This window comes from Limanda limanda, chromosome 4 (assembly GCF_963576545.1).
Source record: "Limanda limanda chromosome 4, fLimLim1.1, whole genome shotgun sequence".
NCBI classification, from domain to species: domain Eukaryota; kingdom Metazoa; phylum Chordata; class Actinopteri; order Pleuronectiformes; family Pleuronectidae; genus Limanda; species Limanda limanda.
In genome coordinates, this window is record NC_083639.1 from 17,959,939 (window position 1) to 18,099,833 (window position 139,895).

The following is a 139,895-nucleotide window of genomic DNA, read 5'->3' on the forward strand; positions in this document are numbered from 1 at the left end:
ACCTCTTACAATTTACAAACCGAGACACTCACCTCAAGGATGTAAATTTCCGGGAACATTTCATTATGGATGAAAGTAAACCTGTAAACATTTGTCCTTTATTTTTAATTAGAGTGAAAATCTCCTGTACATCTGTTGCATTGTTCAGCAGCAGGTAAGAGGTCTATCTGATTTAGATGTTTGGGACAGACAGACTGGCCATCCGGTAGCACAGCAGAAGCCAACAATCAAACATATGTTATTTGCACATTTTATAGGAGAAACTGCAACCCCTCACATCCTTTCAAACAGGTGGCACCGACTTATGAAGCCATACGTACATCTAAGTATTTGTCACTTGTTTTAGCAGATGTAGGGTAATAAAATAATCTTCACATACTTATATACATTTGTCACTAACTGTCTTTCTCGAGAACTTTTGATTCTAGAAAATGAAATGTTCTGCTCTGTGCTGAGATCTACGCTGCACATGGGGTAATCCTTCCTGATCCTTTCTTGATCCTGATACATTGACGGAGGTACAGATCATCCATTCTAATACCAAAGTAGATTACCCAAGGACAGACTGGATGTGATTAGCAGTGATAATAGCCCTGATGACTGGATCAGTGCATTAAGAGGCCAAACTCAACCAGATGGTTATTTTTTGGAAAAAACACTATTAAAATAAGGCTCAGGGGCCATAAGTAATGGGATGTTACACTTATTTTTTGTTTTTTATTCTTATTAATGTTATTCCATAGGTCAGTCAACTTGAATGACACATGACGTGACTTAGTCAACACTGATCAGCCATAATTAAAACCTGTTACGACTACTGGTTTAATGTCTTCATTTTGTTGGGTAAATCAATTATTCTTAATTCAATTAATCAAGGTTCAGTGGGAGAGGACCATATATTTACCCCCTCTTTTCTTTAATGGACTGCCACATCCAAGTGCACCATCAAGAGACACTGAATTCCACCAGCACATGAAAGGCAAATTTTGATTTTTCTTGTATGCCCCTGGGGGAAAATATGAAGCACGGCCGACCAATGGAGCTTCCAGAGGATTTCTGGATTCCCGTCCCTTTGGATACGAACAACATCACGACTCTCAGCCCCTTCCTTGTCCCCCAGGACCATCTAGCAAGCACAGCTACCTTCTACGCCATGGCCATATACATGTTTTTTGTATTTGTTTTGGGCACTAGCATCAATGCACTCACCATCCTGTGCACCATGAAATACAAGAAGCTCCGGTCCCACCTCAACTACATCCTGCTGAACTTGGCTGTGGGGAACCTTCTCGTGTCCTGTGTGGGCTCCTTTGTTGGCTGCTGCGCATTTTCAGTCAGATATTTTTTCTTTGGACCACTAGCATGCAGGATTGAAGGTTTCATGGTGACACTTGGTGGTAAGATGAACTTTAATGTACACATACAGTACGATTATGAACGTTTTAAAAAAGCTAAAATGTTTCTTCATATTTTCTTTATATAATTGCAGGTATGGTCAGCCTGTGGTCTCTGGCTGTGATAGCTTTTGAAAGATGGCTTGTCATCTGCAAGCCATTGGGTAACTTTATTTTCAAGCCTGACCATGCTATAGCTTGCTGCGCATTTACCTGGGTGATTGGACTTGTTGCCTCTGCTCCTCCTCTGTTCGGATGGAGCAGGTCAGTTTTTACACACACACCCTCCCACTAACATGACTTGTACATTAAAGCCAGAACATAGGCCTCATTCAGTGCACTTTGACTATCTTTCCAGGTACATCCCGGAGGGTCTGCAGTGCTCCTGTGGACCGGACTGGTACACCACAAACAACAAATACAACAATGAATCCTACGTGATGTTCCTCTTCTGCTTCTGCTTTGCCGTTCCCCTCACCATGATCATCTTCTGCTACTCACAGCTGCTTTTCACACTGAAAATGGTGATGCAAAAAAAAACTGAACAGATAAATACTTTAATATGACTGATGTTCTGATGAGACTAAACACACTTCTCTCCATCAACAGGCCGCAAAGGCTCAAGCTGAGTCTGCCTCCACCCAGAAGGCAGAGAGGGAGGTGACCAGGATGGTGGTGGTCATGGTGATGGGCTTCTTGGTGTGCTGGTTGCCCTACGCCAGTTTTGCTCTGTGGGTCGTGAACAATCGTGGGCAAACGTTCGACCTGAGATTTGCTACTTTGCCAGCTGTCTTCTCAAAGTCCTCTGCGGTCTACAACCCTGTCATCTATGTTTTACTCAATAAACAGGTATGTTACATGTACGACCAGACTGAGAACCAACTACAGTTATGGCTCACAAAAAGACTATAAACAATCTAAATGAAATAGTATTTTTACAGCAACATACATACACACAATAGATATCAGCACCTTCAACAATAGATACACTTTGGTGTAAACAGCTCATGTACACAGGGGGCTTAGTAATCTATCTTGTTTTGAAAATGTGTCCCTAAATCAGGTTTACTTTCATGTCTTTCAGTTCCGTTCATGCATGATGAAGATGATGGGAATGGGTGGAGGTGATGATGAAGAATCTTCAACATCATCGACCTCAGTCACCGAAGTCTCCAAAGTTGGGCCTGCTTAGACTGAACATCCACAACCTTTTCATCCATATCAACAACTGTTTCTTTTTATTGTCAAAATACCTCTGCACAGGCGACTGACAATTTGTGTAATGTAAATATGTAAACATGATGATGTTTTGTGCGATAAGTTGCATTAAGTGCAATAGAGGACTATAGTGAATAATTAACACGTCTTTTACACAGCAAATATAAAAAAAAATAAAAATGTTTGGATCAAGGATTAGCAATACCGCGGTAATACTGACTCTTTATTTGATTGTTTTGTTTATATTAACCTTGTGCAATTCAAAACAAAGAAATGTATTTGTTCCTTGAGAGTAGGGAAGAGCTGGTGGACAGACCCAACAAACCCAATGCAGAATAAGTGTGAAATGGGTTCCTCTTGAGGAGGCCCCTGCCTGTGAGGTTTTCAACTTCAAATTCTTTGTGGTGAAGACGAGGAGGTGGAAAGCCTTGCTGGGGAGAGGGAGGTCAGAGAGACCCCTCTTAGGTGGTTGCCACTGTGACTCCAACTCAGATAAGAGCAATACAATGGATGGATGGATGAAAAGACCTCCTATTGTCTCTGAAATAACCTGCCTTATCTAAAATACTAATGATACTAATGGTTTAGTTGTCAACATTGTTTTTCTTTTTGGGTAAAGAATTAAATCGAGCAGCCTGTGCTATCACACTGCATTTCCAACATCTTACAGACCTTGTTAGCTCAGGAAAACTGGCAAAAAGGTAACACAAAGCTTGAGTTAATCCGGCAGAGTGGATTACAGAAGGCTACAGCACATGAGATTATCAGACAAAGGTTAAGCGAAACCAGATAAGCAGGCAAATAACTGCAGTGATCTTCTTTAAGTAAGTGGGATTAAACTTTTTAACAAGGTTTTGATGAGGAGGTACAAGTGTGTTCATGCATTTACACAGGTGCATGGCGTACACATTGTGGCAAGTACATTCATATTTGTTTGCGTGCTATGTAATTCTGATACATATAGGTAATGTTTCTGACAAGACCTATAGCTTGAATTTCTTACTATCAGTCAACTATGTTGATGTTCTTAACCACAGGAGGTGGGCTAAGTTCAACATACATAGTCATAATGTATATTATTGTATTTGCATTGTCTTGTTTATCTATTTTAAATTGCTCAAATAACAGTTAGATAAGCCTTAACAAATTATTTCAAACCATTAGCACAAACGTCCTAACTGTTTTCTGAGTTCTCCAATAAGAGTAACACTTATTGTGACGTTACAACATACAGCACCTGGCTGTCATGTCTATGAAAGAGGGGCAGACTTAACTCAACCGTCTACACAAGCTGTGAAACCAAAGCTGCGTGCGCTCTAAACACTTTGTCGGTACAATCAGGACGGGAAACCACTAAATCACTTACGCAAATGCATGCAAACCCCAATTAATTAATCAATCAATTAATCAATCAATTATAGAGTTAAGTAGCTCCTTAATTGGGATAAGGGGCATCTCATGCACCATTATAAGAGTGCTCCACTAGAGTTTGACCCTGGAGATGTTCCAGACGGACACATTGTAGCCATCCTGTCTGCTCCTTCAAACGTTCCTTTGTCATTCTTTTACACATTTAAGTGAAAGCACGGAATTTAAAAAGTGCTTTGATCTGTAATCACACAAAAAGAGCAAAATGAAGTCAAATCGTGGTGAGGAGCTGCCAGAGGACTTCTGGATACCCATCAATCTGGACACCAACAACATCACAGCATTCAGCCCTTTCCTAGTTCCCCAGGATCACCTGGGGAGCTCGGGCATCTTCTACGCAATGGCAGGATTTATGTTTTTCGTATTTGTGGTGGGCACCAGCATCAACACCCTCACCATCGCATGCACCGTCAAATACAAAAAGCTGCGGTCTCACCTTAACTACATCCTGGTGAATTTGGCTGTGGCGAACCTTCTTGTATCCTGTGTGGGCTCATTCACTGCCTGCGTCTCCTTTTCGACCAAATATTTCATTTTTGGAGCGCTAGCATGCAAGATTGAAGGTTTTATGGCAACACTCGGAGGTAAGACTTACAAAAAATGCCCAAATTCAATTTCCGCCTGGCTTGTCATCACTTGACTAACTTGAGGTGATTTGTCATTGCAGGTATGGTCAGCCTGTGGTCTCTGGCTGTGGTAGCTTTTGAAAGATGGCTGGTTATCTGCAAGCCACTTGGTAACTTTGTTTTCAAGCCTGACCATGCCATAGCTTGCTGCGTGTTCACCTGGGTGTTTGCGCTTATTGCCTCACTTCCTCCTCTGTTTGGATGGAGCAGGTAACCAATGGCAATGGATTCATCTTACAACTTGTAAACTGTGATGTTTGCTCAACGGCCTTGTGCTTATCTTTCCAGGTACATCCCAGAGGGTCTGCAGTGCTCCTGTGGACCGGACTGGTACACCACAAACAACAAATACAACAATGAATCCTACGTGATGTTCCTCTTCTGCTTCTGCTTTTCTGTTCCCTTTGTCACCATCGTCTTCTGCTACTCACAGCTGCTCATTACACTGAAAATGGTAATGCAAAAATAAATTACACACACACACATGCACGCACGCACACACACAAACACACACACACACACACGAACAAGTTAAAATACAGTTACTTTAGTTTACAAAAAAATTGTCTAAAAAGTGTTCTCATGACAGAGAAAAGGTGAATACCTGAATGCATCTTATATCCTATCAAACCCAATAGCTTAAGAATGTTTTCCTGTACAACTGTTTTTGTTTCTCTTCTTCCTCACCAGGCAGCGAAGGCTCAAGCGGAGTCTGTCTCCACACAGAAGGCAGAGAGGGAGGTGACCAGGATGGTAGTTCTCATGGTGATGGGCTTCCTGGTGTGCTGGTTGCCCTACGCCAGTTTTGCCCTTTGGGTAGTGAACAACCGAGGGGTATCGTTCGACCTGAGACTGGCCACCATACCCTCCTGCTTCTCGAAAGCCTCTGCAGTCTACAACCCTGTCATCTACGTTCTGTTCAATAAACAGGTCTGTAAAAATGTTGTGAAGAAAACCTCATTTGATAAAGGGATGCACTTTTTACATGCAGGGAAATGATGGGTGCAGCACTTTATTATAAATCACCTTAAATTGCTCCTTTTCTATCAGACATATATCAAGAAAATATTATTTAGCCCTAGAAGGTAGGTGGAGTAACATTTACAAGTACTTCCCTATTACCATTTAACAAACTATAATTCGTCAAACTACTTGATAAGCAGACGCGTGAGAAAAATTCTCTAACGTATTAATTGATGAAATGAATGAATGAAAACACTTCAATACTTCAATACTCCACTTGAAAGCATGTGTTATCAGTCATGTATCTGCTCAACCTTTAAGGTTTGATGGTTATCAAAACTTTATCTGTAAAATAAGGATTCTGATGTCGCAGTTGGATTGTGTGATTTTAAATTATAAAAATAAATTATCCCCAGTTGGAAGATGCAAAGTTTCTAACATTCTTTTTGAGTTGATTAATTTAAGCTTTCTCCTCTGCGTTATGTTCATGTATAATGATGAATATTTATTGCTCTACAAAAGCACTGTACCTCAGTGATTTGTTTTTTCCTTTCAGTTTCGTTCATGCATGATGACGATGTTGGGGATGGGAGGAGATGAGGAGGAATCATCAACAACACAGTCAGTGACTGAGGTCTCCAAAGTTGGGCCTGCTTAAAGACTTCTCATCCAGAAAACCTATTTCCCTGCCACTGATAATTTGTCAATTGTAAATAACAATGGATATGTATAAGTATGTTTTGTCATGAAAAATGAGCAGTGTTGTGATTTATGTAAGAAATTGAAACTAATCTGCAAAGTAAAATATACAAAGAATGGAAACATATTAATGGCATTTGTGTATTATTTTTTAGTAGGAAACTTCGACTTTCGGGTGACAAAGTGTTTCACAGCACATATTTATTAAAAAACAAGAGGCTCATTGATTGTTTTGTGGAAGTAAATCATTATTGAGACATTAATAGTCTAACGTTGTCACCGTAAGGAATTCTTTTGATCACTTAAAAGGGTTATTTAAATTATTCAAATAATATTGAATGAAACATCCTTCCACAGCCATAGAATTAAAGGGATAGTTCACCCAAAAATGAAAATTCACTCACTATCTTCTCACCACTATGCCAAAGGAGGGGTGCGTCAAGTGTTTTAGTCCACAAAAGGAGTCTCAGGGGTAAGCAGTGCTGCAGCCAAATCCAATACAATTGAAGTAAATGGTGACAGATACTTAAAATGTAAATTAAATAACAGAAAAAATAATTATATATATACATATACACACGTGGACAAAATTGTTGGTACCCTTCCGTTAAAGAAAGAAAACCCCACAATGAATCATTTAAAAAAACTTTTAAGTTAAGGGTGCCATCATTTTTCTCCAGGCCATTTTCATTAGTTTTTTTGTTTTTTTTAAACGATTCAGTTGAACCACAATTCAAAAGCAATGTCTGATTTTCATTAGTTAATTTTCAGTACATTTTTATTTATTATAACTTTTGTCAGTTTCAAGTTATTTCAGTGACCATTGTGTCTTTCTTTAATGGAAGGGTACCAACTATTTTGTACACGTGTGTATATATATATATATTATATGAATAGAATGCCTCAATACTGCTCAGGGCTTACGGACACTTGGACACCACAGGAGAAGTATGAAGGCATTTCATGTTTTTTTTTGCATTTTTTTATACGTTTGAAGAATCAGTCGCAATTTACTGCAATTGTATTGCATTTGGCTGCAACACTGTTTACCCCTGACACTCCTTTTGTGGACTAAAACACTTCACCCACCCCTCCATCGACACAGTGAATAGATAAAGAGTGCATTTTCATTTTTGGGTGAACTATCCCTTAAAGTTGTTTGTTTATCATGTTATTGTGTCCCTGTCTTCCTTGTGTTTTCCTGCTGTGCAACCTTGTTGTTTGTCCCCGTACTATCTTTAGTCGTGTGTGTGTGGCTATGTGTGCATGTGTCCATCTGTTGTGTGTGCGTATCAATGTCCGGATGGGCTCCTGATTTCCCGCCCCAGCTCACCTGTGTACCTGCAGTTCATCACCCAATCTGCTCATTACCCCTGAGACACTATTTGACAGAGGTTATTTCTTTCTTGGGATTTAATCTGATGATCACTGCAGCCTCTGGTTTTGGGATACTTACTTGTAAGTAAGCCCATAGGCGTTGTTACGTGAGTGCGTAATGTTTGTGTACATTATCAGAATCTGAGGTCTGTTCACCAAAGCTTTAAATCCCCGCCTTGAGCCAATTTAGTTGAGCCTGAATAATATTTAAAGTTCCTATAAATGCAGCCTTCAGAGGCAATCTTCACCAGAGAGACAACCCTCCATTACAAGGAACTAAAAACATAAAGTCTCTTATTAGTACTTGCATTATAAGGAATTTAATACTCATCTTTGAGCAGTATTGTAATTTGTTACGTCTTTTGAACAGGGCTTGAATTTTCATTTGACAATCAAACAGAGGAAAAATGAGGGGCAATCGCGTTGTGGAGTTCCCAGATGACTTCTGGATCCCGATCCCTCTGGACACCGACAACATCACGTCCCTCAGCCCCTTCCTGGTTCCCCAGGATCACCTAGGAAGCCCAGGACTCTTTTATTTCATGTCAGCTTTTATGTTTTTCCTGTTTGTGGCTGGCACAGCCATTAACTCGCTCACCATTGTGTGCACCATCCAATACAAGAAGCTCCGGTCTCATCTGAACTACATCCTGGTGAACCTGTCGGTGGCAAACCTCCTCGTCTCCACCGTGGGCTCTTTCACCTGCTTCTACTGCTTTGGCTTCAGATACATGATTCTTGGTCCACTTGGGTGCAAGATTGAAGGATTTACAGCGACTGTTGGTGGTAAGGAGCACAAGAACTTAGGTTATATACAGCCCTATCATAGATGTAAACATTTTCTGGCATTATATTACCTTAATTGCTCTATTTTAAACTTAAATGAGGTAAGAGAGAGCAGCTCTTAATGCACTTAATTTCTATTTGCAATTGTCTCATCAACAAAGTTGCAGTTAATGGACAATCATGTGGTAAAAAGTCAAATGCAACGTGAGACCAGTAGGCAGACGTCTAAAAACATTGATGCTCGTTACACAATAGATCATTCACTATAGTATCAATACCTAAAAGCAAATCATCAGTTGCTTGTATCTTTTCAGAATTTCGCTAATTTCAAATTTCTTGGCCATGGGGGTCAATACAAAAAAATTATGTTTCATATATATTTCATAGTTAAGCTAGATCTGATATTTAAGCCACAGCTTTATCATGTCATAATCTCTTTATCAAATATACAGTGTTGTAAGTCATTGATTAGTCAGGAAAATGCAAACAGTGTCAGTCTTTTATTTGTGTGGTTCCAGGTATGGTCAGCCTGTGGTCTCTGGCTGTGATAGCCTTTGAAAGATGGATGGTTGTCTGCAAGCCCCTGGGAAACTTCTCCTTCAAACCCAACCATGCCATAGCTTGCTGTGCTCTAACGTGGGTCTTTGCTTTGATCGCTGCGATTCCTCCTCTGGTTGGATGGAGTAGGTCAGTATTCACTCTTAATTCCGCCAAGGAGTTTGTTGTCTGTTTGTTGGTTTATTTGACAGCAGGATTACACAAAAAAATACTGATGGAGGGATGAGGCCTGGGTCTGGCGGGAAACCATTGGTGCAGATGCAGGAAGATTTTTTTTCTAACTTTCTTTAACTATGTTTTATGACAAAGAAATAATTACATTTAATTAAATTAAATAATTATAGTTATCAGACATATTGTTTTTTCTATCTTTGTATTTCTACAATAAGAACTAGACCATCTGGAGGCAAATGCTATAGTGAGTGCCATTCTAGTTTAAAAATTCTCCGGTAACATAAACTGTTTCCAGATAATGCAATAAGCTCTGGAGATCCTCTAGACATTTGCAGACTTTACCCCCCCCCCCCCCTCACAAAGTCTGGAGGAGCTAATGTCAGAAATCAGCAGGAGATCATTTTACAGGATTCATTGCAAGCAAGAGGAGGTGTTGACTTTCCTAACCAAATAAAGTGAGATAACCGTAGATGAAACCGACAAAGATGTCCACAGAGTTTTTGGTGATAAGGGTCAACACCAATGTGTAAACAAAATCATGTGATCTCTGCAAGTGGAATTTATACGTCATGTCCTGCCTCTGCCTGCCCTCACCTGAACACTCTGGACAATTATGTAATGTTGTGAAAGTGTCTGAGCGGAGAATCTCCCTATGTGTGATAGGAAGCCCTGACCCGATTCCCCTGACATCCTCTGGAAGTCCTGTCTGAAATGTATTATAGCTTTATTGTGCTACAGTCCAGACACAGACAGACAGAGTGACTAAATGTCTTTTTCTCCAGGTACATCCCTGAGGGTATGCAGTGCTCCTGTGGACCAGACTGGTACACAACTGATAACAAGTTCAACAACGAGTCCTATGTGATGTTCCTCTTCGGCTTCTGCTTCTCTGTCCCCTTCTTCACCATCGTTTTCTGCTACTCACAGCTGCTCTTCATGTTGAAATCGGTGGGGAACCTGTCTCCACCAATCTATTGCTGTCTATCTCTTTAAAAAATAATTTCACATTATGTTAGGTTTTTATATAGAATGTGTGTGGAATAAAAACATCAGTATTTGCAAGTAAGAAGGTGAATAAATATCGAGTCCTACCCCAATTAAAATTTTTCATCAAAAAATATTGTCAAATGCTGCAATATTCCAGCTTTCAGCATAAACAGCTCAATCAGCAAACATAAACATGAATAACTCAGACTCATTAATGTTTGCATTTACAAATCATAATTCCTGTCTTGCTGTACTACTTCACCTCCATAATCAGACATTTTATATGTTTTCAGTATACTTTTTAATATTATTTGTTTACATTATTTAATGTTGCTAATTTTGTCATCACAACTTTGATTCTAATGACTTACAATGACCTGAATTTATAGATCTGAATGTGAATGTGCATTCCCACACTGAGCAGTGTATTCTATTCGTCTTCCTCACCAGGTTGCAAAGGCTCAAGCGGAGTCTGCCTCCACCCAAAAGGCGGAGAAGGAGGTGACCAAGATGGTGGTGGTCATGGTGATAGGCTTCTTGGTGTGCTGGATGCCCTACGCTTCCTTTGCTCTCTGGATTATAAACAACCGAGGGCAACCGTTCGACCTGAGACTGGCCACCATACCCTCCTGTCTCTCTAAAGCCTCCACAGTCTACAACCCTGTTATTTACATCCTCCTCAATAAACAGGTGAGTGCATTGCCAAGTAATCACTCTAATTTCAATGCTGCTCAGGACGTCCTCATAGACGTGATGTTATTTAAAAAAAATACATAAAGGATGAGATTGATCTATTTGGACTCAATGAAAAATCTGGCAAATCCCTCAGATATCACATGAATAGAAACAAAGAAAAAACATCAGAGTAATTTGAGGCAGGCAAGAGAACTTAATATCATATAATATCAAATCAAATCAAACGATTCACTTCCCCTACTCTCTGTGGGAGATTGGAGTGCTGCCCCGACAACAACAATATGGTAAAAATGCATTTATTAATTGTAGAATAGCTGAAGATGGCCACACTATCCAGAGTAGGCTTGGTCACACCTTGAAGAAACAAATACACAATAGAGGGGTAGCTGCCCCAAACCTCAGATTACACCACCCACAAATTGCAAAGATGTATTAATATCTGATCCCGTATTACTTACAATTAACACAAAAATCATAGTTTCAAACACCCATATAAAAAACACTGTCATTCATGTAAAAAGTAGGAATTACAAATCTGGAACACTAATCAGTATTAACTACATGACCAAATTAATATGACATTTTTCTTGTTTTCTTGGAATGTGCATGTTGGCTAATCCTTTATATTACACAACTTGTGTATTTATTAGAATTATAACAATTATTATTATGATTTCATATGTTTTGTCTGTACCTTTTTTGGTCATTAAAGTAAATCAGAAGTAGTAATGGCAGACTTGAATAATCACGTTGAGGCCTATGGCGCCCTCTACAGGTGGCTGTGAAAACATACAGAAAGCTGGCTCCATCCTCAGAGAAAAGACATACCACACTGTATTTAAACTACACACAGTAAAGAACAGATATTTACCTCAGCAACACATGTTGTTGTTTCATTTTGTTTTCCAGTTCCGCTCATGCATAAGGAAGATGTTGGGGATGAGTGAAGGTGATGACGAGGAGTCATCGACAAGTCAATCGGTTACTGAAGTCTCTAAAGTTGGACCTGCTTAGATTGTATATTATATATTTACATTAGAGTGTAAATAGCACTGAAAGGACAAATACTATATGACAAAAGGAATTATGTTATTCCTTGAGATAAAGAGTTGTTTGCAAAGAAAAAATATATGTAAATAAAAACATTATGCCAGTGATGAAGTGATGTCTTTTCTACCATATTCACTGCAGGTGCACGCAAGACAAATTTTGCATTTTTAGTCTTGCATTCTGTCTCAGGTTCTTGTGCGAATGTTTGTAAATGAGTGTTAAAACATGTGCTCAAATGTCAGATTTCACATGTGCATGTAAAAATCAAAGATTGACCAAAATAACAGTGGAGGTACAGCCTCAGGGCTATAATCTCTGCTCGATCAGATCGCCAGATATACAGATATTTGTGAGACGAGTAGAATGTAGAAAAGATTGACTGCACAAATACAATAAATATACCAGTAAATTGAATGTTTATATCATCCCACATGCTTCTCTTTGCTGATGTGCCCATTAGCTGAAGACCGTACAGCAACACAATGTATGTTATATAGATCAGAATCATGACAGAACACAAACATACCAATTCCATACTTTCCATGCATGATTTTACTGACTGAAAGAAAATTATGGGTAACATTTGGAAATTATGTGAATTCCAATGAGGAAAATGAGAGGAAAAGAGTCAGTGACAACCTGATAATTAATAAAATCATAAATGAGTAGTTCTTGATCGCACTCGGAATTTAGGAGCACATATCACATGCGGTAGTTCACTGGAGGACAGACTGGGAGGTACCACATTAATGAATCATCATTAACCATAGTTAATGATTTTACCTGTGAAACGGAGGGATGGCCCTGATAAACCCTGGTCCCCAGTCCATCACAGGGCCAACATACAGAGACAAACAACCAATCACATTCACACCTACAGTCAATTTACAGTGTCTAATTAATACAACCCAAATCTCCATGTGGAAGGAAGCCGATGTACCTGGAGAAAACCCACACAGACAGTTAGAGAATACATAGAAAACCGGGATTCCAACCGGTGACCATCACGTGATCACATGATTGGTTTGCATTGAGCCATGTTGTGTTGCTTTGAAAACATCACATCTCATTCTGTCTCTGATAAGAGTTACTTACTGGGCTGAGGAAAATTCTGAAAGTTTGAAATATACTTTTAAGTCATGAACATTACTAATGCACCAGAAATTACATATAGTGAAAATATGATAAAATATGTGCAGTGTGAACATTATGTTAAAATGTTTGTTTGGAAACCTGCTGAGTTATTATTAAGCTACTTACTGTGATATATTGATAGTGAAAGTAATGAGGGACTTGTCTGTGCGATGTATCATTTTACTATTTGGGTTACAACCAAAACAATTGTGGTAGGCAAATAATCAGGGAGTAAAGATGAAGCTCCTGTCTGTCCGGGGTATCAGCTCCTGTTCTCTTCTGTTTCCCATGGATTCACTGGTTTAATTCCTCTGCTCCTTCTCCACTGGTTCCTGTTTATTGTGAAACCATCTGTGACCCTTATATATAGATATTCAATAATATATATTAAATATTCTATTTATAATTGGTCATATATAATGTTCAAAAAAAAGGCAAGGAGGCATGAGTCATCCAAAATAATCTCAGTTTATACAAAAACAATGATTATAAAAAACATGGCTACATGTTATCGGTCCACTACAGTGCGGAGAAGAGAAGGATCCAACAATTAAGCAATCTTTCAATCAATACTTGGAAATAACAATAGCAACTACTGCGTCAGGGTTTTTGTCCATCGTGGAACAGCTGTCCTGCAAAGAGGCCAAAGAAGACTACGGTTATCCCAACATCCCTCAACATTGTACACATAAATCTGAGACACGGATTATTACCTGATCTGAAGTGAACACAAGATCATATGATTATTAACAGGTGGCCTCGGCTCACTTCACACCAGTGTAATTGTTAATGGCCGCTAACTGTCGCTATGCGTGTAGATCACCATGGTCACAGTGGCCACAGAGATTTCCGTCGGTAGTCGGGAGCAGATCCGAGTTCTGCTAGGAGTGAACTTTTACCAAACCTGAATATTTCAGAACTAGCGGAATTCCAGACCTCCCCTCGTAATATCCCCAGCACCACATAGAAATGAAAGTGAACAGGTGTTAATAAACAATATCTACCATTATTCCATGTCTAGAATGATATATTCGATTTTTATCAAGAAATTGTAAACCAAATACTCCCCACAAATTATTTTTTTAAATCACATTTGAAAAATCTGTTTAAACAAAACCAACATCACTTTAAAGTAGTGGGCATTCAGTAAATGTAAGTGAAATTACTAATGTAGATCTATAAACAGCAGAAAACAGAAAGGTTTACAGATTTCTTTGGTTCCAGGATCGAGCCTCTCCTTGTCGTGCAGTCCTTGTCCTCCATGGAGTTCTTATCAAAGCTACGAGCTGGCTACCTGCACAAGATGTGGACTTGAGAATAACAAACAATCAACGGATTAAAAAAACAAACATAACAGCAGCCCTGGAAAATCTCTGCCTTTCCCTGAAGTGAACTGTTGCTCCGGAGAGATTAAAGTGTTACGGAGTGAGCATGTCAGAAGTAATTACTCCGTGTTAATGGGTCATGTGGAAGAACCTGAGTTGTCCGTGTAATCGGCTTTGGTATTCGGGGACATAAGAAATCTTGACCTGCATTTCTCTAAGTTTACCTGGTCCTTACGTGAGGTTAAACACATGGAAGTGAGAGACACTGCAGATCCTAACTCCAACAGCTAGCAATGTTATATATATATATATATATATATACTGTATATAATGTCTTTTTTTCAACCAGGCAATCAGGTATAATGGATGATTGAGCAAATGGAAACGGATAAATGGATTAAAGATTCAAAGTAAGGTTTCCTCTAAATTGATTCTATCTACGCTGGATTTTAGAGGAGGAGTTTCTTTCAAAATAAGATATTTTTGCATGAGAATAATGATACGTTGTTAACTGTTGATGCTGTTTAGGCAAGTGATTTAATTGCATATTATTATAGAGCAGAAATGTGTGAATTAAATTAGTTAAATCATCTAACAAACATAAAATAATATTCTTATAAAATAAAGTTCAGCCGCCTTACATTATATTTAATATCAACAGTCAATTAATGAGTCTTTTTTCTTTATTTTTCTTTTTTTCCATTTGCCTTAATTACACAGTTAAAATGTATGAGGGATAGAGGGTGATGCAACACACAGCCAATATCAAGTTTCAACATCCATTCTAGCCGTATCCAAAAACAATGGAACAAATACAAAAAAGTAGAAAAGTACAATTGAGTGCCTCAATTAAAACTTAATTTTAGGTATAATAAATACTGGTTTGACAATAAAGTAGCTTGTTGTGCAAATTCAGAGAGGGTTAAGCAGTGTCATGGCCTGCTTTTGCCTTTAACGAGTGATGTTTCCTGCCTTGGCTAAAATGGGAATGGTCATAGTGGCACGAGAAAACCATGAGGCAAACAACACAGACAGTAACAAAGAAAAACTGAACAAGCCCCTGAGCAAGCAGTTAATCAGAAGATATTATGGCCAGAGTGAAATCATTACATCCGCACTCTGGCTGCATCAGATCTCTATAAAATGTCTTTCATACATCTCTAATTTTGAATAAAGTCAAAATGTAAAGAAAAAAGTTGAAATATTGAAATATCAAGAATGATGTTGAAATGTCTAAACTAAAATTGAAATGTACTATCACACTCCCACATACTTATTTATTCTCTGAGTAAAGTAATCAGATGCAACCATATATATATATGGTTGCATCTATATATATATACTGTTTTGTTGTGATTCGGATAAAATTAATTGTAGCTTAGGAACTTAAGGGATTTGAGAGGCAGTGTTCCTTTTCTACTCGGTGTGAAATCAATACCTTTCCTGACACCGTTTGTATCTTCAGATGTTTTAGATCTAGGCTGCTCGGGAAAATTACATCTACAATCCAGGCGTACTCTGTACCTTTTTTTCTTTTAGGTTGCATTTAATGACATTTTCTATGTTCGAGTCAGAAATCAGTTAAGCCTTTAATCAAGGTTGTTCCTTAGATTCCCTAATCACTGGCTGCTCTGATCCCCTAAAAGCACATTATCCTTTTAGGAGTACCCAGAGTTGGCTTTGGACAGAATCAGCCATTACACAGTGTCTTGGTGCAAAACATACCTGCACAGCATATACATATAGAAATTCATACTTGAAAAAATTTACATACTGAAAAAAAACAGTATTAATGGTAACATTTTGACAATCACATACCTAATAATACCACAAATGTCAGTCTGTGAATGTGAAAAACATATCTTGTATATTGTTCATCTTATCAGCTTCACACTTGGCATGTGTATTGTAAGTGCAGTGTCTAATTTGGTGCAATTTGTAAAAACACAATATGTTAAAGTGGTCAGCAACAGGCAACCCCTGGCCGATAGTAATTGTCCAACCAGATCATTTAGAGGACCTGATTAATTTAATTCACCAGATCGGACTGACACACTGACACAATCACAGACGTTCACAGACGTTGCCAATGCAGGTCTCCGTTAAGGCAACAACATTCATAGATTCACTTCCTCTTTAACAAATTACGTTCATTTTGTTTCCGTAATGCTTTATATTGAGTGGAATTACAGACCTGCTATTTTGAAAAGTTTTGAACTTGGGTCTAAATTAGTCAACATGCAATTCGTGAACAAACAGCAACAGTTCACTAAATTAATCAAATGTATATATACAGATTCAGTATAATTTTATTAAAAACAAATTGAATATGAAATATTCACTGCAGACAAACCAGGTTGGATGAACACAAAGTATTCTAACTACACTCTGACTGTTTAGTTCTAGACACAATGTCAATAATAATAACTTATCTTTGATAATTTTTATTGTTGTTTTTATTTGTCCTCTTTGTGAAACACTTTGTAACAGCTGTTTTAAAATGTGCCACATAAATAAGTTATTTTTATTATTATTAATTATTACATATTCATTGAGTCAAATCAAAGAACCTGTCCAGGCCAATCACGCTGTTAAATTGTGCCATTCTTCACTTGTTTTTCTTTTCAGACCTTCCTCGAGAATCAGGATATGTTACCCCTCCACTTTGCTCCCAGCATGAGGACAATGACGTGAGTTGCAGGATCAAAAGATTTTTGAAAATCCAATACTCTCAAGTGCCCTCGCTTTCCGGAGGGCTTAAAGTTGTCTTACTTTCCTCACATGTCAACAACTCCAACTGTCACCATTATACTTCCGTACAGCTCCACTTGTCCACATAAGCAGCTTTAAGACTTGGCTGTCCTCTCATGCCCACTGGGATCCAAATGTCCTGTATACCCATTAATGTAATACACAACATAATGTTAGGTGAATGTAGACATATCTCCAGAGTTATTTTCATTTCTCAGATCAACTTATTACCATAAATCATAGTGTCATGACATGTAATTATTCCCCTGCATCTAAAAGTATAGGAAGATAAACATTTGCTCTAAATCTTAAATGATAATTTGAGACACAAGTTGAGTGCTGCGTTAGTATCTCTTTAATTCCTCATTGCTCTAGTTGTAAGTAACATACACTATTGTAATACTCAGTGAAGAAAAACAGCTCAAACTTTACATCGTGGACCAGTCAAAAGTTATGGCCACTAATCTTAACTTTAACTGAGTGGAGGGAAATCCGCTTCCACACCAGATTATTCTGGCATTTTGTGTCTTAATCCAATTAACTAATTTGGCTGAGTTTTAACTACAGTTCAAAATACATTTACTGCATTGCCACCAATTATCACTGTTTACACCACCACATCTTTAATTTGATTGACCTAATCCTATCAGAGGTCTCTGAACCACAAATATAAAAGCCTCTGTCAGATGTGTGAAACCAGTCACCCGAGGAGGCTGCCAGTGACAAGAAAGGCAAACAGCACAATGGCAGAAGAGTGGGGGAAACAGGTGTTTGCTGCCAGGCGGTACAATGAAGATACGACAAGGGGATCTGCCTTTGTATATACAAACAGCAATCATACCAGAGGTACAGTATCATCAGTATATTTTTCTGAATAATTTGATGAGAATGTTAATTTTACGAGGGACGGTTTACAACAAAGAACAACAGCAGCAACATCCACCTGGTACAAAATAGCTTCTTAATAACATTTCCAAATTCATAGACAGATATTTGAGGTATGATTTAAAGGATATCTTGCCAAATATCTAAATTGGTGATGTTTGACATTGTTATGAATATGATTGTTACTGTATAGAATCAGACATTAATTTAATTTTATTGATTAAAACATTCTGCTGTTTCGAAGCAATTAAACAAGGCCAGTGTGAAGAAATGTATTTTTTTGTATGACTCAAATGTAACACAGCTATTGTTGTTAAAAACACTGTTTAAACACTGTTAAAAAATTAGATGAAAATGTACTTTTATTATTTCTCTTACCAGATAAATTGTGTTATTTTTCATAATGGATACAATCTATCTATAATTAATTGAATGAATACTGTACATACTGGCTAAAAAATAACAATTTTTACTTTGTGAGAACACAAGAGATTCTTAATGATGACTTTCCATTATTTCCACCAGATCCCTTTGAGGGTCCCAATTACCACATTGCTCCTCGATGGGTTTACAACGTGGCAACCCTCTGGATGTTTTTTGTGGTCGTCGCGTCAGTCTTCACAAATGGTCTTGTCTTGGTGGCCACAGCTAAGTACAAGAAACTCCGTCACCCACTGAACTGGATCTTGGTCAATCTTGCAATCGCTGATCTTGGAGAAACAGTTTTTGCCAGCACCATCAGTGTATGCAACCAGTTTTTTGGTTACTTCATTCTGGGACACCCGATGTGCATCTTTGAGGGCTATACTGTCTCAGTGTGTGGTGAGCATTTACAGGTTTTCTCTGTGTGACATTAAAATCTGTTTGGAAACAGATTCTTAAGGAAGGATTCTTGGTCATATATTATCACACTGCAAGTGAAATAACTTTTCTGATTAACCTTCGTCTTTACTCAGGAATTGCTGCTCTCTGGTCCCTGTCCATCATCTCCTGGGAGAGATGGGTAGTTGTGTGCAAACCTTTTGGAAACGTCAAGTTTGATGCCAAATGGGCCATGGGTGGAATTATGTTCTCCTGGATCTGGGCAGCAGTGTGGTGTGCTCCCCCAATCTTTGGCTGGAGCAGGTAGCGTGCAGTTATTTTTTATTAAAACACAGACTTTCTTATTCATCAATAGGAACATCAATTTAACAATTATTTTTCAGGTACTGGCCTCATGGACTGAAGACTTCCTGTGGACCTGATGTATTTAGTGGAAGTGAAGACCCTGGAGTCCAGTCCTACATGATTGTTCTTATGGTTACATGTTGTTTCCTTCCCCTGTCTGTTATCATCTTGTGCTACATGGCCGTCTGGTGGGCAATCCATTCTGTAAGTTACCTGCAGTTTGATAAATATGTTAAAGAAGCTCACAGCCTGGCCGACTCTCACACTGCATTGATGTGTTGATTACAGGTTGCGATTCAGCAGAAGGAGTCAGAGTCAACCCAGAAAGCTGAGAAAGAAGTGTCCAGAATGGTCGTTGTCATGATCGTGGCATATTGTGTCTGCTGGGGACCTTATACAGGCTTTGCCTGCTTTGCTGCGGCCAACCCTGGATATGCCTTCCACCCTCTGGCTGCTGCCATGCCTGCATACTTTGCTAAGAGCGCCACCATTTACAACCCTGTCATCTATGTATTCATGAACCGACAGGTGGGCACAACAATTAAGATGCCACATTGACCAGCTTTCCATTTTTTAATCAAATGTGTTTGATTTACATTTCTAACACAAACGATTTTGTTCTCTTCCCATCAGTTCCGCACATGCATCATGCAACTCTTTGGCAAAGAAGTGGAGGATGCTTCTGAAGTATCCTCATCAAAGACAGAAGTCTCATCTGTGGCCCCTGCATAAACCTCCATGCTCTCTAATTTGGGGAAAAAAAATAAGAACCATTGTGATATGTACAGTAAATATGTTATGTTTCATTTATTTTGTTTTTTAGTAAATAGCTCTCTGGCAAATAAAAATACGACAAATATTCATAGGTAATTTAATCATTATGTCACTGTTTCTTTTTTTCAGTTGAACATAAAAAATATCAAGCATATTGAAAGTTTCCATCTGGTGATTTTTATGACTAGTTGTCCAAAGGCTGTTTAACATTTTCCTCATAAGGTTGTTTCTACTGTTTAGTAACACAAAAATGTGAGTTTTGGACCAGTGGTGTATGTCAGCAAAATTTCTACAATAGAACTGGCGAAGGTTTTGAACATGTATGGTGGCAAAGCCATACATTGTCTGAATGAGGTATAGTTTAGTGATAGCATTCCTCTCAAGATTTACTGTCTAAGTACCTTTCAAACACAGAGTCAGATGGTCAAAGGTTTTCTACAACAGTGACTGTGCAATCACTGACAATAGATCTTGTGAATTAACTTCCAGTTGATCAGACTGCACAGGTATATCAGCTGAAACAGGCTGCACTTTCAGATAAAGCAATTTGAACACGCTCGAAAGGTAATTCAGCTACTACAGCCACAGCACCGATGGAGATAATTCGGAGAATGTGAAATTGCACACCTCTGCTGTCTCTTGAGGGGAAGTAGGCATATATGAGGTTTTTTCTTTAATGTTTTTACAAAGATAGTTCTATATGCCAATAGAGGCAGGTGCACAACGTGAGTACACTTAACTTTACACACACACAAATGGCCTGCTCGCTCCCAAAGTGAAACTGTTTCCTCTGCAGAGACTTGTTCTTTCTTAATACTGTATCTGTCAAATGTAAGTCTGCCAAGTGCAAGCGCATCTGAACTCCCAAATAGAATGAGAGATGTCAAACTTGTCCCAAAACAATAACTTAGAGACAAAGTATAATACTTTTGAGCTATACACCAGGGGCATCAAACTTTTTCCCCGCCATTTACCAAGGTGGACTTTGACACACGCCCATGCACCATGACTCTTACACCATGCATGTGGAACATAATAATACAGCCTCAAAACTATGGTTCAGCTAAAATGTATTAATGATGCGTGATCTACTGAGCGGGTCACATGGTTTTCATATTGCTGCCATATGATACAAGCCAGTTACCGGTCAGATTTACCTTTAGCCTCAGTGTACCATCAAGTTCAGCCTGTATCATTGACAACAAGGGCAAAACACCTGCGTTCTTGAAGGCGCTAAGATGCACAACACATGCTAACATCCAATAGTAGTTGGTAACCTAATTTGTGGCGAAGAACTTCAAACGTACAAGGGATGTTCACCATCTAGTCCTATTTTCTAAAAAGATGTGACTTCCACTAGCAATATAATTTTATTCTTGTACTTTGGTCAACTACACTTGACTGGAAATATAACCTTTTTGTTATAAATCTGAAAATCAGTACAGTGGGCATATCAATTACTGATCAAATTAGAATCAGGTAAAATGACGTGGTCTGTTGATCATGACAATAACTATTGACTACTATATGTTCTATTTTGACATTTTCATGTAATTTATTCCAACACAACAGACATTGTCAAAGTGTTTTTATTGGACTGAAAAATTATGGCACTGACATACATTTGATCAGCAAACCTTCACAAAGGTCATTCATGTGTAAAGATGCCTCACAATTCCAGCATTAAATCTACAGCTCTCGAGTTACAACATCTACCTGCCCGTTGATTTTTAGGTCGATGGTTTCCCAGTCGAAAACATTTCCTCTTGCCGCTCTCCTCCCTGTATAAATGTCTTGGATTGTGCTGGCTGGCAGGACAGTGTCCCACAAATTAACGTCAGAGATCTCCCCAACAAAACTCTGCCCGGCATCGTAATCGCCCATGAAGGCGTCCGGATCTTGTCCGATGATGACCTTTCCCCCGGGGCGGATGGTGTGACCCTTCTTGTAAATCTTGGTCAAGCTTTTCCTTCCATCCATGAAGACGGAAGCGGCACCGGAGCCGGAGTTCCAGGTGAAGCAGAGGTGGGTCTCCAGGGCCTCGATCTGAGGGACGTCGAATAAAACACCGGGTCCACTCAGGTAGAAGGACAATCTGAGCGTCAGAAATAAAAATACATTAAAAAAGACAGTGTAGTTTTGCAGTATCGTAAGTATTAGCATAAGTGTTTACAGTAGCTGTAGCAGTAAGAGTAGAAGTGAAAGTATTGATGTTTTAGTCATTGTTGTGGAAATTTCCAAACTGTCCTCGAGGTTTTATTTCTTGCAAGAAAGTTTCACAACCATACAGAGTGCTGGGCATTGTCAGAAGCTGGAATATTGATTAATGTATAAATTGTAACAGAAGTATTACTGGCCTTGCGCTAGTTTTAGTAATAGTGTTATCTGTAGAAGTGGAACATGTAGCAGTAGTAATAGACGTAGTAATAGATGGAATAGTTATATTGCAAACTCATCATTTAGAGATGGCTGACACTAAACAATTAATGTTATAACATAACCTTGCAATAGTTTATATAATTAAACAAAATAAAACAGTAAATATTCATTTTAAATTATATTTTATAATTGCATTATACCTTTTACTTGTTAACCACATTTTATGATTTGTTTTATCCAATTTTTAATCAATATTCTTTTTTATCTTTATGGTAGTGGACATTTTATTGTCCTTCAGTAGTAGCGTATTGTCCATTTTAGTACTATATTGCTATATACTTGGATGGCAGTGGTGGTAGTAATAGGGGTTGAAGTATATATTGTAGCCTTTTGTTCATAGTTGCGGCAGTAGATTGTAGTGTTGTTTGTAGTAGTATTAGTTAAGTATAGAGGTGAGGTACATGGGTGACTGAGATAGTAATATTGCTACTAGAAGACTGTATCTGTAGTAGTACTAGTCATAAGACTAACAGTTGTAGCAGTAGTGGGGTTTATAGAGCTATTAGCAATCACATATTATTATTATTAGAATTTGTAGTATTAGTGTAGCAGTAAGCATATTGGAATACTTAGTAGTATCTATTATTTATTCTAGTATCAGAGTTTATATTTTTATTGTATTGTCAATTGCAGTTGTTAGTTTTTAGTTGTAGGTAGTAGTACAAGTAGTTGCGATTCAATAATTACTTATCTTTCGTAAAAGTAGTATTAGTACAAGAAGAAATAGCACTAATAGTAATAGCAGTGGTAGAAGCAAAGGTATTGTTAGTTAAGGTAGTATATTTAGCAGTAGAATAGTGGTAGAGCGGAAGTAGCACCAACAGTTTGTACTTTACCTGCCGTCCAGCTCACGCCACACGTTCAGCTCATCGTAGTGTTGTGTCCGGTACGCGAACAGGATGACCTCTCGCTCACCTTTCAGCTCCGTGGCCACACGCATGCACAGAGTGAAGGCTCTCAGGTCCAGGGGCTTCATAGGAAGCATCTCAACATAACTGTTACTGCTCTCAGTCTGGAACACCAGGGTCTTTATGACGACGCTTCCTGAGAAACCAGAGGTATGTCGAGGAGTGACGAAAGAGCAGGCAACAAGCAAACATTATCTGTGCCTGAAAAGTTAAAATCCTGCAAACGTCTATAATGATCACCATTTCTCAAATGTTTTACAACTTGAAAAATACTCTTAGATTTAGGAAAAAGCCTGTCCTTAACAGTGGTCCGGATTATTAAATGCTTCAGTTACTGAAAATATTCATTGCCCTGAACACAGAAATGATATAGGTTATATATACAGAGGGATGTTGTGGTGTTTAAATGCACCTGAAGACGGACTTAGTTTGTTAGTACAATATTATTCATCCTTAAATAAATAACAATTATTGTCTTAATTATTAGTTTGACATGTCCAATATCTAAATTGGATTCAAATTATTAATAGGTTTTCTTGAAAAAAAACTTAAATGATTCATCATTTGAAAAAGAAAACATGTTGCCGATATAAATTCTGTTCATTTAGTAATTGACTGATAGTTTAGCTCTAGTTAGTTTATTCACGTTCAAATTTGCTGCCTTCCCATTGAGAATAAAATGTAATAAATTAAATTGTATGCATACACACATATTAAGACACAAAAGGAATACTATTACCAGCCAACACTGCAGCGACGGCGACGAGAAAAGAGACGACTAGAAGTCTCATCTTGTCAGATCTGCAGAAAGAAAGACAATTTACTCATCAACTAATTCAGCTTCTCTTAACGCATCATGTACTGAAGTAAAAATTATATGCAGTGATGGTTAAACAAATAAAGCTTTATACATACTGTGTTGCTTTGAGGGCTCCGGGAGAGAACTGGACAAAGTGAACAAGCTGTATCATCTGAACCCCCCTGCCCCCCCCGACTGTTTGACTGGACTGCTTAGTGTTGCTCAGTGTTCAGAGGCAGCTTTTCCAGGAAATGTTGTTGATTCAAGGTGAAAGAACACAAAGTCCAGAGGGGAACAACCGAGGAGAGCTCACTAGACAATATTCAGCCTTTTAGTAATAAATCACATTTCTCCTGTATTCGCTTTAATACACCTCTTGTTAAATTTAGAATACAAATTTGAATTGTCCTCCTCACCTACAAGGCCCTTAATAATATGGCACCTTCATACCTTAAAGAGCTTATAGTACCTGTGATGGCCGCACCAGCAACCACTACCTGCAACTCAGTAACATTGTGGTAACCTTTCTTTAATTTGGTTAGTTTGTTTCTTTTTACACACACACACCCACATCACAGACAAATAACTGGACACAACTTTTGGTTTCATACAACATACTTCATTCATTTATTTATATATTTTGTCTGTGATAGTTTTTCAAAGTTTTCTATGAGTTACCAGTTCCTGGGGGTTGCTGCTGGAGTCGTCTGGCCAGCCATTCATTGGAGGCCCGGCTGCAATAGAGAACCTTAAATGGCTTTAAGCACTAATTGGACTGCACCATGTCACTCATAATCATGGAGAGCTTCCTTATTTAGATTTTTAGTTGTTAATTTTTGACTACTGTTTGATAATTGGTGTTTAATTATTTTTTCTCAGTAAATTTTATATGGCCTTATACTGGTGTGTTAAGTTTTTGCTGTAGTTTGTTTTCAATGTTAGTATGTCATACCGTCTTTTGTGTTTTAGTAGCTTGATCAGCCGCTATATATGTTTCCCCTGTGTGTCAGATGAGGGCACTTTTTTGGTGCAGTTAAAATTTGTCTTCACCCGTTACCGGAGGCTAGTTTGGTTAGTTGACCTTTTTATTGGCCCAAAATTGTTGTTGAAAGATTTTTATTCAAATAAACTACCTGTGTCTTTCTGGTCTTCCTGCTAATCCCCTGGCAGTATGTTATCACCCCACACTCAATTATTTTTCATAGGGTTAGAAAACCAACCTTAAAATAATGACGTTTTTTAGTTTTAAAATTATGTTTGTCACATTAACAAGTTTTAGTCCAGTGGTTCTCAAACTTTTTACACCATGTACCACCTCAGAAAATATTAGACGATTGAGGTACCACTGATAGGACAAACATTAAAATACGGTAGCGTAAGCCTAACCTATTCAGCTAAAGCTAGTTCACGCAAGAGGAAGATTTATTCCTAATAAGAAAATGATTTATTGTTGATGTTTGTCAACCACAGCCACGCTGTACAAAGGTGGAGAACTACAACTGAAACTTAAACACTTCCACACATAGTGGTGTATAGAGACAAGTTATAGCTTTGTCATAAGAGATGAAAAATTTGAAAAACGCAGCAAGAATGATGGAACTTGGATATCTTGTGGAATAATGGAAATAACAGGTCAAGTAAAGTTGCACACACACACACACAATGCAAATCGTGTTTTATAGTGTAAAGAGTAGAAATACTGTTACCATTATTGGTTTGTGAAAATCAGTAGTAGTAATCTATTGTCCAGAGTAGTGTAGCGTAGGTACACTAAAGTACTAACATGCATACAGACACAAACCAAATACATAGAAGTGTGACCAGATTTCTCTAGTTCCAGGATCCATTCTTGTTCCACATGGAACTCACAGCAATTCTTTGAGGTAATTGAGGGAACTGGACTTGAGAGGAACATTGAAATACTGGAATAAACCATTAAAGCAGCATCGATTAAGAGTTATGGGGCAAATTGCTCATGGTTATTTAGGACTTGATTGGACTTTCCCTGTGTTATCTGCGGGTGCTCAAACTACTCTGACCATTGTACACTCCAAAGTACCCGCTGATACTTTAAGCAAGTTTTAAGTTTCTTTATCCGTCAGGTAGCAAAAATACACAAAAACTATAAGAAAGATTATCATGAAACTTGGTGGAAAGATGCAATACGGTTTAAGAAAGAACATTTACATTTTGGTTTGGATCAAGATCATGGGGCACCCACAGCTTTCGTCAATTTTTAGTCCGCATGATGTTATTTACACAATTACCTGTTCTCCATACTTATATGCCATATTTTCACTGATACTGAAGTTTTTATATATACCAGCTGTATATACTAGTGACATACCATATACCAGGAACTTAACAAAGAAAAATGCCTTAATTTAAATTATGTGTTTTGAATTTCTAACCTGAAGGGTGTTGTTTCCTTGGGTTTGGTTTGGTCAGAGGAGCTTCCTCCAGAGAGGCCTTCAGCCACAGGTTACCCTGTTCTGACTAAAGCCATCTCCTCAGCCGCTGTTAGTGGTTATAATAGACCTCCACAGTTTTGTCTTGCCTCAGCCTATTATCTATTTTCGTCAATGGAAGTCATATCCACAAATTTGGGGACTTGCAAGTAGCCTACAAAGGCTTTTAGGTGTTGTTGTCAAATACACATCTATGAAATACTGGCGGTGTTTGAAGGGTCTGTGCTTATATGGCGTAAGCTCATTTACAGTTTGCCTGGCTGGGCCTTCAGCTTCCTTTCCCACAGACAATATTGATCAGAGAAGCCTTGCTTGCCCTTGTTAAATGAATAAGGTCCTCCATCCTCACTTCTGAACAGCCAACCCACTGACACTGTGCAATAACCCTGGATCTTTATAATAAACACTGTACAGTTTCTCCCGGAATTATATTATATTATATATAATATATATTATAATCATATTTAATTATGGGTATCTTATTTCACTTCACTGTATAACTGTAATTCACATACGTGTTATACCTGCACTTTTTTTCTCTTAGACTGTCGCACTGTTTGTATTTTGTATTGTTTTTGTGATGTATATTTTTGTGTAGTACACTGAGAGCCACTTTACCGAGTCAAATTCCCTGTTTGTGCAAACTTACTTGGCCAATAAACCTGATTCTGATTCTGATCTTTGCTTCTGGAGACAAGCACTCTTATTTTGACATTCCGCCGGATGTTATGGGGGAAGTCGTTGCACACGCAAGTCCACGCTGTGCTGTGGCCACACATGTGAAGTTGCAGAAGAAGAGGCTGCTGGCGTCATGTCCAAAGCGAGTATGTGTTGAATAAGTTGTGACTAAACGTGTCCGCTCTGTAATGAACTGTGTGTGTGTGTGTTAACGCACTTTGTGGTTTGTTGTGTTTCACAGAACAGAAACGAGCCAAACGCCTCGGCCTCCTGGGGAAGGTGAGCTAATGTGCTAATGTGTCTGATGCTAACTGGGCTGCAGCTACCAGGCTACTTCTCTGTCCCAGGACAACACAAACACACAGCCCTTAGCTCCACGTTACTGTGAACACACACACACTCTCACACTGTTAATGTCATGACTCACAAAGTATATCCGTGTGCCATGGCCCTGAAGTGCACATCACAACGACAAAAAAAAACACAACAGCACACCTCAAATCAAATATCTTTTGGGAAGATTTAGCCTTGTGTTTTGCTGTTATGTTTCGGTTTTGTTGTTGTGTGTCAGGGGTTTGTGTTGTTGTTGTGTGTGTCATGATTTGTTGTTGTGTTTTGTTATGTGTCATGATGTGTTATGGGTTTGTGTTGTTGCGTGTCATGATTTGTTGTTGTCGTTGGGTTTTATTGACTTGTTGTATTTCATGATTTGTTGTTGTGTTACGCGAGTTGCTGTTGTGTGTTTTGTTGTAGTAGTGTGGGATTTACAACCTAAACAACTGCACAGTATCTCATGTAAAGACATTACAGCCTGCATCATTGGGGCCGATGCCATTACTGATTTTCGGGCCTATCAAGACTCCAATATTCATACGTAATGGCCGTTTATATATAATGTTGTCTGTGAGTGTGTTAGTTGTATTGAAATGGGAAAAGCACAGGATTAGCAATGTATTTCCCTACCAGAATGTGACGTCACCTCCTGGCTCCACACCACTGTCTGCTCAGCTGTGATCTGTAAGGTGCTGTAAACATCGTGTTGTACACAGTGCAGTCAAGAGCTCATTCTGCTGGACAAGCTATGTGATGGCACCACCTCTAAACCAGAATGGTGTTCAGTAGATTCAAGATTCAATACTTTATTGTCATTTGCAAAACAATTACATTCAGCAGTCGCCGGCAATAAAATGCTTGGGTCACAGGCTCCCTTCTAGCCATGCTCAAGGTATTACATATGCAAAAAATAAATAATAGTATAAATACTCAAACTAAACCAAACTAAAATCAGTTCTGAAGAGGTGGGTTTTGAGCCATTTTTTTGTATTGTCATTTAATGAGATTCCCAATTTGCAACTTGCTGTGTGATGATTTTTGTTATCAACCAAAATGTAATGGATTATTTTACAACATACTGTATCTGTGCTCTTTTTGCATACAGGCCATTGAGGGACAAAAGGGTGTAGCTCAAGATAAGACCAAGGCTAAAGAGCAGTCGTCTGTGCAACACATCACCAACCACAGAAAACCAGAAGAAATCAGAAAGCAACGGGTAAAATCTTCAAGCATCAATATGTGCACTTATATTTGAGGTGACATTGTTGTTGTTTTGTTGACGTAAACCAAGCTTTGAATCTATCCTCCCTAATTAGCTCCAAGAACTCCAAGATAAGCAGAAAGTCTCCAGAGAAAGAGAGCTGATGAAGAGGAGGAATTTGCAAAGCTTTCAGAATGACATCCTACAGCGACAGAGAGATTTTGAGCACAGGGTTAGTGTCAGCCTGTTTGGTGCAAATTAACACCAATGAAAATCGCTGCACATAATGCAATTTGCAGCTGGAGTTTATTTGTGTTTTCTGTTTTGTGTTCACAGGAGACGGAGATGCAGAGTTTGGAGAAGCATGTTAATTTTGAGAATGAGAATTCAAGAAAGGCATATTACAGAGAATTCAAAAAGGTAGGTAGCTAGTCCATGCATGATGCCACTTGTCCATATCTGAAGAATAATATTGTGGTTTTACAAACCTATTCATGGAATTGTGTGTTTTCTTTTGTAAGGTTGTCGAGGCTGCAGATGTGATTTTGGAGGTTTTGGATGCACGTGACCCTCTTGGCTGCAGGTGTCCTCAGGTGGAACAGGCAGTCATTCAGAGTGGAACAAACAAGAAAATAGTTTTAGTCCTTAATAAAATTGGTAAGTTACAGAGTTAATTGTCTAAATTTCTAGACAATTAATTCAATGACATGCTAGCAGTGTTTCCCATTAATTATCTAGACTGTTGCGGTCTGCCATATGATAATTTTACCATCCACCAAGACAATCAGACCTGATATATTCAGCTGCAGTTGAGAAATACAATGTGTCCCTTTCTCACATATGTTTCACTCTATAGTTTGTATACCTGTCACTCTGAATGTGTTGCGCAAGTGTATTGTGACCTTGTGAGTGTGCATATGCACCCCAATTACTGCCATAGATCAATTTAATTCTTTGGAAAACGTTCATCCTAGTCGTCATACTTATTCGGTTAATTATTTGATGCTTGCATTCAAAGTATTTTCTTTTACTGCAGATCTGGTGTCAAAGGAAATAGTGGAGAAGTGGATAAAGTACCTTCGCAACGAGTTTCCAACTGTGGCTTTCAAAGCATCTACTCAGCAACAAAACAAGAACCTGGTATGGAATACAATTTTTATGTTTGGATAGGCTAAGAATACATAGCCTCATCCCAAATAAACCCTTAAAGTAATGGAATGGATGATTTTACAGAAATACTAAACAATTATTATCCTCCTGACATGGACAGAAACGCAGTAATGTTTCAGTGACAAAAGCCACTACAGAGCTCCTCAGCACCAGTGCTTGTATTGGTGCAGACTGCTTAATGAAGCTACTGGCAAACTACTGCCGCAACCTGGACATAAAGACAGCCATCACTGTAGGAGTTGTAGGTAAGGAACACATCCAGCAATACACTTGCTTTTTTCTGGTTAAAGACGTACAGGGCTCCAATGTGAAATCCTTATCTGTAATCTCTTTTGTAGGTTTTCCGAATGTGGGAAAGAGTAGTTTGATTAACAGTCTGAAACGGGCACGAGCTTGTAGTGTCGGGGCCACTCCAGGTGTCACCAAGTAAGTTTACAACAAGATGTTCATCCTGCTCTTCTGCAAAACCCAGCAGGCCTCCTCCCTGTTTTACTGATGGTTCTGATGATTTCAGGTGCCTTCAGGAGGTTCATCTGGACAAACACATAAAGCTTCTGGATTGCCCTGGCATCGTCATGGCAATTTCAACGACTGATGCAGCAATGATTCTTCGCAACTGTGTGAAAATCGAACAGCTCGTGGATCCCCTTCCACCTGTTGAAGCCATCCTGCGACGCTGCAACAAAGCACAGGTAGGTCATTTGGTTACAACCATTATGAACGTTGCTTGACTGTGTGATTTTCACGCTGCAGTGTTACGGTATTTCTGTTGGATGCACAGATCCTCGAGCACTACCGAGTTCCAGACTTTCACACAGCCCTGGAGTTCTTGGCATTGCTTGCCCGACGACAAGGCAAACTAAGGAAGGGAGGACTGCCCGATACTGATAAAGCAGCAAAGAGTGTATTAATGGACTGGACAGGGTGGGTTCAAAATAAGGATTGTGCAAGCTTTAAGGAGACTTGATTAACTTTTCATATCAAATTGCAAATGTCCACATGTTGTGTTATCTAGGGGAAGGATCAGCTACTTCACACATCCTCCAGAGACGCACACGCTCCCCACACACGTCAGCGCTCAGATTGTTACCGAGATGGGTAAAGCTTTTGACTTGGATGAGCTGGAAATAGGAAATCAGGAGGTTCTTGCTGGTAAGAGAAAGTGTCTGTTTGGTCAAGTCACCAGAAAAGCCCAAAATAAAATTCTCTATTATCCATAGTGATGTACAAGTATCCTGCTTACTCTGGATAATCTGCAGCCATCACCATTCTTTTTAGTTTTTCCGAAACAACTTTCTAACATAGAAATCAATTAGAATTGATTTCTATGTTAGAAAGTTGTTTCGGAAAAACTGTTCAGAATCTTGGTTTATCTCAAGCCCACAGAACATTAAGATGAAATAATATTCATGCTTGGATATAAAACAAGTTTTGTGAAATGACCATTAAACATGGTTTTCATTGTTAATTTCGAGATTGTTAAAGAATTGTTAGAATCTTTTTAATTTAACACCCAAATCTGTCTGTATGTGGCTTGCATATCTCAAGAGCCGTTCATCTTATTAGCTTCACACTTGACATGTGTATGATGAAGGGTCCAGGGATGAGTAGTGTTGAATTTGGTGGGATTTGAACATTCAATACTAGTAAGCATTGATTAAACACACAACCAGCTCTCTGAGGCAGGAAGCAGCTTGAACTCATTAACTTATTGTCGCCATGAAACCAGTGTGTTCAGGGGAATGGCAAAAACAACTGTTTTCTCAGTTCAGGGTTCTGCTTACTGAGTCAAGCTTCACTGTGATTTGAACAAACAGGTGAAAAGTTCTGTGTTGCAGCTTCTGTTATGTCCAACAGCAGGTCTTTCTTTGCCGCGGCTCAATCACTGCAGAACACTTTCCAAAAGATGGTTTAGAATGGACACCCCACTAGTGTTTTGAACCTGAAATGAGAAGATAGGAAGTTGGGAGGGTTCCTGAAATCACCTCAATCAGTCCAGACTACATTGTTTGTATTTTTAAAGAAGCAGCACTGGCTCAAAAGTTGGATCTTTTTTTGATGTGTTTCAGAGTCCTCTTGTGCCGACATTCAGATGGGATTCTGCATGGAAACCACTGGGATGACAGAGGGTGGCCCGGGGGATCTGCCTTCTGACCTGGAAATGGAAAGAGTTTCCACAGAGGAGCCAGAATTTCAGGCAGAAGCAGAAAGTATGGAGGATGACCAGGACACAGAGGTGAGAAATAAAGCTGCCTTTACATCTTCAGTGTTTACTGAACGTGCATAATGTAATTTAATCTATATAATGCCCCTAACTCTTGTTAATCTTGCTGTTCAAAAAAAGTTTGGACCTATGACAGTGGAGATAAAATCTCAGAAGTTGAGGACCGATGCATCTGCTGAGGCTGCAGCCAGAGCTCCGAACCTGAAGGATATCTTGTACGTAGATCCTCTGCAGCAGGGCCAGGCGCTCCTGGCTGCCGGCAAGAAGAGGAAAAAGCAGCAGAAAAGAGCTGGTTTGTACAAATATCAGAGTCGGTCACATTCTTTTATCATTGACTACGTTTACAAAGACACAAATATTTGGATAGTAAACCGATTAATATTATTTTGAATAAGACACTGCCATGTAAACGGCATTTTCTGATTAACCTTGACCCGAATAAAGTCATTTGTAACATGTAATCAAGAAAAATTAATGGGATATTTTATTTGTTATTCCTGTAAATACCATAATTGAAATATGTCTTATTCTGAATAAGGTTATAGTTGGTCTATTACTGTCCATGTAAACGTTCATTTTAGTCAGTATATTATCATCTTGTGTAATTAACTTCACCCAGTTATAATGACACACACACACACACACACTTCTATGCAAATAATACTAATCTTTTTTTTTTTCCCTCTCCTTTATAGACAAAATTGCTACAAAACTCTCAGACACCTTGACATCTGCAATGGACTTCTCATTTGACTAAAAGATTGATTGAAATAAAAGGTTAAAAGAGTGTACATTGTGTTTTGTCTTTATTTTAATTTTCCATATGGGTGTTCATCTGGCAAATCACATTCATCCAGTGTGTAAAATTTAGGTGTGTTTCATCTAAATTGTCCAAATTGTTGTTTTCTTTACCGTAGAATGGGCCCTTTATATTTAAATACTTTTATAGTTACATCGGGACTGGGTCCTCTCTACACAGGCAGCAATACAGTAGCCAAGACTGGACAAACTAGACACCTTTTGAGTTTTTATGACAACCGAAGGCTGCCACAGGTTCTGTTTCATGTGTGGAAGGGGTATTCAGCTGCAACATGCTACTTCACCACTAGATGTCACTAAATTTTACACACCGAACCTTTAAAGTAATCCACAAAGTTTTGATCACTTTTGCTTTTGTATCTGCACCTTCACTGCGCATGACCCATCTCCACATGTATGTACCTCTTTTAAAACCTCTTTTACATGGGATCAGATCTGGTGTATTATTGTGACCGTCATTTTGAAGTCTCGGAGGCCGCTGTGAGAGTGAAGTGAAGTCACAGCTGTCAGGTTCCGGGTAACGTGGATGACCTCAGCCCGTCGGCCCGAGGTAAACAAGGCTGGAGGAGCTGCGGCTAGCGACTGTTCCAGAGCCCGGATTCACCGACTAACAGACATGGCAAAGAAAGCGAAGGACTTCGGGGTTTCGTGGCTGTGATCACGCTAAACAAGTCCACCACCATCACAGTACGTGTGTTTGTCTTCCTTCTCGAGTTAGCTCGCTCGGTAGCATTAGCTTCAGGGGAGAACTGACGGCTGCTAGCCACTTAGCTAAACTGCAACTTCCTACTTCGACTCCGCTGTGTCCGTGTCGTGAGGGGCTGTGGTTTCTCCTCACGACAGGAATGTTCGCTCTCCCTGATGGAAGGAGACCGTGAAGCCACCACAGAGCTACTGTTGTGTAAATGACAGCTTCAGTCGTGTTGTGTGCGCCATTAGCAGCACGGAGCTGTCAAGGGAACCGCGCTAACTCATGGCGCTAGATTAGAGCTAGCCAAAAATAGAGATTACGAAAACAGCTAAACGCAGACCGGCTGAGCGCTGACTATACGTGGTTCAAATGGCTCCCAATCCAAATAAAACATTGAAGTGACTCTCAGGGAATCAGACGTGTGCGGGTTTGATGGCAGCGTGTGGGTCAGAAGAGACGAGGACCACGTTTAACACAACAGAGCCATGGGGAAGAAGCCATACTGAGAAAGAAGCGCCATGTAAACACACGCATGCACAACTTGCAACAACATGAATCCATGTACACGTGTAATGAAAAGTCCCAGTGTACAGACTCTGGGATCCGTGTCCACGCAGACACTACCGGACCAAAACCACTCTGTAATCCACGTGGTCAGATGTAGTGATCTGGGTCTTGTAATGGAATATTTTCATACAGGACACAGCAATACAATTATCATTCTGGAGTTTAATTCTTACCCAGCTGAGGAGGCCACATCTGAAAGGCTTCCAGGAGCAATATGCATAGTGTTACCTTGAGCTAAACTCTGACTATGAGTCTTGAACCACAGAAATACATCTTTCAGTAAACTTCTTCTACATAAATGTAATTTGTTTCATTGCACATATCTAAATACAAAATGTCCCATCACAGTCTTTGCTGATAAACAGGGCCACTAAAGGCAGACAATATGGATGCTGGTGTGAGGTGTGTGGTAAGAGTGTGGTTAATATCCAGCCGATCTTTCAGAGGAAGAGGTTTGGAGCTGAAATTGGTGAAACTATATCAGGTCTCACATTAGAAGAGAGATTGTACAAAGTGGCAGTATAAGTAGACAGTATAAGATACAAAATGAAACTAGAAAAAAAAGTCTGGAATTTCCCCACAGCAGTTTAGCACAAGTCGTCTTATACAGAGCCAAGACAAATTATTCATAATAGAAAGCCGTTGCCCCCCCATTACCAGTTTTACCAGTTACCAGGATGATATCAAGGAGGGTGGATGAACTTATGTTCAGCACAGTCTCCATAACATCAAGCAGGAAGGCAGATCAGCAAATGAATACCAGGAAGAAGGGGGGGCTGCTGGGATCAGATTTAATAAAGTTAAACTACAAACGGTGAAGTTTACTGGATGTCCACCTGTGTTCAGTTATGCTGCTCGTCACTAATCCATCTGTAAACTTTTGACAGTGAACTACAGTCGAGGTTTGAAGGGGACGGTCTTGACCCTGACACACAAGACAAATCTTGGCCATACTATTGGAGTTTCACCACAGGAGATGGTGTGAAAAACCATTTTAAAATCCAAGATATTGAGACAGTCAATGCTTTCAAATGCCTCGAATTCAGATAACAGCAGTAAGAAAGAAGAGTCTGAAAAAGAGACATTTGAGACTGTAATTCTGGAAGTGAGAACTTCCCCATAGTATCTCAGTTTCTATAGAACGTACTACAATGTATTAAACTGAAGCCTGAATCATATGTGATTGTGTAATATAGGGGACACATAACTGTGAATTCAGGAACTGTAGATAGATACATAGATAGGAAGAGAAATTTTGAAAAACACTGTATGAGTGTTATGTGAGATTTCTCAAATTATTCTGCAGGTAAATTGTCTCTGTCGCTAAATATCAGATTTGTAATCACAGTTGTATGAGATGTGTACAAGTTTTTCGTATAGAAGTTTATTTGTGATATTCTAAACCAAATGCAGTTGTTGAAACCAATGGTGGAAGGGACCTCTCTATAGGTCCCTATAACCTCAGCACTAGAATACTACAGTTGATTACTTTAATGATAGAGTCCTGTAAAACTCGAAGTACATAACATGCTGTGAATTAGTTGTATTATAAACTATCTACAATTATTCTTTGCTCTGTTTTTTGTCTCCAGCTCCATCCTTAGATCTGGACCTGTCTCCTCAGCCATGTCGTCACGTGTGTTGCTGCGGCAGCAGCTGATGCGAGAACAAGCCCAGGAGCAGGAGAGACGCGAGGCCCAGCAGCAGGCCTCTGCCTCTCAGCTCCGGGCCTCCGACTCCACTCCAGCCATCTCTGTCACACTTCCCCCAAATGCTGCCCGTCCCCCTCCGGCACAGGTGCCAGTGGAGGTGCTAAAGGTACGCATGTTTATATGTTCATCACTTGTGTTCTTTATGTTGTAAAGTCTGATTATCTCAGAACATCTGTCCCTAACAACTGTTCAAATGATCAGGTGCAGACCCACTTGGAGAACCCCACCAAGTACCACATCCGGCAGGCACAGAGGCAGCAGGTGAAGCAGTACCTCTCCACCACCCTGGGCAACAATGCAGTTACTCAGACCCTGGGGTTGTCCCCTGTGCAGCAGTCCAGCTCTGCTCCTGAAGCGGCCCCCACTGCCAGCAGCGTCCCCAACAGTCCCATGGCTCAGCTCAACATCGGATCCAACAAGGAGGAAGTAAGGAAAAAATCCTGTTAACAGTGATTTTACTTCTTATGTGTGGCTTTGACTTTCTGCCACAGCAGATTACACAACCTTGTCAAAAGTTGCGTTTCTGCAAAATGACAGTGTTTTTTTTTTTGTCTGCTTGTTGCTCACTTCTTGCTTAATTACTTTTCGTTTGTTTTCCAGTAATTTGACCAAAGGTCCCACTGTAATGATGCATGCCTTTTTTCATCATACCCCTCTTGACCTGTTGTCACAATAAGATGTTAAATACTGCACCGAGTGTTTAACCAAGCAGGTCCTCCTCCTGCACGCTTTCCTGCCTTTGAAACCAGGCCCCCTCATAGCTGTTACATTGGTTTAAATGTGAAGTGTTGGTATTCAAGCTTCAATTAAGACTGTTTAAGGTTACAAAGTTCACTAAACACATGCATGCTATGTTGATTACTTTTACACATTTAACCCTGAGGGCCTTACTACCTTTTGACAATCTGTGTTTTCTCTCCACTGCTTTATCTAGATTGACGATGTGATCGACGACATCATTAGTCTTGAATCCAGTTTTAATGACGACATCATTTCGTTGATTGACTCAGGTCTTCAGTTACCTAGCACGGTATGCAGAACAATGTATTTGCTGAATACTTCCTCTTTTAAGTTCCCTTCTTCTGTAACTCTGCAAAGACAGAATAGCACTGTCGATTTCACTGTGGATTTCAGGCGGCTCTGTCGCATTAGCCTTTTAGACCCAGAGTGTTTTTCTTCTGTGTGGAATTCTGAAGTCGTGGGAGCAAATATACACTTTTGGCACTCAGATACTATTCGTCACAGAAGTGCTGCCTGGGCGGGGTGAAGCCAGAGAACTCAAGAGGGGAGAACCAAGACTAAGTGGATTGTGCTCATAAGTGCAACGTAAAGCTGCCAGGTTAACAGCACATTTTTCTGATAAGTAAGGGCTTGCCAAATTTTTTTTTTGCTGTGAAACATAAAATGAGGATTATGGTGATGCTGTTGGAGGAAAAGAAAAAAAGGCAAATTGAGGTAAAAAGGTTATGTAACTTTTGACATAGCACCGGGTGTGGCTTTTTGGCTGTAATATGTAGGAATTTATTGTATTTTTTAAGTTATCATTTTTAGTTTTAAATTGTAAATGTCTTTTCTTTTCGCCTCGGTTGTACTTGCAATCGTGTAGAAGCATTTGTTTGACGCCACAAAATCAGTTTTCATTCTGTATTGAGGAACTGGCATCTGTGAACCATTAAACAGAAATAGGGAAGACGTCCTTTTTGAACATATGTTTCTAGTTTTATGACACTAAGTGACCATTTAGGGCAAATGTTTAAACGTGTATTTTCTTGAAGCTCCCAGGAAATCTTTTGGACTTGTACCATAGCCCTGGAATGGCAACAACCACTCTCACAGTCAGCAACTCCTGCCCTGCTGATCTTCCACAAATTAAAAGGGAAATAACAGGTTCGGTAGCTTACTTTCGCAATCATACGTCTGTATTCTTTTGTGTGAAACGTTTGATTACATTTCATTGTGTGAAACACTGAATTTTGTCTTTTAGATACAGATTCCAAAGCAATAATGAAAGAAAGGCAGAAGAAAGACAACCATAACCTCAGTAAGTCAAGCTTTACTAAACACAGTTCAGATCACTTGCTGTATCTATGCAACAACAGCCGGAAGTAATATAGTTAGATCAGGTGTGACATTTTTAGGTAAACTCGAGGATTATTCATTTGATCTCTTTCTTCGCTCATGTCCATGTTTTACCAAATATCAAAGTCTTACTTGGTAACAACTGATTGTCTGAGGTAGAATTATGTGTCATTGCTTTTCCTCTCTTTCGGCTCATTCTCGCTTATCTACAGTTGAGCGGAGGCGCAGATTCAACATCAACGACCGTATAAAGGAGCTTGGGCAGCTAATACCCAAGTCGGCTGACTCGTAAGTTGTGCTAGGTTTTTTTCTTGTTTTCTTGATATAAAATATATGAACTTGTAGTGTTTGAGTTTCAGTTTTGATTGTCTACAACTGTTGTGTATTTATAAAAAGTAATCAGGTTTTATGTCCTGGTCTTTACTGATATGGCAATGACGACAGAGAGATGCGTTGGAACAAAGGGACCATTCTGAAGGCCTCTGTAGACTACATCAGGAAGCTTCAGAAGGAGCAGCAGAGAGCCAAGGACACTGAGATGCGACAGAAAAAGCTGGAGCAAGCTAACCACAGTCTGATGTTACGCATCAAGGTCAGTGTTTATTGGTCAGCTGTGTTGGTGTGTCGCATGTCCAAGAAATACAAAAGCTAGGATTTTGCTTTCCTAGGTTTGATAGATAATTTGGCAGGATTCAACAAATGTGGGGGCTTTTGAACTTAGATACAAGGATGCACATGCACACCACAAGCACAGGTGAAACACATTTTTGCATATTCCAGAGATGATAAAGCAAATGTGTGCCGGGAAACTGCACTCTGTTGCAAAGACATGTTCTACCAAATCATTATAGCTACAGTTAGCCTGCTTCTAAACCTGCCTCAGTGCAGACTTCATGTGCCGTGAACTGATATCTTATCAGTTCATGATTTTAGGAAATTTTTTATAAAAGATCATCTATTTGTAGCTTTACCTGCAGGTCTAATGGTATCAGATGCTAATTAGAAGGTAAACACGGCGAGCACTTTCTTCTGCCAAGGCTAACACCCTATCTCGGCATGTGAAAGAAGTGAGCTAAAAATTCCTGTATTCAACAGACAACCAAACAATCGCCAATGAAAACATAATGAAAGGGGCTGTATGAGAGTCATGTCTGCACATAAAGTATGGACAGTTGCTGTGTCACTAAAGGAGGCATTACAGAAAAGATGGTAGATAATGGAAACTATTTGTTCATTAATTAAAATGTTAAATTAGATTTCTATGTTTTAGTGGTAGGGCCTGAATAAAGTAAAGATTCAACTCATTGCTTGTGCAGCTTTAATCAATCTTATTTGCCAACAACGCTGAAATTTAAAATTTTAATATAATGCAGTTTGTTGGAAAAACTACTTTAAACATGCAAAAGGGCATTGCGTCTGAATGTAAATGTGCCGCTGTTCCTTTCAGGAACTGGAAATACAGGCAAATCTCCACGGCCTCTCCAATTCCACCAGCGTCTCCTCTGGTCTGGGCTCCGACCCTTCCCTGCTCCAGCAGCAGTCGATCCTACAGAGTGGCCAGTGTCTGCCTCCCAGTGCAGGAGGACTGTCCTCTCAGAACCTCCTCAGTCTGGGGGCCATGGGACAGCCTCTGCCTGCCTCCTTCCTGTCTCCGCCCTCCTCGGACTCTCCTGCAGGAGTCACCTTGAACAGCCCCTTGGACATTGGCAGCCTAAGCTTCGCCGAGCTGGACGACCACTCGGCCTCAGCGCTCTACCCTGACGTGAGCTTGGGAGACATTCTTATGGACGACGGCTGCACCCTGTCTCCAGATAGGTTAGGGGACCCACTCTTCTCCCCTCTGTCACCAGGTGCCTCTAAATCCAGCAGTCGCAGGAGCAGCCTTGAAATGGACGAGGACTTGTGATGAGCCCTGTGTGGCGGTCAGAGACTTAGGGACAAGAATGTCAGGAAGTCTATCGTTAAATAATCATAGTTTTATAGTACTATACAGTAGAATTGAATTTAGAAAATCCAGACTAGCTAACATACAGATCAAAAGTAACATCAACTTTGCAGCAGGAGAAAGTAACTTCTTCTTTTCTCTGCAGTACAGACCGAGTTCTTCTCCTATGTGTTTGGAGCAGGTCAGATGATTATTTCTAGATTTGTAAATGCAATCTTATGAAAACCGAATATTGTATATATAATAAGGCATGGACTTAGCATTAAGAAACAAATAGAATATTTTTAAAGATTTTCCTCTGAGATTGAACAGGGATTTAAAGTTTGTTTGAATTTATTACAGCACGTGCTCATTTATAGGGAAAAAAGCTGTGAGGTTAATTTTTCATGACAATAATGCGTGACAAACTTATTATTAAGAGATACCGACACACAATATGTGTTTTTATTTTTATTTTTTAACTGACTGGAATCAGGGTTTGTTAATAGCAGTCGCACACTCATCTATGTTGGGTTGTTTCACCAGCAGCTTCAGAAGGGATCTTTGTAAAATGGATTGGCACATGTGAAATATTTACGGCATATTGTATATAAGAATATTTTATTTTGAGCAATTTTATTGCACCTTATTGTATGGCAGTCTATGCATTTTATGAGAGCTTTTTGTCTGTTTGTATTCCTTTTACATACAGTGGACAACTGATGCCCAGGTTGCATGTATCTGTACTAAACCTTAAGAGCAGTGGAGAATCACTTGCTGCTGCAGCTAGTTAGCCAAAGCAGGACTTCTTCCAGAGTAGCTACGGATTACATTTCAGCGTTTTATTTTTTACATATATCCCACAGTCAGTGGAAATGCAAGACAGTGCAGAACAATTGTATCTTTTACAATAGTACTGTAGCTCATTACATGTTTTTTTGATACCTGAATAATAGTTTGATGAGTAGTTTCTCCTGACTAATATCTGTGTTGTCAGTAATAGATTGTCTCAATTAACCTCGATGATCACCGAATGATTTTAACTTGTTCGCATGTTCAACCAAGATTGTGGCTTTTTTTTTTTTTAAAGATCAAAATTGATATATCTGTTATTTGATCACTGTAGTATGATTTCAGAGGGGGCGTTAACCTTTTAAACCAACCACTAGTCTCAGTGATGTAACAATAAGGTATAACTGTTGTGTCAAAACCTGCAATGCAATTATTATTCTATAAAATAGACACAAACTTAAGAAAGGCATTTCATTTGTCAGATGCTTTAAGAAAACTTTATGTTATTCAACGTGTTTTGAGAAAGTACCTGCATATGTGTAGTTGTTGGTTTAGTTTTTTAACACTGATGTACTGTATTTTATTTCCAGCACCAACCTCCAAGTTAATGACACAGTAACATTCTTAACTATTCTTTGAGCTGTGGTAAAAAAACAGACATTAGGAATCATAATACTTTAGATCGTGGTACTGAGTGACATCGATTGGCGTTTAGAGGGGTTTTAAGGAATTGCTCTGTTACGCTAATTATGTCGTTCCCAGTCCCATAAGGTCAAGTATCTATCCTCAGCTAATTCAACTCCTTCTTAGTCACTCTCCACAATATTATCCTGTCTTACCCTGAAGTATGTTTGAGTGCTAACATGGACTGTTAACCATAAACGTAACATTTGTGTCTTGTCCCTACATGTTGGCTTTCAGAGGATTTTTAACAAATAAATGATTCCCATTGGTGCACGTCTGGATGTGGTCATTTCTTCTCGGACGTTGTCAGTGGTAGAGCATTTGAGAGATTTCCATCGCGAGGTCCAGGCACTCAGTTGCCTGAAGGCAGATGTCAGACATTGGGCAGTCGCAGAGGAAACAGCGAAGCCCCAGGCAGCTGCAGAGGTTGCAGTGGTGGGTGATTTCCAGGAGAGGCTGCAGGGTGGCAGGCCCGCAGCCACACAGATCTGAGCACAGCGACCAGACACACTCGCTGCACCCTCTCACGGTGGTCAACAGACAGTCCAGTGGATGGCAGAAGAGACACGCCAGGAGGATTGCAGCACAGAGGTCTCACATAGGACAGAGAGTGAGAAAGAAAAGAAAAGTTAGAGGAAGAAAATTCTTTCAAGAAGCGGCGAGATGCAACAGTTCAGGGTCCTTACCCTCTTTGTCTGGCTCTTTGACACTTGTGGTCTTCTGACTTTCTTGACTCATTGATTTGAACGCCTGATCCACCTCATATACAGAGCAGGCCTCCATGGAGTGTGGCAGCAGGGCACATAGAGGCTTAGGCTGCTCCTTCTCTACTAAGCTGGGGATACAGGTGGACACCGCCCTGGACAGTCCACCTTTTGGGTTATCATGCAAGTTGGATTCAACAGGGTTTTCTGAAGCAGACATAAAGAAAATAATGAATCACTAGAACATTTTCTGTTTTATAACCATGTGGTGGAAATAAATTATCCAAAGTATGCGTTCAGTTCAAAAGAAGCAAAAGCTCAATTTCCCTTTGTCACAACCGGATATCTGGGAGTGACCATAGGGACTCATAGATCAATCTGCCTTAATATGGAGTAACAATGGGCTTTTGTTAATACTCCATTTACAGCAGTACAAACTGTCACTGTGAAGCTCATAAGTGTCCTTATAAAACTACATTTACACCTCTCGTTTTTATATGTGTATTGAAATCTGCTCTGAATAACAAGTGACTTCAGGCAAAGCTTCTGTACAGTAAGAACAAGGTAGATCAGCGGTGGAACTGCCGCCCATCACTCACAGTATCTCTCACCTGCAGAGACGCTGTCAGCTTTAATGTGTGCCTGTAAATCTCTGGGTTTGGACTCATGGAGCTGTAGCTTGTCAACACTCTCCTCATCCACTTGTTCATTTACATCTGCACAATTCAGTTTGTCATCCATCATGGCATCATCTACTTCAGGACAAAAGGAAGCACAATCACTCATATGACATGATTCTTATGTTTTGAAGTTACCTTCAAACATAAATTATTCTCTCATTAGAATTGTGATGTAAAAGTGAAAGAAAAACTTCATTATGCTGTGTACCACAGACCCAGAGTCAGAATTATAGCGGAGGCAAAGGAATAGCGTTTGTGATGAGTGGACATCTTAGTAATGGCAAGGAAGTTAATCTATTATTGATCTCCATTTTGGAAACATTAACAATGATGAATCTTGGCACACAGCTATCCTAACAGTTATATGAGAATGTGAGATTTTGCTCGTTAATTATTCATGTCTTGAAGCAATACTTACCTTACATTGACAGATTTTTTTCATTAGCACATACAAGAGGTGCAACATAAGTAGTTCATCTATTGGAATTATTTAATTATATTTTAGTATTTAGTATTTGTATTATATACTTTGATTATTATATTTCATAAAGGAATTTAATGAAAGTGAAATTAATAAATAAACGTTGATTCAGTTAACCTGATTTATGTAATTAAGGACTACCACCACTCAATCTTGAACACTGTGTTTCCAAAGACATATAAGTTACATTTTGTGTGACTCATCCCTGTAAGGAATCCACAATCATCAATCTGTCGTTGTTATGCAAAGCCGGAGATGGTTAAGAAATATATTGTACTTACTTTAGATGAAGCAGATGCAGCCTTAATCACAAACACATTGTTTCAGTGAACCTGCAACAGAGGTGCTGCAACAGCCCCCCCCCCCCCCCTCTCTCTCTCTCTCTCTCTCTCTCTCTCTCTCTCTCTCTCTCTCTCTCTCTCTCTCTCTCTCTCTCTCTCTCCTTTAAGCACAGTGGTTAGCGAAACTGTTATACTGCAACACACCTAAACCTAAAATGTGTCCTATCTAATAGTAAATAATAGTTGTATTTCATTTATTATAATTATAATTATTATAATAATTATAATGATTAAAATCATTATAATAATGTTATGATTATTATGATGTATGTTTTCAGTTATATTCTACAGAATTCCTGCCGGGCCAAGTGGAAACGTCATTTGTAAGATAATCCAGCAGGTGGCGAAGGTGTAAAGCTGGAAGCCAATTTTTACCGCGAAGAAGAACACCGACCAATCACCAGTGATACTTGAACGAAAAGCAACGATTTTACCCGATTGTGAACCAAGCCACTTCCGGTGTATGCCTCCTTACCATTCTATTAGCTCCCGAGCTAACAGCTTCTGGGTTTTTATTTTATTTGTCGTGCGGTCAGAAGTTTGAGATTTCAAATCATGGTAAGTATTTGGAAAATACTTATTTTCTCTCGGTTAAGCTAAGTAAGCTAATTCATTTTGACCACCAATAGGTTACACGGCCTAGACTTTGCCTCCGACGGGAGCTTGTTTTGATCCAACCCCAGTTTCACCGGTTTATATTTAGGTCATCTTGAAGTAGAATTTAAAAATATAGATTTTACAGCTTTGTGCTTATGTTTTACAGCAACGCAAGTTAGCCCACCAATGTAATCTGTGAATTATACTCTAGCGGATGCGAATTGACTACTATTGAAGCTAGTTTTAGCACGTTAAGTGACCCTAGGTTTGTGTGTAAACAAAGCAACTGTTAAAAACACATGTTGTTTGCTATTTACCAGTTGCTAATACTTTTAACCGTGTCTGTGATTCATTACATTAAGTTGTCTTTCCAGACTGTACTAGCTAATGATATAGCAAACAGTAACAAACACTAACTTCAGTATGATGGAATATGCAAACTTAACCGTATGAAACCAACACGTTTCATACGTTAGACAACAAGTCTTTACAGTGTAATAAAGACTAAACAACTGGCGTTAGTCAATAATAATATGATACATTCGTGCCTAGTTTGTAATCACAACAGACACAAAATCTCCTGCATGATCCATTATGTCTGATAACTAAGCCTCCATCTGTTTTAATGTGTTTTTGCATGTGTGTTCTGCTTTCCAGGACAGTGACATGTCAGACAACGACCCCAGGCCAGGGCCTGAGACCAGTAGCCTGGAGGGAGAGAATGCACCACTCTACTGTATCTGCCGGAAACCTGACATAAACTGCTTCATGATGTGAGTTCCAACACCTCTGCTCTACTTTCTATCAGTCGATTTTTTGTATATAGATACAGTGGTGCACAAACCTGATTTTTAAATTTTTACTTCACCCCCTGACAGTGGTTGTGATAACTGCAATGAATGGTTCCACGGCCACTGCATTAACATCACGGAGAAGAAGGCAAAGGCAATCCGTGAATGGTACTGCATAAAATGCAGAGGTGAGGAAATGTCTTTGTTTATCTCACACTTGAGAAGTGCTATATATCACAAACCATGTAAATGGATAATATATTTCTTTACTCTCCCTGTTTGCAGATAAAAACTCTCTGTTGGAAATAAAGTACAGAACGAAGAAAATCAAGGAGAGGGATTCTGAAGCTGAAAGATCTGACAGGGTTTACAGCAGCCCGAGTACCCCTGACTATAGGAGTGAGAGGAGGCGTGGATCAAAAGTAAGATGTATATATAACACGATCCAAGATCTGTATTGCGGTCTTTTACAGTTTTATAATGTACTTTTGAGAATTTGCTGACTTGACTCATTCCATGGACTTATGTATTTATGCAATTTAAAAGGCAATATGTGATTAAACACACTGGATATAACCTCTTCAATAGTTTGTTTATGTTGGTCTTGAAGTTAACTAAATAGTTTACACTAGAAAATAGTAGGTATTTTGTAGTTTGTTTAGTGTATTTATACTCGTACACAATCATTTGTAATGTACTCTAAATATTCTTAGCACCACTCATTTTGCAGCATTGTGTGAATATGTGAATACATTCCCCTAAAAAGCAGCGTCTCTAAATATTGATTCTTAATTTTTTGTTTTTTGTCAGGTGAAGCGTTCAGTCCGAATGTGTGGGGAATGTGAGCCCTGCAAACGGACTGAGGACTGTACCAAGTGTGACTTCTGCAAGGACATGAAAAAGTTCGGAGGCCCGAACAAAATCCGACAGAAGTGCAGGTTCAGGCAATGTGTGGTCCGAGCCAGGGTGAGAGACTTTATCTTGTTTTGCTTCAGTGAACACGATATCTCAGAACGGAATTTCTTATAATATGGCACCAATATTCTCTTAGACTCCAGCAGGAACTGATCAGAATTTTAGCTATCAACAGTCAAGGTCATTCAAACCTCACAAAACACATTTTTAACTATAACTCAAAACTTAATTAACTATGCTAAACAACTCAATACCCTTTCTATTAAATCACTCCAAAGTCATTACAACATATGATTGGAGGCTGGACAGTAATAGATGTTTAATGCAACGTCCCTGTTTGGCAGAGGCATATAACCATGAGAGGATAATTCTATTTATATTAGATTATGCCACATGCTAGTAATGCATAATTTACATATTAACTTATCAGAGAGCAGTCTAGAAGAATATATGTATATATATGTGTCTATAATGTCTATAAATCTGACAGCAATCCTAGAATCCATTAGCGCTCCCTGATCTCTGATGTATTTATGCACTCCCTTGTTGCCGTGTCAGAAAATTTACAACCTGTTGCTTTTTGTTTTTGAACAGAAAATGCTGCGTGTGAAGGATGAGGAATTCTCTTTGCGGGAAAGGAGAGAAAATTCCCACCACAGGAGGAGACGGTACTCTGACGACTACGACAGTGAGGCAGAGCTGTACCAGAAGTACAAGTCAGCGGGACTTGAAGACAGCATGGTAGCTGACATGATATTGTTGCAAATGTAAATCTGCAAAAAACTCTGAATCCAGAACTGTATGTTGAGTGGCTGCTCTCCTCTCACCCAGGCATGGGCCAGTGATGACGACGAGGAGCCTCCATTCAGTCCTGTCATGCGAAAGAAAGCAGTGAAGGTGAAACACGTCAAGAGACGAGAAAAGAAGTTAGACAAAAAAGTAAGACTTGAATTCTCTTTTACGTTTACTTCTGTAAATTAGTAAACAACATAAATGGTAGTAACACATTTGGTCTTCTACTTGTTTTTTATTGAATCTATCCAGAAAGAGTCCCGTCGCCACAAACAGAAGCAGAAGCACAAAGACAGAACCAGGCACAGTGAGAAGGGCGAGTTACGGGATAGCGGAGGGCAACGTCAGTGTCTGGGACCATCCTGTGTGGAGGCATCAAGACCCAGCTCCAAATACTGCTCTGAGGAGTGTGGCATGAAATTAGCTGCCAAGTAAGCACTCTCACGTTTCACTTGTTTTGTTCCTTTCTGTTTCCATTAGCTTTTACACTGTGTTTCAGGTACAGCATAGAATCAACAAAGCAAAAATATTTTTTGTGTTCAAATAAAGTTTTTAAGTTTTAAGTTTTTCCCAAATTGACCCAATAATTGGAACCTGTTTCATACCTCTGCTTAGAATGAAGCAAAGGTCTAAATCCTTTTGGTTGAACTATTAACAGTTTTTTGTTTTCAAATGACAGTACTACTGCTCCACCTAGTGTTAGAAGTTTTAAATGTGCTACTGAGTTCTACAGTTTTTTTTTGTCTCAATTTGAATAATCTGATATCAACTAATGAAACCCAAAGGCAGGATGCTTGTTTGCAAAGTTACAACTATGAAGTCATTGAGGAGCTGGACATAGTAAAAAGCCATATATAAGATGTGGACAAATATTTCAGTGAATCAGATTTGACTTGATTCAGGAAATCAGTATTGATATCCAGCCCTACTTTAATGCTGTTAAATGCTGCAGTAGTTGATTAGCTGTATTGTCTTATAGGTCAGTATTACATTAGGTCTTGTTACAAACCGAAATCAGAACTTTTAATTTTGTATTTTTTACTTTGCACTGACGATGATTAATCCGCCTTTTGATCGACAGCCGGATTTATGAGATCCTCCCCCAGCGCATCCAGCAGTGGCAGCAGAGTCCCTGCATTGCTGAGGAGCATGGGAAGAAGCAGCTTGAGCGCATCCGCCGGGATCAGCAGAACGCAAGGCTGCGCCTCACCGACATGGAGCGACGCTTCCACGAACTGGAGGGTATCATTACCAAGGCCAAGCAGCAGGCGGTTCAGCAGGATGAGGAGGTGAGCTGGTAGCAGCCTGCACTTCCACCTTTTACATGAACAAACTACTTTTCAGTCGGGGGGGCCTATACCGATATTTGGGAGTAAAATACCTATGGCCATAAGAAAATTGAACATACATTAATGGCGGAGATATCTAAGATGTCGCTATCAAACCCTAATGACAAATACATTTAATTTCAGCCAAATATATACAAATTGAATAAAGAATTAAAATGTAAACATAAATGCACATCTTTTCTGCATTGTTTACTCTGTTAACTGAAACATGTCATATTGGGGAATATCAACGCTCAAAAGATGTTGATATGTCTGTGAAAGACTTATCGGCATATATTGGCCAACCAAAATATCTGTCCGGCTTCAATTCTTTCACTTGAGCAAAGGTTGGGAAAATAAACACATAAGGTACTAACTTTATATAACATGTTAAAGTTATGTGCAGGTTTTGTTCATTATGTTTACAATTCTATTGACTGATTATAATAAAGATTGGATTGATACTGTGATATCTGTGATGTAATTTATGGTGGTGTGAAAACCTCATAGCTGAAACTCTATTCTGTATAAACCGCTTCTTCCCTCTGGCTCTGGTCCAAGTGAGGCTCGTCCTTTGAAACTGCAATCTCAGACATTTCTGTTTGTTTGATGCTGCAGAAGAAGAACATAGACTGAAAGAACACTGTGATGAATGGTTCTCTCTCCTGTTGCAGGTGAATGAAGGTGATAGCGAGGACACAGATCTGCAGATTTTCTGTGTGTCCTGTAGTCATCCCATCAACCCAAAGGTGGCGCTGAAACATATGGAGAAATGTTATGCAAAGGTAATTAATTTGTGTTTCTGCCTCTAAGCATCTCATATATGCACAAATAAAAGAATATTGACTAATAACATTTCTTTCCTCATGAATATGTTGACAGTATGAGAGTCAGACCTCCTTTGGCTCCATGTACCCTACAAAAATAGAAGGGTAAGAAAAATAAATATACCCAACGCTTTACCAATTTTCCCTGATGCACTTGATTTACTAACTTTTTATTTTTCCACAGAGCAACCAGACTCTTCTGTGATGTGTACAATCCCCAGAGCAAAACGTACTGTAAAAGGCTTCAAGTTTTGTGTCCAGAACATTCCAGAGATCCCAAGGTCAGTGAAGTCCTCTAAACTTTCACTATGATTTCTAGGACTCACTAGACCTACCAACTAAAACGGGAAAATAATGACAGTAAAAGCTTGTTAAACTTTCAGTTTCTTTGAGAAGAGTTTCCTATTTTACATTCGATGTTTCTCTCTTCTGCGCTGCCCAGATCCAAGTAGATGAGGTGTGTGGATGTCCTCTGGTGAAGGACGTGTTTGTGCTGACAGGAGAATATTGTAGAGTCCCCAAAAGGAAATGCAACAGACATTACAACTGGGAAAAGCTAAGGAGAGCTGAGGTGGACTTGGAGCGAGTCAGGGTGGTAAGTTTAACTTCAAGAACGATGCTTTGATCTAAAGGGTCAGAACTTTGTTATTTATTGGAAATTCTGTCAATTTTTCAATCGTAAAACAATGAGTGAAGTGATAAATATCTGACTTGCTGGTGCTAACCGTAGACTGTATATAAAGATGGAAGGCTCATCTCATTTCCCCCTACTGTACTGAATTGAAGCCAAAATATCCTGTATTTTGACTTTTTATTTTGACACATGTCCTATCCAATAACATGGGGTAGGCAGGTTCTATGACCTATACTGCAGCCAGCCACCAGTGAGATGCTTTGGCTTCCCTTTCGGGAGCTGTCATGTCACCCATCTTTGTGGACAGTGTATGGCGCCAATGCTAACTAACTTAAAACATCCGTTACAACATCCTCAGCATTAACCTGTGCTTCTGTTCCCCACAGTGGTACAAGTTGGACGAGCTCTTTGAACAGGAGCGTAACGTCAGGACAGCAATGACCAACAGAGCTGGCCTGCTCGCTCTGATGCTGCATCAGACTATTCAGCACGACCCCGTGACAACTGATCTCCGTGGCAGCAAGGATAGGTAGTGGACCTAGTCCGCCTCCTCTGTTGATCACTTATCTGATCACACATCATATGAGATTTGTGTGTAAAGGATTAATCTTATCGAACATGACCATCGTTTTGATGACAACTGGTTTTCTAACTAGATAATTATTTTAAAAGCTTTGTATATTAACTAATTTTAAGTGGTAAATGGATATATATTTTCCTGACTGGTACTGCTGATTGAAAACTGCTGTTTTTGTTATGAACACCCTGAATAAACACAGTGAACTTGCTCCAAGTGAGGTTTGTGTTAATGATATAAACATTAGTTGTTCTATCATTTCAGTTGGCCTTTGTACCATCAATATGTACAAAATGTCATAATTTTTAACCATTACTAATTTGCCTGAAACTAAACCATGAATATGTGCTTTCTGTGAACTCACATTGACCCTGATAGATGATTCTTGTAGGTGTTTGGTTTGATCATTCCTGGCTGCTGTAGAAACATGGTGGTACAACAACATGGTGGTTTATTATTAGCTTATTAAATCATAATGATTCTTAGGTTCAGTTGATTGTAAACTACACCAACCAAAATATAATTATGAATTTCATATTGCATTTTTTCCCAAAGATGCCACAAAACCCTACACACTGTTCCTTTAAATGACAAAAAGGCTAATTATATTTCACTTATAACACAATTCCACTTTTGTTGACTGACAGCGCCCTCTTTAGCCACAAATGATGAGTAATTCCGTTGGGCTCCGACATGGTCACTTATGGCTCCAAAAACACACAAACCAGATTGTGATCGCAGATATCCTCAAATCAAGAACCGTTTAAACTTAAGAGACTGGTTATGTGTCTGAAATCACTGACTGATTCTCTTTTTACAACTATATAAAGAGTACCATGTTGGAGACTAGATAGGGAGTTCCTCTGCAATATATATATACTAAGCACATTTTCGCACATGAATAAATATACAATGTTTAGTGTCTGCTACAACTTCCACTTTCAGAAATTAAGACTTATTCTGTCTGACACTGCCTATTATTATTATAATTATTATGGTCACATCTGAGGCTTTTAATTCATTCATTTTATATCACACTATCGTCTTTTTCCCTTCATTCACCGCGAACGCAATGCATGATGGTATATATTGCCCGGACTAGTGACCATTAATTGCATCCTACATATTTATTCTGCACTGTATATAATATCTATAAAATAACCGTTGTCCAGTATTTAAATACTACATGTAAAACTATCAGTATAGTGTATAGTGAGAGAAGTGACAGTCGGGCTCTTGGATTTTTATATAAAAACCATAATAAAAACCTCAATGTTCTATGAGCAGTTTTTCGAAGTCCGCCGAGGTCAAAACCGAAAGGAGACGACTATAAAAGAGGACGGAAGTGGAATGAGATAGGTCACTCCACTTTACGTGTTGATTGTTCATGGCTAAATTTGACGTTTGTCTCCACGTAGATACTGATACATACACGTGTTGAATTAGTGAACAATGCATTTAATTAAAAAAACATAGAAGTTTTTTAATGGAAATACTCTATTGCAGGCTGTTATAGGCTAGCTCAGCTAAAAGAGCCTCTATAATGTCCAGTAAGTGTGTATAGATAAATAAGTCCATCATTGTAATACGCTACTTAAGACAGTGATGTTGGATGTTTAGAATAAATTACGGTGGCCACTTGAGTTTGCTGTTGCATAATAACTATACCCTCACTCACATTCAAAGCATCTGTATAAATTAAAGCAAAGTAAATGTTTAACATCGCTGTGCAATGCTGGGCGCTGGTAGTTCTATCAGAAAGGGGGGGAATCCGGCAGTACCATTATTCACGGTACGGCCGGATTTCTATCTTGTGTCTCGCCTTCCTTTGGCAGTACATGGTTTCCGTCGGTGCTGGATGCTAAGTAGCTAGCTAGCTTAGCTGTAGCACCAAAACTGAGCAGGTGCCGGTTGTGGTTGGATGTTCGAGTCCCAAACCAACGCACTGCCCGGTCGGTGCAGTGGTCCACCGATCCGCCCACATCCGTAAGCCGGTAACGACTCACAGATCCGGAGCACAGCGGCACAGGAGCCATGGAGGGTAGAAGGCAGCTGTAGCTAGCGGGGGCTAACACTGCTACTCTCGTCTTGATTTTCAGTGTTTGCTTCCCAGTCAATCTACGTAAGTGTGTGTGACTGTGGCCGATTGTACTATGAAGTGAAATACGTGTAGAGAAACATCTGGTGTGTGTACCCGAGCGTCAGAGCACCCTCAACAGTGAAAGTACTTGCAGTAGTTGAAGTTAGCAAGTGCTGCTAACAGGGGGTCTGCTAGCCAACATATGCTACACCCCAATGTTAGCAGATATACTCATGGGATCTAGCAAACGACAGAACACCACACTGTCTCGTTGGATAGTTTGTTGTTATAACTACAAACATTTTGATGTGCTTGTTACGTCGTTAACATCGTTGAAAACCAGCAGTTCTTTATTTTAAGCTAATACATATGCACTCAAACTGATCAAATTGTACTGGAACGTATCGTGTGTCAAAGCTCTGTTTGTAAACATCCTCCTCGCTCGTTCCCAGGTTCCGGCAGTCCGACTCCACACCTCTGCAAATGGGATGCCAGATCAACTGTAGAGGAGATCCCTTTGGTCCTCAAGACAACACTGTGGGGAGATTGTAAACCCGAGCTCTGGTGCATCGATGAACGAGGAACCACCAGAGAGCCCTGTCCCGGGCAGAGAGCCTGTGCAGGACAATGTGGGACCGACCACAGAGGAGAAACCAAGCAGCAAAGCAGAGAGCCCCTCCAAGGCAGCACCCTCACCTGAGCCCATTGAGCCCTCGGACCCTCTTCCTACTAAGGAAACCCCAAGCTCCGTGCCTATAGAGAAATCCTCTGTGGAGGTAAACAAAGAGGGAGCGAGGGCTGCAGGTGAAGAGCCTCCTGCTGACTGGTTAGAGCCCCTCGAGGATGATGAAGAGGAAGATGCCAATTCCTATTTTGGTAGGAATGATGCAGAGGAAGAAAGCCTGGCAGGGGAAAGCGAGAGGAGTGAGAGCGTGGCGGGCAGCGAGAAGGTCTTCAAAAAGAAACAACTGTAGGTTGAATCATGTTGTGGTCCTCACCTCTGTGGTCGTGTGACAATATTGCAATTTCATGTCCCTTACATGATTCTCTCAAACAGGTCAAATGTCTGCAGAGGCTTTCGATTGTACTGTTGTCTGATAATCAGCAGCATAATCCATGCATTCGATATTCACATTATTTAATGTTATACTGCACTACACCATATATAATGTCAATTGCATTTTCACTTCTGTTTATTCCATCTAAATTTTTAGCTTAATTGTTGATAAATGGCTCTATTTGATCTTTTTCTATTTTTGACTAATTCTGTTTGCCTGTGTTTATTCTCTACTTGGTCTCCTGCACCACTCGAATTGTCCCAATGGGGATCGATAAAGGGATATCTTATTTAATTATTACCTAAACCACCATAGATCCTTGAGTACTGCTATAGTGCTGTTAACCGGACGTAGGCCCACATGTGTTCTTCCTCTAACTTCGAGTACTCCGTTGCCTTCCCCTTTCTGGGCGGTTTGGATGCGTTTACCATAAGTGTCAGTATATGAGTGCAGTACAATTTCTGTGTCAGCTGGCTTGACCGCAGTGTAATACACCACTTCAGACAGTGATGTTGGATGTTGAGAATAAATTACTGAAATTATGGATTATGAGTTTACTGTTGCATTATAATTTATTTTAATTATTACCTAAACCACCATAGATCCTTCAGTACTGCTATAGTGCTGTTTGAAAACTCAACGCAACAGGGAGTCTATTTAAATAAAGGTGACAGGTTAAATGACACTACACTAGGAGGGGGTTACAGTTGGTTGGAGTGTATTAATAGTGTCTTGAAAGTGTCAGCATAGATTAAACGTTTTTGTCTTCTCTTTTAAATCCAGGATTCAGGTGCCTCGCCGTAAGCGGTCTCATCCTGACGAGGGATGGGAGGACTGGACTGCACTTGGAGAGCGGTGGAAACGCAAAGAAGTTGTTCGGCGTTCAGGGAGCAGCATTGGTCAGAAGGATGTCTATTACATGAGGTAAATACTGAATAGTAGTAAAATAAATAAATAAAACACAATGTATGGCTGTTTTCAATCCAAAGAGCAGAAAATTAACATAAAATCAATGTCCATCTGATCAGCTATATTATAAGTCTATAGCAATCCAATGCAACTTTTCGGCCATAGTCTTATTTTTAATGTTTCAGTAGTGAGTTCATAGTGTGTACTTGATTATATTTCATCATTATCGTTGAGATGAGATGATGATGTCTCTCATGTATGTTAATAGGAAGACAAAAAAAGAAACATCCCTCAATATATTGTATCCAAGGGCGCAACCCCACCCTCATCCATTAACTCATGAAATGAACATTTAATTAAATGTAAATATTTCATATAAATGTACAAGTACATTTTATGGCAACGCTGGTTATGGGATTGCAATACATTTGACCAAATATTGTGGCCACTGATTGTATTTCAATATGGTGGTTAGTTGCGTTGGATTTAGTGTTAAGATTTAACTTATATTTCGGACTCTTCTTTTACTCTTTGCTTTTTTAAGTAAGCTTGTGGCTGTCATGCAACTGCGTGTGTTAGGACCAGGTAATATATCATGCAGAATATAATAACTTCTCATATTTATCTAATATAAGAGGTGTGGAAATTTGTTGATCGTTAGATGCATGTTCATGTATTAACGGACGTCCCTCCGCTGCTTCCTCATTTTCTGTCGGAGCTTCCTCATCACTCCCCTTCGGAACTAGGCTCACTTGACACTTTAACAGTAAACACAAACACTGAACACAAGTTATCGCCCCGTTGATCCAGAAACACAAATATTTCATCAGTTATTTACAAAGATCAGTTCTAAGTTTGATGATTAGAAAACATCTGAGGAGCAGAGTCACTTGTTGACCAGTGGAGTAATGCGGCTCAGTGCAGTTGTGCTACCTTGATGCAGTAAAGGCTGTAATCAGAGTTTGTCCTTTTAAGCCTTAGGTGCAGCACAAAAATCTAAACTGAATGAATGGAGAGCACTGACCCCTATCATTCAATTACAGTTGTAGTCTGATTTATGAATTGAAAACTTTATTTTTTTAATGATGGCAAACTTGTAATAACAGTAAGAGCCTATAATACTTTCTAAATAAAAATTGAGTTCATATTTGTCTGACTGATTGTATTTATTGATGAAAAAACAACCACGTGCAGTAATATAGAATAATTTTGTTGTGATACATTGAAATGCATCGAGATGCATCGTTGTGAATCGAATCGTTGACTGCTGAATCGTAATCGAGTTGTGAGGCTAGTAAAAGATGCACACCTAATAATAGAAGACATACTTTTAAATATTTACTCTTTTGAGCGTCTTAAATGAAATACTTTAATGCTCATTTTCTCCTTTGTATGATAAATTGATGTGGGAACCTGTTTTGGGTATTTTTGGTACTTAGCTGGTGTTTTAGGGGATGCGAATCAATAGGTTCACAGATAAATCAATAATATCAGCGATTGTTATCTGCTGCCTCAATAAATAAAAAAATTGATAAATAAATTGTTATTTTGTAAGTATCATTAGGCCTTTCAGAAAGAGAAGAATGTGTGGTTGTCATCCGGCTCTTTACAGTTGGACTTGCTTTCTCCTTCACAGTCCAAAAGGTGATCGAGTGAGAAGCAGAGTAGAACTGCTGTCAGTGCTGGAGGGGGTTCTGGACCTGTCAACCTTTGATTACAAGTCAGGAAAGTTCCAGGATGGCAAGGCACGACCCATTAGAATTCGACACAGAGTAAAGGTATCAGCCTCTTTTACCACTTAAAACTTTGAATGTGTTTAGGAAATGTCCATAGATAACGGTTTTCTTTGTTGAAAATTATTACTTTTCTCCATCTTTTTATACGGATTAATTTTAATATATAGTTTCAAATGATGAGCAAAATGTATGTCTTTTAGAGATTGTTAATCCTCTCCTATCCCCTGGAAATTATTTCCTGGCTGACATATGTAATTACTATCTATAACTGCATTGATCAGATGTGTAATGACGACGGTCAGTGGCGGTCTGACTGACTTGCCACTTCCTGTGGAGTTTAATCTATAAAATGTTTTTCTTGTGACAAAATAAGCGACCAAGATTTGTCTGACACTTTTCTCATCAACTAAAGTTTGTTCAGCTGTGAGTGGCAGCTCTAAACATGTGCATGTCTTACAGTTGGTTTCTCTCACTTTCTCATCCATTAGAAAAAGATAAGGGAGCGTTCTTCCTCGGAGTCTAGCTTCATGGAGAGAGGAGACGGGGCTGACACTCCTGACTCTTACCACAGGCTCACCCCGAGCCTGGGGCCCAAAACCGCTTTTTCCAACAAGACGGGCTTCTCCACGCAGAGCACGACCAGCACGCCAAAGCTCTATCGCAATGAAGATCTACCAGGGGACGACAGAATTAAACTTCCCCTGCCCTCATCATCCAAACCTCTCCGTCTTCCCTCCATCAAAGGAGAATTTGGGACAGAGGAGAGCACTTTGTGAGTCTATTACTTCTGCTGATATTATTGAACCCTTGTTTTAAAGGAGTGTTTTAATCTAATCAGAAGGGTCTGTTTTATCATGTTTCTCTGCAGGGTCTGTGCCAGATGTGCTATTTCGTTCACAGGCACATGGTATGACAAACAAAGGAAGAGGCCTTGCTGTCCTTCCTGTTGGGGTATGTAATAATTCTAATGATGAACAATGTCAAATATAGAAATAGAGGGACGTAGAGTAAAAGATGCCACCTTGTTACGTTGTGCTCATTCTACACTGGTTATTCCTTTTTTGATTTCAGCTGCCTCAAAGACAAGGGAGCATCCGATGATCCGTTTCAGAAAGGTAAAGCATTGTGTGTGTGAATGAGAAATGTGCATGAGCAGCTACATTTGCAGCTGGGCTTACACTGTTTGACTTTAGAAATGTTAAATCCCACCGCACACAGTAAATTCTCAGAGATGTGAAGCCAAAGTTCCTGATATATGTGCTCACACTGTACGATCTGATGTTTGACATGACCCGACTGCCCTCTCATTGGTAGTGGTTTTGTCAAAGAAGAAAACATTTCGAAACCCGCCCCCCAAAAAGCGGAACTGGCTTATGGACACGTTGGCTAAGAGGATGTGGACATTTTGTTTTGGCTATTTTGCAGAAAGAAATCAAACTATGTTTAAGGCTGCTGTATTTTAAACTGATCACTATCTACACTCTCAATACTGGATTGTTAGAATCCCATATACTTTTTCTTTGTTGTTGTGCAATTGCGTCCAGACATAGTACTAATATGGTTAACTATGCTTCAACTTTGCAAGAGCCTTACAACGGCCGATCAAAACTACCACCATCTCAAATCGCACAGTGTATGCCCGGCTTCAATCACCTTCATTTGCTTAAATGTCAGACAGACTATGGTCCATGGGAAACTAATATTCAACTAAGAAAACAACCATAATTCTGCCAGTTTGTGAAAATGACAATGACAGAACGTATGATCATTTTTTGCTTTATGAATGTTATTTTTATTTGGCATGAAGAAAAGGTCCATAACAAAGAGAAAAGTCATATACTTCAGCACTAGGAAGACAAGTATGTTCTTCCATAATTAGGCTAGTGATTGATGGGTCATAAAATATGAACAAAATCTGCCTTTCTGTAGTGGATTCCTTGTGGCCAGTGTGTGGGATGTCACAACACCGTGAATTGTGGGCAATGTGCCAATTGCAAACATGGCCTGCAGAGCCCTGAGTCCCGGAAACGCATATGCCGAAAACGCAAATGTATTTGTCCTATTCGCAAGGTAGGCTGCAAGGTACACAATAGTTATTGTTCATGTTGCTGCTTGATGTGTATTTCACATTCTCATTCATGTGTGTTTTTTTTGTTAAATCAGGGACCTGGAAGTGGAGGCTTCCCGCAGCAGGCGTCGTACAATGACGTTACTGAAGGCTTGGATGACACATGTATGAGTTTTAAGGTGGGACAAATTGTATGATCCATGTGTTTACTGTTCTCGCTGGAGGGTCAAAGGGTTCATGTGCTGCTTTCACAACATGAAGCCTGTACCAGTTTTACATCTACCACCTTTTTTCTCCTTAATGTTTAAAGCAAATTCTCCAATGTAAATTTTCTCAAATCAGTATTATTATTGTAAATTCTTTAAATATAATTATATATTTATAGAAGCACAACTCTTTCAAATGCACCTTGTTCTGGTCAACCCCAGGTTTAAAGTCCAGGTCGGATTTGTTCCAGGTTTTCCACGTCCACATTTATACAGAGAGTGTGCACACGTAGGCTGTAATTACTGTACAGAAGTAGTATAATGATGCGCTGCTGCTTTGGCGATAAAAGATTCATTTGATTCCGAGGTTCTAACATCACCTTTTTTTATTTTACAGAGTGAATTTGCAGACTCACAGGTAACTTTTTATAATCAATGTAGATCAAATTATATCTGTATTCACAGTTCTTAGTATTTTAGCTTTTCGATCTCAATCTCACTGATCATGTTTTGTTGCTGCAGCACCAGAGTCTCAAAAGCAGCGACACAGAGAACTTCTCGGTCAATGTGGACGTTGAAGATGAGGACGATATGTCAACGGACGACGATGATGATGTGAGTGTTTTCTATTTTAAACCGATAAGACGACACGATTATGTAAAGCAATATGGAGTCCACCTCATCTCTTTTGTAAAAGTGACCCTCGCAACCTCAGGCTAGTGAAAGTTGACAGTTTTCTCATTCAGAGAAGCATAACTGGGGACAATTTGAACTTGTGTCACTTTCTGTGCACTCAATGATGTGTTCAGACCAATCGCAAATAAGTTTTCCTCTTGCAATAATAAACAAGGTTCTGAGACAAATTGTCTTTGTAGGTCTATTTGCAAAGGTTTTCTGCAGAAAGGATCACAAAAGCAAAGTGGATGTTGTGAGTGAGATGAAATTTATATTGTTCTGTGTCTGAAACATAGTATTTATAGCATCCTTTCTGTGTTTGAGAGGAAATAGTGTTACGTGTGGTAAGGTTGCTTGTCAGTCAGCTGAATTGTTTAAACAAAGGACAAACACAGTTCAACCAGAGTGCAGCAAAGGTCACTATAGAATTCAAGTGCCCTAAGGATCAACTTCTACAACACATGTTTAGACAATGGGCTCACATGCTATATGCATCAAGTTTATGTTGAGCTGTACCCTAGATTGAAATGTCTGCTATAAGCATAAACAAAGTTGTTATTAAGTAAAGTAAGTAGTTATTAAGTAATGTAAAAAGTTATTAAGTAAATTTCGATTACACTTGGTTTGCTTGGGTGGGGGGTTATAACTGTAAACTAGCCACAGTTTTGATGAATGTTTGGTTTGGTTTGTGACATTTGTAACTATTTTCAAATTTTTCTACAAACCAAACAATCAAATCAATTAGTGGAGAAAGTAATCTGCAGATTAATCCATGATTAAAATACTAGTTATTTGCAGTTGGAGAAGAGTTTCAAATACCACTGCAACTCTTGCAACGTTACTGAGGTGTTAAATACTTGTTTTAAGTTAAATTAATAATTGGTAACTACAATGCTCCCTTCTCTTACCATTTAGGGTACAAAATAATGAAATGATCTCTCCATTGTTAATGAAATTGTTTTGTGCTAAGTTGTCTTATTCTCGTCAACAGTGGCATAGGAAGCGAAAGCGACGCGCGTGTGGAGAATGCAATGCCTGTCTCTGCAGGAAAGACTGCGGCACGTGTGATTTCTGTGCAGACAAACCCAAGTTCGGAGGCAGCAACAAAAAGAGGCAGAAGTGTCGTCTACGGCAGTGTCAGAGGCAGGCGATGGTAAGACCATAACAAGACATTTTTGTTTCTTGAAGTAATGATTTACAAGGGTTGAATCTTTAGGCTACTTTTGTAACCCTGGTTCTCTGAGTAATTGGAGTGTGATGTTTATCTATAGGATACACCCTTGCGTATTCAAAGAAGCACTTGTACTGATATACCAGCCCTGAGTGGCTGGCAGTCGTGATGCCAGTGTCAGGGTCCTGCACCTTAAATACTCCTGACGCAGCATCACTCAACATTCTAAACATGCACCCCTCTTCTCGCCTAACCCCAGCAGCAAAAAGGGGATGTTGGTGAGTAATCTTGTCATGCTACTCAGATGACCGGGGTTACGAAGGACACCTAAAGTTCTCTTTCTTAGCATTCGTTTCGATGTCTTTCTAAGGGAGAGACTCCCGTATTGCCAGACAAGCTGACTTGTGTCAGCTTGTCTTTTGATGTGCTAGCCCCCCAGATCCACCGAAAAGCCCACACTCCAGACAGCTTGGGTCAGGCCTGAAGATGTGACATTCAATCTATAGACCCTTGCAAATTTCAGGGGCAAAGACCAGCTAGCCGAAGCGCAGATATCTTGCCTAGATACCCCGTTGAACAAGGCTCAAGAGGTAGCAAGACCCCTGGTAGAATCTGGCCACAACCCTGCTGTTACCTGGAGGCCCAATCTAGAGTAGGCCAACGCAATGGCGTCCACTTTCCAGTGAGAAAGGCTTTGTTTGGTGATAGGCTTACCCCAATGGGGTTTAGCCAAGGACACAAACAACTGATTACCTTTCCTAAAACTCCACATAAGTCTGCAAAGCACGGACCGATCACTGCATGTGTAGCCGCTGCTGTTCCGCAGAGCTATAGGGTGGTGGCTCAAAGGGATGACTAGTAAGGGCTCCAAGGGTTTGGCTAGAAGATGGGAAGCAGTCTTTCATAAAGCGAAAAACTTTTGGGGGTGTTGGCCCGCCGACAAATCTCCATGACAAGCACAAATAGCTGACAGTAGAAAATGTAGAAGCTAGAAAAGGATTGCACCAGCTGAAAAATAACTTCCTGTCCCATAGCAAACCATTCCTCAAACACTTCTCACTTACAGTCATAGAGGACAGGTGTATGATGCTCTGGCATTCTGAATTAAGTTAATAACCCTCTGTGATAATCCAGTATGACTCAGACTAAACCACTCACAGGGTGAGCTGCTCCAGAGAAGGTCCCAGCACAGCGGGAGGGGTCATAGGTAACTGAGAGGACCTGCCTCACCTCCACCAGCCAATGCATGGATGGGCAGTGAGGAGCGATTAAAATCAGTGACAGACGGCTCTCCTGCACTCTGAACAATGTCGGGGGATTCAAAGCCAGAGGGGGATATGCCTTAAGTGGAATGAGTGGCAACTTGTTCACAAAAGCGTCTACCCCCAGTTGTTTGCTCTGGCCCTGAAGGGAGAAGAACTCTGTGCACTGTGCGTTCTCCCTCAGTGCCACATGGTCGAAACGTGACCATTTCTGACCCACGAGCATTGCTCCACAATATCAGTCTGTGTGTAACTGACTGGAAAGTAGAACATTCTTGGCAATGGATATACGCCAGCGTATATATATATATCCTTGTCGTCCTCACTAACACATGATAAATGAAGAAACATTAGAAAATGTTTTAGCGTTAGAAGCACTGCTAATGGCTCAAAATTATTTATATGGCTACGTTGGAGATCCATGCTCCACATCCCATTTTGGGTTCTGCAGCTACTGTTCACTACTTTCCTGGCTGAAATTGTACCCACACCCACTGTTAGGAAAGACATCTCTCCTGTCTCTGTGTTCACACACTGTTTTCCCTGTTCACCACAACACTCTGGTCGGCCCAGTGTGTCAACACAATGTCTGTGTGCGTCCCAGCCTTTTGCTGTGAGAGTGCCAACAGTAGCCAGTCATACAGTTAAGTGGGGCATTATTGAGACGTCAATACATTTCACAAATACCGTCGGACTCAGTGACGGGCCAAATGGGAGTACAAGTTGTCCTGAAATGTGCCGTTGGAAGTGTCTTCTGCGAGAGACAGAGCTTCAAAGTCCTCCTTTTTCTCTACCTAGTATTGCATTTGAATTGAAGCGAGAATGGAGCTGGAAACGCCCTCTGGGACAATCGGCATGTCCAGGATGTTCTCCTTTTCCTTTTCTGACAGATTGGTCAGATTCAGCCATCTTGTCCTCTTATGTAACACCAATACCAACAAACATCTCCCCACCGCCTGTCCAGCGCAGCCCTGGCAGATGTCCGCAATTGTGGTGATCTCGTCCCACGCAGAACTTTCAGACCTGTCGGATATTCGTCTAAGTTCTGCTTTGTAAGCCGGTTTGGTCATGGTGGATTGGAAGCGGTCAGCTTTCGTGGTGCGGTGGGAGCTCTGGATGAGGCAGCTGACAACCGTGGGGGAAGGTGCCACCAGCAGGGTATGCAGGCCATGGCAAGTTTATCCATGCCTTCACAATCCAGGGAAGGCGCATCTTGAATGGTGGTTTTCCTTGCATAAGAGTTTTACTTTCAGGAGTTGGTGACTTCCCCCAGGAGCTCAAGGAGCAACGAGAGAAGCTGTCTTGCAGGCTCTTCAGCTTGAGTTACTGTCTTCCCATCTTAGCTACGCCTTGGGGCTTCCACTACAGCCACAAGCCTTTAAATCCACTCCACGGCACGGAACCGACTCACCAGGACCCTATGCAGTGGTCAGGATTGGAGAGCCTGTGCAGGTGGTACAAAAGAAGAATCCTAATCCTTGTTGTAGGGCTGCTCGATAATGGAAAAAATCATAATCACGATTATTTTGGACAAAACAAAATCACGATTATTCAAACGATTATTAATGTGCCCTTATTCTGAAGTCTATGCTTTATTTTTTCAATGACTAACCGGAAATACCGGTCACTCACGGTTCCGGTAAACACCGATTACGGCTGCATATCTTATTCCTCCGTGAAACCAGGATATCGGTGCCCGGTTATTCAAACCCTCAATGATGGCAACATTAACACTCTCCATAAAAGCACTTTGTAAATGGGAACTTTGAAATTTCCTCTCATTATTAAATGTCCCCATCTGCCCCCCCACTACAAGCACACAGACAGAGAGAGAGAAAGAGAGGGGTGGGGGGGGCTATGAGGACCATCATCATTTACCCCCGAACCCCGACATTGAATGGGTTCCATACAACAAATAGGGGAGAATTGCGAGCTGACCCGCGCAGGTCCGGTGTGAACAGCCGGGCGACTGCGCGCTGGAAAATGGACGCTGCGCGGCGCGGCCGCTACATTGTGTGGTGCTGCTGCTCGTCGGATTCGAAGAGTCGTTCAGACGGGGCTGCCCTCCCTCTGCCATTTTCCACTCGCGCTGTTTTTTAAATACCTCCGGTCCCCACACACACAACTCGCCTCCTTCACTTTATAGCTGCTTGAGAGTGAGTGCCAGTCACCGGGGCCGTGTTGAATGCTTTGGGGGAGGGACTGAATTGCAAATGCGCGTCTCTTTCGAAAAAAATGCCAAATAATCGTTTCAACTCGATAATAGTAGTTTGGAGATCGTTTGACCCAATAATCGTAATCACGATTACATTTCGATTAATTGAGCAGCCCTACCTTCCATTCAACTCCAAGCAATCCTCGCTGTCGGAATCATCCTCCTCCTCGTAATCCAACAAGATGGGTGGCTCCGTTAGCATCTGTTATCTAGCGCCGAGCCCAAGCGCAGAAACTCCAGTTTGGGGGTGGCCTCCTTGTCCACGCTGTGTTGGGGTTCCTGAGGAGTGGCACAGGAAAGGATCGGGTCCCTCTTAGAGAGGCTGGCTTGGCGGGCTAGTCTTTGTGGGAGACTCTTCTCTCTGAAGCAAATGCGGGCGCATGAGTCAAGGTTGCTGATGGTGTGTGTCCCTGCTTGACAAATTTTTTTTTTCAACAGGTGCACAGGTGGGGGCATTACCTTGTTCAAAGGTGGAAGGGAGCTTGGCAGCTGGATCAATTTTAGCTGGGTGTGCAAATTATCTGGAATGATATCTAGTTTCGGTGGGCAGGCAGTGTGTTAACCGCAGGCTCCCAGTGCAGTTAGTTTGCTAGATAGTTTAGAATAAAACTGTAGCTATGTTGACTTGCAACTCAAGCTGGTGATGGAGGTGTCCACTCCGGTCTAAGGACAGTAGCTAGGTAGCATTGACCCATGTCAGAGTAGCTTGCTTCTGAAGCGAGAAAAGGTGTTTGAATGATGGGTGACGTTGCGTCAGGGGTTTTTAATGTGCGGGACGCAGATGTCACAACTCATGGCTGGCATATTGGTACAAGTGCTTCTGTGAAGACGCGAGGTGCCGTATCCCATAGTCAGACATTGAAACGAATGTTAAGAAAGAGAACTGAATATTTTTGTGCTTCTGTTGGACAGAGGCACCTACTGCCCTTCCAGATGGGACATGGAGACTTTGGGCCAGATGGTCCGATGACTCCGGGTAGGCCTCGACCTCACTTCACGTACAGTCGTAAGCTGAATTTAAAGAAAGACAAAGGGCAAAATTTCGGCTTGGACTTCACTGACAATGAAGACGATGACTTCCAACCAGTGAGTGCACAGTGATTTTGCTGTTAAAATCTTTTAATTGTTCAGTAAGAGAGTTTCAGTCTCCTGCAGATAAAAGGTTAATTTACTTTTTGTTGTTTTAGATAAGTTGGAGCACTGAGCCTGCCAGGGGTAGCAAACACAGTGAACTATATGTGAGAAACTAAACTTCTATGCTTGTTGAAAATAGATTATATCTGTCCAAATAAAATATCCAAACCAAACCGCCTGTCACTTAATTTTGTCTTTCAGCCACGGAATTACTCAAATCCGGAGCAGCAGAATGGACTGTCTGACAGAGTGCCTCGCGTCAGCCACCATAACTACAGTCAGCTAGTAAGTTTACATTCATCCTTCTCTTTAGCCGTTTTCAGACATGGCCTGTGGGTAACAACTGGCTACAGATTTTACCCAAAGCCTTTCACACATGCACAACCCAGTGGGAGGTTCTCTGCACAGTAGGGGTGCAACGATTAGTCGACGTCATCGACAAAAATCGATGACCAAAATAGTCGCCGACGAATTTACTAGTCGATGATTCGTTGGTTACGTCATAGCACGTGTTTTTCGTGCCGTGCAGTTGAACTAAACGTCGTTTTACCGGAGGTGCTGATGAAAGCAGCTGAGGAGTGAGCCATCTCGCTCCCTTCCTATCTCTGAAAGTCGCGCATGTGCAATAGCGACAAAACACGGTCCAGTGTCGGCGTCCGGTGCCGCGCGCAGTCGCGCACCAGGAAGTAAAAAGTTCGGGAGAAGTTCACCCGAAGGCCCGAAAAAAACTATCTGCAGTGTCTGCACAGCGGACCTGCTCTCTATGGAAGCAGGACACGCGCATGTGAGGAGGAGTCACGTGTGACATCGTAACGGAGACGATGCGGACTTGCCTGTCAGATGTTATATATACACGTATATACCTGCGCGCAGGATTCTAGCATCCATTACAAAAATATGGTTTAAACTTTTTATTAACGAGTTTAAAAGCGAAATATTATCCTATTGCCTGACAAGCGTCTTGTTTTAATCAAAATGATTTAGTCGGAAGAAGACTTTAGTCTCGTTTGCTGATGTTTTTATTAATGTTATTTTCCCTGTCCTTTTTTGTTAACACGAAAAATGGATACTTGATTTTTAATTTATTTTTAGTATCAGCACTTGGCCTGTCTTGGTTCACAGTAAAAAGGGAAACTTAAATTTAAATGAATTTTTTTTATTAGCACTTTGCCTGTCCTTGGTTTTAAATGGACAAAAACTTGATTTTTCTTTGCTTTTGTGTCAACAGTACCCTTATATGCAGCAAAGTTTATTAAAAGACATTTTTTATAATCAAGTGTCTATCTTTATTGTCTTTATTTTCAGTCATCACATGCCTTGAACAACCTCAAGCTAAATTTAAAAGCTGCTTGCTAAATAATAGCAATTGAGAATTTGTGTCATTCATAATCCGATTAATCGTTTCAATAATCGGTGACTAATCGACTATCAGAATAGTCGTTAGTTGCAGCCCTACTGCACAGGCACGTTAAAAACAGCATAAATCCCCTTCATTACTCAGGTGAGAGGTGGAGCAGCCTGGTGCAGCAGGCAGAGACAGGAAGTGACATATTAATTCTGCTGCGTAGATCACGTGATTTTTTTTCACGTGAACACACAGACACCATCGTCCGCTCTTATCACCACAAACTCTCTTGACATCTTCATCTGTGTCTTCAATGCGTGTGCCACTGCTTTTTCACCGGGATGTATTTATTCTTTTTCGGTTCTTTTCATTATATATCCTGTGCCAAATGTTTATTTATTTTTTCATGAGCGGTTTAACAGGGCCAGAGAATCAATTTTATATATTTTTATATTTATTGTTTTGGTTGTGTGTGGTAAATTTTTAATTTATTTAGGGTATTTTAAAGGGATAGTTCACCAAAAAAATGAAAATTCACTCATTATCTGCGTTGCAGCCGAATCCAATACGATTGAAATCCAGGTGTCCGTAACCACCGACATTCATATATGACTCGAAACAGCATCATTGGAGCCTCGTTCACGTACGTACGAGAACACTGCACACACTCTCGCCCAAGGACACACAAGGCTACATCAGCTAGCATCTCCACTTCCGGTAGTAGACATTTAGGTTTAAAAAAACTGACCTTGTTTCAAGGTCCAATTTGAATGTCGGGGATAACAGACACTAGGATGACACCAAATGAGTAGTATGGAGGTTTTTACTTACTTCAATTGTAGTGGATTCGGATGCAACGCTGTTCACTCTGACACTCCAAAAGTGTTTTGTGGACTCGAACACTATTCATTTTGCGGTGAACTATCCCTTCTATGAAGTCAGACTTAATATTATTTAGAATTAAGTTCATCGCTTCTTATTTTGGTGTAATTGCATGATTATGCTATCATATTTAGCTATAATAACAGTTGTATAAAATGGTTTCACAATGATAACAATAATATAATTTATAGCAATAATTTCTGGGACAAAATATCGTCCAAAAAAATTGGCGACTGTGTATAGGCCTACCGTAATATTTTTAATAATACACCAAGTTGGAGGTTTTCTTGCAGAGTTTGCAGCTTTAGTTCTCTGAGAATTTATTTCATATCATATAAAGTTTGTCTGGAGCCCTGCCTAATTAATATTAGTAGAGGGGCTTTGTGTAAGTTCAGGAGCCTTTTCCTTCAGATGTCCCACAGCTCTTTTATTTCCAGACAAATTCTTGATGCCCAATGGTTATATTCACTGGACCTGACCTATCATGTGCCATCATGGCTGTCTGTTTACACTTGCCCTCACAAATGCTCCTGGTACCTTGTTCATTTCGTTATATATCTGTTGTCATGCTGTTCTTTGGTATGTGGCTCCGGCTCTGTTCAGTGATTCCAGTCCTGGATCCAAACTTGGTGTGTTTTTTAAGCAGTTTATTGTGATTGCATCTGCATCTTACCACTGTTCCATTTGGGGTCGGCGATTCTTTTTGCATCAGGTGTGCTTGTTCAGTTGGAGATGCCTGCTAAATTTTTGTGAATTATTTGTCTAAATTGGACAATGTGACAGCGCTGATACAAACATGAAACATGTGGAGAGAAAAAGAGAGGAGTTGGATGTGCACCAACAGCCCTTGGCGTTCGTCTTGTACACTTGGCTCAAGGCCTTCCACAAAAGTTAATTGGATATCCTTGTAAAAGATGCATATTGCTGCCAAGCTGTTTGCTCTCTCCACTTGTCACTCTCTTCTTGGCTGTCCTTCAGTTTCTTCTTGTGCTCATTTTCTTTGCCATTTACTTGATCGGATTGGAAATAGAGAGATACATTACCCATACAGAAGCCGTCAGTCACTGAGTTATTTGAGTCAAACCTGTACAAACTAGGAGGAGGAGATTTGACAGATTTTCTTATTTGCTCATCATTTGATTAGTATTTTCCTTTTATTTGCCATTAGGTAACTCTAAGCTTAAAATCATCTTATTCCACATTGTCTTACAGTATAAAAGTAATTTTTTGACATCTTTTCATTTAATTTAATTGTATCTACAGCAGGAAAAGGCAAACAAGCTATACAAATAACATTGCCAGCTGTGGGCCTGACTAAGCACAAAATAGTTTTACAGCAGATTTCCTGCTGTGCCCCAGTGGGGACAAGAGTGATACAAACGTATGCAGTTTCACATTTCAACAGAGGAACATATATACGTTACATCCTATTACAATTAGAGTAAAACAGTAGCAACAGTCAACAAGACAAAACAAAATACACAGGCACCAGAGAGAAGTAGCGGCTAAAAGAGTAAGTTGCCACAACAAATCAGTGACTGCAGGTTTTCTCTAATGTGTATGGGTATCTCATTCCAGATTATTGTTTGTGTGAAAAAAATGATGTCTGACTATATTTGTTTTTTATATTTATTATTGTTCTATATTTGTTTTATGATTGTTTACATTTTTGTAAGATGGGACTGGAATATGTGCAAGTGCGGTTGATATATATCTTTTTCTGGGTCCTGTATGTCAGCTAATGAGCCAAGGAATCATTACCGTTCTTGACCGAGCAGATAAAAATGAGCTGATGAGCAAGACGGTACAAATTTAATGAAGTAACATTCAAGGAAAAGAAGGAAAGCTCATCCCATAGCATCTTTATTTTTGGTGAGCATAAATTAAAGGAATGTTGGCTTATCTTCCCTAGGGAACATTCCATCTGGGCTTAACATCATTCTTAATTATCCCTTCCACTGAGTGGACAAACACTACATAGCTGCGTAGACATGCACTGAACTGAAGGTGCATGTGTGAACACAAATGTCTGAGTGAGAGGCTCAGCAGGGAATCCCCCACTGGAGGAGCGAGTGAGTGGGGGGGTTGATAGAGCTTCAAATGCGCGTCAAACGCAAAGAAAACAAAAGTTTCCCTGTGAAAAAGTGGTGTTACACTGAGAAGACAGAGACGAAGCTGTCAAGAGAGTTTGTGGTGATAAGAGCCGACACGGGTGTCTGTGTGCTGTAAAGAAAATCACATGATCTCAGCAGCTGAGTAAATACGTTACTTCCAGCCTCCGTCGGCTGCTCCCGGCCGCTCCACCTTTCGCCTGAAAAATGCGGAGGATTTGTTTCTGTTGTGAACGCGTCTGTGCAGAGAACCTCCCACTGTGTTGTGCTTGTGTGAAAAGGAATTGGCAGAGGAGAAATCTCCTGATATCACCAGCAGGTCACGTGCTTAGGAATTAGTAAATTTGATTGGTTATAAGAAATACGTTTTTTTTTACTTTAAAACAGCCTAGTTTATTTAATGATGTTACTTAAATGCAATATTTGACTATCTAACTTTAGTCTTATTTCAAAGTAAAAATATAGATATTCTATAGTTACTTATTTTTTGTTATCCATTTATGTAATCCCAATGTAATCTGTCACTACCAAACCCTGATCACAAACAGCGTCCGACAGACGGAAGTCGTATATGAACACATATTTCTGTGATTTTTAAATTGAGCAAAACATTTTTCAATAATCTTATCTTATCCTAGATCCTAAGAAATCCAACGCCAAACCAGCTTCAGGCTGATGTGACACCAACTTTCTTACTGCACAGCAGCGAGCAATTCCCTGTAAATCAGCTTGGTCGTGTTTGCTCTTCATTTTCATGTCCTGACCACATTGACAGAAAAGTCCTCACCTTCATCTTCACAGTTCATGAATGAGGCTTTGCAAGTGTGTCTGGTCGATGTCAGTTACTCTTGTTTTACGTCAGTGGTTGCTTGGGTGTTTTTATATTGGCCAGGCCAGCAGGCTGTAATGTCATTATTTATATTTCCAGGACAAGTAGTGAGCCAGCGCTACACCAACGTTGGTCTTAGTATATGTGTTTGCATCCCAGTGTTAAATGCTGAGCTGGTACCAGAGGTTTTTATTCATGCCGTGATTGGATACATGGTTCATTATCAAACATATATTCCATCTCATACTTTGTTCAAAGCTGATTTCATGCACTTTGATGTAGCATTGATAACATTTGACTTCATCTTAGCTTCAATTATGACTTTATTCCTTTAATTATGCATGTATTATACATTGAGTTTTGACTGACAGTAGTTTAATTTAAAGTTTTAGCTCATGATTGTACCCTCATCCTTCCAGGACCGGCAAAGTAGATGTGATGCAGAGAGATCACACTCAGGCAGAGATGGTCGAAAGCCCATTGATGATGATGATGATGATGAAGACGATGAAGAAGAAGAGGAAGAGGACTTGCCCATGGTGAGTGTGCTGCTGAGACTGTTTATGTTGGTTCTTTGGAGAACAGAGAACACAAACCTTTTTCTGTATTTGTTTTCTGCAGATCACACAGATCTTCAGTTTGGCGGACAATGCAGCAGGAAGTGGCACTGACACAGAAAACCAGCTGCTGAAACTGCTACACTCTTTGCGAATCTCCGTGCTACCGATCTTATGGTATGGCATCATGGTGGAGGGCCCACAGCTGCAGCTCATCCAGTGCTCCAAACTGTCCAACATGACCGACACTATGGTGCTTATCGACCCAGGCTTCTCCTATCAGGTCACTGTCCAGAAGCAGCCGCTGCTCCCCACCCACCCGCTGTATGACAACTACCCCGGATGCCTAACCACTGTGACTGAGGTGGTCAATCTGCTTCTGGGCCTGGAGAAATATGCCGTGTGCCAGGGTCTGTCCCCCAAAGAGTCATCACCTAAAAAGGACCCCATCGTATTGGAACGTGCATCAACATGTGATTTCTTGGTGAAAAGGAATGTGAGCATCTGTAATCACTGCAGAGCGCTGCAAGGACTTTAACTTCAGCACAGACAGCAGAAACTCTCTGACCACAGTTGAAACCACCAATTCTCTGGTGCAACTATGTACCATTTATTTGTCTTTGTTCAGTTTTATATATTTTTTTAGCCTTGGGTATGAATATTTATATATATATATATATATATGACATACTGGAGATTTACGTTGGGACTGTTATACTATGATGTTATTATTTGAAAAAAATCCCTGCACGTTAATGTTAAATCGGTCGTGTTTCTTCTCAGACGGTCTGTTCATGGCTTCTTATCTTGTCCGTTATTTCAGTATGGCCAGTGTGATGGGAGGGGCTGAAATCAATGTGTGAGCCACACTTACACTAATATTCACTCATTTCCCCCTCATTGTCATTAAAACAATAATAGGAAATAAATGCCACGTTTTTTTGTGTTGTTTTTTTGTGTCAAAATCGGGCTTCACAATGTTGTAGTGTATCACACATTTGATAGCATCAAATAATACGTAATTGTTTGGTCTAAATAACAGTTGTTCCCTTGATCGATCCGTTTCTTCAGTAACCAAGGTTTTGATCATTTTCTTTTGCAATACTGATACCAACTTAATGTTCAAACCCCTAAATTATTGTGTATACCAGTTTATTCAGATACAAGAATTAAAAACGAGGAAAGTGAATACACTATATACCATGTATACTATACACTGATTTTGTGGATATTACATTGCATTTTAACCCCCCTCACCACCCAAGCTCCTTGTTCTACGCTCATTGATTAAGAGAATTGTATCTAGTTCGTTTCAGTGTTTGTTACAATATGACAGACACTGAAATCACCAAATGCAGAAGGAAATAAAAGTATTTTCAGTACATTCAATATCACATGAAGCATAAAGGTCCGTCACAATGACCCACATGGCTCCATGGCAGAGATAGGAGATGGTGTTCACACAACAGATGCATCTTTATGTCATCGGCAAAGAAAAAGCTACTGATAAAAAAACCTCATTGGAGGTAGTGATTGCCCAAAGACATGAGGGAGACTGAAAGGCGAGCTAATGGAGGTGCTGTGGTCAGATGGGATCCTGGAGTCCAGACATCAGGTCTCTTGAACATGTATGACTCCCTATAATCTAACATAATTATTTTTGGAAAGAATAACCACGCCCAACATAGTACTGACTCAACAGAAGTCTGTCTTAAGCAATAATTTTGTACTTTCTCAGATTATCCCTTCTAAAAGCCCAATGATGTCCAGTCCTCACTATATGTTTTAAATCTGATATGACAAAGAATGGCAATTTTTGGAATGCACTGTGTTTACAATGCAGTACAGCTGTTCTGTTGCAACAAAGAATCATGTAAAAAAGCATACATTTGCCCTGATCCTAAGACGAAAACCAGAGAAAGGCCACGGTCATCATGAGTTTTTGGCTGTGATGCTTTTGCACTTAATATGATATAGGGTACTGAAATATGCTAAAATGTGTTTTGTATAATTACATCTGGTTAAAACTGCTGCTGTGGACATAAGGGTTTGCATTTTCCTTCCATTTCTGGTCTTGAGTGGTCTGATGATTGTTGGTTAATGTTTTTTTTTTTTTGTTATGACTTCTTTAAATTGTCTTTTTTACACCCCTCCATTGAGTAAGTTGTTGATTTTATTTTAACAATGTGAGAGTTTATGCATTCTAAACATATCAGATTTATTCTGTGTTCCTGGTTTCCTCAATTAACTGTGAACATGTTGAAGTTACTGTATGTTTGGGGTCCGTCCATTATTCATTTTTTAACTATTATTTAGTGTTTGAATTCAAACATTAAAGTTAAATGAAACAGATGGTATACTCCCTGTTTTTGCCTTTTTGAAGGCAGTGTTAAATAAAGTTTTCATCCTGAGCCCATTATGTTATATTTATGAAGTATGTTTGAGTTGAAGCAGCTCCGATGTCCTCAGAAACTTGTTCATTTTCAGGCACGTTTTATGAAAGATTTATGAAGCAGAAAAAATTGTAATGCATTGCTTTTAAACAACGTTTTGACTTTTAAGTTGCACAAACAGAAATACATTTTGTATTATTTGTTATTCTTAATCTCTAAATAACTTAAAGGTCCAGTGTGTCATATTAAGGTGAAAGGGATCTATTGGCAGAAATGTAATATAAAATAATCCTAGCTTTGCTATTTACGTCAGGAGTTCGTCCCTTTTTGCACTTTTTATGACAACTGAAGGTTCTCGCAGGTTCTGTTTTATGTTTTATGTACTAGATATCGCAAAATTCTACACACTGAACCTTTAACTAATTTGATTTAACAAACGTATTAATATTGCTATTAGCCAGAAAATCAGATTTATATTTTTCTGGAAAATCTTGGACTTTTAGCTTTTTTAAATAGATAAACATTTCCTGCACATACATTAAATACTATTAATTTACTTTTTTAGTAGTCTTAAGCGAATATTTTGGTAGCAATAAACCTCTTGAGTTTATAACTTAAATTCATACCAATGTTTTTAGCATAATTGAGCATGTGCCTATATGCAACAAATCGTGAACAATATCTGTGCTGTGTGGATTAAGTGTTACAGGTTACACACATGGAGCATGCACCTTTACACCTTTTTCAATCCGGTTTATTGTGTATGCTAGCATGTGCAAATTACAAATATAGAAATCAATGTTTAATATAATTTAAATAATATAATAAATAATAATATAAGCATATATATTATTTATAATTATCAACATTTGTAGTGACTAATTTATAAACTTCACTCAACTTTAGTATTTTGAGTAAAAAATATGCAGAATATATTTAATTTTCGACAGGACTGTCTTAAACATTTAGATTTGTTAGCTTCTTTAAGTAGATATATAATATTTATATATAAAAAACTATTTTATGAACCTAACGCAACTTTATTAATTTGAGTCATTTTCTGGACAACAATACAATCTAAAATAGCTGTTAGCCAGATAACTAATTTCACCAGTTTTGGTCTAACTTATACATTATTAACGTTTTAACTTTTTAAAGTACATAAATATCACCTTAGGTTAAAATACTACTATTTTACTAACTATTTTCTTCAGAGGATATTGTATGAACCACAGCGGAATCTCTAAGTATTCACCCAAATATTTCAATTAGGCCTAACACCATACACTAGTATGTGTAAGTTTAAGAAACAGAAATACATTAGGATTAAGTATAATAACTGAAAATATGTGTGTGTGTGTATATTAAGTATAACTGTAATTTTAATTTGAGGGAAACCTAGGTTTAACACATAAATTAATGGTGATGTATTCATTGACATTTTTCAATCAGGTTTATGAATGTGTATACTAGCATGTCTACAAATAGTATAACAATAGTGTTTGAGTATATAGATAAATATATGTATTTTATTGTCATTGCTGTTATTTTGGATTTGAGGGGAACCTCTGGAGTTAAACACACCGCCTGATGCCATGATTGATTGTTTCCAGTGTTGGGCGACATGGAGCACATGCGTAAAAGCAACAACTGGTGAACGGCGCTGGTGTGAGTGGATGAACAGCCCGAGGGCACGTAACATCTGGGCGGGGCAGCTGGGCCAGCGGCTGTGTGTGAAACCTATGGAGTAAACACCGGGTTTCATCCGGGGCAGGAGGGAGGGGGTGGGGGTGCAGGAGGGGACGAGGCTCTCTACCCGATCACAGCCGCTCGGCTCAGATGCGCAGCGGCCCGACGCAGCAGCAGCAGCGGAGAAGAAGAAGAAGAAGAAGGAGGAGGAGGAGGAGGAGGAGGAGGTCTGGAGGCTGCTGGTGAATTACAATTGGGATACGGAGCTACAAGGGAACCAGAGGGGTGGTGTTTTTTTTTTTACCACCGAGTGATTCATTCATTAATCGGCGTCTTCTCCGGGAAGGTTTCCTCCGGTGGTCCGACGCGGGGATGATTCTCCTCGGCTTGGTGTCGCCACAGAGGACTGCGGAGACCTCGGAAGGCATCGGTCCTGATCCCCGGTAAGAGAGAGCCGGGGGGGGGGGGGGGTTCTGCTCCAAGATGTCCTTCTGCTCCTGACTGGGTGGAGTGATGGACACAACCTGCTGTCTCTGGGTCTTTATACCTCAGGCCCGGGTTTCATTCAACAACACGCTCCTGTATTCATGATTGTATTTTTAACGTTACAAACCCGGGTTAGCACCGTGTCAGCGGGCGATACACCTGCGACATGTTAGCTTGAATGCTCCGGTCAGGGTTCGATTCCGAGCCGGGGCTGCGGATGAGGGACGGCCGCTGGTGCCCGGGGGTTTAATGTGGGGATTGTAAATACAGTCATCTCTAACATCTGGCACATCTATTGTGTCCTTGCGCCTGTAAACACCAGCGTGTGGTTTGTGGTGTTGCATGTTCATTTAGAGAGCAGCACGTACCACAGGGCTGCAGCTGTAAAACCATAGTGAATAACCGTGTCATGCTTTTTCTTTCCGGGAACACACAACTTCTCCCTGTTGCTGCAATGTTGTGGAGCAGATGAAGCAGGAGCATGTTGCTGCTGCTGCCTGCTGGGCCCTCTCGATTCCACTGCTCTCCTTTCTACATTCTGCTTGTTCTCATGCAGCTCTGCCAACCTGCCTATTATTAACAGATTCCTGAACTAGGATGTCTGTCTGTGGATGTGAGGGGAGAACCCCCCCCCCCTCGTCCAAATGTGTGCTGTGGGTCAGTCAGGCCCTTCAGGGTGATTCCTTGCTAATCCTCCTTTTGGCTGTATCTGGGAAACACCTCTCTGTTTTCAGGGAGAGCACTTTCCCTTTTTTTTCCAGCTCCAAAGCGTTTTGTGAAAGTGCTGATTGCTCCTATTTTAGGGTTCTTGTATTTACAAGGCTGCTTTGAATTCATGGACCATTAGGCCATTTGCAAAGAGGCCCGGTTTAGCTGCTTTATTGCAGGGGGGGGGAGCCAAGAGACCATTCATGCTCTGTTTCATCTTGATCAGGGGGATTTTGACACATGTTGGTGTTTGTTTTCACTCCCTCTCTCTCTCTCTGTCTGCTGTTGTCTTTAAATTGGCAGCATGACACTACTCTGGTCTGTGAAGAGCTCCCTGTGGTTTTCATAGTGCTTTCGGTGTTGAGATTCAGTCAAACACTATAAAATTGGACCATGATCTAGATTGGTTCAAACACAAGGGTATTCATTTTTTCCCACTTAGTTACATCAAGGTGACACCACTCCTTTTATGACGCCCTTAAGACATGGACTGACATGATTTGAGCATCTGCTTCAGTAGTAGCTGACTTAAATAAAAAAAAAGTATGGTCAGGGTGTGTGTCACACTCTCTCCTCTAGGTCCAGACCTCCTACCTGGACATTTGGACATGGATTTAAAATGAAAATATGCTTTCGACTCAATCTAATGTGTCCTGGGGTTCGTTGTGGGAGCTCCGGGAATCAAGTCCCTGACTCTGTGATGAGTTAAAAATACACCATGAGAGCAGTAGTGACATGGATAAGGGAGAGCACTCACACACATTTCCTCCGCTAGAGAGAACTTGAAGGGCACAAAAGAATCAGATTAGGCTGTAACACATGTATAATAATAACTGTAACTGCCTGGCTGTGGCTGCACATCAGAAGCAGCTCTGAACTCGCCCCAAAACCAACAAAGCGGATTACAGGCACAGTGGAACATGAAAACGAATCTGGAATACATAGAGAAATCCCTCCAGGTGTTACGGAGCAAAGGGAAAATGTAAAGGAATAATCCCTTCAGACGTTAGAGCTGCATTCCTTTCTTTATTACTCCCCCCCACCTCAGCTTAGCCGAATCCAGGTGGATAGCAATCACCGGGATTGCTTTGTTTCACCCCTGATACTTGTGTCAAATGGGCAAAGGTGAGCGTCAAGGCCAGGGAGGGGAGAGCCGCACGATTGGCCTGTCCGAGCTTAAGCTGACCTGCTTTGTGCCGATAAGCGTGTTATAAATCAGTATTTCATGGATATAGAGGGTACATGAAGAGACCACATTAAAGTGGGGGTGGGGAGTGGGGTCACCTGACCTTCTATAAGCCCTCCACAGTTATTTGGTCAGGGTTGGTCAGATGGAGGTGGTTCAGTGGAAAATCCTCTTCATGGAATCATCTGTAACTGATGCTGACTGATCTCTTTTTCAGTTGGGACCTCCTTTTTTCCCCTTTGGAGTGAAAACATTTGGGTGTTGACGTTTCTATTTCTGATCCTCACCACATCTTACAGTGTGTGTGTGTGTGTGTGTGTAACATCCTTATAGTTTGATGCTGAACGGCAATAAGAACCTGCAGATAAAGGTCACATCACTGTTCTCTTACAAAGGCACAAAGCAAAGGGCCAGAGTTCAGATGCATCAGGAAATACCACCGGAAAGCGTCATCATGAAATGTCGGTGAAGGAATTGTGACGGCCAAAGTTGCAACATGTGATATGAAATATTAAAGAACCCCAGTCTGTCTCACTAGTGGCCTAGTTGTGGCTCGTACCAGGGCCTTTCACTCTCGTCCAACGGGAGCTTTGTCGTGTTCACCCTGCTCTGGTTACCATGTGTAAGTTTACAACAGCAGCTGTGTCAACGACAACAGTCAACATGAGGGCTGCCGGCCTCACCTGTCTGTGCTGGGTTGATATTTCAGCTGCTCTCTAACATCTCAGCTGCTCTGTTCCGCCTGTCGAAGGAGACTCAACAAATTGTGCATCCATTGTCAATATCAGCGGAACTGAAGCTTGTGCCTCAGGCTTTACTGTAACATATTAAGGCGCACTCAGTTTAAAGTCATGTATTTTATTTTATCGAATCAGTTCTATAAACCCAATAGACAACAGCAGCCTGTTCCTGTGACTCGTGGGCCAGAGAGAAGCCGACAGCTCAAGAGAGTGAATCTCCTTTAAGAGCTACAAGCCTGCCTGTTTATCGTGGGGCGAGAAAACTGTTGCCTGTAGCAGTTTAGCTTCCCCATGAATGTTGTGATCTAATATGTATGACTTTGAAGCTGCTGTGGGAGAAGTGTGTTTCCTTGTTGTGGACACGGTTTGGACCTATACCTTACAGGCCTCAGTGTTTAGCCTGCCGGACTTGAATATTAAACCCCTCGCTGATTTGCATTCTGGGATGCATGCTGCACAGGGGCAGCTCACTCTCATCGCAAAGCTCATGTTTTAATCAGCACGCCTCCCTCAGTAGTATCTCTACCCCCATCCAGAGCCGGTGCCTCATCCCCTCCACACATGCTATGTCAACATGTGTTTGATGATTGTGGTGCGCTCATATTTCGTCTTCACATCTCCTCTGATCCTGCCTCTTATGCCGTTCTTTGTGACTGTTTATCCGGGTCTTCTCGGTCCTAGCCGTCTCTCCCGCAGCCTTCTCTCTGGAATGCGATGCGTTGTTATACCTGTACCTCGGCGCACATCTGCACACCAGATGTTAAAGAAGTTATCGCTTGACTTCAATCAGCCAGACCACCGATCATATCAGGTGTGTTATTTGTTAGGCTCAGGGGTTGGAGGGCGCCCTGTTGCAGCTGCCTGATTCTCATTCTTCCTCTAGCCCTTGTCATTCATGAAAGCAGTGCTTGAGGTTGTGTTAGTGTGGGAGAGCTTCTTTTTTTTTGTTATTGATATATTTGGGTTGTTTCTCTTACTACTGCGATGTTTTTATTCTGCCCTTTACCGAAATAAAAACATCTTGTTAGATTATGGCTGACATGGAGATGTCCTTCTCGTTGTCTTTGTTTTTCTTCATCTTTTTTTTTACAGTTGGAACCATTTCTGTTTGAGCCATTTTTGTTATTGCTCTGATAAGTGTTATTGCTAACTACATTGCTGATATTCCTAAATTCCGATATATTGGCCTCTGGGGGCAATGGCCAATATTTTGGGGCTTCGGTGTAGAGAGCGCATCTAGGTCAAGACTCTTCTGTTCACCATACACTCTTTACAGTCTCATGAGTCTATACAATTCTTCACAAATCACAAATAGCGACACTTTTTTAATAAGCATTTAAGGCCCAGATGGCATGTTGGATAATTTTCTATGTGGCTGTCTGCATATGAATGCAGATCAATATAAGGGCTAATGCTCTTCGGTCAATGTATTCCACCTCTTAGACCCTTCACACTGACTGTTTACCTGCAGGCAACCAAATTCTGCTCAAATGTGTTTGCTCAAACTAGAAAAAGAAACCAGATGGCTTGTAGCCCCAAAACCTTATATATAATAAAGTGCAGCTCACACTGTCTGTGTGATCGAACCGCTAGTAAATCATTGTACTTGGCAGAAATAGAATCAAGGTTCAGGAAGTGTTAATGTGATAATGTTGCTGCTCCTTGGAGAGCAGTGTGTCAACTCTGTGATACAAGAAATCTGACATGTTGCATTTAGACGCCACAGGTGTCTGTTGCTGCGTACAAAGGTAACAAGAAGAGACTTCGTTGATTAACACCTTCTAAAATAGGTTTCCATGCTATGTCTTCCTGTTAACGTTTGCTAATATGAGCACCATTTCTCTACAGGTCAAAACCACAGAGTGTATTGAAGTGAACAAAATCGACCAATTTCATTATTCATTTAGAAGAGGAAGAATTTATTTACCTTTAAAATACTGTTGTATCAGTTATAGCAGCAAAAGTGAAGCATTTTTCATGACTAAAGGATAAGAGTTGTTAGATTTAAAATGAGATAAAGGACATGTTCACTAAGTGAAAAGGATCATACCAAGTTTCTATGCAAATGTTTCTGTAACTGGACAAAGCTGTTCTTAAGAGGCATGGCAGCCTTTTGGCTTCTGTATTGAGCTTTAGTGACGGTCCAGTAGAAGACCAAATGTCTCTGTCTGTCTTCTTTACTGCTTATCTCGGGGGGTTTATCACCCCTCTGCTCAAGAGAGCTCAGACATGACACTGCATGTTCACTCCCTGGAGAAAAGTCCTTCTCAGTACACTAGATTAAGTTGAAATCGGATAATCATGGACTCAGTTTTGTATAACAAGATTGATGTGATGAGCTTTTGTCTGAGGGCAGTCATAAGTCTGCCATTTGTTTGTGTGAAAGGCTCTCACTTGTAGGTCAGTGGGAGGTCAAGCATGCTGGAGGTTTTCACACGTACAGGAGCAAACAGTAGCTTCTGGTTCAGTTCCAGGACAGGGGCCAACGCAAACTCCATGGAAGTATTTCAAGTATGTCCTCGCACAAAGTGAGCCTCATTCTTTATGATGTTTGACGGAGGAAAACAGAACACTGTGTCTTACTCACCCCAAAAAAGCAGAAAGCTGGTCAGTCGTGAGTGGAGCTCTGAGACAGCTGCTGAGACTAACGGGACAGATAAACGTTTTTTAAGTCTTTGGATGGTAATTTTGATTCAGCCCCTGAGGCCTTCCGTCTAGATTAGTTGAACAGAGTCATTTTATGATTTACTCGACTGGCAAAGAGACAGCAAGATGCTTGTTTATGGCAGCGATTTTTGAGCAGCGTTGAGTGAGAGGCTTTTGGCAGAAAAACGCTATCTCTATTTTTAGATGTCGATTCTCTATTGGGTATCATGGAAGAGGCTTTGTTTGTAGTGACTCTCCATTATGTGGGGAAAAGTGCATATAAATCAGTGCTTAAATTCAGTTCTCATCAACAGTTAGTCTTTCTCCCTTCTCTTTTAGCTGACATGAACAGATATGTAACTATAACATATAGAAATGTACCAACACTATAAAATACCTTTCATGTAAACCTTGATGTTTACGACACCAGCAAACCGGAAACTCCCTTGAAAGTTCCGCTTATATATTGCCTCTGTTATTTATTCCATCAATGTGTGTCTGGCTCTGCGCCTCTGGCTCCCTCTGTTTTTGGAGTCGTAACTGAGCTATTGAGACATTAAATGCACACAGTTTAGCTTTCTCCCTCTCCGTATCTCTCCATATATTTTTATAGTTACTTATCCTCTTATGTCTCACTCGACATTCTCTGTGCAAATTAATTGGTTTGCCAAGGTAATTTTAGGTTACTGCTTTTTCTGTCTTTACAATACTTTTTGTTGGGTTTCGTTATGTACTGTGCCGTATTTACCGTGCTGCATGTCCTCCCTCCTGACTCCCCTGCTGATCTGCAGTCACTTTACACGTTAACATTAAACACCATCACCAATCGGAAGTTAAGGACATGTGCATGACTTGAAGTTTACTTTGTGTTTGTTTGAGTCGAGTTTATGAGACACCTATTAAAACACCTTGTAAACAAGTCCAAAATCTTGCGCACACGCAGTTCACACACAACTCGAGGTTAAAATGAACGTAACAAACCAGATTCATGTCACACTATTATTAAGCTGATCTCTATTTCTGTCTCTAGATTCCTGAGCTGAGCTGCACTGGATCCCCCCGATGCTACCTGGCGTAATCAGATCTAGGAGACCCCCATGTTTATCTACTATTGACTTCTTGGAAATGCAACTACTGACTCTCCACCTAAAGTCAACACATGGCTGAAACTGCAAGGTTAGAGAGTACACAGCACTTAACACTGGCTATATATATATATTTTGATGATGCATCTCAGCTGCAGTTAAAACTTAATTTCCTTCTCATCAGGTGAAGGTGTGGTTGGGAGCGTGAGTCCTCAGAATTACATCACATGGAGGTCAAAGGACATCGGATCACATCGATGGGTTTAGGGGCTCCTGGTGAGTGAAAAGAAGCGCACCTTCGTGTCTGGACAAGCCTGAAGCGGTCTGGCCAACCTCTAAGATTGTGTTTTTTCTGACAGTTCAACAGAAGGAACGTGTTTTCCTCAAGGGAAAAGCCAGCTGAAAAAACAGCTGTTATGTGTGAAGGCCCTTTGTTCACACACTGTCACCACAGCTGTCGGATAATCTTATCAGAGCACTGAATTACTGTGAACAGACACCGTACTGTTTGAAACAGGCATACTTAGACTGTTTTAGTCAGTAAAGTTTCTTAGTTTGCTTCCTTGAAGTCTCAGTTCCAGCCAATAGGACCAAAATATTTAGTATCTAGTTGTTAAAGGACATGCCTGGTATTTTTCTACAAATTCCTCATGGACAACAAATCCCATGAGAAGACAAAAAAAGTGTTGGTCCATCTCTCAAAGTGCTCCCTACTCTGCCAGTGGTTCTGAGTGAAGAAGTGAATCCTTGAAGATGGGTCAAATATAACAATACATTTTAACTTAGAAATAAAGCCTAAAAACACCTGTACAATGTGCTTCTAGTGGACTTTTCCAAAACAGAATTTGTGAAGTTGTTGAGCAGCAGGACTGTGTGTGTCAGACTAACTCGAAATAATCTACAGTTTATTGTTCAAGGTAAAGAAGGAACATGTCCCTCACTGCAGTTGTTGGGCTCCTTGATGTGTTTTTAGTATGTTATCTGACAACAGACATGGGATGTGTAGACAATAAATAATAGAGAATATTTCCGCCCACATCCCGTGCTACCTCTAATTCTTTCTGGTGCGTTCTGTGATGTGTAGATGTTCAAGGCAGCCAGGACAACAAGCTGCAGGCTGAGAGGATCTCAGCTCTGCAAGAGAGAAAACAGGCTCTGGAGGCTCTGCTCAACTCCAGAGTGGGAGAGCTCAAGCATGTCTGTCTGCAGGAAGCAGTAAGTAGCTTTATCTTCATGAACGATTCATACGTGGTGCAGATACAATGTTCTTTCTCTGTAAAACTTTTTTTTGTTCATTTGTGTTTTAGTGAAGATTGATTGTATTAAAGTTGGTTATAGCGTATTTTATTTTAGTCACAACTTGCTGAGAATCTGTGAGGTTTTGCTTCTCACCTAAAATGAAACACACATTTATAATTACTTGACAGCTCCAGAGAACTTGTCACAGCATGTTAATGAAGCCACAGCAGCGTCACAGCTTTTTAACACATCCCTGTGCTTTCAGATTGATGTACTGTACACCACTCTCTCTTTGTGTGTTTTATTCTTTATTCACAATCTGTTCTTATACCAAGATTTGCAATCACCATGCAGAAGTATTCATTTATGAAGATGATAGAGACATAAACAGTAGCTCGTGTGCACAGGAACTTCGTCTACCAGCAATTTTCCAGATCAACACCCTTGTAGATAAAAGAGTGTAAAGCTGTGCACACAATTATCACATTGTCAGTGTATCTAATGTTGAAACTCTAATCATCTGCAGGTGTTAATCTGTTTTTACTTTTTATTATCATAGCAATAGTTATAATAAAGACTTCAATGCATGTGTCTATTTAAAGGCCTTTAATGAACCTTCCGGTAATCTGTGAAGTTAGTTTTTATGTAAAACCTCTGAGCTCACACAGAAGGATAATGAATGTCCTCTATAGGAGCTGACTGGAAAGTTGCCATGTACTTTCCCCCTGGAGACTGGAGAGAAACCCCCGCTGGTGCAGCGCAGAGCTGGCCCGGGGCCCAACACCAAGGCAGAGGTAAGTCAACATCTTGAATATCAATTGTGTTTAGGCAGCAGCTGTACTGTTGTGTATACTTGTGGTCTAACACGGTTGGCTGTCCCTGGCTGCAGGATGAGGCGGCCCAAAGAAAGCAGATGAAAGCCATCTTCACTGGTGCTCTGTACAGACACTCGGAATCAGACAGAAATGTCCCAAATAGCAAGAGGACAGTTCATCGAGGGTGTCACACAGGTATAATTGCACGGCAACACTTAGAATGAACATATCAGGGATAAGTGAATACAAACCAATCCACATTGTTGTTAACACAATGACCTTTGCACTTAAGCTCAGCAAAGGTATCAATTATCCTGCGGCATTGTCTTTGACCTGAATGGTTATTGTCTTTCAGAGGACACAGTGATGTCAGAGAGTACAAGCTCCATGTCAGATTCAACATCCCATGACAATGGTGAGTCATTTTACACCTAAATTAGTGGGTATAAAGTTGACTCCTTTCCAATTGTCAGTGATTAGTTTATCTTTTTTTTTATTAGTTTATTAGTTTATCTTTCTGCTTTTTCCCCTTGTGTCATATTCAATGTCGCAAACACACCCAAAACGGAGTTTCTTACCATGCTGTTTACCTGGGTGTCTCACTTTCATCTCTACCGATCAGAGCCGCAGCCGATGATAACCAGCGTCTACTGCACATTTTGCTCCTGTGTCTCTTGACCAATTAGTGAAAGTTGATTGAATCCATTCCCATTGTAGACCAAAGCATGATGTTAACAGTTGCTTGTGGGTCTTTTGACCAGTGGAAAAAGGACCCCTGGTGAATACTCCAAAAACGTGTCAGTTTTATTCGTGTCACACTCAAAATAAAAACATGCTTAGTAGGTGTGAAGCTAATTTTCACTTCTCTTGTTCAAACACCAAATTAGACTAAGCAGTCACATTTCAGTTTCAAACCCAAAATAGCACACTTGGCTTCTTGTGGTTTTAATGAGGACGATACTTTTTTTTCCCCCTTTCAATCGGGCTTCATTACAATAATATCTGTTTGGTTTTCTTCTCCCCAAAAGAGTCTTCTCCCAGCGTGGCCACTGACCAGCGCTCTCTGTCTCAGCCCCGGCTCACTGTGGGCAGCCCTGACCACCGCATCAGCAGGAAACTGTCTCCAGTCGAGATTTACTATGAGATGAGGACACGTCGCAACTCTGTCACAAGCTCTGTCAGGTACCGGAAGTGACCCTGTGCTACAGGCTGTGCAGTTTGATCTGTTTGTACATTTTCTTGTGCACACATGGTTGTTTTTATATATGTGTGATGAATAATGAACGCATCAATGTCCTCTTGTGTCGCTCTTCACAGCCCAACTCACTCTTTACCGAGAAGTGCATCTAACGTTGAAGGGAGAAGTGTTCCAGCGACTCCTCTTTTGGGGCGAACTGCTCCAATCAGTGTTCATGTCAGGTAATGTGTGTTACGAGGCTGCTTTAGTCTGAGGCAGCACAACTACAGCTCCCTCCCACTGTGATAACTGTGCGTTGGAAAATGCTTATTGACTTTGTTTAATGCTGACACATAGTCAGGGTTGTAACAATAATTAGTGGCATATGTTACTATACCATCAAGGGCTAGAGCTCATTAAATCGTGCCCATTAAGTCCTGTGAATTGCAGTTACATAGTTTTGCTTTAACATTGCTTTCAATCTCTCTTTATCCATAGTTCTCAGAGTCTTATATCAATATAAACTCTTGTTGTACTCACATTTCTACCGTAGGTCGGATGCGTCAGGGGGTAATGGTTTGAAGCAGTGGTCTGGCAGCCTGGATGTGCCATACATGATTCCTCTGGCACAGGAAGGCTCTTCTTCTGACCGCCGAAGCTGCCCGTACAGCTCCCGGGCCAGGCGCAGTAACAGCTCCGAGGCCCTGTTGGACAGGTCCAGCCTCCCTGATGACCCAGCACCCAGAAACGGCATGCCCCCCAGAGGAGGGCCTTACAAGAGCTCAGAGACACTGACTGATGGCAAGCTGCGACAGATTCACTTAGGCAGCCCTGAGAGACATGTGGACGGCTCTGTGGATCAGGCCAAAATGCGTCTCTCCATGGGCGGCAGAGGGGCAGGGGGAGGCTACAATGAGCTACTCATGGACTATATCTGGGGGAAACAGCAACAGTTGCAAGTGCAGCACCAGTTGTACCAGTCCACAGGCAGGATCTGGCAGGACATACCCTCTCCTCGTTCCTCCACAGCAGTGGTTCCTCCCCATGCCAATGGTTTTTCTCATTCCCAGGTGCATCTCCCCAGCGCTGCACCTCCTTACAGCCCCATGGTCCTCAGAGGGTCACAAGCCGAGCTGCGCAGGGTCAAAGTCACCAGAACAAAATCCTGTGGACCTTTTATTCCTTTGCAGCAACATTCCCAGGATGGAATACTATTGTCAGCCTATGAGTCTCCCCTTCCTGCCTCAGGCACCACCACATCCTCCATCCCCAACCTGCACCCTTACCAGACTGAGCTGTCTGGCCCCTCCTTCAGTCGCAGGGCCCCACAGTTCTCTCTCCCGACACCAGAAGACTCAAATAGAAGCCTGCATAAAGCCCTGGCTCTGGAAGGCCTGAGGGACTGGTACCTGAGGAACGCTCTTGGTTATCCCCCAGCTGCCTCAAAGGGTCACGAGACGGGTATCTCTCGCCTCTCACACCCCCACCCGCTGGTGCACCAGGCTCAGTCGGTTCAAGGTGAAGCAGCCAACCTCAACAGGCCTCAGATGCCCCAGTCAGCCAGCTTCCACGGTATCCCAATGCACGGAAGGTCAGTACCTTTTCTTTCATTAGTCTGTGTGCTGCGTCTCTAAAACCTATATGTTTGTTGATGGCAATAATCTGTCTTGTGGTGTAGGAATGAGATGGAACTTTTTCTTTCATTATTGTGCAATGTTTGCCATTTGACAAGTACATTACAAAGCAGAAGAAATGTACTATCCCTTAAAGAGATGAGCTTTTAGTTTTTTTTTCAGTAGAGACGGAAGATATGGCCAAAAATGTTATCAAGATAATATGTTGATATCGATAATTATAACAATAAATGCCACATTAATTTGAAGAGTGATGTTTGCTTCTCAGTGAAGGTTGTGGTTCTAAACTTGTCTTTATGAGCTTGCATAGGCATTATATCAACATATATTGAACCTTTGTTTTTTTGGTATTGATGAAAATGATATTGCAATTATTATTGATAGCTCTGGTTTTGAGATACCTGTTGTAGATCACTTTTAAGGGCTATGTAAAAACTTTAACTAAAAATACTAACATGCATGTTTGGGAACACATTCACCCAATCTTTTTGTATCGCTGACATTGAATCGTGTTTCTCTGTTAGTAAGAGTATTCAAGCAGAGGACGGTGCCATTACTCTTATCCCGTCCCCAACCAAGCCATCCATCATTCCGACTTTAATAATGGTTAGGTTTTATTTTTGTTTGCATTTGCCTATTTTTATTTTGCATGATCAGCATTATCTCCTACCGCTAGCTGGCTCATACCAACGTCATGACTTTGGGATTGTTTTCAGATCAGACAACCTCAGATACTACTCAAAGTCCTCCATAAATTGTTTAAAGTGACCCATAAGGAATAGTCACGTCTACACATGTAAATGTGATTATGCATTAATGTCCCCTTAATTGTCAAGGATTTCTACTTTCTTCCTTAATTCCAAAGACATTTTACACATTTACAAGCGAGCCCTTCTCTGAGCTGAGTCATATTCTGACCATGATTCATGATTTTTATTTCATGAAGATATTCTCTCACTGTGTTTTTACGCTTCACTGCTTGCCTCTCGTCAGTAGAGTGTTGTATTGATTTGTCTTGCCTCCCCAACAGGTCGATGGAGTTTTCTCTCTATCAGGAGACTCCTCAACAACAGATGCAAGAGGCGACCCCAAAGGAACCCAGTGCAGACCCAGGCACCCTAGTCTGACGCAGCAGAACACACAGACACACGGACACACGGACACACGGACACACACACACACACACACACACACAAACACACAAAGTACAGTATATCATGAGCAAGAACACTGTAGCCTCACACTCACTTACACAGACAAATTGATACAATGTGACCTCAATTGCAAAGCAAAACATGGCGACCTCAGCAGAAAGAGACTGTAGTAAATGACAAACTGTAGCTGTGCAGTGTGAAAAAGCCTTGGCAAGTTCCCCGTCTTACAACTGATTCCACCAGTATGAAATTAAACCCAGTGTTCTCATGCAGATGTACGCTGGTGTAACAGATTATCTACCAACAATACGGTTATGCTGTTCTATATATATCAACATTTCTGGTCCAACACAAGCAGTGAATCCTTCCTTATAAACCCTGAAAAGTCTCCTGAGATATACTTTTTTACAGAATATATACAGTCTAAATCACTATTTTGTATCTTCTGAGATATAAAGAACAGTTATATTAAAGAGGTAATTTATTTCTCATTAATCGTGTGATGTATAAAGATGTTACATGAGCTCACGTCATCTGCAAAACTATTAATACATGCCGATGAATGTTTGTTTGTAAACCATACAAAACGCAAAAAACATACTTCAGTCCTCATCTGCTGTTACTTTCACAGCCATTTGTATTTTTCATGTTTGATAAATGAAACGGGCCATGAACTATAGCATAAGTGATGTAGCAGGACGGGAGTGCCTAAAAAGTTTTAATATCAAAACTAAACCATGGTTAGAGAACTTTAAAGTGCTTTCTAATAATCTGAAATGCTAGCATTAAGCCTCTGTGATCTCAATGTGAGAGCAGTTCACGATGTCAGAGTGGGGGTGTTTGGAATGATGTCATATATTGTGATTTTTCTGTTTTTGTTTTCAAGATTCAGCTCGATGCTGGCTGATAAATGAAGCTTTCTCTGTGCTGACCTTCCAACGAAAAAGAAAAATTTGACCAATTTCAGGAAAAACCTGAGGGCTGTAATGATACCTACTGTACGGCAGTAGCACATGACTGTATGACGATAATTACTCATATCAAATTATATTTTTCTGCATTTACTTGTGGAGGATTTGAGCGTCATACAGAGCACTTTATGAACATCTTAAGCCTTAATTCCTTATGAAATTGTCCCCATGAGAGATGACTGGCAGTAGGAAGGTGAAGACAGGGTTAATAAAGGGGCTCGTGAGTTTTGTCAGCGTCTGCTGAAGGTCTATTGGAGTGTTAGTCTGTATATAGCGTGGATTGTGCTGATGAGTCTCAAGCTGATATTTTACTCCCATACTAACATTGTAATTTTCAAACTAACCTACAAAATACATATTTAATCACAATAACCTCCCCCTGTCCTTCCACCCCCAAGTGAGCACTATTTAATTGGTAGTATAAAAGTGAGGTTGATGGTGTGGAGAGAATAGAACTGCTGCAGTATTGAATGACGGTGTGAGCAGGTCTCATACCAGTACATTTGTTTATGAGAGTTCATGCTTGCTGACTTTTGTATTTGTAATGATTTTGACTCATTTCATGTTTGTTTTTTGTGCTGTTTCCCAAAAAAAAATTAACTATACCAATTAAAAAAAATCTGAGTAGTAGTCCTAAGGTCTTGGTAGCCTCATTGTAAAATTGAGAGAAATTGGTTCAAGAAACAAAATCTTGAAGGAAATACTTATCTTGATGTAAACAGAACGTACACATTAAGTTGTTTTTTTTTCACGTTTAATGTACTTGATCATTGGACATTTAGGGCCCATTTGAATGTAGTCCTTAAAGTGTATCATGTGTGATGTTTTCTACTGTTGCATTCACTGTAGCACAGCACAGAATGTGACCTGGTTTCTTCTGCTGCCCGATGTGTTCACATCCTCTCATTATCCAGATTCATAGAGCTTCTTCCAGCTGGTGAAAACCTGAAATCAAAGACCAAACTGCTGTGCACTGGGGGTCGTAGATGTATTTTTCATATAATGTACTCTGTAAGTTTAAAATAAATTATATAAATTTAGCTCTGAAGCAAATTTATTCAAACTATACTATATTTAATAACATATAACATTTTGTAGCTATCTACTGTAGCTCTTCCTCATCAGTGCGGGAATCTGTAATCTGTGTTTCAAACCATTTCATCAGCAGTGTGACGTGTCAATATTTGATTATTCAGATTTTTTTTTTAAAGAAACTTAAGTGCAGCTGTTTACTTTTTCACTCCTCTTTATAACTAGGCCTATGGAATATGACTAAATGGGTCTGTCCTATACTGTATGTATGAGATTGTGCATTCATTCTACTTAATAAAGTGTCATGTCGAAATCAACTCTTGTTTGTTTATTGTAAGAGAATGTGTGCTTTTAAAAAAAGTAAGGTCCTTACAGTACCCCTTAAATTAAAACTGTTAACTTTATTTATAATTTAAAAGACACTTTAGATAATATAAAATCAGTTTTAAAAATAAAATTATAAAGTTAATTATAAGAGAAGTTAAATAATAAAGTGTACAAGGAGTGAATAGATAGATCGATAGATGTACTTTATTGATCCCCATCTGGAAAATGATTGTATTACAACAGCATGTCAAGGTCATTTCACAAAGAGCAAAGAGCAAAGGCTAAATACAGAACAAGTGCCGATATAAATAACAAGTGAAATGAGAATAAAATAAATATGTTTCAAGATGGAAGTAAGTAATGATAATTGGAGTAAGTAATATGGAATATTGCTCATGATGTTGAACAGATGATGAAACAAACTGTAACTGTGTGCCCTTCTGTGTGTGGTATTTATAATATCATTGCCTTAATCCTTTTTAATGTGACCAGTACTCTTACAATATCGTAAGTGACTTGTAAATAAGTTAAGTGCTGTTTAAATGTAGCATATAATCAAAAGTATTCATGTCGTAGCTTTCTGTTGAAGGGTTTTGCAGCATTTTATATTAGAAATGAAAAACACATAATAAAAAAAAACAATACTGCATAGTTTGGAGAATAACCTCCTCACCAGCTCCAGAAGAGAAACATGTTATCAGGAACACAGTTAACTACCAGCAGCAGCAGTCTGCTATTCCTGGAGATGACACACACACACACATACACACACACAAACGCACACACATACACACACACACACACACATAAACACACATGCTTAGAGAGGAGCACGCGTCGTGAGGGACTCTACTCTCCTCGCGCCAGGCTGGTTTTCTATTTATTGAGTTTTCATTCAAAGTGGACACATCACAGAGCGGGTGAGTAGCTGTTGAGTGTTTATTAATATGGTTCACAGTTATTTGTGTTACCGAGTTTTAAGGTGGAGAGACTACAGTGAAGCGTGGAGCAAAGTTTTACTCCGGATAAACTTCCTGTAGAAACCTTCAAAATAATACTGCTCAGTGTGGCTGAGGACAAAATATAGACATTTTACGAAATATATGACATAAAGCATGTTTATATTAGAAGACTTAAGTTGGAAAGCATGTACAAAGTTTTGCTCACACCAAAGAGCTAATAAGTGTCAAAAAAGTGGTCAACCGCTGTTTGAACAACTGGAAGAAACAAAGCTAGTCATAATTAGCTTTATTCAGACTTCCATTTTCCCTTAAGGAGCAAATATTCTTTGCTTTGTTGTTCCACAAATATTTCCCACGTTCCTGAATGTTATTTAACTAAAAATGTGATGAAACAATAGAAAATGTATCAACAGGGACAAACATTTAAATAAACAACGCAACAGCTAAACTGCAGCTACAGTGTTAGCTACTCTATTCCCTTATTGAGCTAATCAAACCTCATGGACTGTCAAGACTTTTATTTTGAAATTCCTGCTAATACTTTCTATTTTTCCATGTCATATGACCTAATCGCTCACAGACATCAGTTCCTCCTTCCTGTTCCACACAAAGTGTACAACCAATCAACAGTGAGCCCACCTTAGTGACTGAGCTGGCTGCTAGACTTTAGTTTCACTCGTCCGTTCACTTTCAAAATAACTTCCAGACATGTAGACGAAAGGGATGTCTAGCCAGATGTCCTTTGAAATTTTGAAACAAGTAATTTATCTGAAATCATGTTTACAACCCTGGTGACCACACTGCAGCAGTGCGGTTTCATGAAGAGCTCGGTTGCAGCTGGGTCAGTGTCAGGAGCTATTTACGTTGACATGCCAATCATCCAGGCTTAAAATACACCTACACATCCACTGGCCCTTTTGAAATGTCATTGCAGTCAACCCAACGCAATCAGCACAAACTAGACAAACAGCAGCTGAATTATTGTGTCAGACCTAACACCCTCTTCCATTTGTAAGTGTCAAAATTCATTTTCGTTGCAGCTTTCTCCCTGAGTCCTGCTGTCACCGGGGCTCAAGCTCATCAGGCTTCTGTTCAACATGTCCTCATCATATGCTGCTGCCATATCATCCCTCCTAACAGCCAGCACTTCTAATCCACCCATCAAACCTAGCCCTCGTCCCTCCCCACGCACAGCAGGGGGTCCTGAACCTTCCCCCCAGCCCCACAAATCCCCTCACCACCCTCCAGCTGTCCAGATACAGCCTCATTCACCGGAGCCTCTGGTGTCGTACGAGGAGCAACAGGAGAATCCTGCAGATTATGGAATAGGTAGGCAGCGCCACAGGGTCAAACACCAACACCCTGCCTGAGATCTCACTTATTTGATGCAGGTGGCACTTTGTGTTGCAGGTGGTTATTACCTCGTTGAGATCGAAGAGATCTTTGTTGACCGCTATCAAGTGGTCAGAAAGTTGGGATGGGGTCACTTCTCTACTGTGTGGTTATGCTGGGATATGGAGTAAGTACAGGTTTTACCTTTCAATTTGCCCTCAATAACGTTATAACACAGTGTTGTTATAATGTAATAATACATCAACATAATAGCTAACTACCATAATTGTTTTCATGCAGGAGAAGGCGTTTTGTGGCTCTGAAGGTGGTGAAGAGTGCTCAAATCTACACAGAGACGGCACTGGATGAGATCAAACTTCTGAAATGTGTCAGTGAGACCACATGGATTTTCTTTCTTTTTTTCTTTTGCAGCAAACAATTAGTGGACATAACGAGAGTGTTATTAATGCATGAGTGTCTGTAGAAAGAGAACCCTAATGATAGCATGTAGGTTTAGACTATTCATATTGACTATATACTTATTATGCAAACACTAACACAACCAACATCTGTGTTTTATTATATCTGCCAGATTATTAAGTAATTTTCTCACATTGTGATTGTCTTTATCATTGTTATATATTGTACTTTTTGTTGATATTGAGACATTTTCAATATGTCATCATTAGGTGAGGGACAGTGACTCCAAAGATCCTAAACGAGAAAGAATCGTGCACCTCATCGATGACTTCAGGATCTCTGGAGCTAACGGTGAGCGTATCCTTTACAAAGAAAAGGCTTACGCCACATAATGTCCCTGTGTCATATTTTAAGAAGCTAATGGTGCAGGTATGCTTTTCTATCAACTTGTTTCACATGTTCCTACAAAAACAGAAAAAAAATCTTTGTATCAAAGCGATGAGACTGAAAATATGTTGATCAGGGTCAGCGTGTTGAAGTCTTCTCCAAGAACACACAAAATTCTGAACCAAGGATACAATATGAAACAAGGTCCTTAGCTGCTCACCAGATGTATGCATGGTTCTGGAGGTTCTTGGCCACCAGCTGCTGAGGTGGATCGTCAAGTCCAACTACACTGGCCTCCCTCTGCCCTGCGTTAAGAGCATCCTCAGACAGGTGCTGTGCAAACCTTGATTCTATCTTAAAAGAGACATATTATGGTCATGTCATGTAATCAGAAAATATCACTCTTATCATATTTTATGTCTCCTTTCGGATAAAGCCTGCTCTAGCTGGCCCACTCCACTGCTTCCAGTGCATGATGGAAATGTCGGACTCCACTCTTACTTTACCCGGCTTCGTTAGAGGCCTTGTCTAGCAGCTAGGTGTGCATTATGACAATGTGAGCCTTCATGAGATCATATGACTTTGTGATAGCCCAGAACTATTGACAGGACAACTGGCAAGGTGTTTCAGGATCTTCAGGAGCTGTGTTTTCTGTGGAGGAGAGGAGCTCCCTTTACTGTGAGCTTTAGGCGTTTTAACTTTGCAGACATCTTTCATATAAAATCCTCTATAATTCACAAGAGGAAAGGGAAAAGCAGGAAAAGCATAATCTGTCTCCGTTAAATCATTCTCCATATCTTTCACCACTGATGGAATCTTTTTGTGAACAGACCAGCTTCTATTTTTACTCCTCCTTCATATGAGGTATAATGACAGTGACGTCATTTCATCCTTTATCCTAGGTTCTGCAGGGTTTAGATTACTTGCACACTAAATGCAAGATTATCCACACAGACATCAAGCCAGAAAACATCCTCCTGAGGGTGGACGAGGCTTATATTCAGCAACTGGCTTCCAACACCAAGCTATGGCAGCTGCCAGTGTCCTCTGCTATCTCTAGCTCCCCAGGTTAGTGATGCTATGTTACACTAAACAGGGCCCTTTTTATTGGTTAAATAATATTTATGTTTAATCTGACACATATTCACATTCTTCATGTATTTTGATAATCTGCGCTTCTTTTCCTCTGTGGTGATTTGTATTCTCTGCCAGTTAACAGAGGCCTCAGGGAAAAGAAGGTGTGTAGCATAAAAATATGAATTTTTCTTTATCATTTAATCATTTTTATGTTTGATGTAGTATGGTTTTATTTTTTACAATCACATTATAATTTGTGGCTTCCTGCTGTGACTTCCTAAGAGTTTGTCCAACTTTTTGGGGAAGCTGACGGGAGTTTTCCACACTCTTGGGGAGTGGGTAAGATAGATGTTGTGTTGGGTATTTGCACTTGAGCTTCTTAACTGCATCTCGACAGCCACTAAACCCTGGAACACACGAGACTACATATCAGACTGTTAAAAAGGCAGAGAACCAGACATTTGTCTGTACAATTCCTTTGGGGCACATAGTAGGAATCAAACACAGTCATTCTGCTGTACTGTTCTTTTTACCATCACACATTGACACTAAAGGGCGAGAGAACATCCCTGAGCAATATTGTACACTTTATTGTACAATATAAAGTGTACAATAAAGTAAACTTTATTTATTTATTGAGTTGGTACTGTGTTTACAGAAAGCAGCTCCTCTGGCTCCTTTCTGCGTTGGAGGCAAAAAAAATATAGAGCAGAAACAAGCAATACTTCATATTCTTACTGTATAGCTATTGTATTCAGTATCTGTATCTATCAAAATTACAGTCCAGAGATAGAGGTACTGAAATAGTCTAATCATAAACCGTGCATGTCTCCATGTTGTCTAAGGCTTGTGTTGAATATGCATGTGAAAACTCATGCTTGCTCTTGTGACATTGTTGTGTCACCAACTGGCTCCTGTAGCTTGGTTGGGTGAACCGGGGGGGTTGTACAGGACACACCCTCATATATACAACCTCCACTGCAGTTTCAATGTAGCCACTTGTTTGCACTTGACTGCTGTACAACGATTAGAAAATATACAAAACTCAGAGTTTTAATTCCATGTAAAGCTCTGTGGCTTAACTACAGAGTTAAAAAAATAGGAAAAGGAGAGTATTCATGGCACTAGCATAAGATTTTAAGGATTCAGTCTGTAGCTTTATAGAAGATAGGTTGTATTTGGAAAAATGAAAGTACCAAGACAGAAGAAACAATGGAGAAACAGCACCAATGCAGATAGTCCTGATGGTTGTGTAGGTGTGTGTGTGTGTGTGTGTGTGTGTGTGTGTGTGTGTGTGTGTGTGTGTGTGTGTGTTTGTGTGTGTGTGTGTGTGTGTAATTATGATATAAAAAAACATTTAAACTTTAGTGCATTGCTTTCTGCTAGAGTGTCTATTTTTCCTACTACCACAGGGGGGTGCCAAACTCAGAGTTTAGAGCTGCATGAACAGGCTTGAAGTTGTTGGGAGGATTCAGTCATTAGTTCATTGTTTTTTAATTCAATGCTTATTTCTTAATATCCCTGCAGTCCAACAAAGTCTCCAGGAGCCCGATCAACCGACTGACGAGGAAAGACAGGAGTCGACGAGGACAGGAGACCAAATCTGACCTCAAACAGAAAGACAAACCTCATGTGACATTTACCGATATCACGTCTCCCTCAAGCACCTACAGCTCCATGTGTCAGTCTAAGCTCTCGGGTCCTAACCTCAGATTAAGGAGGCAGACCCTGCTGCTGGAGGAGGGACTGGACTTGGCTCCGTTCAGCAGCAGAGACTCCATCTGCTCTTGGCCAGACCTCCAAACCGATGCTGCTGTCTCTGGCTCCAGGTCAGCATTATTACATCAGACTGCTGACAAAGAGCCACCTCCACCTTCATCATCCTCCCCCTGTGGTTCGTCTCACAGCATTTGTGTTGTTTTTTTGTCCTACTAAACTGTGATTTGCATGAATATGATGTAGGATGTTAGTCTGCAGATCCTGTTAGGCAATCATTTCTTTAATATGTTACAGGTTTCAGTGACTCTGACACTTTACCTTTGGATCTACTGAAGCCACAGAATGCTGATAAAATCCTCATTAAGATTGCTGACCTGGGCAATGCCTGCTGGGTGGTGAGTTATTCATTTGACAAGAATAATACATTTGAAAAACTATTAAAATAGAGTGCATTCCTTCACCAAGGCCCAACAACCCCCTTTGAGACCAAATTCAGTAGATCTGGATTTTTGTTTGGATTAGCTCCAAGTTACACACACACATAAATACGAATTCCCAAAACGCGATTTAATTTCCATTAGTATCTAGTAATTACCCTCAACAAAAAGGTTGAAAACCGCCAGATACAGGTCATTTAACAAACTCTAATCTCTTTGTTTTGGCAGCACAAACACTTCACTGAGGACATCCAGACGTGTCAGTACCGCTCTGTGGAGGTCTTGATCGGCGCTGACTACGACACACCAGCCGACATCTGGAGCACTGCCTGCATGGTGAGACAAGTACCTGCATAGATTTGTTAAAAATTCTTCCCCGATCTATTATTTCTAAGGTTTTATGTTTATCATTCAATTTATTGATTTGTCATGACCATCCTTTGTGTCTTCTTTAGGCTTTTGAGCTGGTGACTGGGGACTATTTGTTTGACCCTCAATCAGGAGCAACATTCTCCCGAGAGGAAGGTTTGTTTGAGTCACTACATCCCTTTTTGTCCTTTATAAACTAAATATATGAACAATTCAGAATGTGCCTGTGTCCCCTCAGATCACATTGCCCACATCATTGAGCTGCTGGGACCCTTGCCATCCAAGTTTGCCCTCTCAGGGAGAAATTCCAAACAATTCTTCAATCGTAAAGGTAAAGTAAGTTAGTAACTACGTGTTAAAAACTAAGTTACGCGTTATATATAGTGGCAAATCACCTTAAATTAATATTTGAACACAGAATAAAGTATTCTTCATATTGTACTTGATTAAAATTAGCACCTCATAGTTTTATTATCACGGTGGAGCCCTCACACTTGTTCAGTTGTAGAGAATGTTAAATGATAAATAACTTTTGAATTTATTTGAAAAAAAAGTTAAATAATCGAAAGTGACGTCTTCTTTCTACCTTGTCTAGGACAACTTCGACACATCTCAAAGCTCAAGTCATGGAGCTTGTTTGAAATCCTACAAGACAAGTACGAGTGGCCTCAGGAGGAAGCCGTCAACTTCAGCTCTTTCCTCTTGACCATGTTAGAGCTGCTGCCAGAGAAAAGAGCCACCGCTGCCCAGTGTCTGAAACACCCCTGGATCCTCTCCTAGACACAGTGGCCCTGTATTGCACAGAGCCCAGTGGACTAGCTCTCTGTTCAGCAGCAGACTCATATATTGGATGTGACAGCTGTGGGAATAGTCTGGTGCTGGCATCATGCACACAGCTTTCATAAATATTTAGGAAGCTTCACTAACAGCCAGTTTAGTTGCTTGGGCTTTTAGACCTTGCTCGTGCCTGGCATTAACATGCAACGTGGGTGATCCGAACATAATTGGACAATTCAAACGTTAAATTTTAATGTGTTTCCACCATAGACTGCGTACAGAGATGGACGACACGTCTCCATATGAAGCCAAAATATCCCAGATAGTAACAATGCCATCTTGGGCAAATTATGTCATTTGGAGCTGGGGTTTGTGCAGTAGCGATAGGAGAAGGAGTCAAAGTTTACTGTAAACATTAACACTTTTTGTTCTCTTTGTGTTATTCAATAAACACATGTACTTTGAGCAGCTCACTTATCATTGGATGTCCCAAGATACATGTTGAGTCCGGGTACAAACTGTGCCTTTGTATTTAAATGTCTATCTGGAAAAGAGCCTTCTGACATGATGACAGAGCTCTTGAGTTTCAATAAACTGACATTGGATTCCTTTTATCCTCTAGTTCAGTCAGACAACGCACGTTCAAACGTTTATTGGAGCATTAGAACAGGGTTAGTGTTTGGCATTTGGCTCCAACTTGATCACTCCCCCATTTGATTACACAGGAATGATGGGAGTGATGAGCAAATACTTGTAACCCCCCGTCGGAGCCTACAGGTGGACGCTTGGGTGGTGGGGGGGCTGAAGCAACTGGTAGCAATACTGCAGCAGCAGTGCGAGCAAAGGGGATGATGGGAATTTTCTCTCTGCTTAAATTGACCACCTGATAAGGTGGGTGTGTATTATAGATGGTAGTGGAGAGTGGGGTCACATGATGTATGTCACATGATTGGCGCAGAGCAGCTCGAGTTGGCTGCCTGGACTAGCTCACTGGCATCGCTCCATTAATAATTTATAGATTGTGTGCTCATCTTTTGCACACTTTACTGTTTTGTAAATTCAATTGTGAATTGACATGAGGGACATTTTGCCCATCAATCATTCTCAGTAACCTATAATGACAGTGAAACATGCTTATCATATTTTATGTACTTTATTAGAAATCAAGACCAGAAATCTCTCATTCATCACAGTATTCAGACCTTTTATCCGAACATCATATAAGACACTGGTAACAGTTACAGCTTTGAGTCTTCCTGGTTTGGTTTGGTTTGCACGACTGGATTTGGGCAGTATGTTTATTCTTTTGTATAAAACATCACTTCCTAAGATGGGGCACATCTGTAAACAGCCATCATGAGGTGTCTCCACAGATGTTCTGTCTGTTTAATTGCTGCCTTCAAATAGGCTCATGTTATGATGTAAATTAATGAGTCTAAATGAAGGCCCCCCTCTTGTGATATTTATGGCCTCGGAATATTCTGAAAGCTTGAAGTTGGCTGACAATTTTTTACACGGGTCGGCCGTGGAAGTTCATTTTTCATTGGATCACAAGTTAATCTATTGTATTTATAGTTTTTACATTTTTTATTTAGTCTGAGGAAAATGTTTAAATCCGTAACAGCTAGCCCTTTGCCCCCTGTCATTGTGCCATTTACTGTGTTGCATCACCCCACTGCCAGTGTGGTGGAACTTTCTGATGAATAAAGACAAATATCACCTCACCTCTGAATTCAACGTCTGCAGATGAACACAAAACACAATCTATTGATTTATACCTGCAGGCTGAGTCACATATCATCAATTGGTACGTTCCTGCAGCTTCTTCGATTTCAGAATTCAATTTACCCAAACATATATTCCAACATTAGACCAAAAACAACAACAATGTACAGCAAGTGTAACTACAGACAGAGACTATGATAGCGAACGGAAAACCGCCTTCATGGAATTGAGCCATAATTGGCTCCTACTCAGTGAGTTATACATGATCTTTTCTTAGAGCACACAAACAGCATCTTCAATCATGACAACCCTTTTTATATTATCAAATAACTAAGTTAAAGGACAAATCAGTAAAGTAAAAGGACAGCTATATATCATTTTAAGAGCTATCTAAAATGACAGAAAACATAGTTGAGAAAAATGAATTAGTGTACTATGACCTTGTAGTTTGGCCCATGTCCCATCCACTAATATGGGGGACATGAGATGTATGACCTTCACTGCAGCTTCAAGAGAGAATGAAGACTCACGATAGAAATAAACTCTTTATTTGTTGTTTTATTAAAATTAAAGTGCATTCTGACAGTTTCCTCATTTTAGATGAAAATGTAATCACGATGAAAACAAAATATTTAGGGTCCGGAATTATTCACTTGAATATCAAGTTAAACATCTAAACATAACAAAAATCATTACTTGCTTCAGCAGAGTTAATCCTAATAAATGGCAAGAAGAAACAAAATCCCTGGATGAGTGTGTGTGTGTGTGTGTGTGTGTGTGTGCGTGTGTGTGCGTGCGTGCGTGAGTGTGTGTGTGTGTATGTGTGCTTGTACAGCTATCTTTGTCAGGACCAGCTTGGGCATATAACCAACGAAGTGAGGACATTTTGGGAAGGTGAGGACATTTAGGACGGTCCTCACTTTGTGATCCCCTTTAATGGACTGTTTGGGGGTTAATACTTGGTTTTAGGTTTAGGGTTAGAATTAGGGTTAGGTTAAAGGTTAGGGTTAGGGTTAGGGTTAGGCATTTCATTTGGATGGTTAGGTTTAGAGTAAGGGGCCAGGGAATGCATTATGTCAATGAATGTCTTCACTAAGATAGCTGGACAAAAGTGTGCCTGCTTGTGTGTGTGTGTGTGTGTTTGTGTGTGTGTGTGTGTGTTTGTGTGTGTGTGTGTGTGTGGGGGGGGGGGGGTTCTGTGGGTGTCTGTGTGTGTGCGCGCATTGACCATCGAGATTTGTCTGTTGTGCATTCCTTGCATGCTCACATTCAGCCGAGGTCTGGGGGCTGAGAGGAAGAGGAGGGAGGAGTTAGTCTCTGTGAAGGGGAGCATATGTCCAGCAGTTGGAGAAACAGATTTTCTTCTCTCAGCTCGAGGGGGTGAGAAGAAAGGAGGGAGTGGCAGCGGCTCTCACATGTAAGTCTTATTTTACTGTCAGATTTTCATTAGAGACACTCTATGAATACAGGAGGCTTTTTTTTATACGTTCATTTTATGGCTGATAAGTGTTTGCATGTTGCTCAAGAGGGAGCAGGGCTCAGACTGGGTTTAATTCCTGCTTTGGACTGAAGAAAAGCTTATAGAACCGTATTATAATCAGCTTTTCTCCTCATATATGCCAGTTTCACAACAGATAATACATTGTAGCTTCAATTATAAGCACCTCTTTGATATTCTAACTGTTTTATTCTTGTTCTCCATCCTGTTCCTTCATTTCTTAACTTTTTATGCTGTGATTTACATATGATTTGAAATCAGTCAGGTAGTATGCACAACATGTGACTTGGTATTGTGCAATTTTGTCTCTGCACGATGATAACAAATATACATGTGTGTGTTTATCAAGCTGCATTTCAGTGTCTGAATCTTGTTGTTTAGTAGGAGAAAGACAAAGTAAAGGTTAACGTCTGTGCGCTCGTTCTGCCTGTTGTGACACAGCTCTTAACCCGCGGCCAGTTGCCATGCAACTCAAACTCCAGATCAAAAGGAATTACCTCAACCACCAATGGTCTTTCACAGTTGTATTATTAGTGCAAGGTAGAGCTGTTTCCAGCCTTGCTTTTCACTGCTTTCACACACACACACACAGCCATCTCTCTTCTCTCCTCTTTCATTTTCTCTCTGTTCTTCCCATTTCATCTGACATTTCAAAACAGACCAAATGCTTCTGAGAGAAGGGAAATCAACACACAGATCACCTTTGGATGTGTGTGTTTACCAGCCCTTATAACAGCTGATATTAAATGATATCCTACAGAGATATCATCTGACTGGATGTGTGTGTGTGCAGCTTGGAGCAGCAGCAGATAATGAAAACAGAAGCAGCTACAGTATTGTACACTGCACAGTAAACACCCATCTCATTAGGCTGACACAAAGGGAGCATGAGGGGAGATAAGAGGGAGCTTTCATTTATCTCATGCAGATGTCTTCCTATTGCACTTTGTGTGTGCTTAATTCATCACGGCCTCTCATCACATTGAATGCAGCATTGTGTCACCAGGCTGATATTATGTTTATGTACTCTGCAGGATGTGGCTGATTCTTATTTACAGTTGCACCGGCGGAGCAGCGCTTCTGTATGCTCTGTACAGATGGGTGATCCCTGCTGCTGTTCAGTATCATGCAGGGTTGGCGCTGCTTTGGCATGATGTCATCGTGGAGCGCATGCTGGACACACTGACCCAGTCCACTCGTCCTCAGGTGGGTCTTCACTACATACAACTGACCTAAGATAAGAGCAGACCGAACACACTGCAGCATACTGACAGATTTACACCTGTTATGAAAAGGGCGCCAGCTCCTACACAAACAAATTGAATCAAATTAATCAGTCTCTGACAAGAAAGCCAAACATTATGATTCATTGAGCTCAGTTCTCTTGTTCAAAAGGAACACATTCAGCAATCAGGTCCAAATAAAAGAAACAAATCAATCAACTCCTACTAGGTGGTAATTGTAATGACTGATTAATAATCAGAGATGCAGAGTGGAGTAAATGATTAAACTAAACTAGCAGTGATGAAATAAAAAATATACCGTAAGATGAGTAATTGTGATAGATAAAATACAATGGCGTGTTAATAATGTGGTAATTCTTTTTCATTCGTTTATTTATTTACAGGTCTCAATAATCAACACATAAAAAAGGTTACGCAAACAATTTTCATCTGTTGTCCCTAAATCCAGTTTTTAAAAGGCATCCTGAAATAAAATAAAATTACCTACTGTTTATAATTACAAATATGTATGGATATTTCATGTGCATTATATTAACACCATCAAAATAACCCTAACCCTAACCCAGATAAAAAATAACATAAATAAACACTACACCTGATAAAATCAAGCTATGATGCATGATTGAAAATCATTATATAAATCAAACAATACAAAGCAACACTCAGACACACACAAAGCCACAAATACCCATAAGTAAATAACATAAGATAAAGTGGAATATTTATACATACTCATAAGTTTGGTTTGATTTCGGCCTTGTCTTATTTGTATAGTATTTAAAGGTTAGAAAATGAATACTGTTTCAAAAGTCATCAGGCAAACTATTCCAATAGCTGGTGGCTCAGACTGAGAAAAGCCTCTTTGCCCAAACTTGCTCCATCTGTGCTGTACAAGACAGACCCCTGCAATATAGACTGACCAGTCCAGGAGATGCAAGGCCATGTAAAAATTTGAAGGTGAGGCAGCCATCAGCAAAATATACTAAACTAATGAAATTAAATATTTAAAGTTTTTTGTATTATTGTGATAACATATGTTAACATAGGATTATATGACAAGCCCGTCATCTAGCGCAGAATGAGAGTAAATGGATGTAACCCACTTGAATCAGTGTCAGTGTGCTGTGGAGACGTCCCTGACTGGAATGCAAAGCTGTAGTTGGTTGGTGACCTTTATGTCAACGACCAGTGGAATTTACCAGAAGCTTTGTCGGACGCCTGGCGACATGGATTCTGCAAGCAGTCACAGCTTTTTCAGGGTTTTAGTTTTTACTAATTTCCCCATATACAGAACATTAAAATATGATATATGTCAAAGAGAATTACCTAAAAACCCTCCAGGGGCTTGAAATGTGACACTCTTCAGGTAAAAAATTACAGGAAAGACGTTACAGCATTTAACAAACGCATACACAAACACATCTCCAGGCCAAGAACATACACTCACTATTTAATTAAAAGTTCTCATAAGACAGGGTAAACATGATGAGAAAATAATCAGCAATAAGGACAACACACTATATTCACATAATATACGATATGGACGGCCATAATTCAGTCCATATGGAAAGCATTGTTTGGTTAGGAGAAGTGATTTCAGGGCTCCTTAGGGCTCTAATCCAGCAGACGCTTGCTTTATAAGCACAGTATGTTTCTTGTTGAGTTTTTCTGAAGCAGGTGTGCAGCTGACCTCTTTCTGACCGGTTGGTGTCGGAACAGGCCCCCGATCAGCCCAACATGTATCAAAACGATGCAGCTTTGGTTAAACATAAATGTTTCTGATGCCATATATGAGGAGCAGCGTGCTATGAGGATAAGGAAAAAAAACAACTGATAGCATGTGCAGTAAATTAACAGACCATAAAAGCGAGGGCAGATCACAGTCCTACCATCATGTGACACATTTACTCATGCACACAACATGCACAAACATTGGTACCAATATGGGAACTTGCAATTGTTGGTTGTTTCTTGGGAAGAATTCTTTCTTTTCTTTTGACTACATCATTTTGGTTCGTGCTTCTTCAGTCTTTGTTTAGCCCGGTCCCATCCGGACCGGACAGCGTGTTCGTAGATTCGAGGTTCAAATGGGAAAGGTAATGATTTAGACAAGTTCAATGTTCAAAAGTTTCACAGTAATATACGTTTATTGTATAAGAACAATACTTACAGAGAGTCTCTGGGGTTCTGCCGGACACGTCACCAGGTTCACTGGTTGATGAATGTATATATTGGCTCCAGCCCACTTAGATCCATAGTTGGTAAAGATTATGGATGGATGCAGATAGTATATGATACTGTCAATCTTAAATATATTTCATCTGTCACGATCCTCCAATCAGTTATTAAACATCTGTAGGGTTGTTATCAATGTCACTTGGTTCACTTGTGCTTGCAACTCAGCAGCAGACAGAAGCAGTTGACCTCCAGCTACAAAGATAAGGGACACTCCTTCTAGGACAATACGTGTATTTGTATAAGTGATTTACAGCGAGGACAGAAACCATCCGTCTACAAAACTAGTTCAACAAAACTGTTCTTTCATCCCATTCCAGGAGAATTCACATCCACACTAAACCCTTAAAACAATGTTACAGCAATCAGGAGCATTACTGAACCAACCAATAGATTGATATGACCCAACAGATGTTGGGACTCCTCAACAACCAGTGAGAACAAACCAAGAACATTGTTGAATGAGTCCCTAAGTATCTAAACCAATTAAACTTAATGCAAGTAGAGAGGTGGCTGCACACTGGAATCACAGCTCTCATATAAGATGGTATTCATTGGTGACATTTGGGACTGAACAAGTCTTCTTTAGACATTTTTCAATCTTTGCAAAAAGAAAAGTATTAGCCTGAGGAAGGCCAGTTTAACTTTATTTGGTCAGCAGAGTTTTGGATGAAGAAAGGAGATGGGGCCCCAGGCGGCGCACCAAGAGGTGGAGCAGCAAACTGAAGCTCCTGGTTCACCACCAACCAGGACACGGTTCAAATCAAATTCCACCACACAGCGACAAACCCACCGAGTAACCAACTCTAATTATTGGTGACTAAATTCTGAGAAAGATGCGACCACAGTTAAATGTATTCCTGGGGCCAAGAGGTCAATGCAGTATAAAAAAAAATATATATTTAAAACCATTAAGTAAGGATAAACATACATATTGTAAAATTGTTAGTCATAACAAGACTCGACTATGTCAGTCTGAGGTCACAAAACACACCAAACCCAACCCCAAATTAACTTTTCTCTTTTCTGTCACTGAAGTGCTTCCTTGTTTTCGGAACTCTTGGGTTCTTCTACTATAACTTCAGGTCTCAAACTTATTAGTGCCTTGAAATAATTAATGTTTGATTTGGGGCTATACAAACTTAATTTAACTGAAAATTGCTCCTTCATGTAGTTCTGTTTTAAAAATCCAGATGATAATAGTTTAAAGAGCAAGAGCACAGGTACCAACTGATGGGACCTATCGCTTAAAAGTTGGGTCAAACGTGGCAGCCCAAAGCTTTTGAAGCATTAATGAATGAATTCATTAACGATAAGTTTATCAGTGACTGTTTTTCCTTCTCGTCAGCGGCTTCTGGGTGCAGTTCAGAAGAACGCCACTAGAGGGGACCCTCGCAGCGTGGTCAGAGCAATAGATCACTTCTGCAGACACAAGGAGTGGGCCATGAATGTGGGGGATGAAAAAGGTGCTGTTTTTTTCTACTTGCTCTCATGTGTGAAGTCAGAACCTCACATGACCGAGCCGTATGTCCATGTTTTGGTGCCGCAGGCTGCATTCTCGACTCGGTGGTGACTGAGGTGAACCCACCCACTGTGTTGGAGCTGGGGACCTACTGTGGCTACTCCACGGTGCGGATTGCCAGCCTGCTGCCCCCTCACGCCAAACTCATCACTCTTGAGTTTAACCCAGACTATGCTGTAGTCGCTCGTCAAGTCATTGCCTGGGCAGGAGTAGAGGAGAAGGTTGAGTCTGATGTTTCTACGTAAATAGAAATATCAATGATTTACTGTGTGCGCAGGTCAGAATCAGAAGATGGTGCATTTCTATCTTCTAGGTGCAGTTAGTCGAAGGCGCCTCCAGCGACTGGATCCCCAAACTGAAGGAGCAGTTTGGGATTGAAACATTTGACCTGGTTTTCCTAGATCACTGGAAGGATCGCTACCTTCCTGACACGAAGCTGATCGAGGTCAGTTTCTTTGGGCTCATGTTGTCCTAATTGACCTCTGATTGTTCTGCCATGATGCTCACTTTGCTTTTGCTCTCAGGAGTGCGGCCTCCTCCGGAAAGGCAGCGTCCTGCTGGCGGACAACGTCATCTGTCCCGGAACTCCTGACTACCTGGAGTACGTCCGGAGCAGCCCGCGATACAAAAGCCAATACTTCAAATCTCACCTGGAGTACACCAAAGTGGAGGACGGCTTGGAGAAGTCTGTCTTCTTAGGGTAGTTCTTGGCAATCAGTCTCATGTTTAACACGGGCACTGATAAATGTCATACCTCTGATGTCTGGGGTTCACTGAGCTGACTTAAAACTCACAATGTGTAATTACCTGCTCCTTTTGCAGTCAAAACAATAATATAAGATGGACTTTGGTGACATTTCGGAGTAGCGTAGGGTCATGGTAGTTGTTTTATTTTCCACCACTGCAGACAGGGACTCCCTCAGTGTTAATCTTTCAGGAGAGTTGTAGGAGGAGCTGGATTGTCTGCAGAGGTCTACTCTCCAAAACAGTAAGGGTATGAGGCCATTCCACACGTGACTGTTACTGGGATTAAAATGACAGATTTCTCAAGGTTTGAAAAATGCTGGAGACATTTTGAAAAGGTGTAAGAACACAACCGAGCACATATGTAACATAGGTCCAGTCGTTTTTACACATTTACCTTTAAAAGCAGAAATTACATCTTGTTTTTCAATATGTGATGATGTCAACTTAAAATTAAAGGCAACTCAGAAGGAAATCAAAAATATTTGTGTTGTGTGCTTTATTTTTCATAATATAACCTAATAGAAGGTGATGCTCACTCTGAGATGTGAATATGTGCTGGTCCAGTAGGTGGCGCTAGCGATGCTGCGCTGTACCTCCTAATTGACAGATGATGAGCTGCAACTGTGTGTGTGTGTGTGTGTGTGTGTGTGTGTGTGTGTCAACAAAAATCTATAATAAATCTAATTCAGCTGCATTCTGTGGTGCACATACCTATTTTCTGCTACACTAGTGAGCCAGTGTTGACAGGTGTGTTGAAGAGAGTGTGTGTGACATGTTGGTGTGTGTTTACGTGCATGTGTGTGACATTTTAGTGTGTGTTTGTGTGTGTGTTTGTGTTTGTGTATGTGAGAGAGAGAGAGAGAATATGAATCAAATCGCTGCTCATCTAATCTCTCAAAGTGACAGAGTTCCATCATACCAGAGGGGGAGGGAGGGGTTCTGCATTTGGTTCAGCCGTATGGAAAAAAAAAATATATAATATGAGCCAGTCCACCTAGTGCTTTCTTCACAGACGCCTGCATGATAATCCCAATCTGTGGCCATTAGTGCACTGAGAGAGCAAGGGAGGAGAAGGTTCAACAGAGAGAGAGACAGAGAGAGAGAGAGAGAGAGAGAGAGAGAGAGAGAGAGAGAGAGAGAGAGAGAGAGAGAGAGAGAGAGAGAGAGAGAGAGAGAGAGAGAGAGAGAGAGAGAGAGAGAGCGAGAGAGAGAGAGAGAGAGAGGGGGGGGGGAGAGTGCCTAGACAGAGATGCACACAGAGAGAGAGGGAGAGAGAGCGAGAGTGAGAGGGAGATGGAGAGAGCTTTTAAGGGATTTGGCAGTGATTTGTAGAATCTCACTGCTATAATGTTGCGCTTTTTCTGCACTTTCCCCCGACTCTGCCACGATACTATTCTCTAAAGCCTCAAAAGTCAGTCATTCACAACTCCTTCTCCTGGGGGGTTTTTCACTATTGTTTTTGGTGTTGTGGTGATTTTTGAGAGTGCACAGGGGCTGTCTGAGATGATAGAGGATTTACTTTTTGGTGAGGAGAGAGGAGCCTTGCCTCTACATATATAATCACATTTTTGGAACCATGGAGGCCTGTGTGGAGGAGCTCATGTGATGGATCAAATCCAGACTGGTCGATGAAGAATGGGCAGGTAAGAAGTCTCTTTCTGTGAAGTAATTCCTCTACGTACATATTGCCGGCAGTGTTTTTTCCAGAGGGAAGATTTTCCCTGCAACAGCTGTGGAATATGCAGCTTAGATTTCCTCATATTCAGATGATGCTCTCATGGATTTGGAGAATATTTTCTACTTATTATAATGAATTAACTTCATGAGCCCATTGTGAAAATAGAAAGATGTGACCTCATATGAACGCAGTTTAAATATGGATTGCAACATAAAACATATTACATATTCGGATGAATTGCTAAGATTTTAATAAAATGATCATTCAGATATTTCCGCATGTCTGAATCCTGCCTGGAAACATTAGAAATATCCTCACCCTGTATGTTCTGCTAAGCTCAGTTGATTACTGTGGATTTTGTCAGTGATCCTCATGCAGATATAATTAACCTGCTGCAGCTTTTGGAGCATGAAATGCCGCGAAGGTTCAGTTGATGTTTTCTCTTCTGCAACATTTATAGTGTTTTCCATCATTGGCTCTCAGCTCTCTGTGATAAAAGCCTCCATTATTAATTTGGTGGCATCCTGCACGCTGACCAAGATCAGCTCCTCAAACACACACACATATATGTGTCTTATTTTTTATGTTTTCTTATTTTTTCCTAGCTCAGATTAAGTTAATTAATGCAGATGTCAGATTACAGGTGCATGGTTATTGACTAGATAATATGTGAGGTCCCAAAGCATCTCTAAACTCTGTAACCTTATAAAGGACCCCATTGGCTCCCCAGAGCCATTGGCAGGTTTACTATTACAATATCATATTATGTATTGACGCATTGTGTAAACATGGGAAAATTGGGAAAAAAACATTAATGGGATGAAACTTTACAACTCATAAGGGTAAACTTGAGGAGATATTGATAAAAGTTGAAGTAGAATTTATTGCATTTTGTCAGTAACACACAGACTAAGATAAAGATTATGAAGGGAAGATGATTTGACCCTGAAGCCCCTCTGTGACTGTCCCCTGCAGGTGTCAAACGTAGAGGGAGTGGCCTGGTGCTGTCAGTACCTCTGCTGGTCATCATCATGACATCAGAGGACCGCTCTTCCCATCAGTGCTCCTGGCTCGGTTCACTATGTGGACACCGGACGTGGGCTGGGCTGCTGTGGGTGCTGCTGCTGCTGGGTACCATCCCCAGCTCGTGGGCTCAGCAGGGCCCAACACCCCAGTCCATCAAAATCGAGGGCGACATCACCCTGGGCGGCCTGTTCCCGATACATTCCCGAGGGCCTGCCGGGGTGCCCTGCGGGGAGGTTAAGAGAGAGAAGGGGATCCACCGACTGGAGGCCATGCTGTACGCCTTGGACCAGATCAACAGCGACCCAGACTTGCTGCCCAACATCACTCTGGGGGCCCGGATCCTGGACACCTGCTCCAGAGACACCTACGCCCTGGAGCAGTCTCTCACCTTCGTCCAGGCCCTCATCCAGAAGGACACCTCGGACGTTCGCTGCTCCAACGGAGAGCCCCCCATCATCCCCAAACCAGAGAGGGTGGTCGGGGTGATCGGGGCATCTGGCAGCGCGGTGTCCATCATGGTGGCCAATGTGCTCAGACTGTTCTCGGTGAGCCTTCTTTCACTTAGTATGACAGGGCAACATGTCTGATACACTTCCCCCTTTCATGAACCCAGTATCCCTCACTGATCCCTTATTTTGAATCTATTCAGAGAGGAGGTGCACAAGTTCAGCTTTGGTTCACAACATGTCAGGATCCCCCAGTGGCCTAACTATTTCTGAGTGATCTGATAATTAAAAGGATTGTAAAAGAAAAAACATATACATAATATTTTTTTTCTTTAGCTCTGCTTACTTTGCTTTTGAAGAATTTTAAAACCCTTCAAATTGAATAATTTAAAAAAGGGAAAAAAATATCGCATTTGTTGAAACTGCTACCAGCTCATATCCACACTAATGCCATTGGATCTGATTAGTGGCCACAAAAGATTAAGAATCACTGAGTAAGAGCAGGGCATCAAGTGAGATTGTGTAAAAGTGGGTGCAACTATCAAAAATGTGTGTGTATAATATTGTGTATGATCAGTGTGAAACATGCTTTGGTGATGTCAGTGACCAGGTGTGCTCAGATAGATGGCCGCAGTTGATTTATTGCCGCAACAAGCAGAGTTTCACTTTTCTCTGACTGAACTTATCTGTGATTGTTAGATTCGTTAAAAGGTAGAGGTGCATATGTATAGGCATTATTGATTTGACCGTAAGTCCACTCTTAAATGATGAATTATTTTATTATTCATTAAGTGTTTCTGCAACATGAACATGGTTAAGTTTCATTGCCGTTCAGCTATGAATGAATCAAACCTAATTAAGAGAACTACTCAAATTTAATAACATCATCTCATTCTGGTTGGACTGATAACACTGCACATCCCATCATGTTGCCGCTGCATAGACACGAGCGTCATTTAAAAAGATTGATTAATTTGGATGAGTTTCTGCACCGATGGCAGCTACAATTCACAGGATTGTGAGTCCATTGTCGTGGGTGCATGGCCTTTGCAGGCTAATCCATGTTTCGTATTCCGTACACAGTTCTTTCTTTAATAGATGATTGACCTCTGATAATTGATTACACAGCTCACAGCGATGACAGGACAATGAGTCTGTGTAAATCCCATATTATGTCATGTTCCCTCGTATCACTGACATAGTCGGACAGAAATCTGCCTGAAAACACACAATCAAATTGCCCAAACGTGTTTGAGATAAAAACGTATATCGACTTGCCAGGATGAGACCTGTTGCAGAGTTCTTCATATAAGGATGCTGAGTTGGGATTCAAGGAGGAGAGGCTTGCATACAGGGCAGATGTTAACTACAGAATTATAGATCCCAACCTCCACTAAGCCCCTCTCAGCAGCTCAGGACCCTGGGCTGAAAATAGAGCATCAGGGAAGCGGGATGACATTGGTTCTAGGATAACAGCAACTTGTGGCCGGTGTGGAGTAGATTTAGCTAAATGGTGTGTTTCCTCCTACTGTCCATATGTGCTACTCTCCGGACTGCGGATGCCTCTTCACTGACAGTCGCTGAACGTTGAACATCTGCTCTGAGGCAGAGCGGGAGATGCTTCAGCATCTATCACTGACACTGTTATTACTCTGGTGTCGCAATAAGTGAGAAGAACCTCTGCGCTATTATTATTCAATATTTACCCTTAAATGTATCTTAATTAATTTAGTTTGTTTCTTTATTTTTAAACTTATTAAAATATGAGGACTCAACTTCCTTTTACATAGCTTTTATAAAAATTACAAATCACTGTTAAATTGCAATTTGTCTTTTGAGAGATTATCAATCAATTAAAATGTCAAGATTTTAGAATTTGACATCACTGTTAATAAGAATGTTCACCATTCACACCAAATAAGCAAATTGAAGATGCCCTTTTATTTTATTTCCTTAATAGAGATACAGCATTATTTATGAATACATTTATTCAAACAAGGCAAATAGATTTACTGAGAATTAAACATATTTGTTAGTTGCAATTTCTTATTTTCGCTTTAAAGTTCAGTAATTCACTGTTTCAATGCGTTACAATATTTACAATTCCAGTTATAATAACACAGATTGTACAGTTAAATCAAATTTTCTCAAACAGTTTGTTGTAAAATAATGATAATATATTACTTACTAAGATTAAGCTTTCCTGAACCTGAAATACATTTGACTCTTGAGGATCAAAAAAATACATGCATGTAAAATCCATGCTGGTCACAATCTCTTTATCTTGCTTCCATGCAGAAGATTTTTTTAGTGTTCAGTACATTATGTGTGTTATGTCAGTGTTGAGCTATGTTGTAATTTCCCTGGCTCGGCTCCACAAACACCCTGAACAGCTTCACTCACTTATTGAGTGTGAGTAGATATCAGCAGGACCGGACTGCAACGGGATACTTCCTGTGTTACTGATACGGCTCATCGATTTTAGTGAGTGAATCGGTGCAGATGCTTCTGAGGGATTAATTTGGAGAGGATTATGTGTCGTCTTGTTGAGAACAAATTTGTATGCAAATATTTGAGTCACTTCTCTGAGGCAGACTCTTGCGGACGCTGTTGTCTTGTGTCTCTTGGTGCATGTGTCCGTCACTTATACAGCTGTGGTAGAGCTCTGAGTCGGAGAAAGTTCACCTCTGGCTGAAGTTGTGCTCTGCAACATGGAGAATGTCTTGTGAATTTGATCTTGATGGGGTTCAAACAGAGCAGCAAATTTAAGCTGCACGTGGCAATCAGAATTAAATATATTGTATGGCTTACAGCTGAGAAATACTAACCTTTTTCTCGTCGCTTGATCTCTGTCTCTCCCTCTGTGCTTAACGTAATTTGGCTAAAACCCCTTTAATCCTTCCAGATAATCTGTGAAATGGTTCTCTCGCTCCTCTCTCCTTCTCCCTTCACTACCCCTTGTGTCTACCTTTTTCTCCTCATCCCCTCCAGAGGGCCCAACGTTAAGCCATGCCTGTGGAACCGGCATTAACAGGGTCAGAGTTGAAACTGTCGACATAAACTGTGTCATTAAAGAAGTAGCACACCACTAAATTAATCTTCTCATCCATTTTTTCCCTCCAAACAAATGCTTTTACAGCTGCGGCTCCTACCATCTGTATGTCACCGTGGCGCTCGTTATATTCTCAGCAAAACTCAGCACTGTGAAGTTGACTCAGTTCTGAGAATTACTGAGAACACAGGCTGTTCGAGAGATGATCTCTCTATGATAGTCCAATTTGGGGATTTTAATGCACTCTGACTTGTCAGCATTAATGGGGAAGATCTCCATTTAGACACTGTTAAGGTTTTGTCTGTGAATAAGTGGTGCATCATCCTCTGACACGGTCCACTGCCCCCTCTTGTCATTCCTTTTACCTTTGAATTCACTATTGGCCTAATAATCAGCGCTGCTCATGTTTTCCAATTGACCCGACTCTTTCACCACCGATCACCACTGACCCATGCCTGTGTCTCAGATCCCCCAGATCAGCTACGCATCCACGGCTCCGGAGCTGAGCGACAAAAGCCGATACGAGTTCTTCTCCCGCGTGGTGCCACCTGATTCCTACCAGGCCCAGGCCATGGTGGACATCGTCAAAGCCATGGGCTGGAACTACGTCTCCACGTTGGCCTCTGAGGGCAACTACGGAGAGAGTGGCGTAGATGCCTTCCTCCAGATCTCCAGAGAAGCAGGTTGTGTGTCTAGTTGCTCAGACGATAAAGGATTATGTGTATCATGTGTATCAATAACTGTCAATGTAGAACAGTTCACTACTGAGCCTGCATGTTGTCTTTAGTCGCTATATTAATACGGTCGAACCGTATCATGGGCCCAGGCAGTGATATCTCAGAAACTACTGGTAGGATTGGTGTAAAGTTCTGTACAGACATTCATGGTCCCCAGAGGATAAATCTTGGTCATCTCCTTATCTTTGCTTCCATGTGATTAACATTTGTGGATCTGATGAATTAAATGCAATTCAATTTGATGCAATTTCACTCTTAGAATTACTTATAGTAATTCAATTTAACACTTTCATTCAGTTTCATTTCATTTCATTTAACGCAATTTTCCCGAAAATCATCCTCAAAAACCTTAATAAGTCAATTGTAATGAGCCTTTAGCTTCAAGCAACACTGTGCCATATAGACCTCACAAAGCCACTTGACTGGCATTAGACTCAATATGATTATCAATAATTAATCCATAATTGTTATTACTTACAATTAGACTTCATCTGCATCTCCATCCTTTAGGAAAACATGAATACCTAAAATAAGTTTTGCAATATCACCATAACACTAATCATTCTATTGGTAATCAGTGGCTTTTTCCGGTTGCAGTTTGATTATTAGAATGTGAACATAATTGTTTTGTTGCAGAAATGCCAATATATTTCTGATGTGTGTGTTACAGGTGGGGTGTGCATTGCACAGTCCATAAAGATTCCCAGAGAACCCAGATTTGGGGAGTTTGACAAAATCATTAAGAGACTGATGGAAACCTCCAACGCTCGTGGGGTGATAATCTTTGCCAATGAGGACGACATCAAGTGAGTCGAGCTCTGCTGCAAGCTGTCTAAGACAAAGGAAATCAAATCAACCAAACAGATCAAATGTACACTTTTATATGTGGCTGCCAGGTCTACTTTTTTGATAATTAGTTACACTTGGCTCTTAGCAGAGGAGTAAAATGGAAAAAGTGTGTAAAGAAGTGTTTTCTGTCTTCTTCCAGGCGGGTATTGCAGGCTGCCAAAATAGCCAACCTGACGGGACACTTTCTGTTTGTCGGCTCTGACAGTTGGGGGGCCAAAAGCTCCCCGATTCAAGACCAGGAGGAGGTGGCAGAGGGCGCTGTCACCATCCTCCCAAAGAGAGCCTCTATTGATGGTAAGGCAACTTAATAAAATAATAATACTAAAACCTGATTATGGATGTAACTCAAACCAGCGAAATGCTAAAGGAATATCTGTGACATATGACGTTGATGGATCAGTCTAATACCAGTGCAACGAATATAGGAAATGACTGATTGATATGATATGTGAAGGATAGTGCCACTTTCACTCTGGCTCTAAAGATTGAACTGTCACCATATTTCATTTAGCCAAAATTTGATTTATTCTCTCATTTAAACACAGCCCGATTATTAATACACTACCTTGTCAGTCAGTAAGCTGTTATTTCGCAGAATGTGCAGCATTTTCAATGAAACACAAATGGACTCTGGTTTGTGAAACACTTCAGGCTTCGACCAGTACTTCAGTACGAGATCTCTGGAAAACAACAGGAGAAACATCTGGTTTGCAGAATTCTGGGAGGATGACTTCAAGTGCAAACTAACTCGCCCCGGTATAAAATATGAACCTGGTAGAAGAAAATGTACAGGTATGATACAAACACACATGGAAGTCTTTGAATATGAAATTTTCATTATTTTAAGTGTGAACAAGTTTGCCTTGTGTGACACTTTGACCGTCTTCCAGGGGAGGAAAGAATCAGTGAAGACTCTCAGTACGAACAGGAGGGAAAGGTGCAGTTTGTGATTGATGCTGTGTATGCCATGGCCCACGCTTTACACAGCATGCACATAGACCTCTGCCCCGGCTTCATGGGTGTCTGCGAGAAGATGGATCCTGTGGAAGGACAAATGCTCCTTCAATACATTCACGCTGTCAGCTTCAACGGTGAGCTTTCCTTTCATTCATTTTGTGATTTTTGATTTTAAAGAAGTGTAATTTTTTGTTAAACAGGGTGAGAACTCCTGATTTATAGGGGATCTGTGTTGGCAAAACCTTTGCTTTTCCACTGCTGCTCTGTCGCTCGCTGCAGACAGTTTCAAAAGAAGCAAATTTTAAAAAGAAACAGTGGAACAGAGGTCAGCTCAAAGACGGAGGCCTTGAGATGTTTCTGCTAATGTACCTTGCTACAGAACACAGCGCATTTCTTCAAAGCACATCCCCTCCCTAGGGCTGCCTCCTCGCTCTTTGCTTTACACAAGAATCCTGCTTTTCATCCTCCTCTTTCATAAAAAAAAAGAAAAAGTCACAATTTTGCAAAGAAAAAGGGTTCTATGCGAGCATCCTATTTACTGCTCTCCTCTTGCTGAATGACCTTGGCTTGTAAGGAAGATTTTCTGATTGAGCGCCTGCAGGGACCTGAGAGGAACATTCAATCACGTTAGGGCAACAGAGCAGAGTGCACTGAAAGACTCTATGCATGGAGGAGAGTCTTCACTAAAGAGCATCCTGCACTCAGTTTCCACATGATTGCACAGGTTTGAGGAGAGCAAACCCAAGAAGTGTTCCGCGCTGTGTTGAGTGTCTCCCACTGTTTATCCAGCTTAGAGAACTTGGATCTCTTCTGACTCCATGTATTGCTGTATTGGTTGGGCAAAGGTCATTAAAACTCTGTCTTTATCAAAACAGGCAGCGCAGGAACTGGAGTCATGTTCAATGAGAACGGAGACGCTCCCGGTCGGTACGACATCTTCCAGTACCAGCTGTCTAATGTCACCAACCCCGGCTACAAGGATATTGGTCAATGGACAAACCACCTCCGACTCAATGTAATCATCTTCGTTAGTCCATTTGAGTTCAAATTGAACTTCATATTGAAGCGATTTAAAAAAGTATACATGTATTTACTTTCTTGAGACAGTAGAATGAGATTGATGCCACTCTGCATGTCCTCGGGGTAACTATGTAGCTAGAGCTAGCAGTTGGTGTGTTGAGCTTGGCATAAATACTTAAAACAGGTCTGTCCAGAAGTAACGAAATGTTCCTACCAACACTTCTAACGCTCATGAAATAACAGGTTGTGAGTTGACAAAATAATGATTGTGTTGAGGGTTATGTACCAGACTTTATCTTGGCTGGACAATGGATCTTCCTGGAATTAAGAGTCTGGGTAACCTTTTCCATCCAGTGTTTATGCAAAGCTAAGATGGCTCTAGCTACATAGTTAGCATGTGTACACACTTGGAGTACTGAGCCTCTCAGATCTTAGTAAGAAGGCAAAAGGTGCATTTCCCAAAATGTAAAACACATAGTATGGCACATAAGCACCTGGAATACAACAGAATTTGTTTTTTTATAACATGTTAAGTTAACAGGTTCTAATTGACAGATTTAATTTGAATTGTTTCCCAAATGTCAAACTGTGCCTGTAAAGTCACTGATTTAGCAGCAATTTTTTGCCTTTTTGTTCACTTCAAACTAATTAATTCATGTTTGCATCCACTCCAGGCTGATGAGATGCAGTGGTCAGGTGGTGACCGCAAGATCCCAGAGTCAGTGTGCAGTTTCCCCTGCGAGTCTGGTGAGAGGAAGAAAATGGTGAAGGGCGTTCCCTGCTGCTGGCACTGTGAGTTCTGCGATGGCTATCAGTACCTTCTGGATGAGTTCTCCTGTGACATGTGCCCGTTTGACATGAGGCCCTTCTTGAACCGCACTGGGTGCCGGGAAACACCCATTATCAAGCTGGAGTGGAGCTCTCCCTGGGCCATCATCCCCGTCTTCCTGGCCATCATGGGCATCCTGGCCACCACCGGATGCATTGTGACCTTCATACGCTTTAACGACACGCCTATTGTGCGGGCCTCGGGCAGAGAGCTCAGCTACGTGTTGCTGACAGGCATCTTCCTCATCTACCTCATCACCTTCCTCATGATAGCTGAGCCCAGTACGGCCGTGTGCGCCTTCCGCAGGCTGCTGCTGGGGCTTGGCATGTGCATCAGCTATTCTGCCATGCTCACCAAGACCAACCGGATTTACCGCATCTTCGAACAGGGCAAGAAGTCGGTCACTCCTCCGAAATTCATCAGCCCCGGCTCTCAGCTGATTATCACCTTTATACTCATCTCAGTACAGGTAAGTGGGCTTATCTCACAGTAAAGAGAGTACCTACCTCTTATGTAGCTATCTAACACTCGTTTCTCTGCAGTTACTTGGCGTGTTCATCTGGTTCGGTGTGATGCCCCCCCACACCATCATCGACTACGAAGAGCAGAAGCCTCCAAACCCAGAGTTTGCCCGAGGAGTCCTGAAGTGTGACATGTCCGACCTGTCCCTCATCCTATGTCTGAGCTACAGTATCGTACTGATGATCACCTGCACGGTGTATGCCATTAAGAGCAGAGGAGTTCCTGAGACATTCAATGAGGCTAAGCCCATTGGCTTCACCATGTACACGACCTGCATCGTCTGGCTGGCTTTCGTACCCATCTTCTTTGGGACGGCACAGTCCACTGAGAAGGTGGGAAATTCAACATTTTCACAGGCATCACTGTTTCTGTTGCTGTAATTTACCCAGATTATAAAGTATAATCTCAGCTCTAATGGCTTGTTCTTCCAGTTTTAAACCTAGTCCTAGCTCTTGGCCTTGACCCAAAAGTTCTTAGGATTATGGGAAGTTTGAACATCTAAGCTTGAAAGGAAGCATCTGCTGATAAATAAGAGAAATTGATAGTAAAGCTCAATCAACTGAATCCCTCTGAAATTGGAGATTGTTGGCCGTCGTATCATATTTGGCTCCTGCTGTACTCACAGGACATCCCGCCTCCACTGTACTTAAGAGTTTAAAGTAGCTATTGGGCTATTTTCTGCCATCACTAACTACGAGTCTGTTGGGGGAATAATAGAAAAATAGAGTTACGCTTTGACTAATAGAGAACTGTATTATGAATCAGTCAGGCAGAAACAATTAAGGCCTGAGGTGCTTTCAAAGTCTTTTCACCGCCTCCAAATGGATATGAAGTGAATTAAGAAAAAGAAGGAGAAGAGAAGAAAGGAGGTCAGAAGAGCTCAGGGACGACAGGGACCTTTCGTAGACCAATTCAGCCATCCCATTCAATTAATCATTACTTACAAAAAGAGCTAAATATAAACTCTAACTTTTGTCTGGCTCGTGAAAACACCAGCTCTTTTGCTCCCATCATGTGTGGGCCCACATAGAGGAGGTGATTTACCTGCTCCGTGTCTGCATTTTCATACTGAGGAACCATTCACTGATTCTGAGCAGGTCTCTCGTGTTGCCTCGGGCAAAGCTCATAAATTCAATCCATCTACGCCATTAATCACCACGGCTCCTTTTAGATATCGAGAGGTCAATGAGAATGAGCGACAGAAAGCAAGACGATTAAAACAATTTTAATGTGCGGACATCAGCCTGTGAGATACCGGGATGTGCTGCTTCGGCTGAGGATACTGAACAATTGATGACTTATTTATGGAACAAATATATCTTATTTATGGCATGTATGGCTTGATTTATTTATGACCTGTACAGTTTGCTTGAATAATGAGTTCATAATTTATTGGAGGCAGATCTCAGGAGAACTCACTTCTCATTATTACTGTTGGATTTTCTCGCAATAGGAGGAAGAGCAGTGAGGAGTAGACGTGGTCAAAGCCCATAAATAGAGCCTCCTTTCCTCACTACATATACCAGGTCATAAATCATTCATCAGAGGAAAAACACGGCCTCCTGTGCTTTGAGATAAAAATCAAGAAGACAGTTTTGTGACAAGCTATGAGATTACATAAAGTGTGTTTTATTCAAGCTGCATAATGACGACAATCAATTATTAACTGCACACCAATGAATAGTTGAAGTCATTACCTGGAAATAATTGATAGTATGTCCGGTTGTAATAACCAAGGGTGGGTGCTCGGGACATTCCTCTGACCTGCCGTGTTTCTGCCGCAGATGTTCATCCAGACCACCACACTGACGGTGTCCATGAGCCTGAGCGCCACCGTGTCCCTGGGCATGCTCTACATCCCCAAGGTGTACGTCATCATCTTCCACCCGGAGCAGAACGTCCAGAAGAGGAAAAAGAGCTTCAAAGCCGTGGTGCAGGCGGCCACCGTGTCCACGCACCTGTCCCAGAAGTCCAACGACAAACCCAACGGAGAGACCAAGATCGTGCCGGACAGGTCCCAGTGAGACAAAGACAACACAAGTCCGTGTTTCATCATCTCCCGCAACAGGCACACAATGTAATGGTTGATGATAGGTGAAGGACAAAAAAAATCTGCGTCTACTCATGTTGGCTGGATTCATCCGTTCTTCTCCCCTCAGCTCTGGATAGAAACACCAGCTAAATAAGTTCTTGTTGTCTTTTCACACTTAGATTCCTCAGAACTACTGAAACTGGAATGAAGCATAAAAGGAAACAAACACTCACTCTGAGAATGGACCACTTTTTAGTCAACATTACAGGAGCGCTTAGTTGTAACTCTCCTTGGAAAATGCTGTCTAGGAGAAATGAAGTTGAGCTTAAACAGCGACCTTTGACCTACAGGAAGATGTACATGTGTGTGGAGAAGTGTTGTTTGTCATCTCTAAAAGCACTGCATGGATTGTGTGTTTAATGTGAATGTTTTGGAAAGATTGTTTTTTTGGGGGAGGGGGGATCTTCTGATCGCACTGGAAGTGAGTAGCTTTTAAAACGCACCATCACGTCCTTTAACTATTCCTGATTAGCTTCTGTCAGAGGGTAGAATTCATCACTGGACTCAAACGTGTGGTGGATCTATTCAATATCCAATCTCCAGTACAACAGTGTACGTGTACGATCATTATGGCACAGGCTGATTCTCACAGTGGAAACAGTTAATTCATAGGTGATTGTTAACATGATATTTATCTTCAGGTACTTATGCTTTTCCACAGAGGAAAACAATGTTTGGCATTTCCCCATATTGTCAAGCAAAGCTGCTCAGGCAGTTTGTGTGGCAGGATGCCACTCACAGACAAGCTGCTGTTGTGTTCATGCATGGGAACCTTGTCAGAAAGCTTCACTGCATCGGTTGTATTTGATTTTTATGCCATGAAAGCTTTTCTAAAGTCTCACTTCTGAAAACATTTTAATACATTTAGCATGAGGTAATTCCTAAAAACTACCAGTCCCTTTATCTTCCCGTTTATATTTTGCGGCGGTCCTTCTGTTACTTGATCACTTTGTACAACTCAGGTTTTTACTGAACGTGTTTTTACAAACGTTGGTCTCGAGGAATACCTTCTGTTCTGGGGCAGCCGTTTCAACAGGAGAAACTACAGCCAGCCGGTCATTTCCCCTCAAGGTGCAGGACTGGGATTCATGTCCTCATGTGAGAAAACACTGTTTGTACTGCCCCCTGCAGGAGCGCGCACCTCAGTGAAATGTTTGTGAATAAAAGCACAGCCAAGAGGGAATTGTTTGTAGACCCCACACAAACCTTAATTAAAACAAATATTGTTTATTATTTTTGTTTTCATCTGGCACGACCTTTACGACTAAAAAAAACAACTAAATTATATCCACATGTTGTTGTTCATGGAGACAGTTTAAATAAGTCTGAAAAAATAATAAATAATTTTTCAGATGTCAGTATAGAGATATGTGATGATCGGGGACATAATACTGTTCTCCTGACTTTTGAATGGTCCAAAAATAAGTTCATCTCTGAGGCACAGACACGCAACTACAAAAAAAGGCTCCAAAAAGCCTGAAGTTTTGTCATAGAAAATTCATACTAACACACACAATAAATCTGTGCCAGAGCAGAACCAGGAAGTCGTCCGGGGGGAAGGAGAAGCTGGCGCTCACTGCAGGAAGCTGTCCATGGTCAGGCACGTTTCAATCCTGGTCAGAGGCCTGGTCACCTTCTTCCTTTTACCTTTCATCAGAGGGCGGATCTCTGATAGAGGAGACTGGAGTGGAGTGGATGGTTAAGGAACGATGCAGACATGTTAAAGCAGTTTTTTTTTTCTGATCTGCCTTTCACTTTATCTTTTACGGTTCTCTGGCAACCTAAAATCTCCACAGCTAGTATTACACAGATTCATTTATATTAAAATGGAGGAACATTAGCATTTATGTGTTATTTGCCACCTGACACATCATATATTAGCCCAATTTCGGTCTTCACCAACTCCAAAGGGAAATATCTGACTCTTGAGCTGCTACATCTACAATCAGGTTTAAGCAGCTAGTTGCAACATCATCAGTTTGCTGCTTGATAGATAGATAAACGCTTTATTGAACCTGAGGGAAATTTAAGTGAGATTAAATTTGCTGCTGAGCAGGTAAAGTAGTTTGTTTATAGTTTTTTTCATTAAAAATAGCTGAATGCTGCTACTGCTTAAAATTGGGTTAATAAAGTCTGCCCTAAAACAACACGGTATAAAAGATAATTAGTGCAGCTCTTAATTTGTGTTGAATGATATATTAACTGCACTTCATAAACAGACACTGTTTAAAAAAATATACTCTCTAATCAGGGGTTATTTCAAATAAAGGCACAGCCATTAAAACACAAATATTTCACAAGACAGAAAGTAGGATACAGCTTGGATGAATTTAGTTCGTCCTCCTAATCCATCATAACCAGTTCTCACCTGAAATGAGAAATGGTGTCTTTAGTCAAACCACTAAAAGTACAAATGTCATATTATAACATTTTCAGCAGAGGGTTGTGTGGTACGTACAACTCCAGGCTTCCTTTGAGGGTCCAACATGCTGCCAAAAGTTTTCTTTCTAAACAGGATGGAGTTCCTCATAAAGAGATCCATGGATGCATCCTCATGTTGAGCCTGAGGTACACAAAAGTACATATTAATGACACAAAAATATATACTAGATTTTTAAATGGACTTTGTTAAGAGACTTTCAAAAACGTACCTTTGTTGAAGTTAAACTTTTCTCCTTGTGTTTGGACGTCCTGAAAAAAAAAAAAGGTTTTAGATTAGTTTAGAAACACACAACTCACTAGTCTCAGCTTCCACAGCCTCCTCAGAACAGAGAAACACACATGACTGACAAAAGACTTACACTGGAGGGTCAAGACGCATCTTCTTAGACGGGACCTGCGACGGCCTCTTGGCAGCATCATCTGGTGTAGACACGTCATAGGTCATATTGAGGTCAATGTCCTCGCAATCTGCAGGCTGGTGAAGGCGGGGCTGCCTCAGCTCCATAGGGGCCGGGCTGAAAGGTAAAGCAGAGAAACGTCGTCAACACAATCAAACATGGCTTTGCTTTCATGAAAACTCATGACAAGTGTAAGGGGATGTCAGTCCAGTGCGTGCGGGACACGGACCTTTCAAAGACGAGCCGACTCAGAGTTTCGTTTGTCCGCGTCGGCGTGCTCAGAGTCTTCTGAAGAAACTCCACTTTCTTCCTCAGACTCTGGAGAAAGACACATGTCGATTTATTAATAAAGATTTTTTTTTTATAAAAAAAACCCTGAAGAATTGGCAGGTTTGCTTACAGAGATCTCTTTGTCTGCATTTGACAGTTCATTCTGCAGAGACTCCATGTCCTTCTTGGACTGATTCATTCCCACTGAGGCTTTTTGTAACTGAAATCATAGAGAAGAAAAAACATTAGAAATGTATGGTGTCACGTCACATCCTCTGGATGCTGATTGGTCACTCACTCAAATAAATGTACCTTGCAGTTGGAGGAGAGCACTTCTCTCTTTAGCTTCTCGCACATGTCATTTGAAGACTTCAGGCTTCCTTTTAGATTATCATACTCTCTGAAAAGGGACCGGAGCAGATTAATGTACAGAGAATGATGAATAGGAAACTGAATTAATTAAGACTAAATTGATAAATTGAAAATGACAAGCTGTAACTTCGGCCCGACCCTGGCCTGGTATCATCATCCATCCTGAGAGAAACGATCACAAGTGATAAGAAAGTATCACACTGGGTATTAAGATGTGGCCTAAATGTGTCTCCTGTGGCCACTTGTGATAGATCTCACTTCATCGCTCCAAAGGCAAATACAAATGTAGGTCATGTGTTCACGTAGAACAAATGTTTTTATCCAGTCAGAGTTTACAGATGTGTCCAATGTCACTATGTGTCTTGTATGTGTCAGTGCAAGCGAGAGACAGGAGTCAGGAGGGCCTGACTGAATATTGTGCAGCTGCTGTCAAGAAATATTTTAATAATTTAAGAGAAGTGTCAGTCATTATGTGTTCGTCCATGTTTATATTGTGACAAATCAACACAATCTGAAAAATGCTTTAGATTCTTTGTAATCGTGTAGTAGGTCCGAGGACGTCAGGTGAGTAGTCGGTCTTTCAAATGCGGTCCAGGATGGATTCATGTGCACAGCAAAAGTAATGTAGCCCTGTGTGTCGCAATGTGGTCTGAGTGATTTGACCTCAGAACGGGTGCATTCAGACCGAACTTAGCCCTGACCACTTGTGATCGGATCACTCAGGCAGATGTTGATACCAGGTTTGAAATGGGTGTTAGTGACTCTATAGACACAATTAGACTACTTCTTGAGTGAGATGCAGTAGATTGAGAGCTGCTCCATGGCTGCATGGCTGACACCCATATCTGTGATCATGGACTCCACCTCTGTTCTCTGACCCTGTAACAACACGTCCAGGCTGAGGGACAAGACGGCAGTGTTAGTTTCCAGTATTCAGTGACTTTCTTATACAATAAAAGAAGGGACAGTTCTATGCAAAGGGTGCTCACTGAAGTCTTATATATATATAATTGTATATTCAATTGAATAATAATAATGATTTTACAATATTGAAACGTTAAACACAATCAAAACATTTTCACAAAGGTCAATATAGTGATTATTAAAATGTGGCCCTAGACGATGTGACTGCAGTCACCTTTCAAAGGTTTTCATCTTGGTTCTGAGTCTGCGGATCTCGTCCTTGGCAGAGTGAATATCATTCTGCTGTGTCTCCAGGTACGTCATCTGCTTCTGTAAGAGACCAAAACATAATACAGATAAATAATCAGAGTATGAGACAGCATCAGTCAGTATAGAGAATGAATTTGAACTAGGAAGAACAGACAGCGTACTCTAAGTGCAGAGCAGAGCATGTCCTTTTCCATGATTTCTTTCTTCGTGCTGTCCAGGTCTCTCCTCTGCTTGTCAACAGTGTCCTTCATACTGTCCATCACCTTCTGTTTGTCCCGCCAGTCTCGCTCTACAAATTGAGCAGACAGATTAACTTCTACCTTACACTCAAAATGATCAGGATTCATCATGGTACAGCTTAGTTTCTTACCTTTAGAGCTTAAAAGCACTTTAACTCGATCCACCTCATTCTAAGGACGGGAGAAACACAATGAGATGACATCTAGATGATGTGACAGCAAAATCTGAAAAACCATTGCATCAGTCTGTATGTGTATGTGTCTCGGCAAACTTTTTCTCACACTATTTGTGAGTAAATAGCGTGGATTCCACTGGTATAGTGTTTGGTTGTTGTGAATTGGGTACCTGTAAGCTTTCTGGGTCTGCGCCCTGGGCCCCCTCCTCTCCACCAACATCGAAGAACAGCTTGCTGATAATGTGTCTGGTGCTGACCTGCACACACACACAGAAAAACAGCACATAGATTTATGCATTTCTTTTTTTCTGTCAAGCAGGAGGAGTGAGGGTTAGTGGTAGCTCGCTGATTTCTAGGAGATGAAGTCACATTAACGAGATTACATTTCCACCTGATAGTATGTTGTTGTTAGGGACGTTTTGAAGGTAGATACTTCAAAAACAAACAAAAATGTGACAGACACAAGAAAGCTCATGTTACTATATACGTTTTATTTGTGATTGTTGTTTTATTTAGGTGCTTTCTTGTTATTTGTTTGTGCTTTTCCTGTTTTTTTTGGCTTACCATGAGAAAAAAATATTTGATGAAGAAAACATAAACGTGCCTCGTTTGTTAATACTTGTTATTGACTATAAGTTACTGTACCTGTTTCCTGCACTGTGGACATGTTTTGGTGGGGGCGATCTGAAACCACTGGAGGAGACTGAGGGAAAACAGGACAGGTAAAAGTGAGCCGCGGTTGAAATGTGTCAGAGAAGCTGATGTGTGATGTTGATCATTTTACTTTTTTGTACCATTCATAGTGAAAAGTGTGTCCGCAGTGGATGGCAGCTACATCTCTGGAGTGATCGAAGAAATCGGAGCAGATAGTACACAGGGCTCTGATAGGCATCTTAAAGTAGCGAGGGTCGTCCTGTAATGTTTATACAGAAAGAAAGTTAAATAAACAACAGAGAAGACATACAAAATGTACATACAAAATATACATCACTGGGCTACACCATAGACTACATGCAACGATATCGTTCCATAACACGCTAATGTCCCGTTAGCTTAGATTAATGGCAACTTTAACCCGATCAGTCGTCACCATACTCACCAAACGAAGATGTTAAGTAACTGCACGGTCCTTCGTTGTGGAGAGAAACATCCTACACGTATCTGTCCAATGCCATTCCAATGTTTAACCCAGTTCAAGTTGTGCTATGAGGCCGAAGCTAACCAGCTAGCTTGAACAAACACAATACAGCTCTTCCGTATCCGCGCCGTACGTTTAAACACAAGCCCCGCCCCTGACTTCTTCGTCTGTTTTTTGGGGGGCTCTGCAAGAAGCTGCGTTCAGGTGCAGCCACAAATCCTCCGACATATCAGCTTCTACATACACAGTTGTTTTTCAAATGACACTGTGAGGACAGTAAAGTGAAAGCAAACTTGTATTTCTAATCATGACAGTGTAATTGGGGACATTTATGAACACAATGATGTCCAACTTTTAAAGAGACATTTCCATCTCACACATTGACATTAAGTGTGAGGAAGTAAAAGAAAAAAAAATCCCTTATTGCATCTATTCTTGGTAATGAAGAAATGACGACTAATGCACCACCAGCATCAATAAGGAACTTTAATTAATCTAACAGCACATTTTAAAGATGAAAACACCTTTAGAATGATTTTTCATTTAATTCAAACCAAATGAGCCGATTCACTCCCCGCTCGAAAGTTATCCTGTGGAAGAAAACTTCATATCCCACAATTCCTCCTACCGACCTGACGTCCACTAGCTAGTAAAGTGCCTCAGTCTTGTGTCTGTGCTAGTTAGCGAGCTGCGCTAACGTGGAGCTCCCCAACCTCATGTAGACAGAACCGGAAATGAAAGGTAAACACTTTACAATAATTTATCAGGAATTCTGTGTGAAGACGAGGAGGGTTAGAGCAGACACACAGCTAGCTTCATAGCTTTATATACTGTTGATTATTTGCTACAGTTAGCTTTTAAACTGGCTGGTTCTAAAGTTCTGCATCTGCATGTCAGACGTGTCTGAGACTGAAACAAGGATCGTTATATGATTTATAAAAAAGACAGAGGGTGTAAACATGAAATCAAAAAGCGTGAAGTAAAAAAGAAACATGTCCGTTTTAAGGAGAAAAGGTTTCACTCTCACAGGAAGCTCTTATCTTTACTGGTTTAGTTTCTCAGCACTCACTAGGAAAGAGACTCATCAGCTTCAGTTCTGCAACTTGTCTGAAAATACAGAGGATTAGTGCTGTGGACTCAAACTTTGATTGATTCACGCCTTATAACCGCACCATTCAACCAGTTTGACTTTGAGTCTCAGTCGTGAAGTTGTTGACCTTTGATCCCCCAGCTCTCTATCTGTCTGTCCTGCCAGGGGTGTGTCTGTGCCAGAAGCAGCAGCAGTGATGGATGGTGAAGCCCCGAGGGCGAGAGCATCCTGGGAGAATGGCCTCTTGGTCCCTGTTGACCGCCTCCGCACTGAGAGGGCGGACAGCCCCACTCCAGGTCTGGTGGAGGGAACTGAACCAGGTGAGGCGGCTCTGTTTGCTCCCACCTGCAGACACTTTCCACCTTCAGTTGCAGCACCAAGCAAATCCCAGCAGATCAAAAACAAATTAACACAAGATGAAATGTTAATTTTATATAAGGGAATACAGTGTGAGTACAGCAGTTAAAAGAAAATGTTATCAAAGAAAGAAACTTACCAATTCATCACACATTCTGCAATACATAATCAAATAGTTTTGTGTGTATATGCATGTGCAATATATATGTACATGTGTGTATAATACATGTATAAGCTAACACGTTCTTCTGTACTCCTTTAAAGCTCAGCATGCACTGCAATTTATGATCTGAGTTGATTTGAGGTCATGTGATGCTCTGTACTGTGTCCAGCCTCTTGCAGTGTCTGCTTGTATATAAACTTCCATATACTGTGGTGGTGATAGTTAAAGTATTGTGTGGTTGTGAATCTCAGCCAGTGGAGGCTGTAGGTTATGGTTGCCGTGGTGTTTGTTCCCGAGTCAGATGGCGGATGGCACAGAAGAGCCCCCCCCCAAGCATTTTAAGGCTGGTTGAGTCTGTGGCTGAACGTGTAAAGAGGAGTTCCCTCTCATTCTCTTCTCTCTCACTGCTTCCTCTTCGTGGTGGAGCTGGCCTTCCTCACCTGCTTGTTGGGTGCAGAGCGTTTCAAAAATTGGCCCTTGTGAAAGGTGGACATGCAGTTTGCAAGTGACAAAAAATAACATTTGATGAGTTCATAATAAAAGCTTCTATGCGTAACTGCTGTAAAATTGTGTAAATTGATATGTGATGCGGCAGTAACTAGTGAACAAACATTTTAGCTTTCCGAAGTTGTTTTTTCCGACTTGAGATGGCCTTCAAGATAATTTCCCCAGTCAGTGTGAATGCACATTCTGTATTTACCTGTAGAGGTCCCCAGTGGTGTCCAGTTTGTTGTTGAGTTGCAGCCCTAGAAACGTGTCTCCACTCCCACGCCTCTTGAAGCAGCACGGGTACCTCTTGTTTTACTGAATGTCCACCACAAGCTTTATGTCAGGTTTTCCAATACCGAGTTGAAAGTGGCTGCTGTTGGACCATCCTTTGGAGTTTTCCATTAAGTCTCTGTAAACCAAGTCATCCGAGCACCTCTGTACAGCACACAGAGTCGAGGCAGAATTCAGACGTATAGAGGGCGAAGAAAAACGGTGTTGGTTCTTGTCCCTTGATTTGAGGCTTGTTGTTGTGGAAACAGTGAACCTTCTCAACAACATTCTCCTCATCAGAGAACCAGAAACCCTCAGTGTCATCTCCCTGGTCTTCCTGAAACAGCCCCTGGTCACTTGTCCTCAAACACTCCCATCAGGGCCTCCTCTCCCCCCCCCCCACATCACTGCTGCCAAGCTGCTGCAGGTGATAGACTCTCCTGCTAACGTTTGTGAGGAAGTAGACCACCTCTCTTGTTTCAGGTCTGTGTGGATGTCTTGACTTGGAAAAACAAAGGAATTAAATAAATTGTTTCATGTAATTTCTTTTGAGGTTTCATGCCATTTTATGGCTCATCCCTCATGGCATTATATCACAAAGCATATGTGTACAGTACACAAGGGTAACGTTTACACTACGCCAGTGTCCTTCTGAGGGAGCTGATCATGCATCAGTCCATGGATAAGATCCACCGTCCTCAACCCTAAGTTATAACTCTTCTGCAAAGTTTCATTGATGAAAAACTAAAACTAAAGAATAGATGGCACTACACTCTAAAATGTAACATCTATGATTGCTGCTTGAATCCACAATGATTTAAAAAATGAACAGAAGCTCTTTGCAGTGGGCAGTGTCTGCAGTTATGTTTGTTTTCAATCTATCATTACAAGAGCGTGCATGCTTACAGCATGAGAGTAATCAACTTCCCTCATGGTGGTGAATGGTGTTCATTGAGTAGACATCCTGCTGACAAATAGTTGCTAGGAAACAAATGGGCACATAAACCACAATGACTTGTTTTTAATCTCATGATAAAACAGTGTCTAAAAAGTTTTCCATTTTGCTTTGTTACAACCATGCACAATTAGGGTTAGTACTGACAGCATGAATATACACATTCTGTTTGTGTAAGGACATCACAACAATAATGTATTTTTTTAATCTACATGTCACTCAAACAGCCATATTGTCGTGAGTTTCAGGTCAGTGGTCTTGTGATAAACTCTGGAATTTTTGAATGCATCTTTAGTTCTTGGCCCTGTGAAATATAAAATATAATTTTCTGCTGAAAGTGTTGGTTTTTGAGGAATTGAACACCTTCCATCACCATTCATCTGAACAAGAGATACAAATGCAGAAAACATTTCAAAAAGTATACATCTTTGTACAAAGTGGAATATAAGCATAAAGGTCCTGAAGCACTTGAACATTTTGATGTTTGAAAGGTTGAAATCTGTTTCTGAAATGCTCAATCAAAAGGAACATCTGTACATCACAGTGAGAACATTGAGATGATGATGTTTATTTCAAATTAACATGTTTGGTTATTTGTCTCTTCCACTAGGTTTTAAGATCTTAAACAATGCTTCCCAATTTCATATCACTCTTTTTTTGTTGTGGCAGAAATGCTCTCAATTCACAGACACTGAGCAAGTCTTTGAAAACCAAATAGTCACAAGTTGATGAGGAGACGAAACACTGAACAAATTCCAAGGGCTGTTGATTTTAAAAATCATTTTTTTATATCTTCGTCATACCAACAATCAACTAGTCTTCTCGCAACCTCTTGCAAGAGCTGTGATATTAGACATCTACTGACTGACGTCTGAAGAGGGAGGTTGGTGATTTTTTTAAATGCCTGTCGGCATCAGGTCACTTCTGTCTTTGCAGTGCCAACAAATCCAACTCTGACAGGAGAATGGTGAAACATTTACTGTGTTTGCAATTTTCAATCGGGACACGAATAGGACATTTAAAGCCAAGTTATCTTTCCTTCTATCACAGTGGTTCTATTCTTCTTTTTTCTAAATTAAATAAGTCATGGCCAGATGTCATTCATTTCTGTGGCTGCTCTGAAAAATGGCATTTGTAGAAAAGGACTGTGCTATTTTTTTTGCCTCTAATAAAATTGAATTCTAGACCAAATCAAAGGTATTGTGGCTGAATCTGGACGGGTGGTTAGTCAGTGTAAAAAAAACAAAAACAAATAAACTTACTTAACTCTACTTTTTTAGTTTCATGGTATACAATAGTATCTTGCAAAGCAAAACAAGGAACAATTTAAGATTCCAGTTGCTTCATCAGCCAGTCCAAAAGTTTCTCAGGTGTTTTTGTGTGGTGATCTCAGTTGAGGTGGGGCAATTATTTGCCAGTCCAACCAGTTAGTGTTCACACTTGAAGTATTTTCTCTTCTTACTGCCGCCAAGATGTTATGTTTTCAAGTGATTGTGATTGTTTGGTGCGGATCCAAATACAAATCTAGTTCTATCGAATTTAAAACGAATGTAAATAAAAGGACTTGGTGGAGGTGTAAGTTGGTTTCAAGCATTAGTTTTTACTTTTATGAGCTTTCTGCGGAAAAGGCCAAAAGATAAGAAGCACAAAAAACGTCCTCCAACAGACCTTTGGTTTTATATGCTTAATCGTTCATTCATTTTACACCATGCATCATACCGACAGACACTTGACCATCTTTTATCCCTACATCGATGCAGGTGCAGGTCAGAAGAGTGCAATGTTCGTCCACGCACAGTCGTTCGAGGACCTGAATGCAGAGGTTGAAAAGGACGCTTGCAGGGATGATGAAGTTAACAGATCCGAAGGAGAGCGTGCAGAGGAGGAGCTCAAGGTGCTGGTGCGGGAAGAAAACATAGAGGAGCCACCCAACAATGCCAGTCCATTGGAGAGCAGGCCTAAGGAGGAGGATGTTTCCAGTGAGGCGTGGAGGAGCCACAGAAAACACGTGTTTGTGCTGAGCGAGGCTGGGAAGCCGATCTACACCCGCTACGGCACAGAGGAGGCTCTGTCCAGCACCGTGGGGGTGATGATAGCCCTGGTGTCCTTCGTAGAAGCTGAGAAGAACATCATCCGCTCCATCCATGCAGGTCAGAATATAGGCTACATCCGTACTACTATGTTTTCGTTTGAAAATCTATCTAAAACCATCCCTGAGTGTTTTGGTTCCGTATCAGTTTTAGTCCCCGTTCATACTAAGACGTCTGAAAACGTATATCCCGTACACTGGGCACGCCTCCTGCACGTGTAAGCAGTTGTATTATTGTTAAATGCTGAATTTAACTTCACAGCAGCTGTTAGCAGAGACAAAAGGGTACGCAACGCTTATAATTGATTATCCATGTTGCGTTCTACACTGGTAATATGGGATTGTTTCCTTCTCGAAGGGGTCAGATAGGAGCGTGGTGAATCAGCGAAGGCTACGTCGTGACCAAAAAGACCCAAACAGCAAGCGGTTGTAAGTGTCTACGTCATTGTTTTCAAACATCTCTGTTTCTGCCCATGCCGACTAACTACTAATGTAGTTTTCAAACTAAAACGAGGCCAGCAGCCTTTCTAAACATCTGCGGTTTAGCAGCTCTATCTCCGAAACAGTGTGGACGCCAGGCGTAACATTAGCCGAGTCGATGTGTTTTCAAAGGAAAACGTAGTAGTGTGATTGTAGCCTTTGCCATATGGTACGTTTCATATGTGAAAAAAAAAAGGGTCTAAAATGCATTTAATGAAATCTGTTTGTGTCAGATGGCTGTAAGGTGGTTTTCCTCAGCAAGAGCCCCCTGGTTCTGGTGGGTGTGTATCGGACATGCCAGTCAGACAAGGAGCTGCTGCGGGAGCTGCAGTACATCTATTACCAGATCGTCAGCCTGCTCACGCTCACTCAGCTCAACCACATCTTCCAGCACAAGCAGAACTACGACCTGCGCCGCCTGCTGGCTGGCTCCGAGTATCTCACTGACAACCTGCTGCTCCGGCTGGACAGGGACCCCGGCCTGCTGCTCAGCGCTGTCACCTGCCTGCCTCTGGCCACCTCCGCCAGGGATGTGGTGTCATCGAGCCTGCAGGCCGCCAAGGCCACAAACCTAGTGTTCTCCATCCTGCTGGCGGGCGACCGGCTGGTTACGCTGATAAGAAAAAAGGACCAGTTCCTGCACCACATAGACTTGCACCTGGTCTTCAACCTAGTCGGCTCCTCCTCCTCCTTCCGGGAGGGTGAAGGTTGGACGCCCATCTGCTTGCCAAAGTTTAACACTGCTGGATTTTTCCACGCTCACATTTCCTACCTGGAGCCTGCGTCCGAGCTCTGCCTCATCTTGGTGTCAACAGACAGAGAGGACTTTTTTAATATGTCGGACTGCAAGAAGCGGTTCCTGGAGAGGTTAAGTAAGCGCAGTGCCTACCAGGCTCTGAAGGAGGCGCTAAAATCTCCCAGTTATTCCGTGGCACAGGTCGGCATCCCAGAGCTCAGGCACTTCCTGTACAAATCAAAGAGTTCGGGGCTGTACACCAGGTGGGTGGGGTGTCTGTGGAATCAATTTAATGGTTAAACTTCTGTTTGAGTGGAAATCTGTATAAGTGCGAATCTTCAGAGTTGACCTAAGCGCTATACTCTTCCTCCTCTTCCTCTAGTCCAGAGTTTCCTTTGGTGTACCAGTCTGATGAAGAGCAGGAACGGCTGATGGGTTTGTACCAGGACCTCCACAGCTGCTTGCACCATCCAACCAGACCACTCTCTTACTTCTACCGCTGTGGTGAAACTGAGAACCTGCTGGCATGGGTAAGACATTGAGACATGTGATGTTTTTTCTGTTTTTCAAAACTCTTTTTCCAAGACACAAGACACCAATTTTCTTCCTTATCTCACATTTCACATGATTTGACATTACGAAACACACCATTATTTATCAGAGCATCTCAACATTGTGTATCCTCATCATATACATATCATTAAATTTGGACTTATCAAAAAAATCTGTGAAAAAAACAACAACTTTTCATCCAAACAATGTATGCAGTTGTCAGCGCCTCATAAGCAGCTTTCAGACATGCATAGCCTCCTGTCTGTGAATGCTGTTGTCCGAGTGAGAGCCTGCAAAGTTTCTGCAGACTTTCTCCGCCTGGCTGCCAAGTATATACTCCGCCCAAAGTCCACAGGAGCCGATGTGTGAACACAGCAGGAGATGATGAAAAAAATAAAACAAAGAGAAAGCTATCTAAGGATGAAAAAGCGGTGCCACACCAACAGAAGACACTGCCAAAGATGTCAGGACAGTTTGAGATGATAACAGCCGACGCCCGTGTAAAATCAACATCACGTGATCTCCACAGCAGATTTAATATGTTACATCCTGCCTCTGCCTGTTGCACCACCCCTCACACGTTATAAAAAATTATGAGCATGAGAATTTCCCGCTGCTTTGTTGTTGTGTGAGGCAAAGTCAAGAAAAAGTCTGGACCAAATAATTGAAAATGAATTGAAAAGAAATCAAAGAAATAGCATTTTCCCCCCTTTTTTTACCACGATCTTCACCAGAGATGAAGAAATTATTTCTACCCATTATTTTGCAATATAACTGTTATAATGTTCAACTGTACGCTGAATATGCCTGATCAAAACAGCACTTTTTATATGTAAAATAAAATGAGTTTTCCTTTTCGTGTTTTTCATACTGAAACTGAGCCAAATCATTAGATTAGATTTCTTTATTTATCCACACAACGGGGAAATTCACTTGTTACAGCAAAATAAGAGAAAACAGAATTTAAATAACAGTGCCGAAGCACAATAAAAAAGATCACAATATGTACACTACTAAACTACACATAATGAGAGTACAGAAACAAAAACAAAAACAACCTGCAAAACAAACACTGTGCAAAAGCAGGTACTGGGGAGAAAGTGGAATGATGTGAGTGTTATTGTAATGAAAACAAAAATATTATAAGTAATATTGCAACAGTAGTGACCATGATACAGAAAATAATTAAAAAGTAAGTGACCATAATATAAATAATACTACAAGATAGCATAATGGAAATATAAATATTGCAATCTAACCATTTTAAGTGTCCATGATATAAATATAGATGTACAGTGTTGAATATTATTGTGCATAGTAGTGATCTGAGTAAAAAATAAAAAATAAATAAGAAAACTAAAAATACAAATACAGCTATGGTGAGAGGTTGAGTGGAGATAGAGATAATAGACAGGGACTACAACATTATCAGGTGGTGCTGGTGTTGTAGAGCCTGACTGCAGCCGGGATGAAGGACCTGCGGAACCTCTCCTTCTTACACCGTGGGTGTAACAGTCTGCTGCTGAAAGAGCTGCTCAGGGACCCCACATTGTCATGTAGGGGGTGAGAGGTGTTGCCCATGATGGACGCCAGCTTGGCTAACATCCTTCTGTCCCCCACTTCCTCAATGGAGTCCAGAGGACAGTCCAGGACAGAGCTCGCTCTTCTTATCAGTCTGTTGAGCCTGCTCCTGTCTCTGTCCGTGCTACCCCCCCTCCAGCAGACCACAGTGAGAAGATGGCTGAGGCCACCACAGAGTCATAAAAAGTCCTGAGGAGAGACCTGCACACTCCGAAGGACCTCAGCCTCCTCAGCAGGTGGAGGCGGCTCTGGCCCTTCTTATAGAGGGCATGTGTGTTGTCAGACCAGTCCAGTTTGTTGTTGAGGTGAACACCCAGGAATTTGTAGTTCTCCACCACCTCTATGTCCAATCCCTGGATGTTCACTGGTGTTAAGTTGGATGCTTTTTTCCGGAAGTTCACGATCATCTCCTTCGTCTTGCTGGTGTTCAGCTGAAGCTGGTTGAGCTCACTCCAGCTGACGAAGTCTGTGATGACCGCCCTGTACTCCAGGTCATTCCCCTCAGAAACACATCCAACGATGGCTGTGTCATCAGAGAACTTGACAAACACTGAGTTCTGCATTTGAATGGCTTTATGATGCCCTAAGTCTTTTCCTCTTGTCTTCTGTGCAGGTGACCAGCGGCTTCGAGCTCTACCTCTGCTTCAGTCCGCTGGGGACCAAGGCCCTGGCGGTTTCTGCCGTCACCAAACTGCTGAAGTGGATCAGGAAGGAAGAGGATCGCCTCTTCATTCTGACTCCCCTCACTTACTGAGCCCTTTGCTGCCGACTGACCTCCTGGACCACAAAGCTTTGCCCTGAACGCTGACCGGCCCGGTGCTAACAACAACTGTGGATGAAGCAGAAGTAGTCCAGGATCTACATACTGTGTGATTGTCAAAGTAATTGATCTCTGGCTACTGTGTTCCTCAGATGGAATTCACAGGTTATGCAGATTGTGTAATGGAGATAAATTAAAGCTGTATTTTAGCTAGCTAGATTTTTATACATTTTGATTTGACAACAGATGAAAGTAGCCTCAGCATCATCAAATAGTTTCATAAATTATTATTTTACTGGAACGGACCTATTTTGCCACTCAGATTTTTAAAGATATAAACTCTTAAAAATCTAAAATTAAATTTGTATTACCAATACCTGCAGTACAATGTATTATTACAGGACATTTTGTTCAAATATGGTTGATAACATTCCTGTTTTTTCTGTGTTTTCGTTCTACATGATGACTAATAACTGTAAAGCCCATTGTCATTTTAACCTCTATGCACTTTCTTTATGCAAAAAGCACTCTTACGAAATGTGTTCATGAGTCTGTAACTTGTTTTACTGCTGTCATTTTGTCTCAATTAATATGTCAGTGTAATTTGAATCTGTCCAGTGGCCATTTGCATTTTCCTTAAGGTTTAAGAAATTTATTATAGACGTTTTGTGTGGTTTGTAATTTTAATCTGCTTATATGTCCAATCATGAAGCGTCATATTTTATGGACTCTGCTTAAGAAAGCTAGCATTGCCACATCTGCCTCCTTGAATCATGCCTTAACTAATGGTCATTGTCAATATAAGGTTGTAATAGATCAGGCTTAGTGCTGCGGCACATCTCAGTGATGATGATTATATTATTAAATTAATGATATGTAATAAAACAGACTCCTGATCAGACTGATTGTTGTACTTGATTCTAAACATAGACAACCATTACCTTACTAGTACTTACTAGTAGTCCTATAGTAGTTTGCATAATGGTTGTAAAGGTGCCTGTTTTTATAACCCTGTGGTCCATCAGTGTGATAATACATTTATTATTTAGCCTATTTTTATTGTTCTACATTCTACATTGTGGTTGTACCTATGTTTATGGATTTTTTCCACCTATGTGATTTATGAGTGTCATATTTGTGGAAACAGGCCCGGACAAAAATGCTGGTCTGTTGGCTAAACATAAGTTCGCTGTACACTTACATGATATAAACACTTTAAGTGAGTACAGGGGAAAAAAATGTCTCATGCAGCTTATTAAAAAATAATCATCATTACTATTACTATTATTGTTTTTGCTACTAGTAGTATCAACATTATTATAATAATAATAATTATATATAATTGTTATTTTTATTATTAACTGGTGCTGATTCTGCTCGAGGTTTCTTACAGGTAACAGGAAGTGTTTCTCTCTCCACAGTTGCCACGGTGTTTACTCGTTTCTCTTTTATAGCCCATCTTCAGGTCTCAACTCTACTCCACTAGATAATGAATGTTGGGATTTGGCGCTATACAGATGAAATTGAATTGAATGTACGCTCCTGTGGAAGGTGTGTAAAGCAACTCGATGCGGGTTAATTGGGTTTGTGGTTGGATGCAGCAGTGATCCGTCAGCCCGGAGCTGAGGGGAGGAGCTGAGGCGCAGGAGACAGAGTCACACCGGCAGCTGAGGTCAGATCCTCCACCAGCACAGTGTTCCTGTCAGGAGAGGCAGGGCTTTCAATCTTTGATCACATGTAATCGTGTCACATCTGCTGTGATCAGTGATCGATCATCCCTGCGCTCTTCTACAGGCAGACAGGGCGCAGAGGAGTCAGGGGTGACTTCCCTGAAGCGCAGTCTCTAACCTGCACAGGTAAGATTTCACACAACACAACACACACACACATACACCGGCATGATGTGCCACACACTCCTGACAGAGCTGAGTCGGTCTGTGGGAGCTCCACACATAATCATACAGTGAGAAATTAAAATGTCAACAAATGGACTCAGGAAAGTTTAATGTGTTAATGGGAATAAAGTTTTAATTATAATGTAAACTGAGATGTTAAGTTCATTGTAGTTAAATATGTGTGGTATGCAAGTGAGAAAGCTATGATGAACACTGCAATAAGGAGGTCATAGACAGTTTAATTGGCTTCTCCATTAATAATGTGACCGAAAATATTCAATATTACATTAAAAATGTATATTTCCAATTAGATTTTTATTGGATTCATTTGAGTGCATTTCTGCCAGTGAGTGTAATAGACAGCCCTGCCTGGCTGTTATCATACCTAAAGCTCACTGAGCAAGGGTTATCCAACCTTTCAGGTTTGGTGCAGCTGTTGGAGTCAAATAACATGTTACTATGTGGACCGGAGCCAGTGTGCGCTGGCACGATTCCACTGAACTGAAAGCAAACTGTTTAGGAGCGTGAATGTAGACTGAGGATTAAAACAAAAAAGGGAAGCAGACTCAAAACGATGCTGTTTCTATGTAACATCAGTTGACACAATTGATTTTGGTTTTGAACCGTGTTCAACCACTCGGATTCATCGCAGACTGTAGAAATAAGATCAAGAATTACAAAAAATAAAACAAAGTAAATGCAGACCTACCATCTGTCCACACTGACGGATTCTGCTGGTTCTGCACATTCATTACCTGCCACCGAATCGATACATGTGTCCCTCGGGTACAGTATGTTTTTTACTATTGACTGTTTGCACAGCAGCTTGCATCTTAAAATCCCAGTGGATCTCTGTGCATTGATCAATGAGAGAGGGATGCTCTTTCTTAGTCTTATTACCTGCTGCCAAAGTGCCAGTGAGCAAGGCATTGATCCATTTAAGTCAATGTCTGCATTCCTCTCACAGCAGTCCCACATGTCATTGTGGTGGTGTCACTTTGCATTGTTTATTTAAACAAGAAAAACTGTTAATTCTTATTGACAAAAGATAAGTAAAAATAAAATCACAAAACAGAAGATAAATTATGAAAACATGACACTGATTGTAACATTTGGCTTGATATTAGGTTTCCAGTGTAACTGCACCTTTAAATCACCTGAGAGAGAATTAACACTTGTCCTGAACCGGCCTGTAAATAGTGTGATAGCACAATGAATGGAAACTCAATTCCAACCATTTGCTTTAACCATGAACGTGAACGAAGTCAATCAGTGCCATTACTATGTGTACACATGTCCTCTAACCTCAACCTCCGTTTCACACGGAGCGGCAAATGTTAAAATGTAACATCCATGAATAATTGATGCAACAACACCAGACACTTCAAACGTTTCCACATGCACATCATAAGTGCTGCTCTGTTGAGAGAATTTGTGTCTTAAAGAACTTTTCTCTTCTGTTAAATAAAATAATCAGAGTTGATGAAATTCTCCGGAATGAGTCAATGACTAGTTTCTCCGCTTCGCCCTAAGAGGGCACACGCCGTCTCATGACCATCAGTCCATACACATCTTTCCCCCTGAACGGCACGTAGTGGTTGTGACAGGAATGCAAAGTAGAGAGGCCAACGGTACTTGAATGCAGCCTGACTGCGACGAGTCTGGTTAATCATCCACCAAACAAATGTCTGCTCTGGATGGAGAAAAAGCTCGGAAATGAAACATGGTTCCATTTGGTTGGTTATTGTTCAGAGTTTCAAGGTACAGAAAAACAAATCTTGTTTGTATTTAATAAATTAGTTGTTGAACCAAAGCTTGGAGTTGGTTTGTTCCTGCATAATGGAACATGACTCATATTTTTGGAAAAGAAGATGGGATGGCGGATTAAGCAGAACAAACATAAGCAGACAGATATTAATGACCGGTGCAGGAAGTTCTAATAAAAATAGTTTTATCCACAGTCTGCTACCAACACTTTGATTATGTAAACATTTTTCTCTCAGCGTCTGTCGTGGGTCAGAGGAAGCTTTTATCTTTATGACCACATGTTCTCTCATCATCATCTGGCTCCACCGCGATGAGGATGTTTGTCTCCTCAGATCCATCAGGATTCAACAGGAACAAGACTCATTTTGGTTTTTAATGTTTCTTCACTTTTAAGTATTGCACACTATTAGTTTGTATATTTCCCATGAATAACATTTTTCTTTCTGGTCTCATACAATCATTTTATAGTGAGGAATTGTTGTTTATTGTTGCATATTGTTTCCTTTACTGATACCTTTTTGTTAAATTTTTATTTCAAACATGTTAATAAAACCTCACCTAACATCAGACAGCCAGAAGTCAACCAGTACTTAGAGCAAAACATTTTTGGGGTTTATCCTGAAATAGAAAAAAATCATTTATATAGAAAACTGTTGATTGATAACTGTTAATTATTGCCAAAAAAAATCTATGTTATCAGATTGTTGGATGCAAAGTTTTTTCCCATGCAGTCCCTAAAATATTAAATTAAAAATCTTTGTGTTCATGACCGTTGGTATGGAAGTAAATCAGTCTCCTCAGATTTTGAAATTTTATAGTCTTTGAATTTTTAGCACTGAATTTTTTACGTTGAAATTATGCATTTGTATGTTTTGCCCTGGATGAGTATCGAATGAGTATCTTTTCTAAAATGTTGAACTTTTATTAAAGTGCTCTCATATTCCCAGATAAATTTGAATGCTGTCTTTTCATACTTGTTAGGAAATAATGAATTTCATAATAACTGAATAACCGAAAGTTTTGTTTTTAATCTTCATTTACCCTCGTTCAGGCATCGTTGGCTGGTGTTAAAGATGGTTTGGACTCGACTTCAGACCTGGAGGTAACTCCACACCGTCTGTACTGTTGCCCCCTTGCACCCCGGAGTGGAGATGGTCCACTGGGCCGCACAGTGGGG

At 40.7% G+C, this 139,895-nt stretch overlaps 17 protein-coding genes across 21 annotated transcripts in view; 14 read left to right on the plus strand and 3 right to left on the minus strand.

Annotated features, from left to right (window-relative positions):
* The first annotated feature begins 1,018 nt into the window (after positions 1–1,018).
* On the plus strand, positions 1,019–2,586 carry LOC132999883 (blue-sensitive opsin-like). Its single transcript, XM_061069677.1, has 5 exons — positions 1,019–1,397; positions 1,490–1,658; positions 1,753–1,918; positions 2,004–2,243; positions 2,479–2,586. The coding sequence occupies exons 1-5, from the start codon at positions 1,019–1,021 to the stop codon at positions 2,584–2,586; spliced, it is 1,062 nt and encodes a 353-aa protein (XP_060925660.1).
* Positions 2,587–4,245: 1,659 nt separating this feature from the next.
* LOC132999330 (blue-sensitive opsin-like) lies at positions 4,246–6,287 on the plus strand. The gene is made up of 5 exons (XM_061068971.1): positions 4,246–4,624; positions 4,708–4,876; positions 4,955–5,120; positions 5,357–5,596; positions 6,186–6,287. Exons 1-5 carry the CDS (start codon positions 4,246–4,248, stop codon positions 6,285–6,287), a joined length of 1,056 nt encoding a protein of 351 aa, XP_060924954.1.
* A 1,825-nt stretch (positions 6,288–8,112) lies between these two features.
* Positions 8,113–11,920, plus strand: LOC132999329 (blue-sensitive opsin-like). Its single transcript, XM_061068969.1, has 5 exons — positions 8,113–8,491; positions 9,010–9,178; positions 10,006–10,171; positions 10,661–10,900; positions 11,816–11,920. Exons 1-5 carry the CDS (start codon positions 8,113–8,115, stop codon positions 11,918–11,920), a joined length of 1,059 nt encoding a protein of 352 aa, XP_060924952.1.
* Positions 11,921–17,909: 5,989 nt separating this feature from the next.
* Positions 17,910–19,950, plus strand: opn1lw1 (opsin 1 (cone pigments), long-wave-sensitive, 1). The gene is made up of 6 exons (XM_061069024.1): positions 17,910–18,012; positions 18,577–18,873; positions 19,008–19,176; positions 19,257–19,422; positions 19,507–19,746; positions 19,852–19,950. Exons 1-6 carry the CDS (start codon positions 17,910–17,912, stop codon positions 19,948–19,950), a joined length of 1,074 nt encoding a protein of 357 aa, XP_060925007.1.
* A 1,615-nt stretch (positions 19,951–21,565) lies between these two features.
* On the minus strand, positions 21,566–24,345 carry LOC132999602 (C-reactive protein-like). Its single transcript, XM_061069303.1, has 4 exons — positions 24,255–24,345; positions 24,079–24,140; positions 23,268–23,475; positions 21,566–22,087 (listed from the first exon to the last, which is right to left on the minus strand). Exons 1-4 carry the CDS (start codon positions 24,308–24,310, stop codon positions 21,682–21,684), a joined length of 732 nt encoding a protein of 243 aa, XP_060925286.1. The 5' UTR covers positions 24,311–24,345; the 3' UTR covers positions 21,566–21,681.
* Positions 24,346–27,333: 2,988 nt separating this feature from the next.
* On the plus strand, positions 27,334–33,003 carry gnl3l (G protein nucleolar 3 like). Its single transcript, XM_061069304.1, has 15 exons — positions 27,334–27,430; positions 27,526–27,563; positions 28,723–28,833; positions 28,934–29,050; positions 29,155–29,238; positions 29,340–29,475; positions 29,855–29,958; positions 30,089–30,233; positions 30,327–30,414; positions 30,503–30,680; positions 30,770–30,912; positions 31,004–31,140; positions 32,058–32,224; positions 32,333–32,504; positions 32,908–33,003. The coding sequence occupies exons 1-15, from the start codon at positions 27,418–27,420 to the stop codon at positions 32,967–32,969; spliced, it is 1,695 nt and encodes a 564-aa protein (XP_060925287.1). The 5' UTR covers positions 27,334–27,417; the 3' UTR covers positions 32,970–33,003.
* Positions 33,004–33,399: 396 nt separating this feature from the next.
* Positions 33,400–41,750, plus strand: tfe3b (transcription factor binding to IGHM enhancer 3b). Of its 2 annotated transcripts, none has more exons than XM_061069675.1 (9): positions 33,400–33,718; positions 35,882–36,107; positions 36,203–36,427; positions 36,936–37,031; positions 37,777–37,888; positions 37,986–38,042; positions 38,293–38,368; positions 38,507–38,672; positions 39,528–41,750. In XM_061069675.1, exons 2-9 carry the CDS (start codon positions 35,916–35,918, stop codon positions 39,984–39,986), a joined length of 1,383 nt encoding a protein of 460 aa, XP_060925658.1. In that variant the 5' UTR covers positions 33,400–33,718; positions 35,882–35,915; the 3' UTR covers positions 39,987–41,750. The 2 variants fall into 2 exon arrangements, with proteins under 2 accessions (XP_060925658.1, XP_060925659.1); XM_061069676.1 differs by having other exon boundaries at positions 38,525–38,672.
* A 36-nt stretch (positions 41,751–41,786) lies between these two features.
* si:dkey-245f22.3 (uncharacterized protein LOC492819 homolog) lies at positions 41,787–43,134 on the minus strand. The gene is made up of 4 exons (XM_061069282.1): positions 43,080–43,134; positions 42,796–42,939; positions 42,167–42,391; positions 41,787–42,073 (listed from the first exon to the last, which is right to left on the minus strand). The coding sequence occupies exons 1-4, from the start codon at positions 43,132–43,134 to the stop codon at positions 41,787–41,789; spliced, it is 711 nt and encodes a 236-aa protein (XP_060925265.1).
* Positions 43,135–44,141: 1,007 nt separating this feature from the next.
* cxxc1b (CXXC finger protein 1b) lies at positions 44,142–50,358 on the plus strand. The gene is made up of 14 exons (XM_061069680.1): positions 44,142–44,244; positions 44,941–45,056; positions 45,162–45,262; positions 45,360–45,496; positions 45,885–46,040; positions 46,584–46,730; positions 46,821–46,928; positions 47,034–47,212; positions 47,863–48,070; positions 48,784–48,894; positions 48,992–49,041; positions 49,121–49,217; positions 49,379–49,531; positions 49,957–50,358. Exons 1-14 carry the CDS (start codon positions 44,242–44,244, stop codon positions 50,101–50,103), a joined length of 1,713 nt encoding a protein of 570 aa, XP_060925663.1. The 5' UTR covers positions 44,142–44,241; the 3' UTR covers positions 50,104–50,358.
* A 1,635-nt stretch (positions 50,359–51,993) lies between these two features.
* On the plus strand, positions 51,994–72,796 carry mbd1b (methyl-CpG binding domain protein 1b). 4 transcript variants are annotated; one of them, XM_061070501.1, is made up of 17 exons: positions 51,994–52,269; positions 52,680–53,197; positions 54,069–54,209; positions 55,831–55,972; positions 56,419–56,702; positions 56,799–56,881; positions 57,002–57,045; positions 57,860–58,000; positions 58,094–58,177; positions 58,602–58,622; positions 58,727–58,819; positions 59,871–60,032; positions 64,440–64,613; positions 64,715–64,765; positions 64,863–64,946; positions 70,248–70,367; positions 70,450–72,796. In XM_061070501.1, the coding sequence occupies exons 2-17, from the start codon at positions 52,800–52,802 to the stop codon at positions 70,921–70,923; spliced, it is 2,496 nt and encodes an 831-aa protein (XP_060926484.1). In that variant the 5' UTR covers positions 51,994–52,269; positions 52,680–52,799; the 3' UTR covers positions 70,924–72,796. The 4 variants fall into 4 exon arrangements, with proteins under 4 accessions (XP_060926484.1, XP_060926485.1, XP_060926486.1 ...); XM_061070502.1 differs by lacking the exon at positions 64,715–64,765; XM_061070503.1 differs by lacking the exon at positions 57,860–58,000.
* Positions 72,797–81,545: 8,749 nt separating this feature from the next.
* Positions 81,546–87,310, plus strand: ccdc120b (coiled-coil domain containing 120b). Its single transcript, XM_061070613.1, has 9 exons — positions 81,546–81,594; positions 82,403–82,533; positions 83,250–83,351; positions 83,447–83,567; positions 83,728–83,787; positions 84,401–84,554; positions 84,690–84,791; positions 85,103–86,140; positions 87,214–87,310. The coding sequence occupies exons 1-9, from the start codon at positions 81,546–81,548 to the stop codon at positions 87,308–87,310; spliced, it is 1,854 nt and encodes a 617-aa protein (XP_060926596.1).
* Positions 87,311–91,726: 4,416 nt separating this feature from the next.
* On the plus strand, positions 91,727–97,150 carry LOC133000396 (SRSF protein kinase 3-like). Its single transcript, XM_061070327.1, has 14 exons — positions 91,727–91,958; positions 92,040–92,148; positions 92,262–92,349; positions 92,651–92,738; positions 92,992–93,098; positions 93,671–93,836; positions 93,981–94,006; positions 94,128–94,184; positions 95,373–95,739; positions 95,859–95,959; positions 96,230–96,337; positions 96,457–96,526; positions 96,609–96,701; positions 96,966–97,150. Exons 1-14 carry the CDS (start codon positions 91,727–91,729, stop codon positions 97,148–97,150), a joined length of 1,797 nt encoding a protein of 598 aa, XP_060926310.1.
* A 2,942-nt stretch (positions 97,151–100,092) lies between these two features.
* Positions 100,093–106,597, plus strand: comtb (catechol-O-methyltransferase b; the record flags this gene model as incomplete). Its single annotated transcript, XM_061070316.1, has 6 exons — positions 100,093–100,289; positions 101,405–101,576; positions 105,198–105,315; positions 105,399–105,592; positions 105,685–105,816; positions 105,896–106,597. Coding segments are annotated over 6 exons (993 nt in total), but the record flags the coding sequence as incomplete, so codon positions are not given.
* A 1,149-nt stretch (positions 106,598–107,746) lies between these two features.
* grm6b (glutamate receptor, metabotropic 6b) lies at positions 107,747–119,258 on the plus strand. Its single transcript, XM_061070069.1, is given in 12 exon segments — positions 107,747–107,761; positions 108,772–108,802; positions 108,805–109,367; positions 112,787–113,003; positions 113,728–113,863; positions 114,046–114,200; positions 114,558–114,698; positions 114,797–114,997; positions 115,739–115,878; positions 116,558–117,181; positions 117,255–117,566; positions 119,019–119,258. Coding segments are annotated over 12 exon segments (2,775 nt in total).
* A 1,275-nt stretch (positions 119,259–120,533) lies between these two features.
* On the minus strand, positions 120,534–125,633 carry traip (TRAF-interacting protein). The gene is made up of 16 exons (XM_061070162.1): positions 125,496–125,633; positions 125,191–125,309; positions 125,042–125,099; positions 124,567–124,653; positions 124,352–124,391; positions 124,143–124,270; positions 123,947–124,041; positions 123,593–123,706; positions 122,749–122,836; positions 122,567–122,656; positions 122,396–122,484; positions 122,128–122,283; positions 121,978–122,017; positions 121,785–121,889; positions 121,644–121,694; positions 120,534–121,007 (listed from the first exon to the last, which is right to left on the minus strand). Exons 2-16 carry the CDS (start codon positions 125,286–125,288, stop codon positions 120,900–120,902), a joined length of 1,347 nt encoding a protein of 448 aa, XP_060926145.1. The 5' UTR covers positions 125,289–125,309; positions 125,496–125,633; the 3' UTR covers positions 120,534–120,899.
* Positions 125,634–126,205: 572 nt separating this feature from the next.
* Positions 126,206–135,957, plus strand: mon1a (MON1 secretory trafficking family member A). Its single transcript, XM_061069827.1, has 6 exons — positions 126,206–126,275; positions 126,790–126,944; positions 130,619–131,008; positions 131,661–132,426; positions 132,546–132,693; positions 134,910–135,957. The coding sequence occupies exons 2-6, from the start codon at positions 126,821–126,823 to the stop codon at positions 135,048–135,050; spliced, it is 1,569 nt and encodes a 522-aa protein (XP_060925810.1). The 5' UTR covers positions 126,206–126,275; positions 126,790–126,820; the 3' UTR covers positions 135,051–135,957.
* A 3,912-nt stretch (positions 135,958–139,869) lies between these two features.
* mst1rb (macrophage stimulating 1 receptor b) overlaps positions 139,870–139,895 on the plus strand; it is a 16,210-nt gene continuing 16,184 nt past the window's right edge. The window contains exon 1 of the mRNA XM_061070426.1: positions 139,870–139,895. This exon is cut by the window's right edge and continues 1,186 nt beyond it. Within this exon, the coding sequence (XP_060926409.1) occupies positions 139,870–139,895 (26 nt within the window).

Coding starts and splice junctions, on each gene's coding strand:
- mon1a (XM_061069827.1), top strand. CDS start 126,821: ATGGATGGTGAAGCCCCGAGGGCGAGAGCATCCTGGGAGAATGGCCTC. Junction 132,427..132,545: donor AGTTCGGGGCTGTACACCAG/GTGGGTGGGGTG, acceptor CTCTTCCTCTAG/TCCAGAGTTTCCTTTGGTGT. Junction 132,694..134,909: donor CTGAGAACCTGCTGGCATGG/GTAAGACATTGA, acceptor TCTTCTGTGCAG/GTGACCAGCGGCTTCGAGCT.
- si:dkey-245f22.3 (XM_061069282.1), bottom strand. CDS start 43,134: ATGTCCACTCATCACAAACGCTATTCCTTTGCCTCCGCTATAATTCTG. Junction 42,940..43,079: donor CGCTATAATTCTGACTCTGG/GTCTGTGGTACA, acceptor TTTGTCCTGAAG/TAGATGATGCCATGATGGAT. Junction 42,392..42,795: donor AGCTGACAGCGTCTCTGCAG/GTGAGAGATACT, acceptor TGTCTGCTTCAG/AAAACCCTGTTGAATCCAAC.
- LOC133000396 (XM_061070327.1), top strand. CDS start 91,727: ATGTCCTCATCATATGCTGCTGCCATATCATCCCTCCTAACAGCCAGC. Junction 92,350..92,650: donor AGATCAAACTTCTGAAATGT/GTCAGTGAGACC, acceptor TGTCATCATTAG/GTGAGGGACAGTGACTCCAA. Junction 96,527..96,608: donor AACATTCTCCCGAGAGGAAG/GTTTGTTTGAGT, acceptor GTGTCCCCTCAG/ATCACATTGCCCACATCATT.
- LOC132999602 (XM_061069303.1), bottom strand. CDS start 24,310: ATGATACAGCTTGTTCACTTTGTCCAGTTCTCTCCCGGAGCCCTCAAA. Junction 23,476..24,078: donor CGTCGCTGCAGTGTTGGCTG/GTAATAGTATTC, acceptor CTGGTTTCTCAG/GAAGCGTCGTCATAAAGACC. Junction 22,088..23,267: donor TGGCGTGAGCTGGACGGCAG/GTAAAGTACAAA, acceptor TCTGACGCTCAG/ATTGTCCTTCTACCTGAGTG.
- LOC132999330 (XM_061068971.1), top strand. CDS start 4,246: ATGAAGTCAAATCGTGGTGAGGAGCTGCCAGAGGACTTCTGGATACCC. Junction 5,121..5,356: donor TGCTCATTACACTGAAAATG/GTAATGCAAAAA, acceptor CTTCCTCACCAG/GCAGCGAAGGCTCAAGCGGA. Junction 5,597..6,185: donor ACGTTCTGTTCAATAAACAG/GTCTGTAAAAAT, acceptor TTTTCCTTTCAG/TTTCGTTCATGCATGATGAC.
- opn1lw1 (XM_061069024.1), top strand. CDS start 17,910: ATGGCAGAAGAGTGGGGGAAACAGGTGTTTGCTGCCAGGCGGTACAAT. Junction 19,177..19,256: donor CCAATCTTTGGCTGGAGCAG/GTAGCGTGCAGT, acceptor ATTATTTTTCAG/GTACTGGCCTCATGGACTGA. Junction 19,423..19,506: donor TCTGGTGGGCAATCCATTCT/GTAAGTTACCTG, acceptor TGTTGATTACAG/GTTGCGATTCAGCAGAAGGA.
- ccdc120b (XM_061070613.1), top strand. CDS start 81,546: ATGGAGGTCAAAGGACATCGGATCACATCGATGGGTTTAGGGGCTCCT. Junction 84,792..85,102: donor CCAATCAGTGTTCATGTCAG/GTAATGTGTGTT, acceptor TTTCTACCGTAG/GTCGGATGCGTCAGGGGGTA. Junction 86,141..87,213: donor GGTATCCCAATGCACGGAAG/GTCAGTACCTTT, acceptor CCTCCCCAACAG/GTCGATGGAGTTTTCTCTCT.
- traip (XM_061070162.1), bottom strand. CDS start 125,288: ATGCCTATCAGAGCCCTGTGTACTATCTGCTCCGATTTCTTCGATCAC. Junction 124,271..124,351: donor AGTGCTTTTAAGCTCTAAAG/GTAAGAAACTAA, acceptor CTCAATTTGTAG/AGCGAGACTGGCGGGACAAA. Junction 124,042..124,142: donor TGCTCTGCTCTGCACTTAGA/GTACGCTGTCTG, acceptor GGTCTCTTACAG/AAGCAGATGACGTACCTGGA.
- tfe3b (XM_061069675.1), top strand. CDS start 35,916: ATGTCGTCACGTGTGTTGCTGCGGCAGCAGCTGATGCGAGAACAAGCC. Junction 36,428..36,935: donor TCGGATCCAACAAGGAGGAA/GTAAGGAAAAAA, acceptor TGCTTTATCTAG/ATTGACGATGTGATCGACGA. Junction 37,889..37,985: donor AATTAAAAGGGAAATAACAG/GTTCGGTAGCTT, acceptor TTTGTCTTTTAG/ATACAGATTCCAAAGCAATA.
- LOC132999329 (XM_061068969.1), top strand. CDS start 8,113: ATGAGGGGCAATCGCGTTGTGGAGTTCCCAGATGACTTCTGGATCCCG. Junction 8,492..9,009: donor ATTTACAGCGACTGTTGGTG/GTAAGGAGCACA, acceptor GTGTGGTTCCAG/GTATGGTCAGCCTGTGGTCT. Junction 10,901..11,815: donor ACATCCTCCTCAATAAACAG/GTGAGTGCATTG, acceptor TTTGTTTTCCAG/TTCCGCTCATGCATAAGGAA.
- mbd1b (XM_061070501.1), top strand. CDS start 52,800: ATGAACGAGGAACCACCAGAGAGCCCTGTCCCGGGCAGAGAGCCTGTG. Junction 55,973..56,418: donor GAATTCGACACAGAGTAAAG/GTATCAGCCTCT, acceptor CTCATCCATTAG/AAAAAGATAAGGGAGCGTTC. Junction 64,766..64,862: donor GCAAACACAGTGAACTATAT/GTGAGAAACTAA, acceptor TTTGTCTTTCAG/CCACGGAATTACTCAAATCC.
- cxxc1b (XM_061069680.1), top strand. Junction 46,731..46,820: donor CGGGACTTGAAGACAGCATG/GTAGCTGACATG, acceptor CCTCTCACCCAG/GCATGGGCCAGTGATGACGA. Junction 48,895..48,991: donor TGGAGAAATGTTATGCAAAG/GTAATTAATTTG, acceptor ATATGTTGACAG/TATGAGAGTCAGACCTCCTT.
- gnl3l (XM_061069304.1), top strand. Junction 27,564..28,722: donor GCCTCGGCCTCCTGGGGAAG/GTGAGCTAATGT, acceptor TTTTGCATACAG/GCCATTGAGGGACAAAAGGG. Junction 32,225..32,332: donor AGGATGACCAGGACACAGAG/GTGAGAAATAAA, acceptor GTTCAAAAAAAG/TTTGGACCTATGACAGTGGA.
- LOC132999883 (XM_061069677.1), top strand. CDS start 1,019: ATGAAGCACGGCCGACCAATGGAGCTTCCAGAGGATTTCTGGATTCCC. Junction 1,659..1,752: donor CCTCTGTTCGGATGGAGCAG/GTCAGTTTTTAC, acceptor CTATCTTTCCAG/GTACATCCCGGAGGGTCTGC. Junction 1,919..2,003: donor TGCTTTTCACACTGAAAATG/GTGATGCAAAAA, acceptor CTCCATCAACAG/GCCGCAAAGGCTCAAGCTGA.